We start from the raw sequence: 109,064 nt of genomic DNA on the forward strand, positions 1-109,064 counted from the left end.
TGTCTGCTCCACACAACGGTGTCTATTGAATATAATTGTTTTCCTCTGATTCCCTCTGTCTTATCATCATGGGAGATAGTCAAGTGGAAAAGTTGTGAATCCACCTCAACATAAATGCTCGGCCAAACTTTCCAAGTCTCTGGAAACTGCGTAGGTTGGCCAAAAACACATCTGACGTTGCTTCTATTTTGCGCAGCATCTACACAAAATTCTGACTGCCTCAGCTCTGGGACCTGTTTTATCAACCTTTTGGGGGAGAGTTGTCAGGACTCTACGTGCTGGACCTGACATTGCAGCAGATAAAACTCTGTGTCACCGCGTTGTGACTTGATTGTCGTATAGGACGTGTGTCACTGGGGGTGACCTCAGATGTCAGTTGTTGTGCTGCGTCAACTTAGATAATTTGTGTTATAAATGACAATGATTTTCAACACAACTGCCAACTGTCACTACCAAAAAAGGCACATAGTTAACCACATACGACACAGTTCGTCGTAGGAGTTGGAGGACTTGTTGATTGATTGACTGTTCGGTCTATACTTTGGATTATGCGAATCTGTGCATAATCCAGTTGCGCAAAATGCTTCCCTCCATAATGAATTTAAATGACCTCAGATGTGTGTAAGAAAAGCAATGGACGGGGATCAAACAGTGAAGAAAAACAAATCTTCCATTACTTTAAACACCAGTAAAATGAGTGTCAAAGCTACAGGAAATTATATAATGTTAATATTAATGAATATCTAATCATCAATAGACTTCATGAGGTGCTTCTTAACCCTGGCCAGTTGATAAAAAAACAAAAAAACAAAAGCCCCCATGGTGATGGGGGCTGTTTGCAGGTCGTGATGTGACTGGGTGTGGTCATGAAACCTGAAGGGGAGCCAGGATTGTGGTCGTGCAGTTGCGGCCTTTAACAAACTTTCCCAGTGGGATTGTGCAGCAAATAGATTTTACAATGTTCAACTTGTGTTTTCTGCTGTTACACAGTCTAATCTTAATGGTATTGTTTTCACTTATTTTTCTTTTCTGTGGTTACGGTACTAAAGAAACTGCCCTCGTGATAGCGGAACAGTCTGTGTGCCAAGGCCACCTCAGGGTCAGCTGTCACTTTGCTGTCTTCTTGAAGGGAAAGATAAGCTTTTTTAAGTGTGACCATGCAAATGCTTACAGTTATCCCAGTTCAGACGGTGTCCGTGGGAGTGTTGACCTGGTTTACTGCTGTATGTGTTGAAGTTGTAAATATCCATCAAATTTATATCTGATCAGCGCCTTGAAAACAGCTTGCTCAAAGAGTGTAAATCCACAGTAACCACCCAGTCAACCCCTCCTGCAGCTCCATTTCTTGTTTGTCAAAGGATTTTTACCCACAAATCTACAAATCTGGCCTTGTGCTTCCTCTCGTCCTGTCTTCCGCTACTGTACTGACTCCACCCTGCTGATACTTTAAACTGTGTGAAATTAATTCTGTGAGAATATCTGGAATATACAGTTTTACTAAGGCGTGCTTGGTGCATCATCAGAACCTCCCGCGTCGCCGGTACATCCAGAGAACAAATGACTGTTTGCAGTTTGAGACACAGCAGTCTGAGTTTGCTGACCACCAGAGACTCGGACAGAGAAAAGACTGGACAGTGTTCACTGTGGCCTTCAGCTGCAGACTTTGCGATGAATAGATCAGCTGTCTGAGGTTGACATGAACAACCTGATGTCACCGTGTTGGTATTTATCTGCTCCACATGTGACAGGAGCCTTTGTGGCAGCCACATGTTTGTAGTGAATCGGTGTGTGTGTGTGTGTGTGTGTGTGTGTGTTTGTGTGTGTGTGTGTGTGTGTGTGTGTGTGTGTGTGTGTGTGTGTGTGTGTGTGTAGTGTTCGTATGGATCTACTACACACAATTTACTTTTTGTGACTTCTCATGACGTCATGTGTGGTCATGCGTTTGTGTGTGTGAGTCAGTCATCATCTCATTTACAGTCAATATACTTCTCAGATCAGATCTTTTCCTGTCAAACCAGCATTTACGTGTTATTTCACAACAAGGTACACACATTCGAATGATAACCAATAATCACAGAGTTAATTCCATTAAGTAAGTCTGCACAGGCGTGGCTTTATCGACATGTGAATTTGTGCAGCTGGCCGACCAAAGATTGTGTTAACAGTATGTTATCAATATGGGCACTAACAACGTGCCCACAAATGGAAGAAACATACATTTAAGATAATGTTGATTCGTACATTTTATAAATACAAAGGCTAATTCATATTGTAGCTTAATCTTAATTCAACAAAGACTATTTGATTGAGTCATTAGGTTTGACTTTATTTTTTTCTTTTATTTTGAGCGGTTCTTTTCTATTCTAGTTATTTGATCATATTATTTACATTTCCCGTTTAAGGGTTGCTTTAACCGAGTTTACCCGTAGGGCGTCAGCGTTTCTTCTCATATCATATTAAGACCTTTATTCATGGTTCTGATGATGTTGCTTGTAATTAACGACTCACCTCTTCCACATGAACACGTTTGTAGCTGTAAATGTAAACCCAGGGTTAACTGAAAATTGTTGATGACTAGATTCGTAGTACAGGATATCAGAACGACCAGTGTTAGGTTCAGTTAAGCCAGATAAAGAAAAGACATCTTGGGTTTATTGAACTAACTTCGTAAATACAGGCCCCTGATTAGTAGCAAACAGCAAACTGCCGATCACCGTCTGAGACTCGCTGGTGAACACAGTGTCCACCCTGTGCACGAATAACAATGTTTATCCCTCCACTGTGTCATGCGAAGAATCTGGAAATGTCATATCTGCTGTTCTTAAGAGGCCTTGACACACACACACACACACACACATACTGCTTCCTGTTTCTGCCCCCGTCCAGCCATAACTGCTCTCATCACCTTTCCTTTCCTCTCCTTAAATTAACTTTGCTTCTTTGTCCTTTCCTTTTTTCCCCCCTGTGTGCTGAGGTTACTGCAGTTCAGGTCGTTGTGTTTCCCTCGTGGCTTGATGGTCACTGTCCTCGCCTTCATCAAAACAAATTCTTTCCATATCTCCCCCTGCTTTCGTCCGCACATGCTCCATACGGGACAGAGCGGGACAAGCCCATTTCTCCTCCTTGATGGATCACTTTACCAACAAACCAAACAATGCTGTGCTTTCCTGTCAAAGGCAAACGGAACATGACATTCTCAGTCGGGCTGCGGCCAGCCAGCCTGTCTGTCTGTCTGTCTGCTGAAAATCCACGTACCCCGAACAGTTTCCTTTCTACAATGATAATCATCCTTGAATTGAAAGTTAATGCCATTATTCAAGTGTGGTGGGGTTTTTTTAATGGCTGTGAACTGGTGAAACCTCCTTAGAAAATCTGTAAACATCCGCATGACAGTGAACGTTCTCTCTCCGTGTGTGTCCGTTGCTGCTGTTGCACCACTTGGTCTTGATAATGAGAATTAATCCCGTGTAGCTTGTTCATATTCTGATGTTGGTCTTTGGTTATGCAAGCTCAGTTTATTAACCATCTGGTGAGTGCGATGTCAGAGGTTTTATAAGGCGGTGGAGCTGGTGTTCGCGCTGCTCATGCTGCACATCAGATCACTTAAATCCAAAATGCTACAATCTGTCATAGATTTTATCGATAGTCTTTACCTGTGCCCACCTTGTGTCTATTTAGTCTCTGTGCTTCCCCTTGTCTTTGTCGGTTCCTCTGTTGATGTTTTCGCCCCCACACTTGGATTCCTGCCCTGTTTGTTACATGTTTGCTGTTCCGTTCCATCCGTGATTATTGCTCCAACCCTCGCCTCTCGTGCCTGGTTCCCTGGTTTCTTTTGTTTTGTATTCTCTCCAGTAGTTTTGTCGTTCCTGTTCTTTCCCCGTGGTCCGGTTTGTTATCTTGTTCCTGTTTTTCCATTGTTCCCTTTTACCTGAGTTTGGATTGTGTTTGTTTTTCCTGAAAAGACTGTAAGTCTGTTTTATTAAATCTTTTTGTTTTTTGTACACCGCACTCTGCTGTGTTCCTGTTCCTGCACCACTCTTCGCACACGCCTGCTTATTCATTCAAGTATCCTATGATCCGATCATGTGGCAGCAGGGCAATTCATAGAATCCTGCAAATACAGGTCATTTATATGCGTACAGCTTCAGCTCATGTTCATATCAAAGATCAGAATGGGGACAAAATGTGATCTCGTGACTTTCTTCACGGCAGGATTGTTGAATCGTAAACCAAAAAGCATCGAGGGAGCTTCGGTTCCGCGGCCGGAAACATCTCGTTGACGACACGGGTCAGAGGAGAATGGTCAGACTGGTCTCAGCTGAAAGGCGGTGGTGACCTTAGTGGTGGTGTAGTGATGTGAGGGCCTGACTCACCTTGGGCCCCTTAATACCATTAATCAAATCATGGTTAGAATGTCACACTGTGTCTGAGTAACGCGGCCCCAGTTTAACATCTTCCAATGGCCACTTCCAGCACGAAGTGGCCATCACTAGGTAACACTCATCTGGAACTGGTGTCAATGAATTTCTATGGCGTCCCCAGTCAACGGATGTGAATCCAGTACACCTTTTGGGAAATTGACAGCTTCAATGTGTCGCTGACAAATCTGCAAACTCAACGTGGCGCAGAATCTCAAAGGAGTGTTCCGACTTGTGGAATACATGCCACGAGAAACTACCCAGTATTAGTATAGTGTTCCCTGATAGAGTGCTTATTGAGTCTAATGGTTATCTTTAATGCTGTGATCAAACCATGTGAGCAGAATGGGAAGAGCTGGAAGAACTCCTATTGTTCTGATTGTAAATCCTGTTACTTTCTCTGTATGTAATGTCATCAAGTCCAAATGAACTATCTTATATAATGTTATACTTTGTTTTAGAGATTCCTACCTCCAACTGTCTGCCCCCAAGATTTTAATAGGGTCCATATCTATTTTAAGCAGCTCATTCAATGGTGTGAGTGTTAACTTTGAACTTTATTTAGACTTAAACATCATGCTTAGCAGCCGTTTTGCCTCCTTGTTTATTGAAACTTGTGTAGTTCGTATAGCCAGTTGAGAAATATTGCAGTTGTTAGAAATTCCAAGTATCACTGACTCACAACTAAGAGGCTGAAATGTTGGACTATCCCCTGAGCTCATTATGGGAATAGCTGAATCATCCCACACCGTGACAATGGGAAAGACATAAATCCCCACAAGGAGACCTGACTATTCATCACCTGGTCACTGACAGTATTATCAACTGACTTCTGGCTGGAGCAGGAAAACAAACCTATTAAAACTCTGCAACAGCAGAAGTCGATGTCAGGAACAAAACAACAAGCTGTGTGAATCATCTAATGGCTCCGAAACACACCCGCGGCAGACTGAGATTTGGCTCACCCACTGGAGGACTCAACTTTATTACGAAAACGCAAGGGAACGATTTCAAATGACGTCGATACAACGGTGGTGTGTCTGTCCGTCAGGCATCGTCACACACTGTTCCCAGAGGCGCCAACACAAACATCTTAACTTCCTGTTGTGGACCAGACTGACCCAAACCACAGGACAAATTTAAAACTGACCATGGCTGGCATGTGCACAAACACACGCGCGCACACACACACGCGCGCGCATACACACACACACACACACACACACACACACACACACACACACACACACACACACAGACGCACACACACACACACACACACACACACACACACACACACACACACACACACACACACACACACAGACACACACACACACACACACACACACACACACACACATACACACACACACACACACACACACACACACACACACTAACTTACACTTCAGCACTGGTGTAAACACTGGTACCAGATTTTAGACTCGCCCCTCTTGAGTGTTGTTTAATAGAGATACACACACTCACACACACACACTCACTCACACACGCACACTCACACACACACACACACACACACACACACACACACACACACACCCTTGTACTTGAACGCCTGTAAACTTGTAAACACCCTGTACTCCGTTTACTTGTGGGGTTCCACATTTTGATCCCCACGAAGCTGTCAGACCCCACGTGTATCGTTGGCTCCCAGTTTTTGGACCACCAAATATAATTAAGCAAGTCTATACACACACATATTCACGCATGTGCACACACAAGTATACCTTAGTCCTAGTATCAAAGAGGCATGAGTTGGATGTTTGTTTGTCTACTGTTCAGCCATTAAAGTATCCAGGTCAAATATGACAATCACACAGGCTGTAGCCATACTACATTCCCCATAGCCCCTTACCCCTTTTAATAACATGAAACTAATTGACCTTGGCCCCTGAAAAAGAGGTGTCGAAGGAAAAGTTCACCATTTTCAAAAACAAATTTCTCTGTATTCTCTATCCGAGAGTTAGATGAGAAAGGCGTCCGTCCGGTTGCTTCCCTTCCTCTCTTTCGCTGGCGTTATCTATTTTAGTGTGTTTGTTCCAGGCGGGCAGGGACCCTCCGGACGACCCCTGAGCCTTGACCACGAGAGGAGGAGTGGGGAGGAGAGGAAGGAGAGAGGGGGGGCCATAGGAGGGGAGGGGAGGGCACGATTGTGGGAACGGAAGGAGGCCAGAGAGGCGGGGGGATCAGGCCTGGGTGGGGGCGGGAGAGGGAACGGGTTAAACAAGTTGACGCTGTGCATCTTTGTGTGTCTGTGTGTGTGTGTGTGTGTCTGTGTGTGTGTCTGTGTGTGTGTCTGTGTGTGTGTCTGTGTGTGTGTGTGTCTGTGTGTGTGTCTGTGTGTGTGAGAGAGAGAGAGAGAGAGAGAGAGAGAGAGAGAGAGAGAGAGAGAGAAGCTGTATGCCTAATCTTTGTGTAATACACGTTCCTTTATGTGAATGCATTTAATAGCACTCTCCGGTTTCCCCGTGAAGTGTTTATGTTAATTGTTCACTATTTTGAGGCCGAGTTTGACACATTTACGATGTCCCGTGTTATTTTGCCCCCGGCCCTCTTACATCATTCATTGTTTTGCTTTCCACAGCCCTTCACTCTCTGGAAAACGCTGCTGGAAAAGAACCTCAGAGCTGCACCGTACGTACGGTTCCAGGCTGTAAGGAAGCCCGGTAGCATGTAAGCCACTTTAACTTTCCCTGATGGATCACTATTAAAAGCTGTGGTAGCTGAGGTGGTTGGCTAATTTTATCTATGTCGACAAAGAATAAAAGGCGTTCATGTGTTGAAGTGGCACAAATTGAAACTCTTTGCTGGGATGAAATGACTTGTTCTGTAATGATGTGTCAAAGCTTTATTTATAATCTTTGACAATCTAGTCTGACAATGAATTTTTTTTTGATTGTGCTTCAAAAATAGAATAAAACAGCTTCTGTCGGGTTCCTAACTTAGTTTATTTCCCACAGTGGCAATATATAAATGATTTTTACACTTGAAGTAAGATTGATATGTTCATACAAAACTAGCTTTGTTGAATTTTTTTGCCTCTTGGACAATGCTTGGATGCTGATGTGTAGCAGGTATAATATTTACCATTCAAATTTTTCATGTGATATTTACTTATTACCATAAAAAACACAAACACAGCCAGGGCTGAAAGTTATTAGTTTTCAATTCATTTTAAACTAATTAAGAGAATAATATAATAATGGCACTTTGTGGACAATGTAAGCATCACAAAAGTTGTTATTGTCCACCCTGGTTGGAGACTTTTCACTCAAAACCACAGAGAGTGGAGCTCGAGGTATAGTCAGGGGATCACCACAGTCAGTCCGATTCATATTCTATTGCAAATCTACCCCACAGGTGTTGAGGGTGAATTTAGGCCAAAATGGTGGAATGACAATTTTCCAAATTCGAAAAACAGTGGGTCTTCTCATACAGACGTTCAGTTTTAATTCAGCTGTTGGACAGTGGGATTGTGTTTGGTTTAAAGTTAACAGAAGAATGCTTCAGTGCTCCTCAGATGTAGGAACACAGCTGGAAACAGCTTCCCCTTCTCCCTGAGGTCATCCCTCTCCGAGCCTCTTTTATAACAAGTTTTCCCCTTTTCTCTCTCCGATTGCTGTTATTTATCTACTTGTGAGGCCAAACACAAGCCATAAACATGACCAACAGGCTTGTTCAAACTAAATTTCCTCTTCTCCTTTTCTGGATTTGTTCTTGTTTCCCCCCCTCATCCTTCTCCCTTGATTCTCTTTTTCAGTCCCTTTCTCTCGCTTCCCTCAGTCGATCAACCCGAGGCTCTGCAGTTTGCTTCAATCACAGCTTTCTAAATGGAAACACATGGAAGGTCATCTACTGACTGATTCCCAGAATTCCTGGCTATGAGGTCACTCTGTGTCTACGTTGTTTACTGATCCTGGCTTTCACTGCTTGAAAATGGAAATGTAACCTCGCCCTCACCAGGAACACCGTGGGGCTCGATGTTGGCATCAGCACTACTGAGGTCGAACCATTGTAAGGTGATTTGTTTAAACAATGCTTTTTGGGTTTATCTTGATGAGCTTTATGGCACTAATCCACATGTAAAGATAGATAATGAAGCTCCTCAGTCCTGCAGGAACCATTAGTGGGTCCGTCAATACAAACTATGGGTAAATATATAAAAGGATGCACAAAGAATTTCTCAATGTTACCATAAAATGTGTTTGATTGAAGTGCTGGGAGAAGCAGATGCAGCGTATTTACATGTGATAATGTAAAAAAAAAAAAAAAAAAGATGTACATCGAGGGAAAAAAATGAAGGTGCTGAACCACACTTTTTAGCGAAGTGACTCAATAGCTGAGCTTTTGCCTAACGTTGCCTCTTCTATTGTGAAATCTGTGAGACTGCATCTGTCATGGGGACGGATTAATTCCACCTGGCTGAGCGAGCCTGTTGCATAACACCTTACTCACAATGAGAGAGGACAGATTGACTCAGGCTGTCGTCTTGCCTGCCAGCATCGGTTTACAGGACCAGTAATTCTATTCCTTCTTCCTTCTTCTCAGCTACTATTTCTTTTGTATTTTATATGTTGTTTTTCTCCTCCTCCATTGTATTTTTTTCTCTTTTAGCACTTACACAACTTTTCAGTAGCTGTGACAGACCTTACATCAGTTCTCCACCCATGCAGGAGGCGAAACGGTGACATAGAATACACACATTCAAACTCTCTGCCCCCTGCTTTGTGTCTCAGAGCTGGAAAAACACAGAACTCTCTGGGGGTCTCAGCATGCAGGGGCACCTGGAGGGCCGGAGCCTTGCCATGGGGCCTGGAGGTGTGTGTGTGTGTGTGTGTGTGTGTGTGTGTTAGAGAGAGACATGATAGTGGTCTCATGGATTCTCATGTGGACACACCCCTTACTGTCCTGATTACATCTTGACTAACTTAGGTGATGTCATATCTCTGTGTGTGTGTGTGTGTGTGTGTGTGTGTGTGTGTGTGTATGTGTGTGTGTAGGATCAGTCCCTGCTAATTCTTTGCTTATCTAGTTTACACATTCCAGTCGGCTTCAATCGCTTACAGAGAGTGAGAGCCATTCAGTGAATGACACAGATGAAGAGTGTGTCGTTCTCTCCATGTTTGTAATTCTACTGGAAACTGTGTGATGAAGGCCACTGACCAAACTGCACTGGTCTCACAATAAAGTTGTTCCTGGAGCTTTGAACTCTTGAGACTCTTTTCCCTTCCCCGTGCACGTTGGAAAACGGTGAAGCTGTGGCAAAAAAACCTAACAGTTAACAGTTAACATGTTGTTTGGAGGTCGCTGTGCTTGTGTGCAGTTTTACTGAGTGATGCTGCTTCAGCGGAAAAGACGTCCTTCTTTCTTTGCAAGACGAGCACAAATCACACACCAGTGAACACGTACAGAGGCAATGGGCTTAATTTGCCTCGCGGGCATCCCGCAGGAGCCGTAAACAAGATGCGTCTGCAGTATGACCTACGAAAAGCGAAACGTCTGCATTCTCCATTTGTTAAATCCTCATTACCTCTCCGTAATTATGCTCCGTGCCAGCCCCACCGAGGCCACCCGAGGCCACACTTTATGCTCCAGCAGGTCTCGACCGAGCCGGCAGTAAAAAATTTGAAGGCCAATTTAAATGTTTAATTATTCTGCAGAATGCAAGAGAGACTTTATCACTCTCTGTGGAGGAAACAAAGATACTCCAGCAGCTGTAGGCAGATATGTGGCATTAGCTCTTTTAGCCAAACAAGGTATTTTAAGCCGCAGTTGTCGTGGCAAAATGTGAACTTCAGTAGTCAGTACACTTGACAGGCTTCTCCTGTGATCACTTTACATCAAACACAATCTAAAGTTGTGTATCGCCATCATGTCCTGTGAGTCTGAAATATTAGATTGGAATAGATTAGATTAGATTTGACAACTAGAATCTAACTAGAAGTGCAAAAAATCAGCAAAATGAAGTAACAGTATTGTAACATATATAGTAAAATATAATAAAAATAGGATATGTGCAGTATGACAAGTATGGGCACTTTACTTTCCTATCAGCAGAATTTTATTGAAACAGATTAATAAAGATGGATTCATTATCTGTTGCAGACGCACATGTTTATTTTTCTTGTAATGCTAATATAGGAAGCCGGAGCCTGTAGATTGCTGTAACTTATTGCTGAAATTTAGTTACGGTCTCACATTTATTAACTGACAATTAAATGCACTTACTGCAACTAATTGTTCTGTAGATCTTTGCCTGCTCCTGTTTTTGTTTTCAATTCAGTCGCTTGTTTGACTGTCAGACTGTGAACCAGTGAACCTGTGGTGTCTGTCTGCTGCTAATCAAATCATGGGACAGAGCGTCCGTCACCTCCACACCGTCTGTCGCAGCCAAGAGATCAACGGTAGCGCAGCTCTCTCATTGGCTGGATGAAGTGGACAGGTGGTCAGAAAACTGTGACTTAACAGTCTCACTTGCAAGGTCGCAGAAGCCCTGGGAATGAATCAACTTTAACTATGAAATAATGATTTACAGGTTAACTCTAGTGAATCAATCAGTGGCCTATAAGATGTAAAACTTCTGCTATGAGGAGTTCAACTGTGGCAGGTTATTGCCTTCGCTGTACACCCTGATATCACTTCTCACACTCTGACCTTCGACCTGTTATGCCTGCTGATCACACATGGTGCCAGATGTACTCCACCATCACCAGAGGTTTATTTTTTATTTTTTATATTGATTATTATTTTTTAACTTGTCCTTGATGGTGAATTATATCAATAGCATTTTCTCTATTTATCAGAGCTGCACTGAATGGTTTGTTTAGGTATCACAGAGTTATTCAAAAACAAATGAACAACTAAAAAAAGACCCGAAGTTATTTATTGTGGGGTCTGCATGTGTGAATCATCCTAAATACAACCGGAAGTGCATATTTATCCCTTTAAAAATAAAATCACACACATCTTGTTGTATTTAACAAAAAATGTAAAAATGGTTTTAAAGTGTTTTCGTTAATTATACTTATACTTAAACTTTTCCAGACCCCTTTGACCCTGTAAAATCAACTTTAAAAATGAAACCCGCATTGTTGTTGCTAAAAATCTGAGTTTACATTTTCAGGTTTTCAGAACCCTAGGACTTTCTCATATCCTTTTGTTGTTTGTTAATATATATATATATTTATTTAAAAAATAAAATTAAAAAAGACCTCCCAGTCTAAGATCCTCACACGGTATAAGCGAGTGTTCAGAGATGCGAGATCTTAATTTGAAAATCCCCGCCGGACATACGCTGTGCTCAAAACCGCCTGCTTGACGCGCCTTCGTGTTCCAGAGGCTGGTCCCTCGTCACTTTCTCCGTCCAGGCGCGGTGAGAGGTTTACCTGTCCCGGAGCTCAGGACTGTACCGGGGGACTGTACCACTAATCTTTTATTCACCCAGGACTGACGGAGCGACGCTTTGCTTCTGGGTAAATATCTCTAGAAAAAAAAAAGATATATATATTTTGTGTTGGTTCTGTTGCTCGTGGGGTTTACGCGCAGTCGGTCAGTGGCGGGGCGGTGCGCGCCGCTGCCTACCTGTTGAATAGACCCATTGTGTTCCATTGATTGTGTGAACAACAGAAAGAGGAGGACCGGACCGATGGAACGTTTCACCTGTCAACACAACAGCCTCGGCTCTCGGTGCGCGCGTGTTTGTCATGTAGATGTGGTGGAGAGAGAAGAACTCCATGTAGATGCGCTCTTCATCCAGCGGACATGTTCACCACATTTGATCAACTCTTTGCAGCTTCGAGTGACAAGAAGAGATTTTCTTTTCTTTCTTCCTCTCAGAGACAGCTCCTGGGGACGTTTTGGTGACCTATGGTTTCTGAAAGGTCAGTCACGACCAGTGGTGATCACAGAAGCAGTCACGCACGGTGCGCCTTGAGTCTTACCCATGTGCCAAAGGATAATGATTAATCAGAAAAGAAAAATCAGGGATGGGGAAATCTGACATTATGGGATTACATACATGACTGTTTTACTGGAAACGCATCACGGTGACGCAGACCTGCAGTCTACTGCTCCAGGGGTGAGCTCCTCTCCGTGAGGCAGGAGGTCGGGGAGGTCAAAACAGGGGAGGATTGATGGGGTCAATGATGGCCCGGTCAGAGCCGCAGTCATTCACACAGTATCAGACAGACTGAAGTGAAGTGTGCTGTATTTGTGACTGTTTTTTTCTCTTCTCCTATAGTTATTATTATCTTATATTATTAGTCTGGAACTACTGCTACTGCTCCACTGTCTCTAGAAGGATATGGGTGATCTCAGAGGCTGTAGTTACATAACACACACACACACACACACACACACACACAGGGGAAGAGCGAGGGAGTTAACTTGTGCAGTTTTGGCTTTACTCTTCAACTCTGTGTCATCGAGTAACTTTGGCTTCAGCACTGGTCAGATCAGTGTTTGTGTTTAGACAGTGGGTCAAAATTTACATTCTAAATTATATTTAAAAAACAACAACAACAACAACAACAACGTTTGATCAACACCCTGTGAGAGGTGAACCACTGCTGCAGCTGACCCCCTCAACATTTGAAGTTGAATTTATTCATATCGCCGCACTCATAATTGACAGCGTGTAGTCCGGTGCTGTCACTAAACAGTAAATAGTTTTTACGTACGTTCTGACTGTTGACGGTCCCCGGCAGACAAAATATAATAGATATGTTATGAAACCTGCAAGACGACAGCACCATGAGGGCAGACAAACCCAGACTTACTTTTTATGGTGGAAAACAAACGGATTAATAGACGGGCTAATGGCTCGTCTGTCCACTCGACCCTGCTGTGCGCCGTCACGCCTGACGTCAGAGGCTGCGGATGACAACAACCGTGAAAGGAGCGGGGGGCCTCGTGCGTTCAGGCGGAGTCCCTTTGTGCGTGTTTGCCCCCCACAAAAAAGATGACAGGGCTCGCGGGGTGGCTCGCTGCTTGTCTGTGTCCGGCTTTCATGGAGGCAGGCAGCGAACGGAGCCTGAGAGCAGAAACAGATGTCAGCCCGGCCTCCGCTGTGGCCGATTGCATCATCGGCAAAAATGTCCCGAATTCCAGCTTCCAGGAAAGGTGATGCACGGAGGAGGGAAACACCAGCCCCGGTGAACGACATCCTCCTCCATAGCTGCGGTGACCGGGGGAGCGGCACGAGGTCGACGGGCGGGGAGAGTGAGAACATTCTGTTTGCTCCTCAGTTCTTCTGTTTGTTGACACTTTGTTTGGGGCTACGGTGCAACGCGTCTACGTTCCATAATGTGTAGAGCTATTGTGGTCATAGCACAAATTATGTTTGTGTGTGTCGCTGAACAGAACAGAACAGTTATGGGAACCTAAGTGGCTGAACAGTAAGTCAAACCTGAACGCTTCATTGACACTGGAAAGCTTCCATACAGCCACACCACTAAATTTAGGACAGGGTAAAGTCAAGGGTCGAGGTAAGGTTACATTAAGGTCGAGGTAAGGTTAGGGTAACGGGTTAGTTGTTGGTCAAGGTAAGAGTTAGTCGTCAGGTTGGTTCCTGGAAGCCACCGTGTGGTTTGGGTCGACTTATTTTTGTCTCGATCATCATAGAAATGTAAAATTGTGTCTCTATGATCAAAATCAAAATCAAAATGACAAATCTCGTGGAAGATTTTGGAGTTTGACCCCAGACGTTGTGATCTGGCTCATATCTGCGTGACCCAGCGCTGAGCGTGAGCGTGCGAGTGTGTTTTTGGGCGATTGAATCTGCTCACAGATGAAATTAAAGAACAACCTACAAACCCACTCTCACTTGGCTGGAAAACTCAGCTGAAGTTTGCGGCTCTGTAGCGCTTGTTCGGCCCCTCACAAATACATTTTTGTTTTGTTCTTGCGCCAGAGTGCTGTGAAGGCATTTCCCTCTAAAATAGAGTCCAATAAAAATTGAATCAACAACCAAATTCACAAATCACTGGCAAAGACATTTACTGCACGATACTGAATAAATCACAACACGTACAAATTAAATGATTCCTCTTATCTTCTGTCCAAGGCTTTTGAGACAAAAAAAGAATACGCATCAGTTTTACCATTTTAATCTATGATAATCTGTAAATTGGAATATTTGTCCAGCCCTTTTTATGTAAAAATACCTTTCTTAAATGATCATAGTTTTTATAGTCATTGTATATATTCATTATTTTGTCTGTCAATTGACACAAAAATAGTTTTTTTTTTCAAGGAAGTTATGTCTCCAAACGCCGTCTTTTGTTTGACCATAGCCTAAAGATATTCAATATGCAATGACATAAAACAATACTGATACTAGAACGTTTTTCATTCATTATTGCTTGAAAAATACTGATTCTTTTTCTGTCAATTTCACCGAATGATTAGCCAAGTGAGAAGATAACTTTACACATTTTCCAGATCATCACATTTCTCGTTTCAGAGGAGGAATATCTGTTCTCGTCCGTGCAACCAAAGATTCTTTTCATTTCTAGATAAGCCAGATGTTACGTGTAATTCGCGTACAAACACTTGATATACATCTATGTCAAGGAGATGACGGGGTTGGTGGACTGAGAGACCGCAACAGGCATAGATTTATGACTCGGTTTTCCTTATTTGGACAAAACTATGCCTTTAAAGGAAGAGCTGACGGGCAGGTCTCCCACACACCTTTCCTCCGAGTCAAATACAATAATTCATCGGTGAAAAATATTTGAAATACAAAAAAACCCAACTGTCCCTTCGGCAGTTCAGCAGGAGCGTCTCCGCCCTTCTGAACCAGTTCTATCTGGTTTGGTTCTCTGCTGGTAATTCATGTGTTTGTGTTGTTGTGGTCACACCGCTGTCACATTTCATAGCCTGTTTGGTTCCGCGGGCTTTGATGGAGCCAACAGCGTGAATGTCCTCCGTTCATTAGACTCCATCGCTTGTTAAAACAGCTGTTTGATTCATCTGTTCCACTTCCTTGCTGGACTTTGTGCTGCACAAATTGAGTTGGTGTTGTTTTTCTTTGTGGCAAGTCAGTGTCTCGCTTTTATGACTCTCAGAGGCTTGAATTAGACTGAACTGTTTAAAATCTCATCTTTAATAAATCAGCGGTGCAGACGTTCCTACTGTCAGACGGAGAGAATCTGTTTTCTTGCTTAGTTGTGGCTTACACATGTCTTTGGGAAATGGTGAAGGAGGAAGAAAGAGATGGAAGATTTTTCCCTTTTAAAAAGTTAGAGAAAGGTTGAATCAGCCCTTTTTTTGAACTGACATTCCCGTGATGTTCCACGAGCCTCCGAGGTCATTATCAAGAGTTTGGATTAATGACCTTTAACTTTAACACCGGCAGTCTTATCCTCTCACCTGACGCACACTAAACCCCATCTTTAATTTTGACCAAAGCCTTTCATTCAACATTTTCTCATTTTCTTAAAGCTACAGTGTGTAATACATAGAAGAACTAATTCACAGAAATTGAATATAAAAACCAACAAACGGACCAGGGTGAAAACATAACCTCCTGGAGATAGTAACAGCAGTGATTACATGGCGAGACCATTTTGTTGTGGCAATTATTAATAATTATTCAAAGACTGAAATTGGTCAGTTTGACTTCATTTCTTTGATTTAATCAATTTCTATTAATTGCTGAATGGCACCAAAAAAGCCCTTGGTCTTTCATTCTGTGTGAATTAGTGAAAGGCCAATATTGGTTGGCCGATAATATCGGCTGATATGACCTTTCACAAACCTGTTGGTATCAGCGCTTGTTTTTACCGTTATGATATCTGTTATTGTACAGAATAAACAATGGGGAAAAAATTGCATTTATGTTGACATTTTACATTTTTCTTAATTCAATAATATATATTTGGTGGTATTTGTGTCTTTTATTTATAGTTATTTATGAGTTAAACTAAATTATCAAGACTCAGTTAAATATGTGTATATATGATTATCAGCCGATGTATCGGTATCGGAAATCTAGTACTCCCAATTATTGATAACGGCATCGCCCCCCAAAAATCCATAGCCGTCGTGCTCCTGCTCGGGATAATTCAGTTCGGACCAAAGAAGTGGGCCAACCAACACACAAATAGTGTAAACAAATCCATGAATAGAGAGTACATCACAGTACCGACAGCCGTGACTGTCAACAGCCTTTTGGGTGGATTTATCTTTTGCCTGAGATGCCACACAGTTGACCGGTGAACTGAGCTGATCCGGTCTGAGGAGAGAGCAACAATGGCGGCAGGAGGAACCTCTTCATCTGGGACGGTCAGACCAGTTCAATTACAGACTTGTGTCTATTTCCGACCACTGTGTCATCGCTGAGCTGATTACAACACTTGTACAGTAAATGCCTCTCACGTACAGTACCAACTCATTCGAGGCTCCGCGCGCGCCACTGCAACATCTCCTGTTCAACTCCTGCTCAAGCAGTCGCTCTGAACTTCACATTTTCGCTCAGTCGGTCACATTTAACAGTTCAACAGAGATTTTTAAAGTGAAGCAGGTTTCTTAGCGTGTGTTGACATTCAGGAAGTAAATACTGCTGGAGCATTGATTGTACGGTATGTAACCATGGCATCCAGTGAACCTCTGACTCCTCAACCAGACACCGCTCAGTTTTGAAACCGGAAATATTGCCTCAATGTCCTTTTCGCCCGTAGATCAATCACCAAATGAGAGCTTACTGGAATCATGTGTGTGGGAGAGGTTGGTCAGTGTTGTGGCTCATGTAGGAAATCAAACTTATTTTCCTTTTGCCTGAACTTGTCCAAAAAGCATCAGAGGTACCTGAATAGTTCCAGTAAACTCGCATCACTACAGAAAACTGGACTCTGGTTGAATTTTGAGTTTTGTCAGACGGTTGTCTTTGTCAGACTTTTTTTTCTGTCTTCGTCGGAGAATTTGAAAGCAGTTAGAAAGAAAAATAGCTGATGATGAAAGCCTGTCTCCACGGTGACTTACGTCGCGCAGGGATTACACGAGAAACTCCGGAGCTCTGCATGCTGCAAAGTAAAAAGCCTCCGCCGCCACAAGTGAAATGTTGCACTGGGTCACCACCCAGAGGAACAGTGTCAGCATGCTGTTTCCAAAGAACTTCCAAAGTATGAAGGAGCTGCAAAATACAAGAGGCTTGTACGAAACTCCAGCTGGTGACGTCTGGTCCCAGAGCAAAAATCACAGAGGACTTTGGGCTTTTCAGAGGAGTTCACTCTCACAGCAGGGAGGGTGCAAATATGGTCAAATTCACATTTTTATGACTGTGATCACTTCAAAATGACTGTAATATGACTCACATTGATCCTGAGCAACAGCCCCCGAGAAATATCAAGAAATTAGCCTTTTTTTCTTGACTCCACCTCATGTTTCTCCGCCATGCGCAGTGACCTGAGTGTGAACCCCCTGTGAACGTTCACAGGACTGTTTGAGATGCCACCGTGACGATACTGTGATGGAGACAGAGACTACTCGCGCTGAAAACTCTTTCTGTTGATTTGACAAATATCCACTTCACTGAAATGCAAACATTTGATACTTGAGCTCTAAGATGTAACACTGGACAGAAATCAGACTCACCGGGAGATGCAGATTAGTCTCAGTCTCAGACCGAATGAGGTTCAATTTCGGGATCTGCGACAATCATTACATCACTACAGTGATTTTATTTATGCTCTGTTTCTACCAATAGTGACACAAACATCTACACAACATTTTAGACACGCTTCAAATCACAAGATCTGGAAACCATATAAGGTTGAAAATATTATATTCATGATTAAATATCTGTGTTGTACTCTGCAGCACTTTTCTCCGATCAGTTTTTTTTATTTTATTTTTAAGCCCCAATCATAAAGCCAGCTTTTCCTAACCACCTATCTTTTGGCAAAGATTTCTTTCTTAAAATGGTCAAAATCATGAAGCAGAAAAGCCCTGAACATAGAACAGTGCACGTCTTCATGTTTGACCGCGTAAATACCAGAGGGACATTCAGGGACGGTGATGGATCACAAGATCACAGAGCCCTCAGGAGAGGCCCCGCGTGCCATCCCATAATTCAGTGTATGTCTCGGGAAAGAGACTTTAAGATTTGTATTTTTCGGTGATAACAGGCCGCGACACAAGACGCGGGACGCAGAGTCGCGAGGCCCGAAAGCTTTTTCAAACCAACAATTTCCGTGCAGTAATTTGTGTCTCCGCCAACTGCGCCGAGGGGTCTCTGGGAATGTGTGTCCGATGTTTCTGGACTGATTCACTGACTGAATCCTCAAGTCACATTTTCACACACAGTGTGGGGGCAGGCAGACCCCTCTCAGCAAACACTCCGGATTCTTGGAGTGTTTTCCGTCACATGTCCTCCGGCTCACTGAGTAGAAGGTTGTAAATCTCCTCTCTCCCCCAGCCTCTGCCTCCTCCCTTCCCCTCTGCCCCATCCGTCTTTTTTCCTCCCTCTCTCTTCATCTCTTGTTGACTCCTTTTTTTTTCTCTCTCTCTCCCTCTCGTTTCTCCTCACAGATCTGCAGTGTTTTGATGTCGCATTCCTGAAGTTTCTGAAGACTTCAGAGGACTGACCCGAGCGGCAGACAGAGATCACACCCGTCATCCCTTCATCCCTTTTGTCTGACCGCTGACAAACGGGAGGGACTGTGTGGTTTGAAGAGAAGAGGCCCCAGTGTTTGCTTGAATATGGCTTTTCTGTGTATGAGAAAAAGAAAGAGGGAGCAGCTCTGAGGTCAAGGCCGTCCTCCTCTCCCCCTACCACAAGTCACATGACAGCGTGAGGCACAACCCCCGGGGTCGCAATCGCTCCTCTGACCGACCTAAATACTTCTATACTCACTCAGGGGAGCAACACAGGCTGGATCACTCAGTTGGATGTGCAGAAGTGCAAAGAGCCAAGAGAGCTTCTCATCAAGTCGAGCTGTTAGATTTCTCCTGCTGGTATTTTTTTATCACCCTGAGAAACTGACTGCTTCCCGAACCTGCGGCGGGGGCCACTCCGACCCGGTGAGTGGACCTTAGGCACCTGAACAAGTCCACAGACTTTTCTCTGCAAAATGCCGGCGAAGACGCCAATATACCTGAAAACGACAACTCCGAAGAAGGGAAAGAAGCTGAAGCTTCGTGACGTCCTCTCCGGTGACATGATCAGCCCCCCGCTGGGCGACGTGCGTCACAGCGCCCACGTGGGCCCGGAAGGGGAGGGTGACATGTTTGGAGATGTGGGTTTCCTCCAGGGGAAGATGGACATGCTGCCGTCTCTGAGCCGGACGCAAAACGGCCATTCGCGCTCGCACAGCGTGGAGATGTGCCTCGACGACGGCTTCGCCGCGAAGCAGGACTCGCACAACTACGCCTACAACGGCTACCATTACCAGCACACCTCCACCGGCCTGCTGAAGACCACCATCTCCATGCCCGTGTTCATTGCCCACGAACAGGCGCCGCCCAAACCCCCGCGCCTCCACCTGGACGACCCCTGCCCTCCCTCCCTGGCCCTGCAGCAAAACCACTTCCAGCACCATCAGCCGCCCACAGAGACGAGCCACAAACAGGTCAACGGCTACGATCACACGGAAGGCCACGTCCAGCAGCACCCGACTCTGTCGCTCTGTGAGAACGGTGTGGTGGGCCGTCTGGCATCAGAGCCCTGCCGTGACATCTCCCTCTCCCCGGCCATCCGCAGACTGGTCCCGTCCTCGGGCTCCTTCTCAGAGGTCTCCTCTGAGGACTCCATGTCGGAGACCTGCGGGCCCCTCGACGAGCGCCGCGGGCTCAGTCTGGACTCTGACGCCGGCCTGAGCAACGAAGATCTGAGGAGTGAACGCAGCGAGTCTCCCTGTGCCGCCTTCCATCCGGCCGGTCTCACAGCCTCCCCCGGCGTGTCACGGTCGGACTCTATCGTGGCGTTGGATCTGGATCTGGGTCCGTCCATCCTGGAGGACGTGCTGAGTATCATGGACCGCTACAAGGCCACGGACGACCGCTGTGAGCTGTGAATGGAAAATAATGTGATATACAGGTGTTTTTTGATACATGGTTTAATATATCCATAAGAAAAAAACTTTCGAGACCAAAGGAGGACAAGGGACGGAGGAATGGAAAATGTAGGGTGGAGAACATTTCTTCTTCGCGACGGATGACAGCGGAGCTCAAAGGTAATGACAGACTTCAGGAGCTGAGAGGCATGTGGACATTATTGTGATGTGCTGGTACGTTGCTGCCCGACACGACGACAGTTAAGGCAACAGGCTGGTCCTTTGGAGCCTTTATGAAAGATGAACCCCGGACTCATAAACATTCAAACTGCAGGACAACAAAGGCTTGAACGGCTTCAGCAAGACATTCCCCTTCTCTCTTGACTAAAATGTCAGCCACTCTCCACATTGTATCGTCTGTTGATCTGACGTACTGAGAGTTGTCTGTTCATTCTTCTGCTTGTTGGTGGCCCGATGAGTCAGATGTAAACGTCTCGACTATGGGAAAAAATGGGAGAAATCTCCAGTGTTGAGTAATATTCAGGATCAGCAGGACTCTATTGTCCACAGCTACTAACTTACAGTCACGCTAAGCTGAACTGCAAACATGAATTTTATGCTGCTGGTCATATTCTGTCCTTATCAATTTTTGGCTACCTGAAATGTCAGTTTTAGAACTCAAAAGGTGTCAGAAGATGGAATATGAATCCCATCACTGTTTAACTGCTATCTGTCAAAGCAAGATGAAATGTGAAGGACAGCTCATCTCACTGTCCTTCTGTAACAGATGAAAACATAAGCTTTAGATTGAGATCAGCAGCTCCGACGTTTTAAGTGGACGATTTGTATCTTCTGATAAGAGGAAAAGTTTATCCTTGTAGCTGATATAAGGCTTTACGTGTAAGAGAAGTGCTGCTTTGTAGATCACGATCAGATATTGGTCCTTTGAAAACACACATCACTCTTCCGTGTTGTGGCTCCCTAACATTCACTGTCTGTATTATCACAGTAGCCTATTATTCAAAGGTCATTTATGCTGTATGTATTTATCACTGTACATGTATGAATAAAAGGTTCCTATCAAATATGCTTTGGATTCGTGAACAATTCTTCACCGTGAACAGATAAGCTGCATGTTGAGATCTAAAAACACACACACTCTCACACACACACACACACACACACACACACACACACACACACACAAACACACACACAAACACTAGCGCTGACATAGTTGTAATTGAGGAAATTGAGGAACACTTTCCAGAGCACCACAGCACATTGAAGCGATTGTCGTTCCTAATTTGTGCTGGATTTACTCTCTGGGGGGGGGGGGGGGGGTCTGTGTGCAAAAATGAGGCCCCAGAAATAGAGACCATGTGCCATCGCATGATTCCCAGAGTCCCAGACACCAAACATTATTTCTATGTCGGAATAATGTGCTAGCTAATGCCGATAGAGGCCTACTGTAGGTTTCAAAGCTAGATTTGCAGAGTTCTGTGAAACAGCACAGCAGGTTTATAAACCTGTGCTGATTCTGAATGTCTACATCACAGGGATCAATGTGACGTCATTATGTCTGCCTCAATGTTTCGCATGAGATCACATTCACATTTAAATACATACCATTTTTATTTGGCAGACTTTTGTCCAATGGTCAACGTGTGTAACAATAGGTTTCTATTTCTTTTATTTCATTTACAAGGATTCAGTCTGCTACATGTCTGCCTTTTGGCTTGATAGAATCTATGCCGCATTATGAAGACCCCCTGAAGGCTGTAGTAAATGCATAAAACGCCATTTTAACTAATTCAATGTCTTTTAATTCCATTTTGTCATAATAGAATCAGGCCTATTCACTGCCATCTAGTGGTCACAACGAAGAACTGCAAAAATATTGAATTAGTCAAACTAAAGTCAAAGTACACAGGACACTGCGCTATTTCTACCGGCTCACTCTTATAAAATAGTTGATCGGAGGTTATAATATACTGTACTGCCTGCGTTGATGCAGTCTTAATCAATTCACTGCGCTTTACGTCCATATGAAGAACACTGGACCGCGCTAAACAGCATAGACTGTACGTTAAAGCACAATGTTTGCTGCCTCCTGGTGGTCACACGTGTAACTGCAAAATATTGAATTAGTGAAGCCAGCGTAAGTGAAGACATGATAATACGATAACACTTCCGGTTACTCATTTCAAATTAATACAAGCTAATTAGAAATTGGGGGTGAAAACTGGAATTAACTGATAATGTAGAATACAGATCAGCTGCTATGACACGCAAAGGCGAGGATGACGTTGTCGACGACGACGAGTGATATTAGTTAACCAAGTTGAGACCCTCTCCATCACCTATCGCCTTCTGAGGCGCAGAAAACAACAGCTGGGCTGAGGACGAGGTAGAAGCATAGACTGTAGGAGCAGCAGGTTGGAGATGTGTTGTGGGTTTACACCTATGGTTTACACTGTTACTCGTGGTTTCCTTCCACTGGCCACAGACCAGAACTGCAACACAAGTCTCAATGCAGATGGGACAGTGAAAACTGTTCAAACAAAACAATTTAAAAAATGGGAGGGATGTTTATATGTGTACTACTGTGAATATAATACTCGAAAGAAATATTCTGTTACCTTCAACTGAGAAAAGGACAACAACCACTCAGGTGATGCAAGTTCAGAGTTCATTTGTACAAAAGGGGGAGTAATCAAAGGCCTATTATGTGAATCGTTTTAATTTGATGTTCCCACTTTACTAAAAGAACTATACATACGACACGTCGACACATCCACACCAAGAAAGGACACAACTAGACAGTTAAATTAATGCATATAGAAGAGTCAATCAATAAAAAACGATATGTGTATTCTTATTGTTAAGGTGTCGTGATGCTTCTTGATAAAGGTGTCCAACATGTTGTTTTAAGTCCATTTCCTCTTTAAACATATTAAAATCGTTATCATGTCATTATTATTATTATCGTTGCATGATGATGTTGAAATTATTAGCGGTGTTTTTTATTTTATTTTTTAAGAGCACTTTATTCTTCAGCCTATGAGGGGCGCTAATAATCCGTGGAGACTTTAGTTGCAAAACCATAGAAGAAGAAGAAGAAGAAGAAGAAGAAGAAGAAGCAGTAGTAGTAGAAGAAGAAGCAGTAGTAGAAGAAGAAGAACGACGAGGAGAAGAAGAAGTAGAAGAAGAAGTAGAAGAAGAAGAAGAAGAAGAAGAAGAGTGTACCGTTTGCTTGTTGTTTTCAATGAATTTAAGGTTTTTGATGTTTATTTCAAAGTGAAGCACGTGGCTGTTGTTGAAGAGGAGCGGCTGCTGCACCTTTTGACCGAAATGAAGTGAGTGTATCTGCAGGAGTAATGAGTTGTCAGTGCTAACAGGACACAATCACGATCGGTACCAGTTCAACACGTTCATTACCAGACACAACTTGGTTAAATAATCCACAGACTTCACACCGACAGTCCCAGAGGAATCATGTTTTTCTCTCAAAGTAGATTGTCAGTGTGTGTTCGTGTGGCTCGATGTAACAGAGTCAGTGTGCACGTTAGCTTAGCTTCGTACACATGTGACGTCTGAGAGAATCCCTGAACTAAACTCACACGTTTCACTTGCGTTCACAAAGTGTCTGTGATCAATTGATAAAATCTCCAGTATGTTTTTGGAAAAATTCACACGTGGACCTCAAACAATAAAGACAATAAGACAATACCTGTATTCAAATATGTTCAATCCATCCATTGATCCACCATAGCGACTCTGCTCTGACTCTGCAGCATGTCATGTGTGAAGTCGCTCACAGGCGTGTGTTTTTCATGGCAGGATCAACATCGAGGGTCTGTTGGTGTATTTCCCATATGACTACATCTATCCTGAGCAGTACTCCTACATGCTGGAGCTGAAGAGGACGCTGGACGCCAAAGTGGGTGGTGTTTCACTCTCGCTCAGTTTATTCCCTAGGATACACTCATACAGTATAGGATTAAACTGTATTGTAGGTAAATGGTTTATTTTCCTCCCCCGTTGCTCAGCAGGTGTTTACATTACTCACAAAAAGAGTTACTATCATTCTTCAGTATTAAAACGTGCAAGGACTTTATTGAGAACACCACACTACACATACTGTAGTTATAATCACTCCATTAGAGAGACTTGGTGACGTAGCATGTGATTCATGTATATGTTTTTTTGTGTGTGGTGATATACGAGTGATCCCATTCTCGTTTTGTGTTTACACTGTTGGGAGGACAGCTGCACAGTGTCAACAGTGTCATTGCCCTCTGTTCATCTTCAGGGTCATGGAGTCTTGGAGATGCCTTCAGGAACAGGGAAGACCATTTCTCTGCTGTCTCTCATCGTTGCCTACCAAAAGGTGAGTTTAGCTTATCTCTCCCAGACCCCCTGTGTTTTCAGGTCGTGCTGGAGTTGTCGTCCACCGTGGCGTCCTACCAGCCGGTGCTGTGCAAACGCCCTAATGTGTTCTGTCTCTCTCTCAGGCCTTTCCTTTGGAAGTGACCAAGTTAATATACTGCTCCAGAACAGTTCCCGAGATCGAGAAGGTGAGTCTGTGGCAAATCCAACTGTCCTCCACTGCACAGGAATGTATGTAAATCTCAAACAGTTACACGAGTGAGAAAGGCATCTTACAGTCAGTTCTGCAGTAGGTAGACGATGCCATACATATCATCGCAACTTGTGTCATGTATCCGATCATCTCTTTGATTAGGTCGTAGAGGAGCTGAGGAAACTGATGGAGTTTTATTCCAAGGAAACTGGAGAAAGCAACAACTTCTTGGCCCTGGCCCTTTCCTCCAGGAAGAACCTCTGCATCCACCCGGAGGTACAAACACCCGTGTGTCTCATCAACACTTAACTAAGATATACGTGTGAAGCAGCCGTTACATTGTCCTTTAGACACAGATGTGGTCTTTCTGTCTTTCTCTGTGTCTGCTGGACGTCTGAAAGATGAAACTAATGCTTGTCTACTATTGAGACTGTAACCAGGATCCTCTGCTTACGTCCAGGTGAGTGCTCTGCGCTTTGGTAAGGAGGTTGATGGGAAGTGCCACAGTCTGACCGCGTCATACATCCGTGCACAACGCCACAGCAACGCCGACCTGCCCGCCTGCAGCTTCTACGAGGTAGGAAGTCACATGAACGCTTCTGATTCAGAGCAGCTGCTATTTTCTGTGTATCTGTTGAAAGGTAGTTATATAATTGGATTATAGGGTGAATCTACTAAATAATTTCTCAAAAAGGCACAGTGTAATATGTTTAACTGTTTGGTTTTTGGTCTCCGACCAACAGTCCAAAACAGACAAAGAAACTACATTTTTACAAAACAAAAATAAGCACAAATGATTTATGTCTCAGATCAGATTTTTCACATCGTTAGATGTTGAAAAAGTGTTTCTGCTGACCAACTGATCAATTCGACTGTACATTAGTTGACAATTTTTTGTTAATTTGTGTTACCTCATCATCATCATCATTGAACAGGCACCACTGGTGTGTGAGTGACTAAAATTGACAAAAGCTGCAACAACGGTTGTCTGTTGGCACCATTGGTCATTGGACGCAGTGTTACCCTCGGTGCAGGATGCCTAGCAAGGCTTGAGTAAACGGATGACAAGTACGTGTTGTGTGTAACTACAGTTCATATCTATCTCTGAATAAACTCAAAGCTCCATCTCAGGTACTCTGCCTTTCTGCTTTGTGCTGTATGGAAGTTAGGCAACATCGTCCACAATGCATGTGTGAAGGTGAACTTGTTGTCTTTTCATTCAGCTACAACCCCCAACTTCTGACGCCTACTCGGGCTCCAACTGACGGACAAACTTCACCGTAAGAACTGTCGTTCTGCTGCTCTTGTTTCCTTTAACCTTTGTGACCTCTGTTCCTGCAGGAGTTTGATGCCGTCGGCAGGCAGGTGCCTCTTCCTGCTGGCGTCTACAACCTCGACGACCTGAAGGACTTCGGCAGGAGGAAAGGCTGGTGTCCGTACTATCTGGCACGCTACTCGGTATGTTGCACTGCAGATCTCTACAAACAGGACACATGAAAAACATCCTTTCCTTACTGTATATATCATGAAAGCCACAGCTGGATTAATCTAGGAGTGATTTACATTTGGTTAAATGGGCGATTTTTGGAGAAAGATTGTTTCTTTGTCGATGTTTTGACCGCACTGCTCGGGCTCGAACCCGCAGCCCCGGGCGATGGGAGACTGACGCGCTAATTGATTGTTGCATTTATTGAAAGCCACTGTATTTTCCTCTCAGATTCTGCATGCCAACATCGTGGTGTACAGCTATCACTACCTGCTGGACCCCAAGATTGCTGACCTGGTGTCCAAAGAGCTCTCCAAGAAATCTATAGTAGTGTTTGACGAGGCCCATAATATCGGTGAGGGACTCGACTGAGTGTCACAACGTGAATTTAAATTCAAATCCTTGGTATCACACGAACCTGGGGTTATTTTTATAATTCTGATCATTTTTCAGAATTGCCTTTGCAAACGGTGCTATTTCTTTCCCCCCCTCTTCAGATAACGTATGTATCGACTCCATGAGTGTGAACATCACCAGACGTACACTGGACAACTGCCACAAAAATGTGGACACACTACAGAACACCATACAAAAGTAAGAGCCTGGCAGAGATTACTGAACCCGCCGGGTCAGTCCCAGCTGGATGAAAACAAGGGATGCGCGTCACTTTCTTGTCGTCATCTCTTTCTCTGCCTCCCCTGCTCTCTGATAGGATTAAGGAGACGGACACTGCTAAACTGAAGGAGGAGTACAGGCGACTGGTGGAGGGGTTGAAGGAAGCCAACGTTGCCAGGGAGACCGACGTCTACCTCGCGAATCCAGTGTTGCCAGATGAAATTCTTCGAGGTACAGCCGTCAACAGGGTTGAACATGAAAGCGAAATATTTATTCACAGATTTCAAAATGTAAGTTTATACAAAAAGCACAGAACCAAAAGGTTGACATTCGTCCTGTCCTCTCTCTCTCTCTCTCTCTCTCTCTCTCTCTCTCTCTCTCTCTCTCTCTCTCTCTCTCCCTCTCTCTCACAGAGGCAGTTCCTGGTACTATTCGCACAGCCGAGCACTTTGTTGGTTTCCTGAGGCGTTTCCTGGAGTACCTGAAGTCTCGTCTGAGGGTCCAACATGTCGTGCAGGAGAGCGCCCCGCAGTTCCTCAAAGACATCTTCGACAAAGTCTGCATCGACCGTAAACCTCTGAGGTCAGAGTTGGCTTCAGCATCGCAATAAAAATGACAAGCGCAGTCCCCCCCTTTTTTATGAATCCACTTTCTGTTCTGTTCTGTGTCTCTCCAGGTTTTGTGCGGAGCGGTTGCAGTCGTTGCTACGAACTCTGGAGATTGCCGACATTGCAGACTTCTCCGCGGTTACTCTCATCTCTAACTTTGCTACGCTGGTCAGCACCTACAGCCAAGGTACTACAACACACTCCAATCAGACACTGTTAACCTATACTGTTTATGCTGTCAGATGCTGCATTCGCAGCAAGCAGAAGTAGTGAGTTTTAATTCTGATATGTTTGTTTCTTTAGTCATAGCTTATGCTTTATAAAAAGAATGTGGGCAGCAAAAATAGAACGTTGTGGTGTCTGTTCAAACTGTGGCTCTAAAATTGTCACTGAGCTTCTTTCTCTCTCTCTGCGTCCGAAGGTTTCACCATAATCATCGAGCCTTTTGAGGACAGAACTCCGACCATTGCGAATCCTGTGCTGCACTTCAGGTGGGGAACGGTTACAAGATAACAATATTAGCATCTGGATATAGTATAGATTAATGTCTGTTTGGCGTCGTCTTCATTGTGGAGACAAGCGAATTCACTGATCAAAGTAAAAAAATTTGTCCCTATGTCAAAAAACACCCAAATTATTTTTTTATTGAAATAAAACTTCTTCCTCATACACCAATGTTTTAGTTTAAATACGCTGTTAATGTTCATCAGGTTTTTCTGTCAGTGAACACAAGTGACGGCTCCGATTGTTATTTTCTGTCTGTGTTCTCCCAGTTGCATGGACCCATCTATCGCCATCAAACCAGTTTTTCAACGATTCCAGTCGGTCATCATCACCTCAGGGGTAAGTTTGGTGCCTCTCTGTCTCTTTCTCATGAAATATGTGTTTCCAAAACAATTGACTGTTGACTTGAACAATAATTTTGACTACGTCGTGTCATTCTGTTTGTCATCCTCAGACTCTCTCTCCACTGGACATCTATCCCAGAATCCTGGACTTCCGCCCTGTTACCGTGGCGTCCTTCACCATGACACTGGCACGGACCTGCCTCTGTCCCCTGGTGCGGAACCACACTCAGATACACACTTTCAAAAACAACATCACTGTGGCAGCTCCAGTGGATTATCAATAATGAAAGCTGAAAAAGAGTGTCACAAAAAACACCACGTCCTTGACCATATACCTTTTTCTTTCTACATTTGAAACTTTATTGCTGATTTGTTGGAGACTTTCCAACCCCCCCCCCCCCTTTGTCTTTTTCTTCTTCTGTTTTGTCTGAACTCAGATTGTTGGACGGGGAAACGACCAGGTGGCCCTCAGCTCAAAGTTTGAGACCAGGGAAGACTTTGGTAAATAGAAACATCTCCGGCATTTTGTATTAGAAAATGTCCCAAAGGAAATATCATACATTTATTTAAAACTGTTCCTTTGTTGTTCCTTTTTTTCAGAACATAATATCTCAAAACAAAAAATATTTTTCTTCATTCAAGTATAACAGCATTATTTTTCCTTTTTGTTTCCAGCTGTGATTCGTAACTATGGCAACCTTCTTCTTGAGATGTCTGCCATCGTTCCTGACGGCATCGTGGCGTTTTTCACCAGTTATGTTTATATGGAGAACATAGTGGCAGCTTGGTATGAACAGGTCAGTGTGTGAATAAACACCACGCACGTACGCACGCACACACGCACACAGCCTGTGCTGTCTCCCTGCTCTTTTAAACATGGATCTTAATCCTTCTTCTCACGTATAAAGATAATAATGATAAATGAAAAATCTTTAAAATTAGTCCATCATTCAACAGAATAGTAGCTTCTGTTACTATTCCTATTAAAATTGCTGAGTCAACAATCATGTGGTGTAAGTTTTATTTTTTTTATTTTTGAAGCGGTACAGAGCAGACATTTCTCTTTTCTCTTTGTCCTTGGAAATTGTTTTTTTTCTTAATGTTTTTTTTCCCCATGTTTATTTGCAGGGTATCCTGGAAAACATCCAGAGGAACAAGCTCATCTTCATCGAGACTCAGGATGCTGCAGAGACGAGCATGGCCCTGGAGAAATACCAGGAGGTCAGACAGACATCAGCCATCTTACCTTATACTAATCATTGTTATTGGAGAAGTCAGAAAAATCAGAGCCAAGGTCATGTTGTTAGAAATGGATGACACAACGCCTATGATTGTTCCATTTAACATCACTTAAGGAATAACAGACTGATGATTATATTTTGCTGATGGACCTTTGTCTATCCTCAGGCGTGTGAGAACGGCAGAGGAGCCATCCTCCTGTCTGTGGCCAGAGGAAAAGTGTCTGAAGGAATAGATTTCGGTAAATGATGCGCATGCTGCATTTTACTGAGAGAATTTTACAGGGACCCTCCCTTTGGAGAAATGTTGACCGATAGGGGAAAATGGAAGGAATGAAAGGATGCAATACAAGCAACGCTGCATTTTTCTTTACGGTTTTACACATTATGGACTCAATGCAAAAAAAGTGTCACCGTTTGCATTTGTGTATGTGGAGTTCAGTTTTTTAACATATTAACTTTGGATCTTGCTCTGTTGTCCGTTCAGTGCACCATTTTGGCCGGGCGGTCATCATGTTTGGAGTTCCTTATGTTTACACGCAGAGCCGCATCCTAAAGGTCAGAACCATCTCTGTGTGTCTCATCACATCACAAATACACTTTGTTGTGAACTTTATCTATCTCTATTTTAGCTGAGTCTCTGTTCACATTGTTCAAGGAAACAAGCAAAAAATGTTTTATAATGAATCTTGTCTGTGCATTCATAAAATCACTTCCTTTTCTTCATCGCTCTGTCTGATGTCCGTAGCAAGAGAGAGTATGTTTCTCCTCACTGACTGAACTGACGTTTCAGGCTCGTCTGGAGTACCTCCGGGATCAGTTTCAGATCAGAGAGAACGATTTCCTAACGTTTGACGCCATGCGCCACGCAGCTCAGTGTGTGGGCAGAGCCATCAGAGGCAAGACTGACTACGGCCTCATGATTTTTGCCGACAAGGTGTGTGAGCTTTCTTCTCCTATAATCCTATAAACACATCACACAATTTCCTAGCATTATAATGCTTCACGTTCACTTCTGGTGGGTCCTATCACAACCAGTCTTCTGATTTTAGTATGAACGTTGGGGGCGAAGATGACCGTATGGGATGGATGAAGCTGTGGGGTAACTCCCTTTCTCCTTCACAGCGTTACGCCCGAGCAGACAAACGCGGGAAGCTTCCCCGCTGGATTCAGGAGCACATCAGCGATGGCAGTCTGAACCTCACAGTGGACGAGACTGTCCATCTCTCAAAGCACTTCCTGCGGCAGATGGCTCAGCCTTTCAGACAGGTACGACTCACACCGGCCACGCACCACAAACATGTCAAAACTGCGCTTCAAATTGTTCATTTTTTTTCCTGTGCTACCTAGTAGTGTTAATGTAGTTTCAGCCGGTGTTCACCTAGCAGGGGTGCGATTAGCTAAGGCAAAGAAAACAGCAAAAAAATCTTTGGAGAAAAACGGAGCAATTTAATTTGATTTTCCAATTAGGCTTCACTGTACATGTCATCATATGCCAATTCAGTAGACACTGCCCAGCCCTATATGCAACTACAACAAATTAAGTATTTCATTATATTGACATAAAAAGAACTACTTACTAGTTTATTTTCTGTATTGTCAACATAGGTTTTATGAACAACTGATTTATTCTGTGATCAAGACATATTTTTTCTGTAAAAAAGATTACTGAACAAAAAGTAAAAAAGTCCAGAGAGAACATGCACATACTAAACATGTTGTGGAATAATTAGGCAATACCCCACCAACAATCTCAAATTAGAGCATCTACTATACTTGACATTTTCATTTTTAGGAATAAATATTAAAGAAAATCCATAGGTTTTTGTTTTCTTAGCTTACGCATTTGCGTCAGAAAGTTGATCTCTGACACTGAGGGAGAGAGTAAAACTGAGCAGTGAAAAACTTCAACAAAGTCAACAAAAACAGTTGTTTTATATCTTCTTCAACTTGCCAATTGAGATCACACAAAACAGGCTCTCTCACTTGTTGTTGAGCAGCCTTAAAGGAGACCTATTATGTTCATATTCAGGTTCATAATTTTAATTTTCGGTTATGACCTATCTCTCCTCCCTCCTTCCCTCCAGGAGGACCAGCTGGGTCTGTCTCTGTTGACTCTCGAGCAGCTGCAGTCGGAGGAGATGCTGCAGAAAATCGCTCAGATCGCTCATCAGACTTGAGGGTGACATGCTGCATAATGTCATCACCGAAGGCGACGCCCATGATGAGGAGGTCAGCTGCGTTACGATGATCAGTACTGGGTTGAACAAGCAGACGCCTCTCATTGTTAAGCTCAACCTACATTTCGTGCAAAATGTGCAGGGTTTACCACATCATGACAGTTCAGATCTAATTTAGAAAGTCAATGAACTTCTTCTGTACGTTGGTCTCAACTGTAATGTGGGGAAATTTAATCTGTGAAAGGTAAAACACCACCAGGGGTCTCAGGCTCAAAAAAGCACATTACACGAGGGAGAATATTCCATCAGATTCACAATCATCCAGATTTTGTCAGAACTAACTCTCACTAATCATATCTATACACCTTACATAATGTGAGAGAACCTTTGACCCACTGCAAAAATGTCAGTACTACATATTACTTTCATTACTGATTTGTATTAGGTGCCTAAAGTTTCCTGCAAAACTAAAAGAAGTAAAGAAAATAATGTTTTTTTAAATAGCAGTTTCTCACTGAAATACGGACGCTTTAAACGGTCACTTGGAGCCATATATTTTGCTGAAACCATTCTCTCGTTTTTTCCCCCTGCAATCAAAGTGAGCAGGCTGTTTTCAGTTTGATTTAAGTTTTCCCTTTACCTCGCTCAGTAAAATACTCAGCATTACCTGTAGAGGGATTGTGTAGTTTATAAGTAATCCTTATATGGTCTACCTCAATGTTAAAAACATTGTGCTTTTTTTTTTGAAATACATAATAATTTGATAGGTTACATGTTTTGTTTGAAACAAAACAAGCAGAGGTTTAGTCATCAGTGGTTTAACACTTTTAACAGCAGGAGTATTATTCCTGCTGTGGGTGTAGCATGGATTAATATAGTGTCTGTCATACAGACCTGACTGTTGTTAGTTTACTTTACTACTGCAACTGTACATACTCACATGTCTATAGTTGACGTGAATACTTGTGTATCTGTTTTCTCACCATGAGGCTGTAATATACAAGCTTGTATTTTACAACTGACTTGTGTTTTTCTTCTTGGTTAAGTGTTTCAATGTTGAGGAGGATATGATTTTACTGGTTTAAGGGCTTTTCCATCCTGACGAGATCTAATCTAGGGAAAATATCTGACCATAATAATTAAACAAAACCCATCTGAGATTAACTATTCAAACAGTCAACTACACTTTTAAAACCCCGAAAGACATAAAACACGAAGCGATATACCCACGTAAATAACATGCATTGAAAATGAAGGCATTAACATCTTACTGTAATTTATTTCAGCTCAAGTTTGCAAATATAAAATACAAACATTCATATTTACCAGAAAAAAACAGCATCACAGGAGATATGGTCCATTTCCTACATAGTATTTCTCATTTACAAGTAACCATCTTAAGTGCTTCATATAACTTTTGCAATAACTAACATTTCAGCCCTTGCTACAATCAGCAGTCATTTCTTCTACCACAGTTGATGTACAATCAGTCGTTTTCCATCATGGAAGAGTAGGATATAAATGAAAGAGCAAGAAAAAGTGGAAGTGAGCCCTATAAGAAGTGCAGAGTGGAATAAAATCCATGCGGGTCCAGTTTAACATAATTTCCCGGGAGCCTAGATATCCCAGCAGCACTCCCTTGTTTGCATCTGTTTCATTCATTCCTGAAAGTTGAGTGTGTATGGAATTATTTATTGCTCACCCCGTATGAACACGGCCGGCCGAGGCATGAGCGAACTAAGTGGCTGCTTAGGGCCCCTGTGGCCACCAGGGGGCCCCCAAGAGCACTTGAAATGTCCCACAAGAAAGCTTGATATTTTTCTTAAATTGATTCTATTATATACATTTTGTCATTGACATTATGTCAATGGCAATCATACAAAGTTTGCAGTGCACGGTTCGACTCTGCTTCTTGTCGGACTTTAAATAACCAAAATATCTCCTCGGATCCATCTTTTAAAAAATGTCCTGAGGAAAAGTTATTTTCGCGATAATTATCTTTATCTTTTATTCGCCCAGCCCTAGTGCAGAGAAAAGATTCTGTTTAGGGCCCCATATAGGCCAGGGCCGGCTCTGCGTATGAACATGAAGTGGAAGTAGCAATCAGCCTTTTTCTTCATACAGTGTTGATGTAATGTTATGACATTTTTTAAACTCTAAGTCCAAAGTAACAAGTTCAAGTAATTCTGTCTACAACAAATTAAAAGTAATTGAAAAAAATCTATGTCACATTAAAAGCTTGTAATGGTGACTTTTCAAACAGCAGACAGACACACAGTTAAAGACTAGCTAGTGAACATCCTGGAGCATTTAGTAGCTCTAGAGCCAGATGTTTCCCTCAGGAGCTGATGGACACAAATCATATTAATACATGACTCCAAATAAAAGATAGTGTTGGTCTGGAACTCTTGCATGTATAAATAAGTTTAACTGTTTGCTAACAAGCTAACGTTTACAACCTAAAAGTGGATAATATGAAATGGTTGTTCAGTTTTTTTTTCTCTTGTTGCCTCCAAGTAGCCACAGAAATCTGTTAAGCTGCGTTCATTGGGGCAGATGAACTAAAAAAAAAAAAAAAAAAAGAAGCAACTTCTAGAATAGTTTCGGTCCTTATATTCATGCACATCCCGTGCCTGTTGCCACGTTAATCCTCCTGGAGTCCTGTTTGCTTCCCTCTAGTCCAGTATTCAATCTCCTAACTCCAGTTTCATTGCTAATGAACAGTATGAAGCACTAACTTTTAGCAAATCTCTGCCTTTTGGCTCTGGGCTGATCGGAGCATCTGCAGAGTCATTTTGAGCAAACCGACGCTTAGTTCAAGTGAGTCGCTTCACTTCAATCCAAGGCTAGTTAAAAGTCATCAAAACGACTTTGACTCAGGCACACAATAACTTTGGGTGTACATATAGCTTAAAACTATGATCTGACAAGAATAGGTGGTTAAAAACTCAACATAAGACATTCTGTCTACTAATAGGAACATTAATAAGGAAATTTAGATTTTTGGAACCCATATAGATTTTTGGAACCCATATATATCATGTATATTAACAGATAATGACAAACTGTCTGATAAAAAAAATATCAAATTTTTCAGATTGACTACATAAGTCAGATATGGGCAGTTTTTTTTGTAGAGCTGGTGTTGGATTTGTTAAGTTACTAAAAAAAGTTGGTCGTTATTTTCACAATATGGAATTACGTATTGTTGTGCAAAACAGCTAAAGTAGACACATTTGCATTTTTATGATTATCATCTGGAAATATTTAATATAAATCGGATAACCTGCACATTTTAAAGGCGGAAGCATTTATCACATTAAAATAAATGTATTTTAACAGTATAAATTAGATAGCCTAACATTCCCCATGTAAACCAAATGTAACATTTACATTCTCAAACACATTTTTGATCATTTCACAAATAACTTAAGGTCCCTGTGCTCCTCAAAAAGACTCTCTGACATTGTTTTTAAAAAGATTATCTGTAATGTCAATACCTGTTAAACTTAACATTTTATTGACAACATAAATAATTTTTCAGTGTTAATAAAAATGTACCCAAAGGGTACACCAGTATGAGGGACACAGCCATAAATTCATTTAAATACAGATTACCTTTAACTTTATGTAACCCATAAATAACGGCCTGGTTTATGTAAACTTTACGTAAAAGCATTCATACAGTGATAATGTTGGTAGTATTTTAAGTTGTATTTGTGTTCAACTAAACAGTTTCCATATTGTTTATCCTTTGAGTTAATAGTTAACTTGTAATGAGGAAACTATTTGTTTCTCATCTAAACCAAGGAAGGAATGTTAATTTCAAGTGAACGGGAAGGAAACATCACAGTGCAACGCAAATGTGTCAAGGTAAAGTCGTCATGAGACTCATCATTTTCTTTTAAATTACTTTAAAAAGACATTTTTGCTGCACAGAAAACGTACATTTCTCATTACTTTCTGAGTGATTGCAAAGACTGTACATATAGATGGATGTCTGACGCCAGAACATCTGGATCACCCTGGAGGCTGGCTGCAGTGTAGGTCATAAACCCTGCCTCCTCCATGGATCCGAGATATTATGGTTCCATTTCTGTACAGTGGCAGGGAGTGGAGATGTGGCGTCCATCTTTATGTACAGTCATTAGAGTGATTACAAAATATGCGTGTTAGCTTTTGTCAAAGTCTCCAATCACTTGTCAGTTGTGACCGCACTCTTAGTTTGTCTTGAGGGGACTCAAAGTGGAGAATTAACTTTTGTGGAGGTCGTCTGAATAAAGCAATCGATTCAGGGCTGTGGGTTTTTTATCTTGTGACAGTCAGAGCATGAACACCTGTCCAGCCGTCTCTGAGAGGAGTTGGTTTCATGTAGAATGTGTGTTTGATGATCAGTCTGAGTTAAAGACCCTTAAGGAGAGTAGGACATTTTGACTGGTCATCGCAACTTCAAAGAGTTAAGTCTTTCAGGTTTCAGGATACAATTAGCTTAAGGGTTATGGTAAGGGGTTAGGGAATGCATTATGTCAAGATGTGTCCTCGCAAAGATAGAATTGTGTGAGTGTGTGTGTGTGTGTGTTAGCTGGTCCCACCGAGTGAACCTCGTCTCGTCAGGCTCTGCGTGCTGGAGCTCAGGCCTCGGATATCTTTCAAACGACTTGACTGACGAACAAAACAAGAACACATGAGAAGTGTTAACATGACCAGATATACAGCAGTTTTATCACTTAATGAGGACATGACATTGTCAGTGCTGCAGAATTAAGATAAGACAATTTGGTTTAAGTTCTATAAAAAATTGTTTGTCCCTAGTGGAAATATGACAACATTTGATAGTCAAAGTATTACATGCAATATACACACAGAATTTAGTCTCGAATAAATCGCAGAATTAAAAACCATGAGAAAGATTCACTTCTACAGTTCAAGTACATGCATGTCACTGTGGTTTAATGGACTGAATTTTGAACAGTCTGCTCACCTGGGCTCCATCTTGACTCTCTCTGCCTCCAACATTCAACACATTCAGAGAGTTTGCCCTCTTCATTCTGAAAACAGGGAATAATATCAAAATGAACTCTTAATCCCCAGAAAGGGGCATAATGCCCCTTAACTCAAACTGAACTGTTACTGTTTGGGAAAAACAAGAGTTGAAAGTGAAGAGGAAGTGTGAACTGGAAAAAATAAAAGCAATATGAAGTCAGTGAAGCAGAGACGTCTGCCATAGTTTTGCAGAAGTTATAATCACCTCCTCTATAAACTCTGTCTCAATTTTTTCAGTCTTGAGTTCTTAATCTAAATGAGTAATTTCTTTCAAAAGATATTTCTTTAATCAGTTAATTTAAATGAAAAGTCAGCTGCATCCATGAGATAAAAAAAAGCTCTTTTCCCAAAAGGATTTGGTTTCAGCTAGTTACACTCGCACTGTCATAACAGAATATTACCCAGCATTCCTCGGAGTTGCTTCTTCAATTCCGACTCCTCTCAGCTTCCGGACTAGTTTCTCGCTGCTTCGGCGGATCGACTCTCGGAGTTTGGTGAAGGAGCCGCTGCGCTTCAGATTACTGAGTCCGTCCTGTCTTGGGCCGCCGTCCTCTGCTCCGGACCAGCTGGGCCGACCTTCGCCTGGAGGTCAGACATACCAGCGTGTGGACAAACGGTATGCTCTCACTCTGTATTCTTGTTGTGCCTTGTCATGTATGTCTCATCAAAATTAATTACTTGTGTAAAATAAAAATAAAAAGTACCTTCTACAGATCCAAACTCCTTTTCGTGTGCTCTGGTCAGGATCTCTTTATAAAGCGCCTCAGCCTGTCTGTATTTCCCCTGCTTCAGATAGCATGACGCCTGAAAAAGACAGAGAAACGTGCAGAGAGAAGGTTTGAGTAAAGGTAAAGTGAAAAATCATGTAAAATGAATTATGATCCAATTTTTGTTATGCAGTGGTCATTGTGACAAAAATAATGTGTGACCTTGTACCTTTCTAAATTTAAAATTGACAAGCAATGACAAAAACATACGAGAATACCAAACACATTTTAGAATAAAACGAGAAAAAAAAACTAACAAAACCTCCGAAAAGGTTAAAAAACAACAACCCAGAGATGACGGTGTTCTCGAGTCTCACCAGGTTGTTCTTGGTCTTGGCCACGTTGGCGTCGTCTGGTCCCAGTTTGCTCTGGTAGATGTGCAGGGCGCGTTCGTAGTACTGCTCCACCTCCTGGTACTTCCCCTGGTTCTGACACAGCAGGGCCAGGTTGTTCAGCTGCTTGGCCACATCTGGGTGGTCGATCCCCAGGACCTGAGGGGACATAATGCACAAAAAACAACAGTAGCTGATGCATGAAGGTCTTTGCCATGACACTTAGTGTTAGGTTGAGATAAGTATGTAGTTGTGAAAAATACATAAATGTGTGTGTTCTCTCACCTTCTCTCTGATCTCCAGGGCTCGTTTACACAGGGGCTCTGCTTCCTTGTATTTCCCTCTTTTCCCATAAAGCACTGCCAGGTTGTTGAGCGTTGCTGCCACCTGCACGCACACGAGCAGACAATGTACATCACATACCAAAACAGTAAGTTACACTACCATAAAGGGAATGATGCAAATATTTCTAGGTTGTGTAGAGAGAGAAAGCACTCACAGCAACCAGCAACACAATGACACCTAGGATCAAATATCTGTTATGCGTCTTGAGTTTATTCATGCAGTGATAAAACAGAAATGTGGGTGGAACTGGTTATTACAAGGTGTCTGTGACTGCAGCTGGTACAGTAACTTACAGCCGGATGGTCCATCCCAAGAGTTTTCTCCCTGATCGCCAAAGCATCGTTCAACAGGCTGGCTGCTTCTTTGTATTTATTTTGGTCTCTGTAGAAAATAAAAACATTAGCTTGGTTAGTTTTGTAATTATCACTTTTATTGTACAACGTAAAAAAGCTGTTTATATAAAATGATATTGTTATGGTATTAATAAAGACATTTACCTTGATAACCTCAATACTTATAAACAAAACATTTGAGTTTGTAACAAACTTTAACATCAATTGGAAACATTTTGGAAATAATACAATATAAGAATCTCAGAGAGGGATAAATGTATAAGCTTTTGCATTTTTTTCCATATCGACTGGCCTCACCTATACACCAGTGCCAGAATGTTCAGCATGGTGGCTACGTCTGGGTGGGTGTGGCCTGACGACTTCTCCAGGTCTTCCAAAGCCTGTTTAGAAATGATCATCAGATACAGTGAATCAAGTCAGTTGTGATTGTTCCTACCGCCTGCAGGCAGACACAAGGCTCCCGTGAGACACCATGGAGAAGTGGTGGAGAACTGAATTTGAGACTTTGACCTCACTGGTGGTGCATGTTTCAGGTATTCAGAAATTTATTGAATGGGACCCAAATGGCAATAATTACAACGTGTTGTACAGAGGATGCAGTCGGAGATAGAAGTCCATCGCACCTGTTTGCAGAGCGGTACAGCGACTTCGTATCGTCCCTGGGACGCGTACTGGATGACGAGGTTGTGTAGCGTTCGCAGGCGGGCGGGGATCTCGTAGCCGCCCTGCTGGGCTGCAGCTGCTGCACTGCTGTGGTGAGGCTGGGACACTGGAAGGTAATAAACAAACACATAGACAAACAGACGTCACGATTCGCACTGGTAGTAAGTCTGTCCAATTGTGTCCGGAGGCATTTTGGTCTTCCTCAGTTGGTAGCGGCTCTTGGAAATTAAAAGTTAACTGAGAGGTTAAAGACTAATATGCATTTGAGAATTGGTGTGGCTACACCAGGCTACATGTGACATCAGAGCATGAAATGTTTTTACTGTGCATGAATAGTTGTTATTCAAAATATCGTAAGCAGCTGATTTCATCTATCTACAATGACAACTTTTCAAACAGTGCCCGCACAGAAGGTCACAATGTTGATCAGCTGCAAACCTCTATCAGGAAAAATTAGGATTAGTACCCAAAGAAACCTCGTCGAAATCAAAGGATCATATCGACCACATTAAAACATAATTTTTTTCACCAGCGGTTTTTGAGATCTCCACTTCTAAAACATCTGACATCATCCTGACATAATCAAAGGGGCTGGAAATGTTAATTTTGCTCACAAGATTCAAAGAGCCGGGAGAAGCTTCCAGAGGGAAGAGAGACAAAGGAGAACATGTGTGACAGAAGTCGGGCAGAGTCACACATAGTTAAAGTTGTTGTATGTTTTCTTTACATTAATTAAAAGTTATCGGCTGTTGTTCTGGTGTGTGTTGGGTGTTTGCCACAGATAGATGCTGCGTTCCAGTTTACCTCGGAACTCGGACCACAGGAAGTCGGGCCATTGATTTTTTCCCGACTTCCCAAGTCAAAATCCAGACTTTCCGACTCGGAGGTCGCAATTCCGAGTTCCGAGATCATACTGGAACGATAAACCAGAGTTCCCAGGTTAACTGGAACGCAGCAAGAGTCTGTGATGAAACACACATTCATGCAACGCAGCGGAATCTTACTCTGTGACTGTTCCTCATCATCCGTAGGAAAGAGATCGTCCAGAGACTCCTTGTTGGAGGACGTGTCTTTATCATCCTGAGGAGAGAAACAAACACAGTTTCCCAGTGAGCATGATATACAGTAGTTTTGTGGACTAACAATATATGAATATCAACAGTTAATCAAATGATTAACATTGCGTTTCAATTCTCTTTGACTCAGTTATTGGTTCTAAAAACACATTTCTTGTTTCAGTCTCCATGCTCTGATCAACTCCGTGTCAGAAGCCAGACGCAGCCTTTTTCAGCAAACAAGCTCTGATAAACCAAAAACAGATACAGACAAGGGTCGCAGCTAACTGGTAAAGAAGTGGAACTTCCTTTGCAGTAGGTGGAGGCCAAACTAGAGCTCAAAGCAGAGTGAATATTGGACTAGCATTCACAATGTTAATGTTTATCTGTATCTACTTTGTAAATAGATCATTGTTTGCTAAAGGGACAGATCAGACAGTTAGTCAATGTGGCATCCAGTCGGCCTGAAGAAGTAAAACCCTAATGACATATAAAGGTACTGTTGGCTGAAGTTAACTACCACCTGCTAGGGTGGTGAGCCCATGTGAGAATACATGTAATTAAAACGCGTCAGACCTCGACAATCTCCTGCGTTCGTCATGTGAACGGCAAACACTGGTGAAATAATGATAGTAAACTCTCCCTGAGCTACAAAAAGACACACAAGTTTGTTTTTGTTTGTTGTATGACCTCACCAGCTGCGGCTCATCCTGGTCATATTTGCGTATTGAGGACATGAACTGCAAATGTCTGTTCTGCTCCTCCAGGGTGACAACGTCCTGCTCCCTGTCCTGCAGCCGCTGCTGAGCACCAGCCAGCTCGTCCCTCAGCCACTGGTTCTCCTGACAGAGACGACGCACCTGAGGATGAGGACATGAAGGGTGATAAGAAATAAGGTGGAGAGAGAGGAGGAATGATGTAAGAGGGACAGGAAGGTAGCAAGAGGGTACAGGGGGAAGAAGAGGATGGATGTGGGAGGAAAGCAATGTAGGAGAAAGGTGGAGAAATGGTCAAATAGTAATGGATTTGGAAGAGATGAACGAACGAGCAGTAGAAAGTGAAGGGGGGAAGAGTAAAAAATGGAAGTAGGAGGAAGAAAGCCAGAGATGAGATGATGATGGAATAGAATTTCACAATGCTTAATTTTCTAAAGCAGAAAACTTGGACCAACAGAAAAACTCAAACCTTCACGAGAAAAGAAAAAAAACTTGCACACTGTGAAGGATTTAGCTGTTGAATTGTGGGATCACATCTCAGGAAAATATGAATAACTTCAAAAGAGCCCCCTCTGCTCTTCATCCCTTCTATTATCATTGTCCTTTTTTTTATTCTTTTTTTTTTTAGATTTCCTGCAGAAATTCACCTGAGCTCGCAGCTTTTGTTTCTCTGCCTCCAGTGATCCCAGGTGGGCCGACAACGCCATCATCACCTGGAGGGACGAGACGATTGAAACATGATGTAGATAACTAGTTCAAAATTTTAAAACCTCAAATATTAGACAGACACATGGAACTTTCCTAGACCCAGTATGGAAAAGTATGAATAGCTCCAAATATTTTATAGTATATAAGAAAAATACAACAGAAATATGCATTTTTAATCCGTATCTGCTTATCTAAGGCTTTCAAAAGCCTTTTCATTTTAAATCCAACCTTTAATTTAAACAGATTTATGTTGTACTCAGATTCCAAACCCCTTTCTTCTACGTTGAATAGTTTGAACAGTTCTTTCCTTTACCATAAATATGTTTTCAGTGAGTTTTATTCTGATACCGTGTCATTCTTGTGTCCCATTTGTTATTGAGGGTTTTTTGTGTGGAAAAGTCATTTATTTAAAAGTAATCAGATAATTTACTTTGGACCTTAATGCACCAGCATACATTTCATTTTTCATGCCAGTTGTAGAAATGTCATCTTTTCTGAATTCTCTGAGATTTGTATAATGATAAAACCACAAACACCAGAAGCACACGAGAAAAAAAAACATCATCATGGCTTTAGTCCTTTTTCTGTGTGTACCTGTGCTTCGCTCAGCCCCAGCTCTATCCTCTCCAGCGACTGGTGGATGATGCCGCTCTTCTCCTGCTCCACGCTGCCGCTCTCCGACACCGAGCGGCTCCCCATCGCCTCCTGCAAGCTCTCCAGCAGACTGCGATTCTCCCCCCTCAGCGCCTCCAGCCCTGCGATCACCTGCTGTGTGTTGCACAGAATCTCCTCTGCCGACAACATGGCTGCAGCTCTTGAGGTTTCGCCTCTCACGACACCTGACCTGGGAACAGCACGAAGAGGATTCACTGTAGTGGTACAGTTGTGGTGCTGGTGGATGTTTTGAGAGGAGCAGTGGTGACAGAGGCAATAGCCTTGTGGCATCAGAAGAAGGTGCAATATATTGATGAGCAGTAGCGGAATTAATCAGGATTATAGCCAAGTAATTGGAGGAGTGGCAGTAGCGGGAGAGGCAGTTGTGACATAGCAGGAGAAGAAGTAGTATTATTATGAGTAATAATATTAGCTAACAGAAGTAGCAGTAACAGAAGTTGACTGAGTAGTATTAGTATAATAAACAGAAGTATGGATAATTGTGGTTGCAATGGTAGAGGAGGTTGAAGAACTAACAGAGGAAACAGCACGTTCTTTACATGTAAGTGAGGTTTAATCTAGATTTGCTCATAATTCTATGTGGCAGTATTTAAAAGTCAGTGTGCTAATGTTATATAACACTCTGGCCCCTTCTCATTTGCAACAACGAAGACTTTGTAACGAAAAGACGTTATATAATGAGGAGCTGTCTGGATGTGGTTGACAGATTTGATTAGACTAAATAAATAGCTTTCAGCCAGTAAATACACTTATATTAGAAAAAAAGGGAGATGAGATGAAGATGTTCTTTGGGGGTTCAAGCTGTGGTTTATGCCCAAGGACTGAAATTAAACAATACGACTGAGTTTCAGTGGGCTGTCGCCAATACCAAGAACCCTGCTGGAACCGGACACAAACACGATGGTGTTCAGCTTCCTGTTCTCTGGTCTGATCTGAGGTTTGATCTGGTCTGTATTTAGTTCCACATCCTCTCCTCTCAGACCCTGATATGGAAGTAAATACTTAAGTTACTGTGCATGCTTCATGTGCAGATAATCACAGATTAATGTCCACACTGTTTTGTTGAGATCAGCCTGAAGTGAAATACTTATGTTTGCCTCTCACATCATCAGCTTTGTCCGGTTTAGAACGCCCTGTCGGTTTTTAGGACAGGGAGCGGAAAATAAAATGATGATAGAAGAAACTGAGCAGATTTCCTCTTTTTTTGTTGTCTCATGTTAGTTGAGGATTTTGTACAGTTTCCCTAACTGTCATCCTGCACATCTTGTCTTCAGACTTTTGACCCAATGTTTGAAAATGACAGTTCGAGGTGGACTATTTTCATCATCATGCAGAGTCCAACTGTTCTGCTTTGGTTTCAGTCTGTCACATATAACTTTGTCCAAACAAAGATTTTCAAAAGGTGCTGTCTAAATTAAGTTTATCATTATTACTATCATTATCATTATTATTATTATTATTTGGCTCCAGCCCCTCGAGACCCTTAAATTATAAAGCGGAATAGATAATGGATTATTATTATCATTATTATTATTATTATTATTATTATTATTATTATAACAGGCATCTGAAGCATGCATGTGTACACACGCACACACATCGCGCTTTGTTTACTGTTGGCGGCGCAACAGGCCTCGGCGTCAGTTTTCCAACAAGTCTGAAATAATAATATGAATTTGTTGTGTGCGAGTGCAAAGCTGCCGCAAAACACGTCGGCTGGTAAACACGACGACGGCGCCGCAACGCGAGACGTTTCCGCTCGGTTCATCCGAGTCCAATCGTTTCTATGTTGCTGCGACTGAGTGAAAACATCACACAGACACACACACACACACACACACACACATGGAGGCGTCATGTCGCCATCTCAAAGTTATTTATAGTCTCACCTGCTCAGTCCAGACTGCTGCGGCGTGGTCGCGTCTTTTTTGTCCCCTCTGAGCTTATGTAGTTGTTTATCATCCGCACGGCGGCACCGGTCAGACACTGCGGGGCATTTCCGCTCGCAGCGTCTCGTCTCTTTCTCTCTCTCTCTCTCTCTCCCACTCGATCTCTCTCTCTCTCTCTCTCTCGCTCGGTTTGTTTAGCGTTGAACAGGTGGTACGTGAAAAACTGGAACGCTGTGAATCATTCACCGGCCGCCTCCCTCCGGTGCTCAGCTCCCCGCCGCCGCTGCCGTCGTCAATGAGCCGCCAACGACAACTTCCGCTTCTCGCCTTCAAACTAAAAGCCCAGTCAATTGCGCACGAGACGCCATCTGCTGCGTTACAGAGGTCACTCACCTTCCTGGACTTTGGGAAATGATTCGGGTCCCTGAGATTCCACAAGATCAGTCTGATTTGTATAAGACTTGTTTTAATTGCAATTTTCCAAGATCTACTTGATTTTCCGAATTAAAGTTTGAGTCCAAAGAATAGTTTCCCCGTGAGCAATGACCACACATATTTGACTTACTTAGGAGTCATATCCTTGTGACGTGATTTACAGAAAAAACGGATTATTCATATTCCTTTGTGCAACATCAAAACATTCCCCAGACCTCTGATCACCGTCTTTATGGGCTCATCTTCATTTCTATGACATGATGTGTTTCTTTGGCTGACTGAGCAGGGATCAAGCATCAACTTTCACATCAGCCTCAATATATTGTTGAGATTTTTTTGTGTGTTTTCTCACGTACTAATTCCTGACAGGACTCAAGGTGGAGACAGCTCTTCACAGCAGACGGTGATCAGAGATATAGATTACCGGACGTTTCCTAACGTAACATCAAATCCTTTTTATTGTTATAAATCTTACCATATTATCAGGGTTGAATTTTGTCTGAATTTTGTCTGCTACAAAAAAGATGCAGAAATATGTTGACAGTAAGTCAACACAGCATGGTGGCAAAAACATTTAAAGTTCATGACAGACGATTAAAGGTGAACCTAATACTTAAAGTTCATCTTTGACTGATTCTACAGTATGTCGACAACACCAAGACATTAGAACACTATAAATGTAGAATATTTAAATACTAACCTGTCAGTGTAAAGATGAACTAAATAAATTTACAGTATAAGCTTAAAATGTTAGGTATCTAAACCCCTGCCACTTTTCTCCAGTTTATTCTGAAGTCAAAGTCTCGTGGTTTCCTGTATTTGTCCGGTTACGTGTGTTTGACTTGACGAAGCCGAGGAGCTTACCTGATCCCACGTTTCCCACCATGCACCGCGGCCGTGATGTCCTGTCCTAGGAGCACGCTTGGGAAGAGGCCATCTGCCGGAGAGATGAGCTGCCTGCAGGAGGAGAGAGGGATTATTAATGACAGACTGTCGACGGTTTGAGCTGAATGAAATGGAGTGAGGGGTGTTCACACTAGAGACATTTCAAAATATAACACTTAACTGTGGCTATTCGCTACATCTATAGTAGATTGATATATTATATCATATTTTAATTTTGCTAATTTTGTCCCTGTGGTCAACACGTCATTCTAACTGACTGCACATTACCCTTAATTTTGAAATCCCCCATCTACCCCTCTGCTCCTCCCCTTGGACCGAATTACTAACAAAGCATCTTATTATCACATGCATATTCATGAGTGAAATAAATAATCTGGTGTTCATCCACTAATCATAATCAAAGCACAAACATGTTTCACGCTTCTTCCATTTTTCAACAGATATTACTGATGTTTAAACCTTGAAAATCAGATAACATGATTAGGTGTAATAATTTAACTGGCAATTAATTCTTAAATAATCTTTTTCCAGTGTATGCGAATGAACACAACCTAGCATATGTATTATGCTGCTTATATATAATAAATAAAGTTTCATGGATCAATCTCTGCTGTGATTCGGCTAAGTTGTTGTTGTTTTGTGTGTGTGTGTGTGTGTGTGTGTGTGTGTGTGTGTGGAACCAGCATTATTAATTAATAAGTCTTATTAATGTCACATTAGCTAAGCTGGTGGTTTTAGGAATCAGTTTATGTTACATTAAGCAGCATTAAGTGTGTGCGTGTGTGTGTGTGTGTGTGTGTGTGTGTGTGTGTGTGTGTGTGTGTGTGTGTGTCATTGTTGGTTGAAAAACTGCAGATGAATTAAATTGACATCAAACTCCTGATATAATATTTCCTGCATCAACACACTGACTCTGCTCTGTGAGAATACAGAGTAGTAGACTTAATAGTACAGCACACTACTGTATACAAACTATTAGTGGAAACCATCAATGAAAGCCTTAGTTGCCGGTCCTGTTTTACTAAAGAGGCACAGATTTCATTTGATTTACTGAAGTGTCTACATTAGAAGGAAATGTTACAGTTGCCTCAAAATGCATCGCAACTGGAGTGTAATAGAAAAAATAAGTGGTCAGTACAATTTAAGTACAAGTTGTAAGTTATACTTAAGTTAAATACAACTTAAGTACAACTTAATTTCAAAGAAAATAGTACTTATGTGCAACTTAAGTACAACTTTGACATCCTTTCACTTTTCTGAGTACACTATACTACAAAGTTTACTTTCTTCTACTACATTTCAGAGGTAAATATGGAATTATTTTTCAGATTACAGTTCTACTGGGACGTCACGCGGTCACCTTATCACTATAATAACTACAAAACCATACGCTGTATAAAGTAGTTGAAATGAGCTCCACCACAACCAGCTACAATATTAACACAAAAGTGTTGTTAAGATATTAAAGAATGGAAATTGTTGCACAACTAAAACATACTCAGACAGGTTCCCTTGATGGAAGCAAGAGTGGTTCAAATCAAATTAAAAGAAAGGGTGTGACAGTAAACAAACAGTATAACTATCAATATTATATCTGTTTGTGTGTGTGTGTTCTCCTGTACGTGTCTGTGTGTGACACTTTTATGAGCGTGTTGATGGATAGCTCAGCTGTCAGGTAGCAGTGGAGCACCAGCAACAAATTGTGGTCAGCGTACGAGCAGATCTGCCATATAGGGTCCCTGGTCTCCAGAGAAGCTCCCGCAGGCCTCTGGGCTCCTGACAAACCACCCTGCTGTTTGGTGTGCACCTGTTTGGTGTCCATTGTTGTTCTTGGTTGACAGGATGTCAAATAAAAAAAAAAAAAGTCATCAATACGCAGGAGTGTGAGTAGCAGATATTTACAGTAGTTCAACAAAGTCAAAGCTTGAGTATATCCAATCTGGTAACAAATACCATCGGCATGTGATCTTTTTCCAGCTAATAAATCAAATCATACCATAATGTGGTAATTCTACATGCAGCACTGACTGTCATGAAATTAGCTTACTTTACTTTTCCACTGCAGGTGGTGATTAGTAAATAAGCACTTAATGAGGTGTCAAACCAACATGGTCTGAGGAGCAACTTGGGTTAATGGATTGATAATTCTGTCAGGCTGAGACCCTTGGTGCTGTAAACAAAGTAACGCAGAGCTGGGCACACTATCAAATGCAGTAGTGCTTCTGGATTGTTTTAAATTAGCTGGTGAGTAAAGTGAAATCCTCATCACAGATTCGAAGTTCATTCATCATTCTGCTTTTACTTAACACTGAGACGCACCGCCTAGACCCATGACTTCTCACACAAGAGCTACCTCTAGAGATCTCATGAATAACACTGCCATGCACTTTATTTTGAGGAAGTTTCTCCAAACTCGTACGCTGAGAAGTTAATTTTTTAAGTTTTGTGAATTCAGTCACAGGTGGGCAACCTGTGACTGAAGTGTTTACAAATTCAGTCACAATTCTGTTGTAAACAACAGACAACAGTGAATTTTAAAAACTATTTCTGAAAAACTACTGTACATTCTATCAAGAAATATAATTATGTCAAACAATGAGCTGGAGAAGTTTCCTTTTGTATTTCGGGCAAATCATAGCACTGAGACAGCCCTAGTAAAAGTATAGTCAATGAGACAAGGCATCTTTTTCCACAGTTATGCTTATGGCACAAACCTTTACATGGCCGTGCCTCCTGATGACACAGGACCAATTGATTCCCTTTTTGAATATGTTCTAGATATCAATGTCTGGATGTCACATAATGTTTTACAGTTACTTTTAGTCAAATTTAAATTTAAAATTCCCTTAGACTAACCTCAAGCCAGAAAGCATGAAACCATAGTCTTTGACTGAGATCTAAATTCAAAGGCTCTCGTAGGGCTTGTCGTGATTCTTTTACTTGTTTCTCAAGCAGACGTTTCTTGCATGCTTAACCAGAACGGTCGATGATTGCAAAAACCAAGGGTGGCAGACATGATTGTTCACAGTTAAGGTGGGCTGATGAAGGATTCCTTGCACAGTCATGTGGCATCTCACAAGGATGGGAGTGAGAGGTCGGAACAGATGGAAAGCAGCACGACGGTTTGGACAGTCAGCTGAGAGAGCCCTCATGTTGGCTCTGGTTTGAAAGGGAGAGGGTGAGCTGGAAGCCAAGACTGAGCACCAGAAGCGACATGAACTGCTTTAATATAAGACCTCATGAGTCAAATGCTAAGCTTCACTAAATCAGATCAGCCTTTTAAATCTCTTCATAAACCCCATTGACCTTTATAATTTGCAGTTAGGTCTTTGTTCTTAAGAACAGTATTATTGACTCATTAACGTTTGACTAAGTTAATTGTAAAATAATATTATGGTCCTTTTTCTTCCTTTCTATTATTTCCAAAGGGTTTGTCTGTAAAACTGCCATTTCTAAAGGTTATAGCAATACTTACCCATTGGAATGTTTTAATCTGTTATTCCTGACCCCTCACTCACAATTCAATACAGTAACACTTTGTCATGTCAACCCTTTTAATGGGTTTGAGCTTCACACACACAATAATTCTAATGAGACAGATGATGATCATGATTGTTTACACCGCTCTGTTTCATTTTGCTGTCAACCCACACTGCTTATCATTACAGTATCAATGCTAAACATAACAGCATCATCACTGTGCACAAACTTCTCAAGGGTCTTCTTTTCAATTAGATTGGGAGTGTGATGGGGCCTTGGCACGGGAAGTGAAGAGAAGAGGAGACGGTGTGTGTGTCAGATTAGAAGCTGCTAAGCAGAGAGAATGAGCTCAATGCTGAGATGAGAGTGGCAGTGGGACTTCAAACTGGCAACACAACACTGCTGCTGGCATCTGACAGCAGGAAGGAATGACAGTACTGGCTGCAGGCGGATAGGTGTGTGTGTGTGTGTGTGTGTGTGTGTGTGTGTGTGTGTGTGTGTGTGTGTGTGTGTGGTGCATGTGAATGTGTGTGTGTGTGTATGCATAGACATCGGCATGAAAAGGCATAAAAAAGAAAAAAGGTATACATACAGCAACTGCGTGGACATATATACATGTAGATACACATGATAAAAGAATTTAAAATGTTACAGCTGTCTTGGTCACAGATGTAATATTAGAAATGTTTCACTTGAATGAATGTGAACATTGACACAGACACACACACACACACACACGCACACACACACACACACACACACACACACACACACACACACACACACACACACACACACACACACACACACACACACTTGTGATGATAGTGAAGAAATGAGATATGAAATCATATAAATGTGCAAATCTAAAAATGAAAGCATATATCACAGATAGTCAATGCACTCCCAGGTGTAATGTGTACGCTCTCCACATTTAGTCGCGTCCCAAGGGTTCATTGTTCCGTCTATTATTCTGTTGTCTTCTCAGCCATCCTGCAGGTTTGGTCAAGAAACATGAATTGAAATATGAATGGTCGGAGAAAGGGAAGAAGGGACAGACAGCTGACTCGATGCAATTCAATCAGCAGAAGTGGCACCGGAGATCAGAGGACCCAGTGACATGGAACTAAAAATAGAAAATACCACCCCCATGTCCCCCTCATGACTTACTCGGGCCGCTCATGTTTCATTGTACGCTCACTACAGTTACCTTCAGAACTTCATGATTTACAAAAAAGACAAATTGGTTGCATAAATGTATCACTTGAATTTGAAATACAGCGTCACGTTGCTCAGTGCAGGCAGGTGAATAATCTATAGGGGGATGCTCTCAGGACTTTTGGCGCCCACGCTGACAACACATCTGATTTATTTCCCCACTCTGAGAGCACAACATTTAAAGCTGTGCACCTTGTGATTATCTGTCATCGTTCCAACATTACTGGTCCTATTTATATATCATAAACCCTTCTGCCGTGTGTCCATTGTCCAATGCTTATGATATCACCTTACAGATCGCTGGAACATTATGGTGAGAAATACGTTCTGCCAACTAGACTGACAAACTTCACCATTGATACCATGATATTTTTCAAGTTTGACTCTGAAATCTGTTACTGTCATTGAGTTAAATTGCTATACGGTGTCAAACTCAACAAAACACAATCACAGAACAATTTTGACAATATTGACGAGATCATTTATAAAGAAAATATATGCAGATATTCAAGGAGAATGAGGATTTGGCTTGTTTTTTTTTTCTAACCATCCTGCAGCTATGCAATGTTCGCACTGAACATTTGCGTTGTTTATCATCATTCTTATTCCATGCATTCTTCTTGCTTCTCAAAACATGGTACCTACATTACCCATAATGCAACTGCACCACTGACAGTTTGGCCTTTGATTTTGGGTGCATTATGTTGATGGCAGCTAATGTAGCTGCAAGCCAGTAGTCTGAAGCAGAGAAGAGCTACAGACATCTGGTAAACTCACACATCGTTCGAGTAATTCATGCTTTCACATTTCAGAGGCTACAGGTGCCGACTCAATACTTAATATTCAACACTCAAACGATTATTAGTATAGATCGTCGTGTCCAACCAACCACAAAGCCTGACCTCTCATTGGCCCAAACCCAGTCACTCCTCCTCCACTCCAGCTCTCCTCCCCGTGGGTCAGACTTAACCACGCACACATGTTGAAAGAGTCGTCTTACAAATACCTGAGTCTATTTGTGGGCTCCTCATACTGCTAACCTGATTTTTTTTTCCATCCCTGCTCCGGTTCAGGACTTGAATGTCTGAAACTGCCCCCAAAGATCTTTGAAATTGAGAAGTATTGTGCGTATATGATCAGCTTAGGTTTGTAACACTAATGTTGATGATAATGTCATGTAACTGCACCTTGAACTCTGGTTTAACATCAAACCCGTTTGCTTTTAACCTTTTTATTTTTGCTTTTCATCACAGGAGCCACGAGGACACTTCAGAGCTTTAAGACGCTGTATAATGCTGATAGAAACATCACCAACGTGCATCTGTTGCTAAGACCGCCAGTTGTTCCTGGCAACGCCTACGTGTGAACGTGTGAATGCATGTAGCCCACAACTGCTCCCCGAGGCCTCTGCTGTGAATAAGAATCTGTTATGAGACCACATGCCAGCGGACACAGGGTTTTAAAAAATACTGTGTATATATGCACGTCTCTATGACAGCTGCCCTACTACTACACTTCTTCAGTATTCAGTACCCATATGTACATATTCTTTCTCTCAGGACCACATTACATCTTTTCTACCAACATGTTCAAACACCAGAAAACAAACACTGAACTAGAATGGCTCTTGCCCCCGCCATGCCCCCGCTAAGGGGCCAACAGTCCCCTTAAAAAAACGAATAGATATCCGTACCATTAATATGCCTGATTTTTGTTTTCCATCAAGATCAATGCGTTATTCCCTAGGATATCAGTGAAAATGTTTAAAAAGGCCCTTTCTCGCAAAAAGAAAGTTCAGGATCCGTCCCCTTTTTACGCATCTGTGCCAAAATTTGACGGGTTCTTTCTTGGCCCATGTCCCATCCATCCCACAAGTTTCCTGGTAATCTGTTCTGTGGTGTTTGTTTTATCATGCTGACAAACAAATAAACAAATTTACGAACTGGGGGGGAAACATAATCTCCATGACGGTGTTAAATGTATTAATTTCGATTCCATGTCGTTTGGTATGCATTTAGCCCATAAAATTAGCAGAACTTTTTTTGTGTGTGCACATTCTGTGCATGAGATTCAGATTTATAATCATTATAAAAATGATTCACACGGTGTTCCTGGTTACATAACCGTCCTTGGCGCCTGTTGCCGCGGGGCAGCTGTGGGGTTGCGGGGCTGTTGGGCCGCTGCAGTCGGGCGGCTGTCACGGGGCTGTGTGTGTGTGGGGTGAGTGCTGGGGGATACGGTGACGGTCTAAACTGGGACACTGGAAGAGTGCCACACTGGCATACGAGAACTAACTGGTCTGAATGGGCAGGAGACGCACACAGCACATATTGCACGTCAGTCAGCGTGACCTTTGAGTTTTATGGACGAGGGTTAATGGTAGAGGACGAGGAAAAATTGTGCTTTAACGTGTGAAACAGAGGTTCAACAACCCTGATATGCTGCTGCAAGTCACCAATGGTAATTCACAGAGCAATGTCTGCAAGAAGACACCTAAATCTGATATTTTTACGATGTGCTCACCAATCACAGGGTAATGTGCGTGTGGCTGCGTTTATCATCTGTTCACTACATTAATACCCTGTGGCTGATTTTTTTTAAGGTGATAAACAGAGTTATTTGTGTGTTTTTTGTGTTCACTCACATGAGAGTGTGTTCACGGTGGCTAGGCAACATGCAGCAACGTGGGGAAAGACAAATTTGGAAATTCATGTCAGTGGTTTGTCGGGTCACAGGAAGGGGAACTCATGAAAATAATCCCCTGCACAATTTCAGACCTAAAAGCAAGCTAAAAGAATGGGCACACACACAAACCTGTAGTGTGTGTGTGTGTGTGTGTGTGTGTGTGTGTGTGTGTGTGTGTGCTATGTGTCAGCATGCACTATCCATCTCTGTTGAGTTGCTGCACATTGATTATTTGGAAAATAAAACTCTGTTGTGCCATTCTTCTAGCAGGTTTATTACATGTTGTGAGATACATTTGTTGTTATTCATTTCTCTCCAAGTTCTGTCTTTACAAACCTCATTCAAAAAAAAAAAAAAAAAAAATTTAAAGAAAAGTCTCTACATTGCAAACATGCATGAGGTACTGGAGTGAGAGTGGTCTTGGACTTGAAGATTAAAATGAAAAAAAACATTTATCTATTTAATTCTGACTGTTTGCTGATGAACGTGTCTGTTATCTACATTACGGGGGTTTGTCTCTTGGGTTTAGGGGAACAATGGATACATTTTTCAAAGATTTTTTTCCTACTTCTCTCTTGTTATAAACTGTGAAGAAACGAAAAACAGAACAAGCTTGTTACCAAGCACGGAATCAGTAGGCCACAAAACATCTGACCTCCAGCTCTCTCTTGTGTTCCGGGCTGACCTGGATCTCAAGCGAAAGGGCCATTTGCGACACTGTGTCCCTGAGCTGCAGCCCCACAATTTCTACAGTCACATGATGTGAGTGTGACTTGATATCTGTCTGAAGTCTATCACATTACCGGTGTGGGGTAATAAGGCAGGCACACGTACAGTACAAGAACATCCTGATCTCACAGTTCTCTGTGAACCCAGACTTGACTCATGGCATTTACATTGGATATAAAGTGATAATATCCCAAATAACATCACGGTGAATGTCTGAGGTCAGCACAAGATGCACACACACTCGGGTGACTGCTGAAAGAGTTAACAAATACTCACTCAAATAAAAAAGACACTGGAACTCAACAGTTTGAAAAGCCTGTCGCTGTGTGTCTCTGTGTGACATTTGATAAAGGGAGCACCGACACACATCTCAAACTCCCACATGCTAGACACGTCCATTTAGAGAGGGCCGCAGCTTCATTACATTCAATCTGTAATCTGCAATATTATTATAATGCAATCTAAGACAAAGTGGATACTCTGCATCATCGACTCACCGGGGACACTGGTGAAACATGGAGAGATTCAGCACTGTACATGTATTGCTCTTTTCATAAGACAAAAAAGGTCTATAACAAAAATGTTACAGGAATGAGAAACCTTTGATGATCTTTTAAATTTGCATTTCATGTCAATACTGAACATTCTGGACACCTGGTTCATATCTAAACAATCCATCTGTAACATAACATTCTGATTCCACACTACAAATCACTTCGACAGGCGCCTACACGTCAATCTATTTCAGCACAGTACAATTATGACTGTCCATCTAATAATGCATCTAATAAATGAATGTATGAGGTTGCATGTGTGTCTTCGCTGCAAACACCCGGTCGAGCAGCTCCGAGCAGGCAGAAGGTGAAAGGTTGGACTGGGCAGCTGCAGCTGTTACCTCGTCTCTCGTCTCGAGTGTTCTGTGGTGTTACGTTTTTTGCCTTTTAGAAACTCACCCGGGGACAGAAGACGCCCTATGACCAATCAAACGAGGGTACCCCGGGCGCAGTAAGCCAATGGGAGCAGGGGTCGGGGTATAAATGCTTAAGTCCGTCACCTGGCAGAGTTGGGCAACCCCTTACATTTGGTGGACAGGATCTGATCCCAGGATCTGTTACCTCTTTCTTTTCTCCTAAGCAGGTAAAAAAAAAGTGAAACAATGCTTAGTCAACCTATTTGATAGATCAGTGGGGACGATTGTGGTGTATTTTTCATATAAGTATGGACAACAAATTCTCCCTGACAAAATCTCCTGATAAGAAAATCGCTCTAAGAGGGAGGAGCATTTTTAACCAAGTATCTGTCACACAGATTCCTTTGTTGCATTTTTGTCTCGGAGTCCTCTGAAGCTTTGCATATTTTTTTTCCTGATATGGAAACTACTCAAATCTGTTTTGACCATTCTTCTATCTGTGCACTCTATATCCTGAAACTTTTGCTTTGAATTCTCTTTTAATTCTCTTTCTTTTGAGATACTTGACACTTGCTTCCTTGGATGTGGGTTAGCACTAGTCCACTGAAAAATCCCCAGCTAAGATCAAGGCAGGGGAAACAGATGGGACTATCAGCTGTTGCTGAGCAGGCCAGGTTTTGTAGAAGCGACTTGGAATAGTTTAGGAGCGCTTGATTTAGTCATGGAACTTGTTGGGCCACCTGTGAGCCACGCAAGTGTTGACCTTTCAGTGTACCATGTGTCAACGGTCAACTGCTCCTCAAGCAACTGACGCAACTGAGTGTTGACCTCTGCCTGACAGAGAGAGAGAGATTGAGACTGATGGCTGGTAGTTGTAAATCTATTCCTGACCCCACTCGTCTCTTCGGGCTGATTCTGCAGCTGCTTTGCACTTAGACATTTGTCCTAAAGTAGTTCAGGTTCAGGACGATGAAGTCCCAAAGTGTTTGTAACAGAAGATGAGAGTGTTGGAGTGAGAATATAAGACATGTCATTTTGTGAACTCTGTTCACTTAGAACGTAAAGGATTGTACAGTAATGGAATATAAAAAAAACAAATCTACATTGCCGAAGTTGATTGCTTCTCGTACGAAGCTAACCCTGCTACCCGTCCTGTTGCACAGTGGCTCGGTCGGAGCTACAGCGAGAGCAGAGAGAAAAGCGTTCTCTGCCTGCAGAGTCGGGGGCACAGCCACACTATTTATAATCTACACCAGGAAGGGGGTGGCGGAGGGCGGGGGGGCCCTGCAGCAGAGGGGGCAGACGGTGAGACAGTCAGAGACAGGGACAGCTGGGAGAACAAGCACGTAGACAGCACAGCTGACAGAAGAAAGAAAGAAAAGTAAGAAAGAAAGAATGAGAAAGTGTCTCTTCTTCACCAGAAGACTCATAGACAAGGCCCTTGAGAAACTTGGCGAAACGCCAGACAAAATTTACGGTATTCATCAGATCACTGTTTTGACATTTGACTCATTTATTTTGTCAGTACTAAAACTATGACATCCATCTTTTTTAGGTCCGGGGATAAAAAGTGACTGAATACTGAACACATACTACTTGTAGTGCGGTCTCATCAAATGACTCTGAGCATTGCAGATTCAGGAAAAAAAAAAATATAACATTTGACTCTTTGTTGTCTCCTCTCAGACGGAGTAAGAATCGCAGCCATGGCGAAGAATTGCCACAACGACTACAAAATGAAGTTCTCCGTGGACGAGGAGTTCCCCGATCTGTCCCTGCACAACAACCACATGGCTAAGGTACAAACCCCACTCAGATGCCGTCTATTCGTGGACTTTTTTGTTTTGTTTGTGAGAGCTAAGACACTCTGCCATCATACGGCACAACCTTGAAGGTCGCGTGACTGCAAAATCCCTGACCTTGCGCCACGTGCCATCTGCTGCAGGTGCTGACCAAGGACATCTACGGCAAGCTGAGGGGCAAGTCCACCCCCAGTGGTTTCACCGTGGATGACGTCATCCAGACTGGTGTCGACAACCCTGGTAAGGAGGAGCGAGTCATCGGCGTAGAGACTAAACTGGCATCGGCAAAGCTGAGGATTCAGGAGATGTAAATTAACTGTAGCAAACACTACATCATTATAAGCGTGGATTATTATCTAGGCCAGAATCGATTTGTACCTTCATTATAGAGGTCTGGCAAGTTTCCTGTTGTCCCGTTATACGTTTTCTGTTGAACAAATAAACAAGGCAGTCAGGCTAACAATGTAACCACTTTCCTCATGCTCCCTCTCTTGTTCCCCAGGTCACCCCTTCATCATGACCGTTGGTTGCGTCGCTGGTGATGAGGAGTCCTATGAGGTCTTCAAGGAACTGCTGGACCCCATCATCTCCGACCGTCACGGCGGATACAAGCCCACCGACAAGCACAAGACCGACCTGAACTTCGAGAACCTGAAGGTGAGGGAGAAGACATGCGTGATAGTCTTGTCATGGATCAGCAGAGTCTAAAGAGGGGGGGGGGGGAATTACCCCGTTGGCAAGTTTACCAACCAAATGAACACGTTAAATGAATTGCTGGTTATGGTTATGGTCACATCTGATGCAACAAGCTCTAGTCTGGAGTATTTTAACTCATAATTATAACTTAGATCTATGATTTCTATTCACGACTTCAAATGTTTTTTACTATCTCAAAGTGTTTTTCTTTTTAATTACCTTTACAATCATAGACAATGTTACTTAGTCTGACGGTTGAAGATGAACCCTTGGCGTGAAGCGAGCGAGTTTGTTCACAGGACGTTAATAACAACAGTTTCGTCACACAAAATAATAATAATGTGTCTTCTCTCAGGGTGGTGACGACCTGGACCCCAACTATGTGCTGTCCAGCCGCGTTCGTACCGGCCGCAGCATCAAGGGATTCACCCTGCCCCCCCACAACAGCCGTGGAGAGCGCAGAACCATTGAGAAGCTGTCCATTGAGGGTGAATATCAAACTGATGACAGGACAAACATCTGTGGAAATACGTGACATGTAAACAATCAGAAACACTGACTCATCTACTCTGTCCACCCTCTTCCCTTCCTTTCCCCTCAGCCTTGGCCAGCCTGGATGGCGAGTTCAAGGGAAAGTACTACCCCCTGGAGGGTATGACCGACGCTGAGCAGGACCAGCTGATCAATGATCACTTCCTGTTCGACAAGCCCGTGTCCCCCCTGCTGACCTGCGCCGGCATGGCCCGTGACTGGCCCGACGGCAGAGGCATCTGGTGAGAAACACATACGCACAGAGAGAATATGATTACAAATAGGAATTTGTTTGGGTTTTTCCTTATTTTGAAATTAAAAAAGATGATATTGTTAACTATAAAATCAGATTTTTGTGGGCCTATATAAACACAACTACACACACAATCATAGGAACAAAACAAAAATGACCACTCTCTGAGTTAAAATCTCCCATCTGGCCTCCTAAAAACTTGCACCATCTGTCTTTTCCCCCCCGCAGACCAAATATAAAAATCCTGATTATTCCTGTTTTCAAACATCTGCTGGAGTGTGTCATGATCACACCACAGCTCACTGCCCCTTCACTCTGCCCTTAGTGGGGGTTGACAGCCTGTAAACCCACCACTGTGCAGCTCAGTGGGTCACATGATTCACATTTTCACAGTTAATGCTTTGGCACAATTGCAAATGATGTTCGTGCAGCCTTGTAGTATCAAATGACTGATATTTGAGATTTTTCTGCAGGCACAACGACAACAAGACCTTCCTGGTCTGGGTCAACGAGGAGGATCACCTGCGTGTCATCTCCATGCAGAAGGGAGGCAACATGAAGGAGGTCTTCAGACGCTTCTGCGTCGGCCTGCAGAAGGTGACGCACAAACACATCCATGCGTAAAAAGTTATGCACATACATACGCACAATTCAACTAGGGACATGGGTACAAGAGTTCAAGCCAGTTCACATTCAATGAGAAAAATAACTTTCTCTGGTTTCTCGAATGGGTCTAGTCAGTATTTAGTGGCATCCATCCAGATATGTTTTTACTATAATCGTTCTTCTTCTTCTTCTTCTTCTTCGCTGGACAGATTGAGGAGATCTTCAAGAAGCACAACCACGGCTTCATGTGGAGCGAGCATCTGGGCTACATCCTGACCTGCCCCTCCAACCTGGGAACCGGCCTGCGCGGTGGCGTGCACGTCAAGCTGGCCAAGCTCAGCACACACCCTAAGTTTGAGGAGATCCTGACCAGGCTGCGTCTGCAGAAGCGCGGCACAGGTGCGGAAACTGAATTAAACAAAGTCGCGGATCAGGCGTCCAAAACTAGGGGAAAATTAGTAATTTCAGAGAAGCCTTCAGAGTTGTTTTTTTTTTAACTTACCTTGGGTTTTACTTTGCAGGTGGTGTGGACACAGCCTCTGTGGGCGGTGTGTTCGACATCTCCAACGCCGACCGTCTGGGCTCCTCCGAGGTGGACCAGGTGCAGATGGTGGTTGATGGCGTCAAGCTGATGGTGGAGATGGAGAAGAAGCTGGAGAAGGGAGAGTCCATCGATGGCATGATCCCCGCCCAGAAGTAAAGTGGACAGACAACCGATGACTGAATGACTGTCTGTGTTTGTTTTTTTTATATATTACAAAAAATGAACAGGTAGCCTTGTTGTAAAATGATCTTACTGGTTTTCAGCCAACTGGCTACTTCCTGCTTACGTCTTCCTGTCAAAGAGACACTCCACTCTTTCTCTCCGCTCCTTTCTTACTGACCTCTGTCAAACCTGTTACTCATCATTTCCCTCATCACCTCTCGCCCCATCTACTCTGTAACATCCTGGGATCAATCCATGCATAGTCAGGTGGTCGTGGCTATGTATACACACCAAAAGAAGTTTTTTTTTTGGTTGTAAAATGGATAATTAAACTATGCCCCATGTAACAATCAAACCTTCTCTCTCTACTTTTCTTTGTGGGAAACACACATGGATATTTTTCCAATTCTCATAACTGATCGGTGCTCATATTTGCAGTTTGGCTCATATAAATGGATACAGTAAATTTTAATTCGAGCAAAAGTGTAAAAAAAAGCTTGAACATCAACTAATTTTCACTGTACACACACACGTACACAAAAAAACTGCTAAGATGCCATGCAAAATCCATTTAATCCATATCCGAGGGGGGGGGGGGGGGAATAACCACAGTAAAAGAAGTATGAAAGAAGTTGAAAGTCTTTATTTTTGTGTCACACATTATTTCCTAGGAGACATGCAGGATTGCAGGTCGATCATTTCCGTAATTTCAGCCCATAAGTTACGTTTTTTGTTGAGAACAGCGACAGCTTCAAACACACTATACAAAGCATGGCCCTAACTGTGTCTAGACATCGGGTTTCGGAGAGTGAGGCCCAGTTTTTACACACACGCACACACAAAAAGAAAATTGCAAAAACTAGCCCTAAATCACAGCTTTACATTTTCAAACAGTGGTGGATGTGGCGGCAGCTGAACTCTCCCTTTAAAACAGAGGAACACACAGACCATACAGCCGCAAAGATCACAAATGTGCTGCGACATCTGACTTTATACTTAAATTTTTTGTAAGATGCTGCATACTTTGAAAATGCTTGTTTTTTTTTTTAAAGAGTAACAATATAAGTACAACAACCTTTTTGGAGTCGCCAGGGTCGACGCAGCGACGTGTGATCGATGCGGCACCTGGTGCAGTCTATGTTTCTGCTGAATCTTTTGGTCGATTTGTTTGGGGACGAGCAGCAAATTGTAAAAAAAAACTCTTGGAAAAAAAAAACTAAACGTAAGAGTCAAATTTCCCAAAAAGGTCATTCAAGGTCACATTCTCGACACACACCAGCAACTCACAGCAGCGCATGTTTTAAATGATGAGGCAGGAGTCTGATCCGTTAACAGTCATACACCTCTTACAGCAATAATGGCATGTGATTGGTCAACAGTCATTCACCTCTCATCAGTGCTGCAGCCTGATTGGTTGACAGGGAGGGGGGGCTAGATTAGAAAACAGTTTAATATGACAAAACCTTGTGGAGACAGATCACCATTTTGAAATGTATTCTTTTGAAATTTGTTTGAAAATAATTGGAGTTTCCTTGATATGACTTTGTGGCATCAGTGGAGTCAACCGGCACCTCTAGCTGGAAACATCACTGCAGCGGAGTGCTGAGAGTGTACTATATGATGCCAAGAAGCCAAACGTACGTGCATGTGAGTAAAGACAATATTGGCAGCCAGCGTGTCAATTATCCATTTCAGTGGCTGTAAATGTGAGTTTGAACAATTTGATAAAAGAAAAAATGCTGATGAATTAAAAACACAGCCGGAGCAGTACAATGTGATCCCAGCTAAAAGGCTTTTTCAAGTCTGAATTGCAAAACACCTGAGGAGAGCGACGGCATCCTGACGTGTGGTACAGAATAGATATGCCAAAGTGCTACGAGAAATAATTTTTTTATGTCAGTGAAAGCCTCCATTTATCCCAAACAAGCATGAGCTACAGTAAATGTGTGTGTGTGTGTGTGTGTGAGAGAGAGTGAGAGAGAGAGATTACAGTACATCTGGACCAAAGTAACCAACAAGTCAAGTCGTTATCTTCATGTTGGATCAGGTTTTGAATTATATCTGTATTGGTCTTGTAGGTAGAGGGATGAATAATAGCTGTTATTAGCTCTCTTTTTTTTTGATGCGACATCCAGATTTGAAACTCCTGCAAAACAAACAGAGCTGAGACAAAAATAAAAATGTGAAATAAAATAAAAACTAGAATCATGACTCCAGGTGGACATCTGTTTTTGTTAACAGTTGGTAAAAATAAACTCTATGTTGCACTTTGAACCAACAAAATATTTAGTCATTTCTGCTTGTTGAAAACTTGAAAGAGGAACAGATCATAGAGCCAAGTTGAGTTGTTGTACGGAGCAAACTTGAGCTCAAATGATCCGGTCCTCGGGAGTAAAAATATCAGCGGATGTTCTGCTTTGCTCGTCTGTCAGCGACTGTGGGTGACTGGCATAGAGGATGACACTTGACCAGAAATGCTGCAAACACACATCAAAATCCCAACCGAGCAGTAAAATGGGCTTCGTCAATGGGCAGAGACGGTGCTTCATTCTGTCTGTCGCAGGTCTAGGCGTTTCTGCATGTCTCCCTCTAGAGGCCGGAGATCAGACTGCGCCTTCACTCCCTCAATACAGTATGTGCTTCAGAGGATGAAATCAGATGTCAAACTTCTGCCCATTTAAAAAGCATCAAAGGAAGAAAATCAATTTAATACACAAAAATTAAAACATTTCTTCAAATAGCAGCTCTTTAAAAGGAATGACGACACGTGGTACAACAGGAAAAACAACGTCAACAGATTATCAGTCTCCATCATTCTCATCAGCAAATATGACATTGTGAAAGCAAAAACGTTTGACTCCATGGGCTCACATAATATGGAGAGTGGCGACGGGTTTTAAGGGTCGTAGGTCACTGACAGCTCCAAGGTCGAGGGTCATCATAGGTTTGCAGATGGCGGTCTATTCCATGTCTGTGCATCCATTAGTCTGGCTGTGATTGGTGGGATATCAGGAGGAAGAGGGTCTTTGGCGGAGGCGAGGCATCGCAAGCCGCATCAGATGAGGTGGAGCCCAGGGAAAAAGAGGAGGAGGCAATGCTGTCTGCCTCATTGTTCCTCCTCCTCCTCACACATCAACCTGTCCAGTCCACCAGGCCCCACCTCCTGTCGCCCTCAGAGCTCCAGCTCCTTGGACACTTTGGTGGCGATGTCTCTGAAGGCTAATGGTGCCCCCCACAGGCGCTTGAACCGCACACCGCTGCTCTGGCCCAGCCCGCTGGGCAGCTGGCAGACCTCGGCCTCGAAGGCCACCCGGGCGCCGGCTGCTCCGTGGGTGCAGGACAAGAGGAAAGGCCCGGCCAGGTGGACCTGGCAGCCGCAGCCCTGCGCCGCCTCCCGCAGTGCGAGCACCACCTCGGCCGGGTCGCGGGGGCTCCGCACCCTCACATCCCAGCCGCATCGGGGGGTCCGGGGCTCGGCCGCTTTCTGATGCCCAGATAGATGGCGACTGGAAAAGGGGGAAGGGCGATGAGAAGGAAAATGAGGGGTTGAGCAGGAAATGTATGAAGGTTTAAAGCAGAAGGAACGAAGTGAGGTGCATGTGGGATGTTCACACCGGGGAGAGGGATAAGGTTGGGACAGTAAAAAGGGAGTGAGGGGGGTCAGGAGAGAAGATATAAATGTAGACGCATGGACAAATAGATTTAAGGGTGAAGGAGTTAATGTGTGGATTTTGATTGAGATGGATGTTTGAGGAGTGAATGGTTAGGGAAGGGGGAGAAGGAGAAAATGAATGAATCATACAGAATTGGACCGACGTCCACAGATAGATAATAGTGTATTCACTAGTCTATCAACATCTATTTTTTTAATATAACACAGTGGATGTACAACACCAAAGCGATATGCAAATCACCTCAAATTTATCGTTCATGTGAGTGATTTGGGATTTCAAGGTGGTATTGATAGTTTATATTACATTCATACTAAACAGATGAATGATTAAAACACAAATATTTTTTTGATGGATTGTTTTAGTTATAAAATTTGTTTTAAAACTGGTCATTTATCAAGAATCACACCTAACAACAACATGATAATTTTCTCTAGCAGAATGAGCCATGCTAAGCATCTACAGTACACACCACACTCTGTTGGCTACCGTTACCCTGGAGCTGCTGGTTTACCTGTTGGTTTTAATCTGAGACTGACACATTGCTGGAGCAGCTGACGCTGAGAGGAAGTACACAAGACCTTTAGTAACACGCTGATGAGCTGAGACTAATGATCCTGAAACAATACAGCGGAAATAAAATGACAGTACACAAGGTCCATACCACTGATGTGATCTCAGTTTAAATCAGTTCACAAGGCTTGGTGTATGATTTCATTGATTCTTCCAAAAGTACTTTGACTGACTGAAAAAAGATATGTATGTGCTTGTACTGGTTAGTTTCTGTTGTTTAAACTTCAGTCCAATCAAGCTTTTTGAGAATTACTGCTCAACTTCTGTTGTTGTATATGATTGTGTTTCAGGCAAAAAGTGAAAAGCAATTATTTTTTGCATCAAAATGTCAACTGCTGCTTCATTTAAATGACATGAACAATTACAACAATATAAGATTCTCGCACGCACACACACACACACAGATGGGCATTGATGTTTAAGTCTGACCATTTATAGCAACTATAAATTAATTGCCGTTGATCAGCCGTTGGTCCTTCATTTCAAAGGACAGAGGAGTGGGCATGTGTTTTAGATAATTAGGTAATCAACAATACAATGTTAAAGCTTTTTGTTTTATGTGTTTTTTGAGCGCTCACATGTCAGGAGTATGCTTCAGGCTCTATAATGGATATGTGCGACTCAATGAAGACATGGTAAGGATCATACCTGTGAATAAAAGAATACTGACACTAATATGTTCAATTGCAGTGCTTCGATGGAGTTTTCCTCAGTCAGACAAAGAATGAACTAAAGCAATCATCATTGTAAACCTCAGCATTCTTTTAAGTACATGAAGTACTGTATATTGATGAGATACATTTTGGAGACTACATGTTTTAGGCCAATATTGATAGAGAAAAACAAACACCATAGAAATAGAATAAGAACCGAGATCAAGATAAATACAAGGTGAGGCAATTCACATTCGTAAAATGATCTGAGTGCTCTCTGCTGGACAATCTGACACTATATTATTATCTACCTAATTTCACATTTCTGTGCTCACTTATTGGCGGGCACTAACACTGCCTGACGATTTATTATGTAATGCTGCTTACGCTTTTTTTTTTTTTTTTTTAAGAATATCCTTTGGTGGTCAAAGTTGAAAGAATGTCAAACATTACTCACCTTGTGACCGGAGATCTGCTGATTCTCTCAGGTTCGTCTGTGACCCTCAAGAAGAAGAAAAACGTATCTGTTAGGAATCAATTGGCCAATCGTGTCTTCACACTAACCAACCGGTCAGCCTCCCCTGTTTTGATGCAACTATCAGCGGCACAGCTCATCAATCCACATCGACAACTACACCAAATACAACACAGAGCATGACGACAACTCATGTTCAAACCACAGATGGATCACACCTACACTCACTAACAGTGGAGCACTGGATGGATGAGAAACTGCAACATGTCATAGTCACCACCAACACGAAGGACGTGTAAACAAATGTGGAAGAAGTGAAACCAGAGCAGACGGCCAGATCTCAACAGACAGCAAATACAGTGTGTGTGTGTGTGTGTGTGTGTGTGTGTGTGTGTGTGTGTGTGTGTGTGCGTGTGTGTGTGTGTGTGGCTGTAGTGGCCAGACATGACCCACTAACGTTGATAAAATCAGAACAGAGTTCAAACAGAACACCTGCCTCATTCAGAGAGATTGATTTTGTCTGTGCTTGATGCTAAACCTAAAGCAACAGCTGAAGCTAATTCATTATTCTCTGAGGCAGATTTTTGCATCAAATTGCATGCCCCGATGCAATCCTAGCAAATCAAAGGGAAGATCCTTGCATTCGCAAATTTAACAAATACGGAGCGTGTGAGCTCATGGCTGCTGTTGCATGCTTTGTAGACGATATTAAGTTTGGGGTTAATTATTGCATTTCCCTCTTATGGCCACCAGGGGCTACTGTTGCCATTTTCTGTGCGTTCACCAAAGGCTTTATCCAACCAACCTGGCAAACTGAGGTTATTCCAGGAATTGGGGGGTGGCCTGGACAAGCTAGCAGTGAGATTTCATTGAAAGAGTTCCGCTAAAAAAAAGAAACCTGCTCTAATATGGCCTTGGCTCTGACTCAGGTGCTGGTGCAGCACAGTGGCTGTAATCAGATCTAAACACGTGTTAAGACCGTGACTCAGCTTTTTTGAGTGCGTCACCCCGCTGAAAGTAGAGGGAGAGATCCCTGCTAATCCACAGATAATCACGGAGATGTGCATCAGCATTTTATGAATGAACGTTATCGAGAAAATATCTGGAGAGGAATTCCTGTTGGTGTTAGAACAACAGGGTTTGGGCTTGCATTTGTCTCTGAAAAAAAAAGCTTAGCTAATACAAATGTTTTTTAATGGCCCTATTTTTATCAATACACATCTTTACTCTGTTGAACAGCTGTAATCATGATAATATTTTTTGAATGTTGAAAGTAAGTGACAGACTCCACAGAGCAACTGACTGTGTATAGACTGTATGTGCGCCAGATTGAGACGTGTGTCTGAAGTCTGAGAGCTGAGCGAGACAGGAAGTGAGGCAGTGAGAGCAAGAAGAGCGCAAAGTGACAGAGGGGAGAGGGGGTGGAAGAAGATATGGAAAAAGAGACAGCAACATGGCGAGAGACGGATAGAGAAGCCAGCAGCAGCAGCAGTGTGACAGAACAATCTGCTTGTGTCTTGAGGGTGAGCTGTGCAAGATCCCTGTTTAAGAGAAGGAAATCCTGGTTACATAACTAATCCTGATTTAAAATGGCAGTGACGCTGGGTCAGTCCGTCGGGATGACCGGTGCGGGCTGAGATGTTTCCTACTGTACAAGCATCTGCCTTTGCAGAGTGCTCGGACATATGCCACGTACTTGTGTACGTTGCATGTTACACGTTACAGACAAGTGCAATGATGCTGAAGCCTGTTCACCAACTGCACCTGTTTCAACCAGACAGCGTCTTTACAACCTACAGTAGGCCGAGGGTCATTTAAGACTAAAACTTTTTAAAAACTCTCTGTAATTTCACGACTACAATCTGAAAGTCACTTTACTTGCTTTACTATTGATATCCCTGTTTAGTTTAAAGTAAAAAAAGAACCTGATCCAACTTCTTAAATGTGAATATTTCCTGGTTTCCTTCATTTTCTATTACTTTAACTTTAAAAAATATCTTTGATTATTGACAGTTTTTCAGTCAAAAAAGATATTGAATGATTTAATATTGTATTCTCCCTAAATGAGCTAATAGACATTTTCTCTATAATAAGAAATGCTACCACTCACAACTGGTGTCTAACAATAAAGCAAGCCCAAACCCTGTTGTTCCAGAAACCCAATACTTTTTTTTGGAAGCAGGAAACCTCTACAGCCTCTAATGAGAACTACAGCATAAAGCCCTCCGAGCAGAGACACAAGCAGACAGACAGACGGCAGCTGAGTTTTGAGATGAAGCTGCTCTATTGGAAGTAACTAACAGTGTTGACTCAATTACACCTTTACAGGCACAATCTGCAAAGTTTAATGTTTAAATTTAGAGAATAAGGTGAGTCTCGAGTGGGCCAGGGTTTTCCACTTATCAGCTCAAGCACTTAATACTGCTGAAAGTCCATCTTAGAACACTGTCAGTTTGTAAGGGATGCTGCAGAGTCTAGATTTTACTTTTATTGTATTAGAGTGATTTTTGAAGTATCCACTTCACTGGATTAACCAGAGGCAGATATTTTCACCGCGTAATTTTATCTATGCCAGTTTCTCCATTCAAACGTCCATATCATTTATCAACAAATGTCAACAAACTAAAAAAATAAATGTTTTTTTTTCCAATTGACAGTAGTTTCAGTCCAGTTGCAGTTTTTCCTGGAGCCAGAAACCTGCAGGTTGAATTTAACTCAACCCCTGATTCATTTTCTTCCTGTAGAGTAGCTTCAGCTCAGGTTAATGTTTGTATAACTAAACTCCAGCCTGCTACAGACAGCGAATGAGGAGTAGAGGGGGTGATGATGATGCACTAGCAGGCAGACAGACAGACAGATAAGCAACCAGAAAACACGGGAAAGGAAGACTTACTAACTGTTTTTGTCCCCTGTGGGAGGGTGCAACCCGACATGGACTTGTTTGAGCTCTGACGTTTAGTAGGGTCAAGAGTGACCCTAGGTGCAGAGGAAGAAGAGAAGGAAATGAAGAGAGGATGAGAGGAATGGAAAATAACAGCAGAGTCAGAGACATTGAATGAGAGATAAAAGCAAGTGAGGGAGGAACAAGGCACAGAGGTGACAGACAGTAAGAAGCACAGGCAGAGAAGTATAAATCAAACTGTGTGTACTGTAGAAAGAGGACAGAAGATTGGCAGGTGACTGGCAGGAAAAGCAAAACTTGTTAAATAATCGAACCATCAAACAAACAAACAAACAGGTAAAGCAACAATTAGCAGCCAAGAAGAACCGACTGTGAAAGACAAAAATGTCTCCTGATCAACAGACCTGGGTCTAATAGGTTTTGCTAAATTGTCAGAAACTGTAAAGTACAGGATACACAGCTGCATTTGAACTATTTCTTTTTTTTAACTTCACAGTCTGACTGCATAGATTCGATTGGTTAACAGAGAACTTTGACACGACTGTGGAGTGTTTCTGCTGCTAGTGGAAGCGAGCAGCAGATTGTCATCTAGTAGAACCTATGGTTCCCAGAGTCAAATTAACACTCAGGGCTCTGCTTCAACGATCCGAGCACATGGTCAAAAGCTCATGGCACAAGTGCATTTAGAGCGTGTGCAAATCCACTTTTGCTGATTTAGCTGCAGGGGAAAAAAGGTTACTGCGACAGGCACTTGGTCCCATCAAAAGGGGGGAGCTTAGTCTCCTAATTAATAATGGGTGTGTTCCGGGCATTAAGTGCAATAAACCAATCAGAGTGCCTTCTTCCATCCCCTTTATCAGGGCGGAATTGATAGTAGGAGAGAACGCTTCTCTGCCGGAGAAATGGTTTTACTTCCAGTGGCTTTCATATTTCATAAGGGCTACATTTCCTTTGTCAATGGGAAGGTTCAGACAGATTTTAAAAGCACATTTTGTATGAAGCTGGTAGTACAATGGACAGAAATCCTACAGCTGCTGGTATAAAAAAAAAGCAAAATGTTTAAACACTATTAGACCCAGGTCGGAGATTTAGAAGGATAGAGTCTGACGGCTTCTGAAAAGCTTTAATTAATAGAGGAGGAAGGCTGTTAGGTTAGTACTTGTTAAGGAAGAGCCGGCGAGAGGTAGCACAGTTAGCTACATGATCATCATGTACAGGTTTCTAACAAATAAGGTAAACTGTCCTGTTACAAGCCTTTGGACATACAATGCAATAATAATCATTTTGTCACAAACAACCCTTGACAATACAAATTTAAATGAGACATGAACGTTAAAATGAATTTATTATCTGTTGTTTCTTGATTTCTACCAGCTATAATGCTCTCAACTCACTTCCTTTTATGCTAAACTACTGACCGAGGCCATATAGAGAACTTTCAGTCTTTCCCTCCCTGCCAATTTTCCAGCTTTTCCCCTTACCTGCGGGTCAACTTGGAGGCGAGATTGCTCAGCAGGTTGCTCGTGGCCCGGGTCCTGGCATGGGGCAGTGGGCTGGCGTCGTGTGACGGCGTCGGGGAAGCTGAGGGTGCGTGGGAGGGAGGACGACGGTCCCTTATCTGCCCTCCGTGGAAAGTGCTCCTTACACTGGATCCCCTGGAGAGGCGGGAGGAGGGGGTGGAGGATGAAGAGGAGGTCCCAGAGGCGCCGGCGATGCTGTGGGTGGAAGGGGAGGCAGGGGGAAGGCGCCGGGATAAGGTACTGGTGGGAGGGAGGGGAGGAAGAGCGGATAGTTACAATTATGCCATTTCAAATTGGCAAATGGAACAACTGTGAATGCCTTCAATTGTTCTACTTTCTATTGTTTATTAAAGAATATGTTTTTTTCTCAGTTAAAAAAGAATAAACACTAATGACATAATGATCACAGTGCAGACTGTTCAAATATGTTACATACAGTTGCAGAAGAGCAGCATATTTAGCTGTGAAATGATACACATTTTGGCTTGTGAGTTTTTTCATTCTAGTGCCAATACTAATATTGATTCTGGTGTAGAATGTGGATCAATACCAACTGAATTCAAAATTAAAATGCACGCACGCACACATACACACACACACCTCCATCCCTGACTCTGGCTGGTGGCCTGCGGCTGCTTTTCATAACGCTCCAGATAACACCCACACACAAGGTTCAAGTGGGGCAGAACCATTAGGTGGGTTAAGTTGAGACGCGGCCGTTACAGAGCAAAATCATTTCATGTCAGTGTGACCTAGCTGCCTGCTGCAGTGCCACCACGCCCCCCCAAAAAAGTTTTCAGCAGTCTTTCTAACTCCTGAGATTGCTGTTTTAAACCGACACTGGTTTCTTGTGGATTTCTTTCCTCCTCTAAAGCGCGGTGCTTTTAAATGTGAAGCATTTAAATCATTTACGTGACAGAAATGAAGGGACGGGTGGACATTAACAGGAGTGATCTGTGATCATATCAGTCGGTCCTACAGCACTGTTTTTTAAAGAAAAATATTTGTACATCTGCATTCAATAACGACATTAAATTTGTTAGCTATTTCTACAGTGACATAAACTTACATTGATTAATATAGTCAAATAATTAGAACCATGTGAATTCGAGAGTTCATTATATAAACACACAAACAACTCTTTGACAAAATGTGAAATAAGTACACTTAAGTTAGGTTGAGCAGCCAGCTCTCTGGCTCCTGACTGTGTACATTTGCCTACATTAAACTGGCCTTTATGGAGTGTTTTTTACTGTCTACAATATATCTTGTTTTGACGTCACTTATACTGGGTGAGTCACTAGTTCACTGTGTGAATAATGTACAGTATGTGTGCACAGTAATGTGTGTTTAATGGAAAAACCTGTATGTTTTATATAATCAGTACGACACACATAATCAGTGTCTCTCCAGTGCACTTTCACTGCTGTAATGTTCATAACTGGCATGCACATTTTTATGAGCCGAACATAACTTTGCACGTGTGTGTGTGTGTGTGAGTGTGTGCATATGTTTGTCCCATCAACCACTCTGGCAGGGCATCACATTGACAAGGCCTCTGAGGCAAGGGTTACACTGGCACAGTGCCCAGCCTCACTTCATCCTGTGCTCTTTACTCTTCACCCCCCCCCCCCTTCTGCCACCTGTTCATTTAGAGGACAGAGCTGCAGTCTGAATGTAACGCCAGAGGGCCAACGTGCCAACGTGCCATCCAGAGCACTATGATGTTTATTTTTTTCTCTTTTCATTTGTTTTCTCTTTAATTAAAGCATCATGTCAGTAAACCTGAGCATGTTTGTGCAGTTTACGTCACTCTACAGGAATTAAATCACAGCAATATTCAGTACTTTCTTCTTGCTGCAATTTTCCCATGATGTTCTAGATTTTTAGTTCAGATTTCATCAATGAAATTCAGTAAAACTTTACTTGAATTAAAATCATTTGCACTGCATAATCTGACCTCACATTCCCCCTCACACCCAATCTGTGCAGGAAGATTTTATCGGAGGTCAGATGGCAGAAAGTTAGAGACTGACCAAGGGAAGGAGGGGGTGGGGGTTACAATGCTCTGAAACTGACAAGCAGACAGCCATCTGTCACAACAACAGACCGAGTACATAAACACACACTCACTTGCGCACGGTTTAAGCCTTTCATCCCTTCTTGAAGAGACAAAATGTCTGTGAGACACACTCTCTAATCTCTGCGCAATAAAAGACAAGCTGTGTGAAGGGAGATTTATAAACCAACCAATGTGAACACACTTTACTTACAACCTGTACTCGTTATGAATATGAATATATTGCCCTCATTGCAATTTGTTTCGTAATGTCCAAGTTTGCCTTGCTGTTGTTTCAACACTGTAATTCCATTAATTGAATTGATGGATGATACCTGATTTTTAGCCAAGACACATCCCTTCCTCTTAACTACACCTAATTCTAATCTCAACTCAGAATCCTTGAGCTCCTCCAGGGAGCGTAAATACATAGTACAGTGAAGTTTGAAAACTGGTACAAACTCCAAAATGGTGGCAAACAGACTAAAATTTTCTGGACGCTGTGTGAACTGATGGGAAGATGTGTCTGTCCAATAATGAAATAAATTGAATCCTGAGTCTAGCTTGGATAGACAGCACAGGTACAGAGCTGTGATGATGGCGCTGCTCTCAAACCTGCTAATCATAATAACAAGAATCACCACCCTGTGCCAACCCTTGGAAAGAGGTCATGGAGCACAGCAGCCTTCTGTGGGGGATTTTGTCATCGAACATGCAGTCAAATAATGAGCAGAGACATGGACTGACACCTGTGCTCCTCTCACCTGTTTTCCTTGCCGTTTTGCAGCAGTGTGTGTCTGTCGGTGCTGGACCGGTCTGTGCAGACGTACGTGTTTCTTCGAGTCATGGCACTGGCAGGGTTGTTATTCTGAAGAAAGAATCAAATCAAAAATTCATGAAATAAAATGCATACATGATTTCCTGAATATATGTGAATGGTCTATTTTATCTTGGTGGAAAGAGAGCTTCAAATTCAGGAGAAAATCCAGTATCCCTTCCTCCGGTTACGATTTATTTGACACGATTTGAAAAGAAAAATGTCCCTCCTTGACAATTTGACCTCAGATGGTCATGAGTTTTGCTGCACACAACATTAAAGTTAATCTCGGATTAATCTGACTTCAGTCTTGAGTCTTTAACTCAAACCTAAACCATTTTTGATACTTATAATAAACAACCATAATGTCTATATTTTCTCTGTTGGAATAATCTGCAGTTTGTTATTCGCCTCAAGCTATGCAAGTTTTTTTCTATTCATATCTGCTATATTCTGTGGAGGATGTAGTATTCTCTATGAAATCTGTGTCAGTGTAGCCTCAGTTCGCTGTAATCTGAGAAAATGGGATTAGGAGGACTGTGAGGATCTGTGCCATCTGTACATGTTGTATGGTTACACTGGATGATTCATCAAATCCACAAAAATACTTACTGCGGTTGAGTTCACTTCCTTGCGCCTGTCAGGTATCTCGGCCTTATTTGGATTGTGAGCGGAGCTGACCATGGGACTAGAGGGGGTTGGGATGCTACGGGAGCCGGTGGTGTTTGTGGTCGGCTTGCGAATTGACATCCGTTCCTCTTTGAGACCCGCACCTTCGCCTACACCACTGGGACTCCGTTTGGGGTGCGTGGACACTGGGACCGCTGGACCACCTGAGAGCAAAGGAGTTCTCAGTGATGTGGATTTTTGTCACCCTGGTAACATTTCAGAATCAATCTAGCAAACTCTAAACTATTAACTAATCATGCTAAACCTCATTATGTCTCTAATCTGTGAAATTTGCCTTACAGAAGTCAGAATGTCGCCTCTGGCGGTGGTATGTTGAGGCGCTGCGCTGTGCCTTGTGGCCAGAGGAGGAAGAAGGTGCACCAGAGGAGGAAGAGGAGGTGGAGTGTTTGCTGGTTCCGTTGATGATGGTGCCGGGCCGGACTCGAGCTAGACTCAGACTGCTGCCAGTCTGAGACTCATTGCCGTCAGTCTGAGATACAGAAAGACATACACAGGAGATTTAAAATTACAACATGACTGGACACAGGCATTGGTTAAGTTGTTCACAGCAACAACCCAGGTTTGTATCCAAGGCCAAGTAAGTCCAGATCAATTAATACCAACATCCAGATAAATGCATTTCTTTATCTGGCTGAGACCAAAAACAGAACAAATATTCACATTAGTACATTGAGTCAAACATACTCCATTTGCACCTGCCATTTAATAGGAGGTTTGAGTGATGGGATTGCTTGACAACATGAAAGTACAGGTGTAAATACACATAATAGAGATTGAGGACAGATTGTTCTATCGGCAAGCCCCCTCTGGAGGGGGCCACTGGTCAGGCATGCATGTGACCACATTGACAACAATGTGTAAACACAAACGCATTGTCAATCCACATAAAACAACTACATGGGCAGAAAGATGTAATTGTGCGAGACTGTTCCAAACCAGCCAGAAAACAGCTGGGCAGTAAACACACAAAGAAGTCCTCTCCTTGGTACCCCACTATGAACGTTATTCACTTATGAACGGAGTGAAGACAAGACCTAATGGACAAGCGGACACGACATGACGGATGGTTATCATCTTCAACTATTCTTCTTCTATCTTTCTTTTGTTGTTTGCTGTTGTTTGGCCCAGTGGAAATGAGAGGAGGATGTTATGTGAGCTGGACAGATCTCAATGTGTGACACTTAATCATACCATGTGTAAATGTAATCGTGTTAAAATCATATTAAGATCCGGTCGTGACTGTGACACAATACAGCTGTAAACAAGTAATCAATTTGAATTGCCTAGACCAATAACACCTTCTCGAACTACACGATTACAGAAAGTGAACTAACAAACAAACAAACACATCAAGTTGTTTCACTCACCTCGTTCTTGCGTCCCAGCAACAGGTATGTGGCGGTGATCTCATTGTATTTCTGACTGACCAGAGAATCGTTGATCTCGTCTCTGGTGAAGCCCATCCCAACCATAACATCTGACACGAGACAAATTCAATTTGAAACGGTTATTCCACAGTTTCCACAGCGAGCCACAAGTGACGCAGGTTGACCTTCTGTGCAATCATTAAAACTTCAACCTCGGTGCTCTTTTCTGTCTGAACCCGTAAGCACCTGATTCATACACTGGACCTGAAACATCATGTCTGTCCACTTTAGCTTTTCAGGTGAATAAATTAAGACATCCCATACAATGTTCACGTAAAGGAAGCGTGGTGAGATAGAATAGACCAGAACTCTGGTGTCAGCTTTCCCTGGGATGCTGAACAGTCCCAGAGTCACCATCTAAACAGCTGCATTTGAAATGGAAGCATTTGAACATGTCCTACTACAGATTCTTTGTCCCGGGCCTGTGGAAGTCTGCTGAGAGGGCCCTTGACCACATCCCAGTTCACCCTCCCCCAATATTTCTGTCATCATGATAAATACTATTTATTATCATGAAGAAGTATACGTTTCTCACCGATGCGACCAGTGTCGCTGATGTCTTCCACCGGCTCTGCGTGGGGCTTCAGCTCCTCGCTGTCAAAGCCGACATTGATCCACTTATCTTTCATTATTTGCTGGTGAGGAAAGAGAGGGAGAAAGTGTGTTTTGATTGTTATGATGATTATTGGTGTCTTTGTCTTTATTTGCACTGTGTGCCTCTCAGTCATGTTGCTGTAAAGTTTCCTGTTCACCTCCAGTGAGCAGCGCTTGGCAGGGTTGAGGACGAGGAAGCGGCGCAGGATTCCCTCACAGTCTGTGGACATGTAGAAGGGCACGCGATACTTCCCCCTCAAAACGCGCTCCCGCAGCTCCTGCACACAACACACATGAGAGACACAATGAGACACAAAAAGATGGGAAGATGTGGATATAAAACTGATGAAATGTCGATGGAAAACTTTAAAGGATTGTTTGCCAGTTGCATTACCACATTAAGATAGAGTTCGGTGACTACAACAACGTCTTTGTCTTACATGGTTATTTAGATCATCTTGCTAACTAGACTGGTTTTCATGAAACTGATTTTATTGATTTATTGATGGTGTTTAATAGAAGGTAAGAAAATGAAAATGCGTAACAAGTGAATCTATCTAAAATACATTTTTCATTTTGTCTGTGACACATTGATTTTTCTTCTGTATCACAGTCCACATGTCGCCCACCTTTAGGTTCTGTCCATCAAAGGGCAACGACCCACTGACCAACGTGTACAAGATGACCCCCAGGCTCCAGATGTCCACCTCTGGGCCATCGTACTTCTTGCCCTGGAAGAGCTCCGGGGCAGCGTAGGGCGGAGAGCCACAGAACGTGTCCAGTTTACTGCCTGCAGTAAACTCGTTACTGAAGCCGAAGTCAGCTATTTTTATGTTGGCGTCTGCATCTAGAAGCAAGTTCTCCGCCTGCAGGAAACAACAACACAGTGAAACACGTGAAAACCTATAATCACGCATTATTACTGAAAAGGTTTGCATTATTTGCATGTAGCTGTTGTTTTTAACTTCTTTTCAGTTACAAATCCCTGCCTAAATATGGAGAGTTATAGATATCAGCTTTACAGTACATGTCTGTTACCATCTCATTGATTAATATGTGAAAACTGAATACATGCAGTCAGACATTAAACTTCACATATTTATCCTTATCTAAAGAGTGTTTGGGGACCATTTGTATTCTTTTCTTATCACCGTGTGTGTAATCACCTTCAAGTCTCTGTGAACAATGTTCTTCTGATGACAGTAGTGTACTGCTGACACAATCTGAGGAAACAGAAAGAAAAACAGACATCAAGAAAGAGCAGACAATTCCACATAATGTCTGTACAGCAAATCATGCCAATGGCAGATAAACTAGGAGCAACATTCCCACATACCTCCTTGACCAATAATTCAACACAATTACAAATAAAAAAGTGGATAAATGAATATATTGCTGTGTAATCACCCCTTCAGTTTGGTTGTTTTTTATTTGGTCTGAGCCACAGTGGAAATATATGTTTTAGATTCACAACAATAAGCCATATGGACATTAACTTAGTTCAGGTTACATCTCATATAACTTTTGGTGAGCATCATGACTTCATCTGACCTTTTCCGCCTGTCTTCTTGATCGACCCAGACAAGCACAGCTGTGACTGTGCACAGACAACCGAACCCATTCAGTGAGAGCACTGACACTGATTTCACCTGAACACATTGGAATCTAAGCCGAGCTCTCAGTTTGAGGCTCACGCTGTAAAGCGATAAACAAGACAGATGAGCGGGCATATGGATGAGTGAGGTACGGGGGTTTGACTTACCTGTCTGAACTTAGCTCTGGCCTCTTTCTCCTTCATTCTGCCACGAGCCACGAGGTAGTCGAACACTTCGCCTGAAAGAGAAACAGTATGAGTACATGCTGCAGTATGCAGTTCAATTCTCCATGTACCTTCCAATCACTTTTCTCTTTATCTGATGTATTAAACATCTACTAGTTTTGCAAACAACCTGAAAAAAGTTAGTTGTCTACTAAAATGCTGCATGCTTGCAAAATATAGTGTTGCAACTAATGCCAAAATATTTGCTGGTAAATTCGCATTTAAGCTTCATAGCCCCCAAAAACTGTATCTGCAACAGCCATAGTTTTAATGTTCTCCAACATTTTGCCAGGGATTTATGAGTCTACAATAGAGATTGTGTCATGCTTGAACAAAGTTTTTTTTGTGTAGAAAAATAGCTATACAGGATGTGTAGAATAAAACTATGACCTCAAATCATATAGGATATGTCCTCAAATCTGTGTTCTTCCTGGTTTGTTAACATTATGTTTCAGCTCCTTAAGGTAAACAGCTATTCCAGTCAAGCGTTAAAAAAAATTCTCAACATCTTATGTTATATTTCCAATGGCATGTTAGAAAAACCTTCCTGACATTACCAAACTTCTTCACATCGCTTGTCTTAATACATGTGTGCACTCATTTGACGCTTAAGATCCTAAAAGGTAAGGAGCAGGCTGAGGTCGAGTTGAACAAGGCAGTGTGTGAGCTGACGAGTTGCCGCCTCCTTATTAGGTATTGGAAGAAAGAGATTACACAGCATACAGTGAGAGCAGCAAAGAGAGATGACGGGAGAAGGGAAGAGAGAAAAAAATAGAGAAGCAGCTTAAACTAGAACAGAGCACGGTAAACAATTGATCAAAGGAGCAAGAGAATTAAACATCTCACTAGTGAAAATAGAGACAACGGCATTGAATTGTTTACCGTTCAGTTGTCAGATGAACTGTACAGTTCAGTCAAAGTAAAGAATCAAATTGGCACCATTCAATACTCGTGTACAATGTTGATGAGGGTGGTGGGAATATCACTCACCTCCGCTGGCGTACTCCATTATCAGGTAGAGAGTCTTCTCTGTCTCAATCACCTCAAACAGCTGCACTGTAGCACAGAGGACGAGATGTTCGCACAAAGGTCAGCACGGACAGTCTCACACACACACACACACACACACACACACACACACACACACACACACACACACACACACACACACACACACACACACACACACACACACACACACACACACACACACACACACACACACACACACACACACACACACACACACACACACACACACACACACACACACAATGATTGTCTGGGGTGTAACTCACCTATGTTGGGATGGTTGAGCGTTTTCATGATGCGTACCTCTCGAAACAGCTGGAAAAAATTTGTAATGGAGAGAATGAATTGTCAGACTCCATTCTTTACAGTCAACTCTCCATTATAAAATTTCACATCGGTCTGTGCAGGATATTTCAAAGGTAAATTGCAAAAACATTCAAAAAATAGTTAAACTATAGAGCATAAAGGATAACTCTAATTGAATAATGGCACTATAAACTGTTATATGCTGCAGTAGTATATTTTGGTTTTGGTAGAATTTAAGTTGAGGCCTTTTATTTATGCAATCAATATGGAGACAATTACAGTCAAAAAATAAGAATGAATTTAAAAAATACATCTGAATAAGTTTTAAGGTCGAGGCTCTTTGAGTTTCCTCCACCTCCATCTCGACTGTGTCTTGTCCATCCATCAAATTAATTGTCCTCCAGTTAATTCACACAGTTCACAGCTGGTATATAGACACTGTTCCCCATCATCCATCTTATCCCTGCACTCACATACATGATCTCCACCACGCTGGTCTTTCCGACCACCTCTAGACCACCCAAGGGAGCCACTCACTGGTGCAAGGCTGACAGCAGGGTCTCCTCCCATGGGCGCGCTCTCTCTCTCTCTCTCTTTTCCGGACATTGAGCTCATCTTTCACTCTGTTTTTATGACTTTTTTTTATTTAATGCATTCTTTGATTTATTTTTGGTTTTTATTTTTGCATTTGCGCATTTGTAAAACAACCCTGATAAAAGTTGTTTTCAAAAATCAAAAAAAAAAATTCTCTCTCTCTCTCTCTGCTGCCCCCCACCCCCTCCTCCCAGCGCCCATTCATCACTGAGCTCCAGACTGCTGCCTCATCCTGCCACTCTGATGGCATTGCTCCCTGTCTGGCTAATTAAAATAATGGATTTGTCGGTGAAATTAATTTTAACAGATTTCAGAGAGCAAGATGCATCACTGTGGAACATGCTGATGGCCGGTTTTGAGATGGAGTTAGATGAAATTGGTGTCTCAAAAACCCTCAAAGCCCTTTGAAGCTGAATTTTACACTAACATAAGTGCTGAATGTAGGATTGTGGTTTTGTCATTTCACTGCAGACATTTTAAGCGCCATGATAAAGCCTATGTAAATGTAATCAATCCATTCTTCCATCATTAGTTGTTTTTGGTTTGGTTATTAGTGACAAAGTGAGACATTCTGACCCTGGAGAGGAAAATGTGACTTCTCTTTGTGCGTGTGTGTGTGTGTGTGTGTGTGTGTGTGTGTCTCAGTGTGTGTTACAAGACTGTTAGCAGGAAACTAAACAGAAATAGAAAATGAGGCGACTTAACAATGTACAGGAGATGTGGGACACAGAGAGAGGAAAAGACTCAATAGAGTAAGAAAGAAAGTAAAAAGGGGACGGGGGTGAAAGATGTGTATTCGTTTGGAAATTGTATTTGCAGCATTGGTGTCATGTTTTGCTCTGTAAATCCCTGTAGCTAATTTGTGAAGGATAAATTATTCACACGTGAAAAAAAAAGTAAAAGAAAAGAAAAAAAGATGGGAGAGGACAGACAATGAAAAGAACAAGAACACAAAAGAAGGAATGCACTGGGGCCTTCATTCTTGTTGTTGACACTCAGCTTCCCCGGGAAACACACTCCTCCCTTATCTCGGTTACGAAAATAAAAGTAATCCAATGCAATTCTGATCTTTGTGTTTATGGTTACACTTACATGTTTATACAGCAGAATGTTATTATTCCTCTGCAGCTCCATGAGAGACAGATAAGTCAACAAATGTTCAACTTTTGAGGATCAATTTGATTTGATTAAAAAAAAATAAACCTCTATTTATCCTTTTCATCCACAGGCTAAAGTACATACAGCACGTCCTGCTTCACATTCATATTGATTCAAATGTTCCGCATTTCAGACATAGCACCAGCTGTGTGCGCCACGTGTGCAAGGAACTTGCTTTCTCACAGTGAAGTAACAACACTTCCACGATGACATAACTCCAGAGTGGCCCGAGGCGGTGTCTGTATGCCAGGGTGCGTGTTTTCATAGATATCACAACAGACATCTTCCTGGTATACAATTGACCCCAGGTAATAACATCAGTGTGGTACGTGTGCGCAACCACACACGCACACAGGCACACACTTGTGATCAATTAATTGCCAGTTCAGTTATTACTTTAATTGTTTTCAAAATGCTTGAAACTAAATCTTACTCCCGCTTCTCTAATTTTGCTGCTTGTGTCTGTTTGTTATCATCGTTGATAGAAAACCTGTGTTTGGAATGTTGGTCATAAAAGATAAAAGGAGCATTTTAAATACCCCACCATGAGTGGTGAACTTGCTCAATTTCTAAAAGGAAAATAAAAATAATATACAGATTGATCAATATCAACTATTTGCCATAAACAGATTTTTATTGGTTTTTTTTTAGAAAATTGAAAATAAGTAGTTGCAGCAGCAGTGATATGGAATGAAGTCTGAAATTAAAATGAAGCATTCACACATTAGATCCATAGGGAATGTGTTACTAACAATGGATTCTATTCTTCTGTCACTTGTCCTACTCGGGGCTGTGGAAATAGGAAGTCACATCATCATAAACAGACACACAGCGGCCCACTGGGAGTGTGTGTGTGTGTGTAATTGAATTGAGTGCATGGTGCATCAGCTGTTCATCTAAGCTTTAAGAAGAATTATCAGCTAAGCCTCTCCTCCCTCACCTCCCCCTGTTCCTTCACTCACTGTCTCCCCCTTCTCTCCTACACTCATCCACAATCTTCCTCCACCATATTCTCACTCCTTGTTCTGCTTACTTGGTCCCCTAACAGAAAAAAATCCAATCTGTGACCTCTGCTCACCGGGACAACATTAATAGTGATAAAAATAACCACTGGGCTTTTTCTCCCAAATGGCTGAAAGGAGACACTAAAGAACCAGACACCTCAGCAACTGGCCAGGAAATTGTTGAGTCACAGGTATTGATCAACAGTCCAATCAATCCTCTGCTCATACTGATTTAAGGCTGTGCATGTAATGTCTCTATACTGCACTTTTCAGGTGCACAAAGATGTCAGATTTCCCCCTTCACATCCAAATGGTGCATTTTTCCACTGCGTCCAGAGAATAACTTCACCCTCTGGCCTCCTCATGTTCATCCTCTCTGAAATCACTTGGTTCTCTCACATGGCGATGGCCCCGTGTCACTATTGCCATACCAACACAGGTATTAATCCCTGGGCCTGAATCTCCTGCTCCCCGGGGGGCTGTAGGAAATGCTTTTTTCAGCGGGCAGCATTAATCCACTTCTGAGCATTTCCATCCTCTCCATCTCTGTGGGAAGGAATTATTAATCAACCACCGAGTCAGAGCTCTTACAGCGTTTCTACAAGGATTCACACAAAGGGACTCAACTGATTGTCCTGATTTTCTCTTCCTCACTTTGAGAGTGCTGCTGTGTGGGTTTGATTCATGTGTCTGGCCTGCCAGTCTGTCGACCTTTGACCCGTTTATCCAGGCCTCTTCTTTCTTCACATGCAAGTTTGCCCACACAAACACACAGAGACGATAAAGCATGAGGAAAACAAAGATGTTGAAATTGAGAAATGAGGAACTGATATTGCAAGTCACATCTTCCAGGTCCCGGCCCCTTCCCATCTCCACTGCACGACACACAGACTTGCACTACTCTACACAAAGTGGCCCGCACTTCCAGTTAGCAGTGGCAACCAATCACGAGACCAGAGAAGTTCAGAGAAAAAAAGGAGTAGAGAGAGAGAGACAAAGAACGACGGAATGAGAGGGATGAATGAACACAGGCCTCTCTCTCTACTCTCACGTCAGAGTACCTCTTGTGAATAAGCCTCTGTTTGTGTGTGTGCGTTCGTCTATGGATGAGACAGTTTAGTTCTCAATACATCACTGACTGCGGTTCAGACGAACCATTTTATCTTTCTCAAGTCAATACATGGGAAATGATCATTGCAAAACATTTACCGTGGCACCCATGGGCTTCTATGTAGAAGTCCTCGTGATGACAACATTAACCGGCATGGCTGCAGCACGGCAGGGCCAAATCATGGCCAGTTCATTTGGACATCAATGAGATCAATGATGTTCCTTATGCATTATGTTGGTATATTTTGGCTCAGACACAGTTACATTTACTCAATTGGTTGATATTTCTATCCGCAGCACCTTACAACTGAGGGAAAACACTAGAGCTTGAGTATAGCAGGAGACTTTGAAGTAAGAACAAGGGCTGAAACTGAGTTTGAATTGCTCAATGAAATTATTGAGCATATCAATACCTCATCACAAAATCTAGCAGGCCAGATATTTCATACGTGAACAAAGATCCAACATTCCACAGTTTGTCAGTGTCCTGTCCAAGGTTCTGAGAGACTCTAATGAGTAACATTACTCAAGGCTTTGCCTCCAGTCTTTTGCTTGGCGCTGGGGGAACATCTGAATAGACTTTTGACCCATCTTCTCCCTTTGTTGCCTGTTGCTGGGAGCACTGCCCTTCTACGTTATCCCTCTACAACGGCGACTATATGACCACCATCTACCATCTACCCTTCATTCCTTTAATGTACACCGGTAACTGGAGCTCCCAGGGCTGTCGAAGAGGGGAGATGAATCATTAATCAAGAGTAGCTGGAGTTTAATTCTGGTTTCATTTAGCTGGCAGTTTGACCCAGATCATAAGAAGCTTGATTAAATGAGGAGGATTTATAAAGGGTAGGTGCTGACTAAACATGGAACAGTAAGGGGAGAGAGAGAGGGATAAAGGCAGACCAGGGCAGGACTTTGTGGTTCTCCACTGCAGTACTGCTTCTGTTGTTTTGGGAAAACCTTCTGCTCTCACTCTGCCCACCCTCTTGTTCCTTTATTGTCTAATTATCCCTTTACATACTGGCACAATCACAACAATGCAACGATAGCGGCAACAATATGATAATGCACAGACAGCCACGGGGACAATAGCAATGCAGAAAATGGCATTACACGTTCGAGAGAAGAGACCTTGTCAGGCTGTGAGGTGATCCGCCTGTTATCATTCACTTAGGCCTTAGACACGCACGCTAGCACGCACGCACGCGCACACATACACACACACATTGCTCTGTATCTTGTCTTTCTCGGGGTCCCTGCTACTGTGCCAAGGCCACCCATCACACCCCCACCCCACTCCGACTAGGCCGCCCCTTTTGTTTGCTTGTCTGGAATTCAGTTCCTGGCTGAAGGGGCCTGGGTGAGGGGGACAAAACACACACACACACACACACACACGCACACACACGCACACATCACAGCATTAGATGGGGGCCCAAACACTGTCCTGCAGGCAGCATGCACACACATACACTTTACTTTTTGTGCACATACACAATATTGGATGGCTGCCTACAACATTCTCCTGTTCTCAAAGTAACACCAGGCTTTGATGGGGCCCTGCATAGTCTGCCAGATTATCCAACATCATACACCGCAGGGGAAGGGTGCACAACAGAAGGCCACTTGGTCCTTACAGCCATACAGTTGAGGACAGCATACACTAACAAAAATTTACAAAGAGATTTGACAGCAGAGAAATTCTATATTCTGCCAACATATAATTTCTATCATACTCTTGCACTAATTTCACGTGTGAGTCTAACATTATGATTCCAACTTTGCTCCCAAACACCTTCGAAAGGCATAATATACTCTTTTCCAAGACGAGCAATATCCAAAAGCAAGTTGTGAACAAGAATAAACTGTTTAGAAAAGGTGTCGCTTTGCAATTTACAGAATTGCTCAGCGTTGGCAGAGATTTGCCCCCTGCCAAATGCTTGTGCAACAACAAAAGACACAAATCATTTTTTCCTCCACTACAATAACACTTAACCATACCAGCTTTATTGAGAGTAATAGTAAGAAATTAGGCAGATGTGTTTGATCTTCATGTAAGCTATGACAATGGCTTTGTGCATGAGTTGTGCAGGGCGTGCCTACATCAATCATGATATCATCAACAATTATATGTTGTATGTCAAGTATACCTGCATTGGCACGGTGTCCACTCTTTTTCCAGGACAGGTACAGTAAATCAAACAAACTAATGCGCTTGCACTGAAGCAGGGAGCTCGCAAAGCGGCATGTTATCATTACCGTCTATTCTTTAGAAACCAAGACCTTTTTAAAGTCTCAAACCTGACGGTCCCTACGTCCATGAAATTGTTCTAGGAGGCATACTGTAGCACCACAGAAGGTAGAGAGAGTACAGCTGTGATGACAGTAGACCTACTACTGCAATGCAACGCCTGGGGAGAGAGGAGAGAAAGTGGGACGCAGCTACAGTAAAGAGAACAAAATAAAGAGTTGACAAAGAGAAAAGAAAAAGAGTGAGGAGATATAGTGAAAGAGGGGGAAAGAAATGGGACATGAAGCTACAGTACAGGGGGGAAGCTGACAGAATATAGACAGAGGTGATAGAGAGTGAAAAGAAAGAATGAGCAAGAAGGGAATGGAAGAGATGCTACTGTTTGTTTTCATTTCAACCCAATTGTGAATACTACTTCTTTTGAATTTTAGTGCTGTGAAAATCAACATGCAATTGCTAGACATTTTCATTAGGTACATTGAAGCACATAATGTAAATCAATCTTCCATGGAAGACAAAAGACTGATTGACGTTGGATAAATACTCCTCAGCTACTGCTTCATTCATTTGCTGTTTTCATCCAGAGACAAAAAGAAGCAAATATCAGCTAATGGTCATAAAACCAAAATGGGAAGTGGAAACAGAATTTATCCACTGTAATTGGACGATTTTGTAAGGTTTAAAGACTAGGTTGAAAATGTATTGATTAATGAAAGAAAATGATCGATGTAAAAGATAATAATATATAAAGATATTGAAGTGACGGCATGAAAGTGACGTGAAGGGCGTTGAGAGAGAGGGTGTGTGACCGTGTCACCTGGCAGCGTTCGAGTTTCCTACACCAACTACAACAATGCTGACAGGACAGGACATAACTGGCAGGCACAGCCTGGACACATGCAGCATTAGACCGCTATCACTCGCACACATATGCACGCACGCACGCACGCACGCACGCACGCACGCACGCACGCACACACACTCTTCTGTACCAGCTTTGTTAAACCAAGGTCTTAGCTGACAAATACAGGTAAATGATGCTGAGAAAAAGAAACATACAATGAATCGATTCAGCATCAGCAGGTTTGTGTTTCCCACAAGGCACAGACAGAGATGAGCACACAACCATCCGCCACCCCAGTTTCACCCCTGTTTGAGACAGACCGTAGTTAATCACATGCCGATAACCCTTACACAGTATATTAACTGTGCTGCGAAGTAGACCGGAAACTCCAAAATGGGTTTAGTGACACGATAATGGTTCTTCATAAAAGATGAAAAGTTACGTCCTTCTGTATTTCTGAGACACAAAACTATCAACTGCAGATAATTCAGTCCGTAAACTGATATGCAGCCTTGTTGGCAATGAACCACCTACCATTCATGATATCTTGTGTCACTGCCTTCCTGAGAAAAAATCCATACCGGATTTAAAATGTTTATAATAGAACTGCAGGTCTCTAATGGTTTAGATTTCAGAGCCACAATCAGATACGATCTTAACATTTTCTGGCCGAGATAAAAAATAATCTAGACACTTTCCCTAACTGAATTGAACCCTTTGTTCAATTTCTTAGAAAAGCTAAACAATTCAAGGGCTGGGGAATTTGTAATGGTCCTCAAGGTTCTTTACGATGATTAGTCTAAATCTCCTGTTTTGATTAGTGAGCTTTTAGAAATCTAGTATGCAGGTACTCTACAGCAGATCGGAATCCATTTATACTGCAGACATTTGAGGATTTTTTTTTTAATATTGCTGGATGATGTCCAAAGTATTGTCAATGGCTGACATCATCACAATATTGAGCCCAGTATTGTAACACAAACTGACAAGATACACTTTTAATTTAGGCCTGAGATCAAGTTAATTAGTTACAGCTGAAGAACCACCACCAGCAACATGTTATTTTAACGGTGACGCTCAGCACCGGTTGAAAATGGGAATCTCAAATACACATTTGCAAATGATAATTAGCATCAGGGCGGCACGTTGGTGCAGTGATTAGCACGAAGGTTCTTGGTTCGAATCCGAGCCTCTCTGTGTGGAGTTTGCATGTTCTCCCCGTGTTTATGTGGGTTTTCCCCAGCTTCCTAACACAGTCCAAAGACATGTAGATGGGGTTTGGTTAATTGGAGACTCTTGATTGACCATAGATGTGAATGTGAGTATGTATGGTTGTTTGTGTCTGTATGGTGGCCCTGTGATGCCCAATGTCAGCTGGGATTGGTTCTTAAAAGACTTTACTCTAGACATCGCCATATGCTAATTTGGTAGACATTGCCCATCCCCAACAAGATAAACCACTCTTTTTGCCATCTTTTGTCACAAAGCTGATACTGTACGATAATAAGTTATAACATGCTTTATGTTTTTTTCTTTTTATTTCGTATTGACGTTAAAACTGCAGTCCTGACCAGTATCTAGGCCAGGTCATCGATAACCTAACTCTGTGATATCAGTTGAATCACAACCCAACCTGGACGGGTTAGCTAACAAGCTGAGTAGTCATCAATAGGCTATTTGTGTGTGTGTGTGGGTGTGTTTGGGTGTGTGTGTAATGCATTATCGACCTTGACGATGTGACAGTGTGTCTGTTGCAGTCAAGGTGCTGATAAAGAAGAGTCATAGTCAGACGAGGCTAAAGTTTGGTCAGCAGAGTCGCCGCTGAACAAAGAGTGAATTGTCTGAGCGGTTCATACAACTGTGAATTTCCCACACAATCACACACGTGAAAATCTCTAAGTGACAAAGCGCAAATACAATTAATAGAAATGCTTGTGGAGCTGAATATTAAGAAAATATTTTATAACTAGTGTGGTATCAGCACCTCTCCCACTCACACACAGATCAGCCTCACTAAGTCATTCTCACGATTTTTCAGAAGATGGCAATGTTTTATCAAATTATTAAGCTCTGAACATTTAATTCTCAGCACTGAATCAAGCATTAATGCGTCATGCCAATGCTGGCTCTGGAAAAGTTGCACAGAGACAGCATGAAAACCTCCACCAATCTTTCACTACTGCTTTATTTTCAGAGGGGAATATTCCACCAACTAACCCGGTGCAACTGTAAAAGCTTGAAAACCGGCCGCAGGCCTGAGGCAATGTTTCTCACTCAATTTTTGAGTCATTAGATACCTCTCAGCGAACACATGCATTCCACACGCAAACACAAATACCCGCAGTGGGCCAAGTTCACACAAGAGAGAGCTTGATCGCAAAACACATAGTTAACACAGGACCCCTTAGATGTCCCTAAACAAGCATACAGTGACGTACATGACTCCAAGCCTTTTACTTGGTTAGTTTGTGTGGACTGAGTGGTTATATTATACTGACACAAAGCAGAACTAAATGCTTCTCCAGCTTGCTCTCTGTTGTCTAAACTTTTAACAAATTCTTTAACAAAAAAATAGTTTTTTCCGCTCAACCTGCAGCCAGTGACCACTTCAACAACATTATGTTTTCCCATAACAACCTTAAGGTCAAAGTTCAGAAGACTGCTGCATGCAAGGGTCATGTGAAATTTCATGTACATATGTTACTGTGCACCATGACACAACACAAATACAAATATAAGGACAAACAGTTTGGGGTCCTATTTGCAAAAAATCAAGCAGTTTAAGAAGATACGGGCTGAAACAGAGATAATAAAAAGAGGAAAATAGGACAATGATATTGTTGCTTTTATAATCAATGAAAAGTGTAGTTAATTTCTGCTTAAAACAAATTGTGGATCAACTCATGAGTTTGATGAACAGTGAGTACTGTTGGGATGCGGCCACAAAACACACTGAGCGAAGGAAAACGCCTCTATGTGTGTTTTATGGTTCTTGAAAAATAAAAGGCTTCCCACACATACTAACACATACAGTTACGTGTCACTCACCTTCTGTAGGCTGGTTGGGTTGAGTTGTGTTTTATCGATGATCTTTATTGCAACCTGTAGGGAAATGGTAAATGAAATAAATGAACAATAATAATCTTACAAAGCAAATATATAAATTCCACATGCACAGAAGGTTCCTAATTTGTTGCAACAAACCATCCAAGACAAACTCAACAAAACAAACAAAAACTGAAGTACAGTCAGTTTTTAAGTTAGATTTTATTCCTGGGCTACTGTGTTGACACAATTTTTGACAAAAGTTTTATATCTCTTATTCAAAGTTGAATAGGACAAAAAAACATGCCAATCAAACCAAACTGCAGTGAGGACAAACAGTGAGCAAGTAGTGAACACAATGAAATCCAAAGCCAGGGCTTCATAAGAGGCTTAACAACATGTGGTGACCTGGTCGAACACTGCGTCAAACTTCCACTATAAACCACCAGTATATGAATGTACTCTGCTTCATGTGGGTGGAACGCAACTGCTCTCACATGATCAGGCCGGCGGTGGAAGCATGAACTTTTCACTGAGCCTGATGGAGATATCATCTCAGCTAATGTAGGTCAGGGTTTTTACGAGACGGAAAGATTACAGTGCGTTTATACACACAAGGAAAAACACGAGTGACTCTCTTTGAGTTTTGTGCTGAGACCAGGCAGTATTGGTTGACTGTAAAGGCTAAGAGAAGGTGCTGTGAACTTGTAGGAAGAGACCTTTAAACCTTTGTGGGCTGCTGAGTCACAGGGTTCACTCTTTTCTGTTCTGGTTGCAAACCCTTCTCGTCACCTCTTTTCCTTCTGTCTCCCCAGTCCCAGCACATATACCTTTACTTCGGTGCAGTCACAAACAGCTTTTGCAGTACATTATCATCTACATTCTTGTTTTGTTTGTTTTAAACTCACCTCTCTGCCAGTCAATATGTGCCGAGCCAGTTTGACCTTGGCAAAGTTGCCCTTGCCGATGGTTTTGAGCAGCCGGTAGTTTCCAATGTGCGGCTGCTCGTCCGAACACAAGGCGATGGAGTTACGACATCGGGCACCAAGAGAGCGGCTTGACCAGCCAGTACCCTTCTCTGAGCGGCTGGCCGACAGGGAGGTATGCTGTGGAGAGAGGAAGACCAATCGTTGGTATGACTGAACACAGTGGCTGCTATTTATGAAAAGAAAATAAGGCACAATTTTGTAGATGCTCATATTGTACATTTATTATTTACCATTAAGTTCAATTAAACGTATTCTTTAACTCATATTGAACTTCAACTGGTTTATAGGAAATGTACGAAAATACAAGTCCTGATCAACTTAGAAGCATCATTATCATCATTCTGAGTATTAAAAGCATGAGAATATATTGGACTAATGAGTTCTAAAACTATACCCAAAAGAAAAATCAGAAAATAACAGTTTCATTTCTTCTTTTATTCTTAAATAGAACAACGTGTGTGTGACCTCTACAGAGTTACCATTTTGTTTGGAATACTGACATTATCATTGTTGCCTTCAATGCTTATAAAACATCTGTATCACTGCTGCTGCATTGATTAGTCAACAAAAATATGACCCTAACCTTTTATAGTTTAAATTATTATTCAGGCAAAACCGATTCAAGCTTATCAAAGGTGGGATGTCCTGCTTTCCTTCTCGTTAATGACAATGATAAATTGAGTCTCTTCGGCTTTCGGACTGGTCAGCTGCAGCTCTAATCTGTATTAACGGCAGTGGTCAACATCTTTTTACAGAAAAAATAAATTAGTAAAAGAGAAGGTCACTGGTCAAACTACCTCCCACTACATAATAACATAACAACACAAATGTGACGAACAAACACCACATGACCTTGACTGTGGCAACAGATGCCCAAAGGTGAAACGCGAGAGTCACCAGGCCACTTGATTCTCATCCGACCCCTCATAGTCTGCATTCCTCACATTAATGCGTGACTGTAAGGTCTCACATTTTGCGGTGGCTGCATGATGCGAGGGGCTACGTCATCAGCCACGAACTCCTGACACTCTGCTGATACACATGACAAGCTTTGGTGTTAAACTATCGTTATATGAAGCTGAGAATAAAAGTTTTTCTTGTAAATCACTGTCTCAGCACAACTCAATCAATGTTATAGGGGATCAATTACAGCAGGATATAGTCAAAAAAGAGTTATCTGAAAATACACAACTTTATTCAGTCGGAATTAACAGAGTTCTACCTAAATATTCACTCTGTCCCTGAAGCTCCCAGGGAGTCTTTTTACTACTTGATATATGTCACTGTTGAAATTAACTTCACTAAAAGTAAAATGACCTAATTGCACAAATAATTGATTCATTGAGGACTGTGCCTGGACTTCGCACCTGACATACAGTAAAGTAATAAACATTAAACTCTAATCCCTCCATCTGCTCTCCATTGCGCACTGAGCGGACACACAAATATCCCACGGAGACAAACCAGGGCATTTAACACTTCATCCCACCTCAGCCTTCCTATCTCTCCAGTCTCTACCCTATAAACCAGTATTAAGCCCAGCACTGGGGTCCAGCTCTTCAGCTCATTACAAGCTAGAGCCACGATAAAACGATATGCAATGTGCTGAAACGTGACTGGTATATTCAAATGCAGTGTGGGGTTACATTGATTGGACACACAAACAACACACACACACTCTGATAAACCACACCATCTTAAACTGCACCCAGTGTGGTAAACATTGTGATGCGATCACAAGATCTTGGGAATATCCAGCAGATAAAAGAAAGTGCACATGCAGAGACAACAACTGCCATTTATGCCAATAACATCATAAAAGCAATCTGCACACAGACGACACCCCTGATGTTGCATAACAATGTGTTACTCATTAAATAAAAACCTTCTTTCTGCCACCATACCAACCCTTTCTTCTCTATCCTTCCCTCTCATTTCATCCAACTGTTCTCGCTTCTTCTCCTCCCCTCCATCCATCCATCCATCCATTCATTCGCCAGTGAGACTTCCGATTGGCTCTCTGCACCTTCCCACCATCCTTCGGGAGTCAAAGAGCCAGCCTCACCCTTCCCTTTGTGGTTCATACCACATGTTTCCTCGCCCTCTTCTTCAGTCCTTCCTTCTTACATATTTCTCTTGCCAAAATGAAAAACTATTTTTAAGGGGTAGACCATTTCTTGGGTATTCTTGTCTGATACAAAACAGAGCAGAGAGATGGAGAGAATAAGTTTTGTAGGAATTTTATCTGTGGGGAGTTGTTGCTCATCATAAGTGGCCAAAAAACACCAACAAAACCTGAAACTGAAAAACTCACCGAAGCAGCTTTCGAAGATTTTAGGAGGAAGCGTTTGAGGGATTACAAAGGCACTTGTGATACTATAGCCACACAGCAGAACAATTTTATTTCTGAACAAATTTTCACCTTCCCCTCGCCCTTCCCCCATTCACTCACCCTCCTTATCCCTCCCCTGGCTCTACCCCATCCCCCAGACAAATTAAATTCGCCTCCCTCTCCTCTGGTCTCCTCTCCAAGCCTGGGCCCGCCCTCTCTTTTGTCTAGCGCCACTATCTTTACTTTCAGCGACCTCACATCAATTTGAGCTTCATAATACATACAACCCCCCCCATAATTCCCTCCAAATCCCACATACTCCTTTCAAGGAGCGCAGACCATCAATTCACCCACTCCTGATACCACGCACTTTCATTTAAGTGGAGGCCCCTCTCTCTGTGTGTGTGTGTGTGTGTGTGTGTGCGAGAGGGAGAGAGAGAGAGAGAGAGAGAGAGAGAGAGAGAGAGAGAGAGAGATGACGTCTCTTGCCAGAAGACTGGGGCAGAAGAGGTATTTGGGTGGAAAGTGGGGAGATGAAAGCTCCCTCCCCCCACATCATTATAAATGTGTAGGGTGACATTTGGTATAGAAGATAGATGGAAGGCTGGTGTGTGTGTGTGTGTGTGTGTGTGTGTGTGTGTGTGTGTGTGTGTGTGTGTGTGTGTGTGTGTGTGTGTGTGTGTATGTGTGTGTATGTGTGTGTGTGTGTGTGTGTGTGCGTGTAAGGGGGGTGGCTGTTACTATGTAATTTGCACATTCAGCAAACAAGCTGCACCTTGTCCTTGTGAACTAAATCCAATTCTCCGTGACGATGCCCTACACCTCACAACTTCTGCCCTGAGCTCTCTGCTCTCTGCTGCTGGTGCAGGTGGAGCAGATGCAGAGGCTAAATGCAGCTAATACTCTACTACCACAGTGCTACCATTCTAAAAAAGTACAGTTGTCAAACACAGTCTCTATTATTTAAATAACAAGCTAAAATAGGTCACTCATATTTTCATTCAAAATAGGAGTTTCAGCCATTTGTATAATATGTTTATAATTATGTGACAACCAAGGACAGAAGTTGAAGATGGAAAGGAGGAGAAAGAAGGTACAGGTGAGTCTGGTTCTTTACTGCTTCGTAACCAGTACCAGTAGAAACGCTACATTCAGTCTCTCCAGGGTACGATCGCTTCCTTTGGGACGTTACGATTCTGAAACTGAGGCGAAAAAACCAAAATATATATAAATCCACAATCTTGGTGATGACGTAACCGCGATATCCCACCACACCACTGCAGCTCATTACAAATGTTAATACAAATATCACATAGTACGACCATTTAATCATATTACAGCTGAGTGTGTTATGTAAAAGTAACATTCCTTCATAGACGTCACAGAAATATCATGAAGCCCTAAAAATCACAAGACATTACTCATGTCTAAATCCCCCTCATTGAGCTGACATTTCATCTCTTATATATAAGATAATGAGTGTAATGAAAATGAGCTGAAATATGTGGTGGCATTGTGGTGACATGCATGTCTGACATTCCATCCGTGATTCTACAGTACAGCAGTTATCTCCCATCTGGGCTGCTGTGTGTGGGCGTTCACAAAAACTCACAAATATTAGAATGGGAACTTCTACTGTGAGTATTTGGCGAAAATCGACTGAACACAATTCCACTTTCTTTTGTACTTCTAAAACCCTGAAGATCTAAAATCTACAATAATCTTCATTTACCAGTTTGAACATATTTGTTTGTTCTTTTAATCTATTTACATGCTGCTCCCCTGCCATGCGTGAATATTGTCAAGCTACAAGGATATTTTATCTTGTCAATACAAATCAATATATAAGTTTCTAATAGTGTAGATATTATTGCAGATTCTGCTATCGGACTAAAATAACTCTACATGCAAGTGTCAGAGTTAATGCTGATAATGCAAAATGCAAATGTGATTTTCTCTTAGTTCCTTGCTCAGTTATTGTTGTTATGAATTACGCTAGGGGAGCGGCAAAAGGAGCTCAGACAGCTACGCCAAAACTCATGGTGTGACGAACACAAACATGTTTCCAAACAATGGCCCACGCCTTGAGGGAGGGGTCTGGCTGCCGAAGGATGGATATACTGTAGGTCTGTAGTGTGTGTGTGTTGGTAGGGAGATGTTGAGTAAAAAACGGATGTTTGACAATGGTCCCCAGCAGAGAAAGGGCGAAACTTTGAGCCATCTTCAACTTCTGCTCGCTCGCTCTCTCTCTCTCACACACACACACTCTCACTCTCACTCTCACTCTCTCTCTCTCTCTCACTCTCACTCTCACTCTCTCTCTCTCTCTCTCTCTCTCTCTCTCTCTCTCTCTCTCTCTCTCTCTCTCTCTCTCTCTCTCTCTCTCTCTCTCTCTCTCTCTCTCTCTCTCTCACACACACTCACACACACACACACACACACACACACACACACACACACACACACACACACACACACACACACACACACACACACACAAACACACACTCACACACACACACACACAGGATGCGTACCCAGTTTCCTCTTTCTCTCTAGCTGCTGTGGCTCTTGACCTTGTGGCCTCAGACTGTTTGTCACTGGCCCTGACACACACCAGCAGACACACCAGATCTCCACATCACAGAACACAACAAAGAGATGATAACACAGCTGGAGAAAAAAGTTTGAGTTATCCAAGTGGCTCATTTGACAAAATGTCATAACACTTCACTTTGATGTCCTGAGTTCTACACACATTTGTGCCATTTGTTCCAGTATGTGGTAACGTGTTGTACTTTGTACTGTCTCCCCCAAAAAATGTCACTTGATTGTAATGTCCAAAAGAGCAGTAGTTAAAACACAGTAAAACTTTTTGGTGTAAATGATAGAATATGTAAAGGTATGGAAATCCTAACCAAAAAGCTCATACCTCAAGTTTGGAGAACGCATGTGCTAAGTTGATTTAGACCACAGAAAACAGCTAAAGAAGAGTGGAGGGACATTCAGATAGTCTCATATAATTATAACTTGTATTGACTCCTCACATGTCAACCATCCATCAGGAGTGTGTGTGTCAAGTGCAGCAGGAAGTTGCATGGACGAAACCTGCGTCACTCCTTGTCCTGGAGACGGATATGTCACAGTGATGACAGCCGGCCTGTCACATGTTGCGTTGCAACACTCAGCAAGCGCTTCCTGGCACGTCCCTCAAGGAAGAGGGAGCTGCCAGGAAAACATGTCAGTGAAAGTGACAGACTGTCTGATACTGTGGAGCCGACTCTCCATCAGCTGCCCAAGCTGATCATTTCATGTGGCCTAAACTAAATGTTTTTTATGAGATCATTTTTTAAAGTAGAAGAACAGAGCAGCTGATTGTTGTTCTTCAGCTTCTGCCAGACTTATTCTAATTCTTACCAATAATCATTAGCCAGACTGAGTCAAACCAGTTATGCTCAAGCAGCTCTTGATAACATATATTGTATATTTCCTCGGGGCAGGCTGAACTGTATTATTAACTCAATCTTAAAATCCTGTCTTATGTGCCAAGTACAATACCAGAAGAATATTTAACATGGCTTTAGAATGGGTTTCTTGAGCATCTTAGCTCAGGATACCGGCTCTACAACGCATGAAACTTCAGTTCATAACTTCATATAACAACATGGTAATTGTGTCAGTCTCGGATTTCTTTCCTCAGCATGTTGATTGATTTTAGATATGGACCATAACATATGGAAAATAACCACCATGTGAACTGTCATCTTCTGTCATTCAATATCCTATTTAAAACACAATTTTGTGTGCCTTCGATGCATTTAATGCTATTGTAATGCACAACAAAAAGATGACCTTTTGAAAAATAACAAACAAATAAAGTCCACTAGTTTTTACACCATGATGCTCCCTCCCTTTGCTGACTCCATTACCTGCTCATGGTGGAACATCTTTGAGTGGATTAAAAAAAAATTCTTTCAACTAACGTGGTGGGAAACAAAGTAGATATTGAGTTGAGGAGGACAACTATCTGATGTTGTGGGTTAAAGGGGGGCCCCCTCCTCCAGTCTGACATTATCTGGCTTCAGTATGCAAAGTGTAACTGGATTCCTTAGTACAGGACACACACGCACAGAGATGCTCTCTGTTTGACTCTGGGCACCGGCCACATTACTCAGCATATCATTCACCACAGGGCTGTGATCATCAGACCAGGCTGAGGATGGGTCAGATTTATTCTGTTTGGATCAGCAGCAGGTGATTAAAGAGCTGAGTCACTCCTTGGCTGTACTGTGGATTCTCTCCCAGTCGCTACACAGACTGATTCTCCTCTGTTCCCCAAACGCTGTCACAGTAAACTCAGAGATTAGCCAGGGACACAGACGAACTATGGGAGCTCATTTCATTTGCTCTGGCAGAATACGGTCTGGATCCCGTCCATTGGTAGGTGATTTCCCTCCAGCAGAAAACCTGCCAGTCCAATCACAACCGATTATCTGATATGGGGCGGGGTTTATAGCGTGACACGGAGAGAAACGACTCTTGTAAACAACCAAGGATGCCACTAATGAGTGAGAATTTGACTAAAAGTACCAGATATTTTTAAATTTCTCCCACAAAAACTACAACACTTGTTTACAGACATTGTGGCATCATCATCACAGGCATCTCCTCGCTACGCCAGGCTACTCCGAGATACTAATACAACAGAGACACAATTTCTTAGATACACCCGATGCATTACGAAAAATTACCATTTAAACCTGTGTCTTATGTTTGTATTTTTGGCCATCATTTCTGTTCGTAATGATGACATTGCTCCACCAAGATGACAACACTCCTGAAATGTAGACTGATGGGACAAATCCACGTGGATTTGTCCCGTAATTTTCCGTCCCTGTAATTTTCCTTCTTCTACTACCACTTCAACAAATACTTTCAGCTTTGCTCTTTAAATCAGCTCTGTATCCAAAACCCTGTTGCAGCTCTATTTTACTTGCATACGCACACCTATCTACCTAATTGCAGCATGAAATTTGACTAACAACTTGCATCACTGGGTCATATATGTGCAGCAATTTCCACCCACTTCCTACTCTATCCTTCTCACAGCTCACAATCATCGTTTGTGACAAGGTCTACATTACATTTTACAATATTTACTTTTTCTCCTCATGTCAAAACCAATTTGTCAAACCCTGGGAGACGTCGACAACCTTTTTTCCTTGAAAAAAGACACGACCAGCCTGGTAATATCTGCTCAATGAATCCATCATTCCTTTCGGAGGTGAGGATTATTGCAGAGCCTCTGAATTTTCATGTATGTGTCTCTTTTTAAGGCAAAATATTGACCAGGCATTTCTTGATGTGTTTCTTTAAGATTACAGTCTTCTGCTGCAGGAAACTATTTAACCTGCCTGTTTTGGCGAAGTCATGACGAAAATAGACGAAGACGCCCACGATGTACTCTCTCTATGCAATTGACCATTTGATAAAGCAAACATTTCCAAAGAAAGGGCTGTTCAGCCCTAAAGGAAAGTTCCAGTTGAAAATGATAATGTAAAATGACAACATCACAGGCTTTCTCTTTCTGCCGACCACAATCAAAGGGCACTCTCTTGTTGCAGAGCTCCAGTCTGCAGCGGCTAATGGACAAAGACAGAGACCGCTTTTCTCTGGTAAACTACACGAACACACACCACTTGGTACAGTCTTTATCTCATACGACTTAGAATTAACATGGAACAGAAGTACACTGTAAGGAAACAAACTTTGAGCAGTCTCCTCAAAAATGGAACACATGTAGATACCATATGAATGTGAAACTATTGTCCATGCAGTTGGAAAGCGAAACAAGTAAGTAACTTGTGTGGCAATGCAGTCACATGGGGTTTAGAAGTTTACAGCTAAAGATCTGTGACTAAATACAGATATCACTGGAGAATAATCTTCATTAAAACAACAAAGAACAATTTTTTTTCTATCTTGCAAAATCTATATCCGACTGCCAGCCGACATGCATACGTACATGATGCTGACAAGAGACTCAAAGAATTTACAAACATACTTAAGAGATCAGGTAGAGCCACGTAGGTTAAACTACAGCAGCTCGGGCCTGAGCACAGACAAGGACAGCGAGACGACACCTGAGGAGCCCCTGTACACAATGAACACAACAGGCCGACTGTGCGCTCTGACAATGAGCACCTCAGTTTCCTTCATGCTTGTCTGCCAGCTAGGTTTTGTAAGTGTAAGTGTGTGTGTGTGTGTGTGTGTGTGTGTGTGTGTGTGTGTGTGTGTGTGTGTGTGTGTGTGTGTGTGTGCGCATGCGTGCGTATACACAATCATTCTTCATAGGATAGCCTGATCTCCAGAAAACACCACCTGTCCAGCGCTGGTCTCCAAATAACCACTTTACACAATAGCTGGCAGGCAAAAGAATATTTTTGTTGACAAAAAGCCATGACAGTCAGATTTGGAACATACCAGTAATTAATTGTTACTGTGTGTTGAATGAACACACATTTAGAGTTGGCCTCTTCATCTTGCATCTGACACTGGGCTCAAATTTGTTGGATCCTGATACATGTTGGACCATCCATCATGTATCAGGATCTGACATAGTCAATATAATCCTCATAGTAAGTGTACTATATGAAAATATTATATGTTGATTTTGAATGTTTGCCTTTTACATTTACATAAATTTCAGCTACTCATCCCTAAACGATATATAAATGACATTCAACATATTTCCACATTACTAGACTCAATGCGCTACACAAAATTCCCTCTGGTGAACATAATCTTTCGATCCATTTGTTTCAATCAGAAATAAAAGCTTTTATAACTACTAAGTTAACATGTACTCACTCAACAGTAACTAAAATAACATCAACAATTCCAGATATTCTTGAATATGCCACTCAGATTTTGTTAAGTGCAATGCCTTAAAACATAATGGCCTCTGCCGTGCTCATTTACACAAAGGTCTGCCAAATCTCTTAAGCTCTTTTCCCAGCACTGCTCTACTTTATATTCACACTTGCATACTTTCACAGCTACGACAATTTGCCACCGCTGCCTGATGATGAAAGTCACCAGAGAAACTGGGAGCTCACTAACTAGCCCATGGGCTACTTAGTATTATCTTTTAAGGCTGTAACTGGACCAGTTCTCCAACCCTGGGGCTCCTGTTACACCCATAACTCAAAATAAGTTGGTCAAGTGTACAAAACACACTAGCGAGGCATTGTGACCAATATAGCTTGCTCAATATGAACCTGCATAATTCTATAGCGGTCATATATGGTTCAGTTGGCTTCTGAAGACCAGATGATTAAAAGCCAGGGGCTGTTTCAGAGTGTGTCAGATGTGTTTCTAGGTGAAACGAATGCCAGTGGGGGCATCAGAGGTGGGTGTTGTCTTTTGGGTTACATGTCAGGACAGCAAGCTTGTGAGTCTTTCGGTTGTCCAGGAAACACAGAAGAACCCTGCACTGCACAGCAGAAGCACACAGAGAGGTTCTGGGCTTTTAATTTGAACACACAGCTTGTGCATGTACCCACAAGTTTCTACTCACCCACACCTAATATATGACTCCCTTTTCTCTCTCTCTCATACACAGATAAAAACCGCATGAATAGCCCCAAGCTAAAAAGTGTGTCCATTCCCACAGTACAGCAGCAAACAGCAGACACACAAGGTGCCTTTTACAGCACTTGTAAGGATCTTCACTGACTTCATTTCATACGTTTAATCATCACGTGCTAACTCCAACCTATTGGTATGTGATGATACTCGAGGGGGAGATGATCACTGATTGTGACACAATCCCAGAAGTAGAACTGAAGATGATTCATGAAATTATTATGCAAGACCACAACATGTGATAGAATTGTATAGACCAAAATGTGTCAAAGGTCTTGAGTAGCTAAATTGAAAGAGACAAAGAATCAAAACACACATGCCAAGGCCATTACTAAAACTTAACTTCTGCACAAATTATTTAACTGCTTATCAAATTAGGTAATCCAGATTGTATTTAAGGTTTAAGTGTAGGTTTCTCGTGCATGTTGTAAAGGAATCCAATTTCAAATTATAAGATATACAATGAAAACGCATGAGTAAAATTTCAGGATTTAAAATTACAGGTAAAGTATGCAAAAAGCCACTAGAACTAGTCCAAGTAGTGAGAGTACGCGACAGCCAGGGGACAGTGATGCTGCCTGAAGTTGGGAGGAAGAGTCCGCCCCTGGATCTGGTGTCTGTCACTCTGGATGCTCAGAGCCTGGTGGCAGATGGAGGTAAAGGTGGGTAACAAGAGGAGAAGTGAAACAAACAGAGGAGGGAAAGACTGGCAGAAAAGGAGGCAATTGAAGGAAGAGAGGGCAAACATGCACATTTAAGATCCTGGGGCCTGTACTACTATGACTTCAACATAGCCAGGATGTGTTCATTATCTGGATTGACAAGAAAAAACACGTTGTCAGTCACAAAGAACTGTTCATTCAGTTCATTCAGATCAAGAGAAATATTGATCAGTGTGTGGATCATTGTTCTAATGAAAGAGATAGTATAACATTTTTATTACTACGTCTATCGTCACACAGTCTATTTGTGCTGTTGCAAGTGGCATTGATAGAAAAAGAATGTAAAACTCTTTATTTAAGGATTTTATGAAAAGCCAATGGAATGAGTGAATCGTAAATTCAATTCCGGAACCGGAGCCGTTCAAAAAGTGGGCGGTCACTGTTGAGCTCAATATCTGCTGCGCTCTACATTACTATTTTGTCCAAATTGGGATCCTGTAGAATGACTGGTTTTCCAGTGATCCAATTGGTCAGTAGTTGGACTGGTGACTGGCTTTGAGCTCTTATCTCAAACTTAACCTGCCCGGAGCAGGTTAGCCGTTCAGCATGATTTGCCATGGTGATTTACCCCAGTCAGTCACAAATCATGCTTAATAGTACAGGCCTCTGGTGTGACAATGCCTGCCATCACATAAGGAGTGCTGTGACTGAATTACAACCAAATTATTAAAATAGAAATATCAAGGTTCAAAATTCTCTAACTGTGTGTTTGATGTGGTTTCCACTGTGCAGGTCATATAACAGTGAAAGGATGAGAAAACATTTGCTTGTCTCTGGCCCAAAATGTTCATGAAATAGCTCTCAAGCTTAGTGAAAGATAAGATTGTTTGAAGCCAGGAAGAGTAGTTAATAATTATAATTATTTTGACAGATATTGCAATGTGGGTCACAATTTTAGCGGGGTATTTAATTTTCACGAAAAGAAAAATATATACCAACCAAACATGTTCCCTTAGATCTGTAGAATATGAATTGCAGGCTGGTGGCATCACCACGACCCCCTTGGGTTGCCATGGTGAGGTTGCTGACAAGAGTAGCTTGTGAGTACAGCAATCACTCTGCTGCCTAGCTTACAGCCAACCACTTCCCTGCTCTGCTTTCATAAAAGATGCCTCCTATGCAGGCTTGGACACGTTTATTTTATAAGTCATCAAAATGAGGAGGGACCTGAACATTAACCAGTTTTGTTCCGTGAATTTAATTTCACTGTAACATATTGAAGTAAGTTTTTAATAACGAAGAGAACAGAAGGAATTATGTTTCCTACAAGTGTTAACATGACTTCTGACTAACAGGATCATTGCAGTTATCCAACTTTCACAGACCAGATCAGTTCTGTCATGGGCAAGACAATCCTACAGACCACCTGCAGTTTTTCTGTAACAAACACTGAATTGCCAACAGACTATTATTAGTTTACTGCTCTGCATTGTTCAGGATAAACTGTTTTATCACCGCTGCAGTTATTAAACAGGAAAAGGGACCCACCAGTGGCATCCAGCGTTGGTTCTCTCTGAAAATGTTTAATATATGTATCTGAATATATAGAAATAGTTGTTTTTTTAAACGTGAGAAACCGCAAGTTGTTATGACTGAGGCTCCATTTAAAAAGCAGTGTCACCTCCCAGATTCCTACATTTGGGTGTGGCCAGACAAATGTTCAAACCAACCTAAGCCTGGTTGATTTTAAAAATAATCAAAATACAGATTTGATTCTACCAGCTCCAAAAGTGTTTCTGGGTTCTGACAAGGGCAACAGGCAATAAACACCCTAGTGTAACAATCCGCAGTGTGTCTGAGCACCGCCTGACCCACAGTCAAGGATCCCACAGCAGGTTGGTGAGGAGGGGTGGCAGCATCTCTCCCGCGTGTACGACCAGGGCAAAGAAATCATACAGTAACGGCTCCAGATGTTCTTTTTTCAAGTTTTTTTCCCATGGTTGCCATTCAAAATTTACATTACAGCCTGCAGCGTGGTCATAAATCTATATTTCACTTTTGTCAGTCAGTTGGTTTGAGTGTCCCTGCTCAAATATGATACATTTAACAGTGAACACCAAGGAAACCAACTAATGGTTGGGTTAATTCTGTGACTGTCACTGAGATATTTGCACAATATCTAACCAGCAGACACGCAGGGATCGGTGAGGTGACAGCATGCCCTTTAAATAGCCTTTAAAAATCAGGGAAGTATTCTATATTGTGTCAGCTGCTGCAAAAGGAAGTGGCTCTTTGTGAGGGGCTTCAAATGTAAAAGGGCTGTGTGATGTTTCAGGCTGCTGGGTTGGTGTTAGCTAGGTGTCCTTGAGATAAAGGTGGGGATTCTTCCTATAGCTAGACTATTGATGTCAATATGCGGCAAGGGAATATTTGAGAGAGAGGCTCACATCCTTACAAAAAGCAAATCCTCAGAACAGTAACCTGTTAAATCACCTCAGAGTCAACTCAAATTCCCGTCTCCCTCAAAAAACCCAGACGCTGCCACAGAAAAACATCAGCAGGACAAACCGGGCTAGCCTGACACAGCAGATTTCACATCGCCGGGCTCCCCATCACAGTGACTGCCTGGAGGGAACTGGACAGGTCCGACAGGGCGCAGGAGGACGGAGGAAGTGGGAGAGGCTGGAGGTGAGGTGATGGAGGAAGGACGGACAGGAAGCGGGAGGAAGGGATGGGTGCAGGGCAGGGCTGGGTGGGAGGGGAAAGGGCTGGGTGGCCTTGCATCAAATGTATTAATTATTGATCAACAGCTGGGGGGGGAGACAACATGTGCACAGGAAGGTGGAGGAGGTGTGTGTGTGTGTAGGCAAGTCGCTAATTGATTACATTTGTGCATTCTGCATGTCCGAGTAATCAATATCACAAACATGACTCTGCACCCAAGCCTCCCCATCCACCACCCCCCACCCCTGCTCTCCATCCTCATCCTGGCCGTCCTGTGTGTCCAATTGCAACCCGGTCCCAGATGAGCTGGCAGAGATTAGTGCGTCCTGTCGCCCTGTTTGCAGCTGCCCTTTGCACATGGCAGCTTAATCTCAGAGCCTGGTGTGTGTGTGTGTGTGTGTGTGTGTGTGTGTGTGTGTGTGAATAATTTTCTTCAAAACCATAATAAAACCTGATGGGTCGTGGCCCTGGAGGTGACTGTGTTTCCACCATCTACTTACATGGTCCGGGTTCCGCTCGTTCCCAGGCGGCGCCGTGCGTAAAGACATGTTCGTCCCTGAGTGCTCTCCGCCGTCCAGCAGGAAAAAAACACAATAAGTAGCCGGTGGGCTTGTGTTCACGCTGGGTACAAAAAAAAAACCCACCCCACAGATCGGCCTGGTTGTCACTCACGTCAGGCTCCGTGCATCAGGGGGGGAAACAGCTTCTCATACAATCCTCATTGTCACGGTCCATGAAGGCAGCACAGATCACCGGGACAGTGATCCAGCTTAAACTGATACGTTAAAAAAAACAACCTGTTAAGCTACAGCCACATCATGACTGATCGGCGTTGTTGGTACGAACCCAGCCTCATCTGAGGACAAATAAATAAAACAACAGCCCAGACTGAGACCCCCGCTCCGCTTTTCACTTCCCCCCCCAGACCCCCCCTCCCCCCCCCTCCCCGCAGACGCTATCGAACCATTCCGGTGGGCACTGGCTGCATCGTCGACGAAACAATCCCGGTGGTCACCAGTTTACTTTCAGCTGCATCGTCTCTTGGCGAGAAAAAGGGAGAGGAGGAAGAGGAAAACACGTCCACCGAGGGGCGACTGGTATGGGCTGATAACAGCCGTGGGCTCCCCGCGTCCCCGCCGCCGCGGGCTGAGTTGAGGGGGGGAGAGGGGGAGTCTGTGTTTTCCTGTTAGCTAGCTAATGTAATGATTCTGGGCGTCACGGGTCAAACCAGTAGTTACTGTCCCGGAAACAGAGCCAGTCGGGGGTAACACTCGGAGGAGCCGAGAGATGCCCGGGGGGCCACGGGGAAAATAAATCAATGACCAACTGCGGTCGTGTTAGAAGAAAGCGGCGGACGTGCAGCTCCGCAGCCGGTCTCGGGCTCTGCCTCTCGGTGCGGTCCGCCCTTCAGCTCGTCTCGGTCGGTTTGGCGGTGAAGGAAAAACGTCGTCCTCCCTCCCCTCGCGTCGGATAAAACCTAACTGCGTCTTTCACTAGAAGGAGGCGAAAGAAAACGAGAGCGCCGCGCCACCACCACCTCCACCTTCCCGAACAACACCGTGACGAGAGAAAGAGGGAGGGAGAGGACAGCGACGTCACCGGCGACCACAGGCAGGGCCGCTGCGTTGGCGGCTGCTCGTGCGCGCGCACGCACGCACACACACACACACACACACGTACACTCACGCGCGCCCTCTCACTCATGCCGCCTTCAGGGCACTCCTCACAAAATCAGTCCTCAGAAAGTCGGAAGTGATAACTGATACTTGGTAATCGAAATGCAACGACGAATGCTATATCCTCACAAGTGGAGGTGAACGGCCCTGTGACTTTTCGTCACGGAATCCCCTTGAATGTTACTTGGAGGAAAACAACACGGTCTAGTTCTTTTCTGCGAATACATCGCTATCGCCTCCTGGTGGTCGAAATCTAAAAGTATTAAAAATGCATCCATCCCATCCATTCATAATCTACACCGCTTTATCCTCAAAGGGTCGTGGGAAAATAATAAATGTAACATTTACAGTAATGTTTGTTCTTCACTGCTCTGTGATCGGCGAAGACAGATACGTTTTAATTATTTTTGCTTTGATGAATGACATGCGTATATGTTGAAAGGATAGTATTCATAATTATTATTATTATAATTACTTGCAATTTTATTTTGAACAATTATTTACAGTAATATTTACAATGAACATTTTTCTAACCTTATTTTGGTTTATTACTGTTTTTCACTTGAGTTTAAAGCTTGGTCTAAATTGTAATGTGGTCCACGACGAACAACATTTACAACATATACATATCCCAATATGTATGAAATAAATATAGTATATGTGGCAATGACAGCAAAGCTGAACTTGAACATCAACCAGAAAAAATTATACATACTATTTTCCAAACAGAGCAGTCCCACCGTACCCGAACAGAAACAAGAGGGCGCAGTTACAGTAAGAGCACATAAAAAAGGCACATTATAAACACAGGAAATCAATGACATCAAGTCACTTCCACCTCGTAGGAGCAGAGTAGTCCATGTAAAATTGGTAGTAGTAGAGGTAGATGGTCAACAGCCATTGCCAGGAATGGCCAAATTTAGCAGCCTCTTTCAAAGTCTGCAGTTGTTGCCCCATTGTGATCAATATGCCTGTATTCCTTTTCAAATGCTTTTCACATTTTAGACATCACAAACTCTATACACACAGTCACTCGTGGCCAAGGAAAGTTCTCTAGAAGAACCTCCGCAGTCTTTGGAGAGAAGGCAAATGTTCATCCTACTCATCGTGTGTGTGTGTGTGTGTGTGTGTGTGTGTGTGTGTGTGTGTGTGTGTGTGTCACCAAGTTTTGTGGATATCCGATAGGTTTTGCATGATCCTGCTGACAAACAAACCAACCAACCAACAGGGTATTGCCCTGCAGCCAAGAACTAAACATTTTATTTTAAATTAAGTTAAATTCCATATGCATGTTTAAATGGCCAAAAGAGTTTGAAATCGAGCTATTTAGATATAAGGCTAAACACACACCCCGACAGGAGGAGTTTGTGGACCAAACCCTAACCAAAGATTTGGTTGTTTATCTTTCTGCCTCCTTTCACACACTTCATTTGCTCACATTCTCTGCCCATTCTCATGAGTTCGGAACAGAGGACAGATTCAACAAAGCTTTGGGAAGAGAGATGAACACATTCATGTAAGGTCTGTGTGACCGACGTGATTCAGAAACTAATGCTGCTCGTCCTATCTTCCAGGGGAAGCTATGTTGAACATTAATACTGTAATTGTGTTGTTTTGATTAAATATTCTGTCCAACAAAACCAAAAAGCTCTCCCACAAAGATACTGTATTATTGTTAGGCTTTATTGTTTGACTTTATTGATCACTATCATTAATGCGATTTAGTGCCACCTTAATGATGCTTAACACCTTAACACCTCTCTAAATAAGTTCAGTTTTACTTCAAGGGACACTCTCAGAATGATCGAGAGACCGTGATCTCTCATGACTAAATAAAGAAAAAAAGGAAACAAATCTTACCTGGACTGACCTGGACCTGTTCGAACGAACCCAGGGCCTCATACTTCCCTCTCACCACTGCCTCCTTGTTATGACTGAGTCCTTCGGTGACCTGAACACAGGCAGAGTAAGGAAATGAAACTGGAAATAGCAGCTGAGCAACACACATGCAGGTTCACCGTCATCCCTCGGAGAACAGAGACAGAGAAGAGATTTGCCAGTAGAGCAGAGTGCTGCTGCTGAGAGAGAATCGATGTTGGAAAGAACAGCAGCGGTCCATATTTCCGTGGACTGCAGAGCCTGTGCTGAACACTGTGTTACAGGTTACACCAGCGTCATTGGCATCACTGCCCGGTCAGCTGATTATAAACCAATTAGAGGAATAATACTGGATGTGGAATTGTCAATACCTCTAATGGTCTATGGAAAAGGAAGTGAGGGGAGTGAGTCTGTGTCTGCTGTTTTCTACATTGGAGTGATTTTAGTGTGTGTGTGTGTGTGTGTGTGTGTGTGAGTGTGTGTGTGTGTGCGTGTGTTTGTGTGAGCGTTTGTGTGAGTGTGGGTGCTTGTGTGAGTGTGTGTGCGTGCTTGTGTGATGCAACAGCTAGTGATTTGTGCTGCTCTGAGTACGTCAGCAGGGATTGATCCAGCCACCGGCTCATTCTGACCCTGAGGACATCAACACACAAACTAATACATATTTGTGTACTGCGGTGCGTGTGAGGACCTTCACTGGCACAATGCATTCCCTGGCCGCTACATGCGTGATCCAAACCTTCCCCAGAGGAAATAAACCTTATGTCATGGCTCTCATGCTGTGACCTCTGCTAACCTTTGTTTGGTGTGTGTGTGTGTGTGTGTGTGTGTGTGTATAAGTGTAGCAGCGGGCGCGGCTACGTTTCTGGGCACCTGGCTGTTTTGCGCACTTGGATGTAATCTCCTTATCACTGACTGTTCTCAAGGTGAGGCTGGACATGTGCTGGGTGCCAGATCGGTCTGCCTGTTGTGGCATTGTGCACGGCCAAACTAGTCGGCCTGTCTTTTGATCTGTTGGAGGTCTCCTGTTCTAATTCAGTTCCCTGTCCACAAGTTCCTTGTTTGGAGCCTGTGGAGTTCTGGAGCCTGCCTCAGACGAGTTGGAGATTACGAGTCTTAACGCCTGCCGGCCTTGCTCCTGCTCACCTGCCTACCAGCCTCACACACATCTCTGCACATTCCCCTGTAAAATTATGTTTTATTAAATGTCTCAAACTGCTCCTTTGTCCGTGGTGTGCATACTGTATCCGAAACTGAACCTGAACACCTTCATCCGAAAGGATGAGGAACAGACAAACTGACTCTCTGAAATGTCCTAACTCTCAAGGACTAAAACTATTAACTGTTCCTCACAAGGATAGAAGTACAACAGTGCACATAAACACACATAAACCCTCAGTAATGAATCTCCTCACCCAGACCCTCCTCTCCATCCTCACACTCATATGCCTGATTTAAATCCTGGCCCTGTCACACTATATTCCAATTATGACTGAAACTTTTTGAAAAGCTTAAATGGAACTAGCTTTAATCTTGAGCTACAAACCACTCTGCTGCAGCTTCTGTGTTTTAATACACAACAAAAATTACATTTTCAAAAATCCCGAAGCTCTACTTATTTTTATATATTATATTATTATTTTTAAAAAAGTTTTTTTTAAATTGATTTTTGCACAAATTCCTGCTTCTGGTTAATATTTAGGTCAGAGATCAATAAAACGTCATCAGCCACTTCATCCTGTTTTCTAAGCCCTGTTTTCTAACCCCCCGTTGTGGTTACTTCATCCAAACTAAAGCTGTTTGGACTGAGTATAAGTATAGATAGCAACTTTCCATTGAAAAATAGTGATTCTATTTCTTTAAAGGAGGGTTTACATGCCAATATGAAATCCTTTTTTTTTTTAAATGGCCCAAAAAGAATCAAGCTGGCTCCCACATGAAAACCAAAACACACGTGTACATCTCCTCTTATAAATGGGCAATTTATAATCCCCCACACTCCCTTCGACGTTGCCCTGAACTGTAACCTGGAATGGATTTGACGCCAGCCCGACCTACTGTACAGCCCTGTGGCTGCTCAGCCAGCCATGCAGCAGACAGTCACTGTAGCAGTCAGCCCACAACCAGCTCAAAAATGCACACTTTAAAAGGAAGCACTGATCAAACAAATAAACTTCTAGTGAAGTCTTCTTCACTAGATCACTGATCACCAATAATGTGTCATATATCGGGGTTTGTTTTGTAGTCTTTGGTCAGGGGTGGAAATGAGCAAGGACGGCATTTCAGAGATGAAAATGAACATGATATGTGCCTCTTGTTGCATTGTTTCTTTTACAAAGAAATTGACATAGGACGTCTTTCTCTCAGTTTTTTTTTATCACAGAGTTGATGTGAAGTGGGATGGGCACATCCAAAAAGTAGAATAGACTGCCATCTGTTGGTGACGTGGTAAGAGTAATGAGAAAGCAACTGATCTGCATTGATACTGTGGTTTCACACACACCCTACTGTGAATGTCAGGCTTATAGCACGGATCACTTTGGCCATGTAAAGCCCAATTTTAGATGAAGCAATAATACATAAATATATAATCACAATTAATACATGAAAGCAGGGATGTGATGGATTACATGTGAAGTTAATTTAATCTACAGTGTATACAGCCCACTATCACACATTTGCCTAAAGGGGCTTCACAACCTGTGCAGCAGACAGCACCCTCTACTCTTACACCACCAGTTCAGATAGAGATGTCATTTATAATACATTGAATTGAACAGAGTCAGAGTCTTGGAGCCTTGCATGTGGTCAATCTGATTTAAGACTCAGTTGCTACAATAGAAATTATAAAAAATAATCCAATTTAATCCCAAAAAGGCAAGATACATTTGTGAAACCAGTCTGGTATTCTAATTAGTCTCCTGCGGGGAAATCTCCTTAAAAAAACATCTTAATGGCTGAAAATGGAAGCTTATGAATAAATATCTCTGGGGTTCTGATTATACACTTAGACAGTTTTCCCACGTTCAGTATTTATCTGAGCGCTAACTAGAGTGAAGGCGTCCTGAGAGCTGGTCCTGGTTTTAACTTTGAGGAGAGAAGTCATTTGCTGAGC

The 109,064-nt window shown here is 42.6% G+C and overlaps 5 protein-coding genes across 14 annotated transcripts; 3 read left to right on the plus strand and 2 right to left on the minus strand.

Moving 5' to 3' along the window:
- Positions 1-11,779: 11,779 nt before the first annotated feature.
- zgc:154093 (uncharacterized protein LOC777623 homolog) lies at positions 11,780-21,526 on the plus strand. 3 transcript variants are annotated; one of them, XM_035623506.2, is made up of 3 exons: positions 11,794-11,914; positions 12,279-12,322; positions 18,975-21,526. In XM_035623506.2, the coding sequence occupies exon 3, from the start codon at positions 19,517-19,519 to the stop codon at positions 20,456-20,458; it is 942 nt and encodes a 313-aa protein (XP_035479399.2). In that variant the 5' UTR covers positions 11,794-11,914; positions 12,279-12,322; positions 18,975-19,516; the 3' UTR covers positions 20,459-21,526. The 3 variants fall into 3 exon arrangements, with proteins under 3 accessions (XP_035479398.2, XP_035479399.2, XP_035479400.2); XM_035623505.2 differs by lacking the exon at positions 12,279-12,322 and having other exon boundaries at positions 11,780-11,914; XM_035623507.2 differs by lacking the exons at positions 11,794-11,914; positions 12,279-12,322 and adding an exon at positions 12,397-13,661.
- A 2,072-nt stretch (positions 21,527-23,598) lies between these two features.
- ercc2 (excision repair cross-complementation group 2) lies at positions 23,599-33,012 on the plus strand. Its single transcript, XM_035623811.2, has 23 exons — positions 23,599-23,796; positions 24,281-24,380; positions 24,753-24,830; positions 24,955-25,017; positions 25,185-25,298; positions 25,483-25,599; positions 26,364-26,480; positions 26,740-26,863; positions 27,006-27,102; positions 27,221-27,354; positions 27,537-27,705; positions 27,800-27,918; positions 28,153-28,222; positions 28,505-28,574; positions 28,690-28,791; positions 29,017-29,080; positions 29,255-29,376; positions 29,708-29,800; positions 29,987-30,059; positions 30,305-30,375; positions 30,611-30,754; positions 30,943-31,086; positions 31,905-33,012. The coding sequence occupies exons 1-23, from the start codon at positions 23,792-23,794 to the stop codon at positions 31,995-31,997; spliced, it is 2,283 nt and encodes a 760-aa protein (XP_035479704.2). The 5' UTR covers positions 23,599-23,791; the 3' UTR covers positions 31,998-33,012.
- A 244-nt stretch (positions 33,013-33,256) lies between these two features.
- On the minus strand, positions 33,257-44,992 carry klc3 (kinesin light chain 3). 2 transcript variants are annotated; one of them, XM_035623813.2, is made up of 14 exons: positions 44,544-44,992; positions 42,574-42,818; positions 41,919-41,984; positions 41,251-41,415; positions 40,505-40,580; positions 39,461-39,606; positions 39,135-39,217; positions 38,778-38,865; positions 38,425-38,526; positions 38,125-38,298; positions 37,745-37,844; positions 37,442-37,622; positions 36,979-37,045; positions 33,257-36,659 (listed from the first exon to the last, which is right to left on the minus strand). In XM_035623813.2, exons 2-14 carry the CDS (start codon positions 42,781-42,783, stop codon positions 36,576-36,578), a joined length of 1,542 nt encoding a protein of 513 aa, XP_035479706.1. In that variant the 5' UTR covers positions 42,784-42,818; positions 44,544-44,992; the 3' UTR covers positions 33,257-36,575. The 2 variants fall into 2 exon arrangements, with proteins under 2 accessions (XP_035479706.1, XP_035479705.1); XM_035623812.2 differs by having other exon boundaries at positions 42,574-42,823; positions 44,544-44,988.
- Positions 44,993-54,977: 9,985 nt separating this feature from the next.
- ckmb (creatine kinase, muscle b) lies at positions 54,978-59,855 on the plus strand. The gene is made up of 9 exons (XM_035623814.1): positions 54,978-55,133; positions 56,593-56,705; positions 56,852-56,948; positions 57,211-57,365; positions 57,760-57,892; positions 58,006-58,177; positions 58,662-58,785; positions 59,004-59,193; positions 59,316-59,855. The coding sequence occupies exons 2-9, from the start codon at positions 56,613-56,615 to the stop codon at positions 59,492-59,494; spliced, it is 1,143 nt and encodes a 380-aa protein (XP_035479707.1). The 5' UTR covers positions 54,978-55,133; positions 56,593-56,612; the 3' UTR covers positions 59,495-59,855.
- A 266-nt stretch (positions 59,856-60,121) lies between these two features.
- On the minus strand, positions 60,122-104,009 carry mark4b (MAP/microtubule affinity-regulating kinase 4b). Of its 7 annotated transcripts, none has more exons than XM_035623801.2 (19): positions 102,899-104,009; positions 88,953-89,150; positions 88,048-88,101; positions 77,999-78,047; positions 77,691-77,756; positions 76,644-76,714; positions 76,048-76,104; positions 75,511-75,747; positions 75,040-75,159; positions 74,823-74,922; positions 74,228-74,337; positions 73,140-73,329; positions 72,783-73,003; positions 72,118-72,221; positions 69,256-69,534; positions 67,766-67,848; positions 64,855-64,899; positions 63,686-63,788; positions 60,122-63,006 (listed from the first exon to the last, which is right to left on the minus strand). In XM_035623801.2, exons 1-19 carry the CDS (start codon positions 102,944-102,946, stop codon positions 62,673-62,675), a joined length of 2,469 nt encoding a protein of 822 aa, XP_035479694.1. In that variant the 5' UTR covers positions 102,947-104,009; the 3' UTR covers positions 60,122-62,672. The 7 variants fall into 7 exon arrangements, with proteins under 7 accessions (XP_035479694.1, XP_035479695.1, XP_035479698.1 ...); XM_035623802.2 differs by having other exon boundaries at positions 63,686-63,731; positions 102,899-104,008; XM_035623810.2 differs by lacking the exon at positions 63,686-63,788 and having other exon boundaries at positions 62,808-63,006; positions 102,899-104,008.
- Positions 104,010-109,064: the final 5,055 nt, after the last annotated feature.

Source organism: Scophthalmus maximus, chromosome 11 (genome assembly GCF_022379125.1).
Source record: "Scophthalmus maximus strain ysfricsl-2021 chromosome 11, ASM2237912v1, whole genome shotgun sequence".
In the NCBI taxonomy this organism is placed as follows: domain Eukaryota; kingdom Metazoa; phylum Chordata; class Actinopteri; order Pleuronectiformes; family Scophthalmidae; genus Scophthalmus; species Scophthalmus maximus.

Excerpts from the sequence above, each read along its gene's own strand:
- klc3 (XM_035623813.2), bottom strand. The coding sequence starts at position 42,783 with ATGTTGTCGGCAGAGGAGATTCTGTGCAACACACAGCAGGTGATCGCA. Across the intron at positions 41,985-42,573 it reads TGGGGCTGAGCGAAGCACAG|GTGATGATGGCGTTGTCGGC; the intron begins GTACACACAGAA and ends TCGTCCCTCCAG. Across the intron at positions 37,845-38,124 it reads CCAAGACCAAGAACAACCTG|GCGTCATGCTATCTGAAGCA; the intron begins GTGAGACTCGAG and ends TGTCTTTTTCAG.
- ercc2 (XM_035623811.2), top strand. Across the intron at positions 26,864-27,005 it reads TGACGAGGCCCATAATATCG|ATAACGTATGTATCGACTCC; the intron begins GTGAGGGACTCG and ends CCCCCTCTTCAG. Across the intron at positions 28,792-29,016 it reads GGACCTGCCTCTGTCCCCTG|ATTGTTGGACGGGGAAACGA; the intron begins GTGCGGAACCAC and ends GTCTGAACTCAG.
- mark4b (XM_035623801.2), bottom strand. The coding sequence starts at position 102,946 with ATGTCTTTACGCACGGCGCCGCCTGGGAACGAGCGGAACCCGGACCAT. Across the intron at positions 76,715-77,690 it reads AATGGAGTACGCCAGCGGAG|GCGAAGTGTTCGACTACCTC; the intron begins GTGAGTGATATT and ends TTTCTCTTTCAG. Across the intron at positions 69,535-72,117 it reads CAAAACGGCAAGGAAAACAG|TACCTTATCCCGGCGCCTTC; the intron begins GTGAGAGGAGCA and ends CCCTCCCACCAG.
- ckmb (XM_035623814.1), top strand. The coding sequence starts at position 56,613 with ATGGCGAAGAATTGCCACAACGACTACAAAATGAAGTTCTCCGTGGAC. Across the intron at positions 56,949-57,210 it reads GACTGGTGTCGACAACCCTG|GTCACCCCTTCATCATGACC; the intron begins GTAAGGAGGAGC and ends CTTGTTCCCCAG. Across the intron at positions 58,786-59,003 it reads TCTGCGTCGGCCTGCAGAAG|ATTGAGGAGATCTTCAAGAA; the intron begins GTGACGCACAAA and ends TTCGCTGGACAG.
- zgc:154093 (XM_035623505.2), top strand. The coding sequence starts at position 19,517 with ATGCCGGCGAAGACGCCAATATACCTGAAAACGACAACTCCGAAGAAG.